This window comes from Kogia breviceps, chromosome 2 (genome assembly GCF_026419965.1).
Source record: "Kogia breviceps isolate mKogBre1 chromosome 2, mKogBre1 haplotype 1, whole genome shotgun sequence".
NCBI classification, from domain to species: Eukaryota; Metazoa; Chordata; class Mammalia; order Artiodactyla; family Physeteridae; genus Kogia; species Kogia breviceps.
This window is the reverse complement of record NC_081311.1, coordinates 167,544,037-167,665,932: the sequence shown is the minus strand read 5'-3', so window position 1 is coordinate 167,665,932 and position 121,896 is coordinate 167,544,037. Positions and strand designations below refer to the sequence as shown.

The 121,896-nt window shown below is 39.9% G+C and overlaps 5 protein-coding genes and 1 non-coding gene across 12 annotated transcripts in view; 3 read left to right on the top strand and 3 right to left on the bottom strand.

The window, feature by feature from the left end:
• Positions 1 to 227: 227 nt before the first annotated feature.
• Positions 228 to 39,746, top strand: ORC2 (origin recognition complex subunit 2). The gene is made up of 18 exons (XM_059053379.2): positions 228 to 537; positions 3,415 to 3,463; positions 4,399 to 4,502; positions 4,974 to 5,117; positions 10,115 to 10,204; positions 14,429 to 14,521; positions 15,192 to 15,223; positions 17,170 to 17,230; positions 20,101 to 20,294; positions 21,260 to 21,358; positions 26,512 to 26,621; positions 28,941 to 29,073; positions 29,901 to 29,997; positions 31,926 to 32,072; positions 32,682 to 32,853; positions 35,151 to 35,212; positions 36,265 to 36,383; positions 38,538 to 39,746. Exons 3-18 carry the CDS (start codon positions 4,406 to 4,408, stop codon positions 38,622 to 38,624), a joined length of 1,737 nt encoding a protein of 578 aa, XP_058909362.1. The 5' UTR covers positions 228 to 537; positions 3,415 to 3,463; positions 4,399 to 4,405; the 3' UTR covers positions 38,625 to 39,746.
• Positions 39,747 to 41,683: 1,937 nt separating this feature from the next.
• Positions 41,684 to 61,782, bottom strand: NIF3L1 (NGG1 interacting factor 3 like 1). Of its 5 annotated transcripts, none has more exons than XM_067026531.1 (7): positions 61,728 to 61,782; positions 58,881 to 59,341; positions 57,646 to 57,808; positions 54,939 to 55,065; positions 53,142 to 53,280; positions 50,977 to 51,060; positions 41,684 to 41,743 (listed from the first exon to the last, which is right to left on the bottom strand). In XM_067026531.1, exons 2-7 carry the CDS (start codon positions 59,314 to 59,316, stop codon positions 41,715 to 41,717), a joined length of 978 nt encoding a protein of 325 aa, XP_066882632.1. In that variant the 5' UTR covers positions 59,317 to 59,341; positions 61,728 to 61,782; the 3' UTR covers positions 41,684 to 41,714. The 5 variants fall into 5 exon arrangements, with proteins under 5 accessions (XP_066882632.1, XP_058909453.1, XP_058909454.1 ...); XM_059053470.2 differs by lacking the exon at positions 41,684 to 41,743 and adding an exon at positions 42,242 to 45,029; XM_059053471.2 differs by lacking the exons at positions 41,684 to 41,743; positions 61,728 to 61,782 and adding exons at positions 43,801 to 45,029; positions 61,012 to 61,709.
• Positions 61,783 to 61,816: 34 nt separating this feature from the next.
• PPIL3 (peptidylprolyl isomerase like 3) lies at positions 61,817 to 75,386 on the top strand. 2 transcript variants are annotated; one of them, XM_059053474.2, is made up of 7 exons: positions 61,817 to 62,164; positions 62,703 to 62,776; positions 63,966 to 64,040; positions 65,771 to 65,864; positions 66,236 to 66,303; positions 69,532 to 69,650; positions 71,950 to 75,386. In XM_059053474.2, the coding sequence occupies exons 2-7, from the start codon at positions 62,774 to 62,776 to the stop codon at positions 72,074 to 72,076; spliced, it is 486 nt and encodes a 161-aa protein (XP_058909457.1). In that variant the 5' UTR covers positions 61,817 to 62,164; positions 62,703 to 62,773; the 3' UTR covers positions 72,077 to 75,386. The 2 variants fall into 2 exon arrangements, with proteins under 2 accessions (XP_058909457.1, XP_066882633.1); XM_067026532.1 differs by having other exon boundaries at positions 61,819 to 61,892; positions 71,950 to 72,533.
• On the bottom strand, positions 70,561 to 70,667 carry LOC131751658 (U6 spliceosomal RNA). Its single transcript, XR_009334232.1, has one exon. It is a non-coding gene; the product is annotated as a U6 spliceosomal RNA (small nuclear RNA).
• Positions 75,387 to 78,413: 3,027 nt separating the features above from the next.
• Positions 78,414 to 88,496, top strand: CLK1 (CDC like kinase 1). 2 transcript variants are annotated; one of them, XM_059053449.2, is made up of 13 exons: positions 78,414 to 78,652; positions 79,802 to 79,965; positions 80,284 to 80,512; positions 81,532 to 81,622; positions 82,019 to 82,085; positions 83,246 to 83,362; positions 83,452 to 83,618; positions 84,513 to 84,607; positions 84,698 to 84,827; positions 85,520 to 85,602; positions 86,046 to 86,125; positions 86,224 to 86,314; positions 86,434 to 88,496. In XM_059053449.2, exons 2-13 carry the CDS (start codon positions 79,802 to 79,804, stop codon positions 86,575 to 86,577), a joined length of 1,458 nt encoding a protein of 485 aa, XP_058909432.1. In that variant the 5' UTR covers positions 78,414 to 78,652; the 3' UTR covers positions 86,578 to 88,496. The 2 variants fall into 2 exon arrangements, with proteins under 2 accessions (XP_058909432.1, XP_066882628.1); XM_067026527.1 differs by lacking the exon at positions 81,532 to 81,622 and having other exon boundaries at positions 78,553 to 78,652; positions 86,434 to 88,056.
• Positions 88,497 to 118,988: 30,492 nt separating this feature from the next.
• The window catches only part of BZW1 (basic leucine zipper and W2 domains 1), an 18,278-nt gene continuing 15,370 nt past the window's right edge, over positions 118,989 to 121,896 (bottom strand). Inside the window, exon 12 of the mRNA XM_059053458.2 lies at positions 118,989 to 121,896. This exon is cut by the window's right edge and continues 1,826 nt beyond it. The gene's annotated coding sequence lies outside the window, so the exon portion shown is untranslated.

The window sequence follows — 121,896 nt, the reverse complement described above, 5'->3', positions numbered from 1 at the left end:
AAGATTGCGTCAAGACAGAGCCCACTCAGCCCACTCCAACTCCTCCAGTTTCCTCAGATCTAACCAACACTTCCTTCTCCCTTCACCGGAAACGGAAAGAGGAAAAGCAAAGCCCAGAACCCAGCGCTTAGGGATTCGTTTTCTTCGGTTTTCTTGTGGGCGAGGCCATCAGGCCGGCACCAACTGGCGGGCAGAGCCGTCGCTCTCAGCCAACTCCACTTCCTATTGGCTCCTTGGGGCTCCGCCTCCTGAGCAGGGCGGGAGATTCGGTGTGCAGCAGGGAGGCTGCCCATCCCCTCCCCCCCGCCGGCCTCCGGAGCGCCCCTGCTCGACCCTGCGACCCTACTTCTGCACTGCCTAAAAGAATTTGGCCTTTCCCGCTGGGGCCGAAGCCGCCTTTCTAGCGGCGACCAGTCAGCGGGGTAGCGTCCGGCAGGCACGAGGCGGCCGCAGCCGCGCCACCCAGAGACCTGGCGGTGCGTGGTTGGGCGGCGGGGCAGCCTGCCTCCCTCTCCTGCTTAGCTCGGGGCTTGTGAGGTGAGTCCAGGTGCACCCAGTCCCCGGCCTTCGTCTCGGCACTCCGGGCAGGGTCGCTGCGCCTCCCTCTCTGTCCTCCCCAGGCTGCCCCCGGCCCCGCCGGCCTGAGGACCCTCTCGGCCAGCTGGTCGGTTGCGCGAGGCCCAGACCGAAGTCAGTGAATACTTGTTGGGGTGAGAGGCTCCCTCTTAAAGACCGTTCCTCTGTCCAGCAGTGATGGGCCTTCTGTGCAAGGGGTGTCTGTTACCAACGTATCTGTTTCTCGGCGCGATGAGCCTTCCGCGTGCAGAGGGAGAACTGTAAAAATCCATACCGAAAGTAGTGAGGTGTCTTGGGAGAGGAACAGGTACAATGAGGGCTGAGGAGGAAGAGATCTTGTCCCAGAACTACCACTGGAGCGAGAACCCTTTGATGTCATCCCAGCCTGGAAGCAGCAAATGAATCCTCCTAACTGAACACAGTCACCCTGGGACAGTGCTTGGTTGTAAAATGTTGATAAACCAGGCTCCTTTGGTAGAGCTTTCTAAGTTAAAACAAGTTGACGCAGTACTTTTCGCTTTACAGCTGAAATCCTAATAGAACCACTACACCTTCCCCTAGTTAAATTGCAATCTGAAGAAAAATAGCATGGCTCTACACCTTTGTGTGATGGCACTGCGCATTAAATGGGCATCATTCATTCAACATTTATTGAGCACTTTTTCTGTTAGATGTGCTGACGGAAATTGATCAGTAGTCGATCTAAGAAAGAAGTGGAAAATTTTATTTGAGCCAACAGGGTTGTAACTCCGAGAGCCTCTCAGAAAGCTCTAAGAACTGTTCCGTTTGTTAGAAGTCAAAGCACTGTTAGATGTTTTTGAGACTGTGGGCTGTACATTAAATGGCATATTATTGACAGCTTACACAATCCAAATCTACACATAGAAAGTAAATAGTGGGTCATGGGTCATCCTGGCCCCTTACAAGATAAGAAGGAAGTTATCTCCTAAAGAGATCTGGTTAATGCAGATGTGCAATACACACTAAAGTGGAGGGAGGAGGCCCACGTAGGCAAAGAAAAATTTTATGTTTATGTTTAAATATGTTTAAATCATCTTGCCATAAAATATGAATTTTATTTCGTGAGACATTAGTTGGGATATGGAGTTGTACAAGAGATCTGCATGGTTAAGTTGAAATTTAAAGTAAAAATACCCGTAGTAAGGAACCTAGTTAGCATTTTCACAGGCCAAGTACATGGTTTCATTTAATCATCACAACTTTGTCCAAAGTCACACAGTTGTAAGTGTGGAGTTAAGATCGGAACCCAGGTTTATCTGATATTAAAATTGGTGCATAGCCACTAAACTATACCACCTTCTTTTTTTTAAGGATTATTATTATTTTTTTAATTTTAGCAAATCTTTTATTTGCTCTCAAAGGAGAGTGTATTGTGTTATGGCTCATTTGGTGCTTGTTAACTCCTTGAAAAGAGTCTTGTTAACTCCTTGAAAAGAGTCTACTTAAAAGTAAGCACCAAGACAGTGCCTTGAGTAAGTGGTCACTAAATATTTTCATTTTATTATGCGATCGTACTGGGAGTTTTTTGTTTTTGTTTTCAGAAAATGTTGGAGAAGAAGGAAGGAAAGGTTTCTTTCAAGGTGTTTGTAGAAATTTCAATTTTTTGATTCTGTACTGTATAATAAGATGCCTTAAAAATCTAGAAAAGGAAATTACGTATAAATGCATTTATACGTAAATGCATTTACTCCTTTTGATTGCCAGGAAGCTAAGAGCCCAAATTCTTTGTATGATTTTATTTTCTGCCTTTCTTTATATTTTCCCTGATCCAGATTCCCTATTAGTGTGTGTAGTTTATCATTTGTTGTATTGCACTGCTTATTGTCATTGCTTCAAATCCTTTGTAGAACACAGCAGTATATAGTTTTAAATAACGTAGACTATGCTGCTCTTAAAAGTATGCTTGATAGAACTAGTGATGTTTAACCTAATGAACTAGGAACCTAGAGGAACTGTAGAAGTTCTTGGATATTTGAACCGCTGTGTGGGAGAATGACTAAACATATTATGAATAGTTTCCAGAGGTCAAGACAAGCATTTAGGAGAACAGATTTGTATTTAATGGCAGGAGAAGTGTGTCATTTAATAAAATGATCAGGGTCTTTGGAATTAGTCAAACTTGGGTTTCAGCCCTAACACACTTTCTAATTGTGTGAATTTGAGTGAGTAATTTAATCTTTAACCTCAGTTTACTCATCTGTAAATTGGGGGAATTATATATATTTTAACCATCTCAGAGAATCTGAGGATTTATTGATCTGGTATACATAAAAGTGCCTAACACAGTGCCTAACAAACAGCCCCTTAAAAAACTTTATTTTATACAGATAGAAAGAAATTGTGTTTCTTAATTTTGTATAAATGTCACATAGATGCATTAAACTTCATACACCCAGTTCCCCATATTAAGAAGCAGTATCATGACTAGAAGCTTGGTCCAAATGGATATGTTCTACTGGCAGTGGCCATATAAATTATAGATGAAGTATAATCTTTGTACACAGAGTATAAACCTAATGGAATTGTTGTGAGGATTAAATGAGAATACATATAGAATATTGAGAAGAGTGTCTAGCACATAGTGCTCACATTTTGGCCTCCCTCCACCTACTTGCCACCACGAGTTAGATCTTCTCAGTCTCTAAGGCTCCCTGGCCAAAATGGTAATGGTCATTTTGCCTTTTACTGTGCCATCATAACAACTTCGGCTTTCTAAGATCTGCCTTTATCTACTCATTTTGTTAAAATTCATGAACTTCTTTGATTGCTTTCGTTTTCCTGTCAGCTGGCCCAACTGAGTTCTTTTTCCAATTACAGGTGACTCTACTTGAATTTCCCAGCTGCAGAATATGTAGTACCTTTAAAGGTAAATGAAAACTGAGACAAATCATTTAAGTGTGCTAGTTACTAAAGAAAACTTGGCAACATTTAGTAAGTTATCTGCATGCAGATAACTGACTCATGGGGGACTCAATCAGTAGATCCTCTTGTCAGGGGAAAAGGCATAAATAGGATTTATGAGAGAGAGAGAAGAGAGAAAAAAATTCATTTTTTGAGTAAACTGATTAGCTGACAACTAGTTGGAATAGTTTATTTGTTTCAGGCATTAGCATTATAAGTTCTGAACCTAAATTTTGTCAGCGTAGCCAGAGTTGATCAAACTTTTGCTTTTCAAATCTGAAATTTGTTCCATGAAGAACTGACTCTAAAGTACTGGAAAGATTCATGCTTACTCTTTAGTTACTGAGATACGTAGAAAGCCATATTCATGATTGTCAAGTTGTTTGGTGAGCATGCAATTTAATAGTAAAGGGAGATGCTTGAAGATCATTTGATCTAGTCTTGGTACACCAGTGAAGCACATAGACTTCACCCAGTGGACTATATCTTTCTAGTGAACAGATATGAAAATCCACCAAACCATTATTCTTTGTTTGGCTGCCCCTTTTCTAAACTCTCATGTGTTAACCTCCCCCTTTCTAATAATGTTGTTATTCTGTATATTTGTTACAGGTTTCTTTACAGGCAGAATTGGTTTCTTGTCATTATATTTTAGTTGCCTTGATTGGATTTGGCTTTTTCCTAATCTCAGGCACTTCTTCCTCTCTTCCATTTTTCAGATAAAGAATTGAGTTACTTATTATCAAAAACATAATATCGATACAATAATGATAACGTATTTTTCATACTTAAAGACTTTTAAAACTTTTATGCGAATACATGTATTCATTATGTGAATGTTTATTTGGCTGTTGATATGAATTTTTCATCACTTTTGAGTGCTTTATTGCTTTTGTTTAGGTTGGCAATGATGAGCAAGCTGGAATCAGAGGAAGACAAGATGCTGGAGGTTCGGTTTGTGGGAGATGATGATGTTCTTAATCACATTCTTGATAGAGAAGGAGGTACTGAATGATTATACAATTGAAGTGATGCTTATATAATGGTTATGTATTATTTCACTCTTAAAAATAACTTAATCTTCTATTTTGAAAATACAGCACAGAATATTTGATCTAGTAAGACTGAAAATAAACCTTAATTTTTAGTTTATTCCATTCAAAATGTATTGAAAATTAAAAATAATAAAGCCTCATCTAATGTGAAATGCTCAGTAGTGGTGGTAAGTGATAACCATACATTGTAATTAAAATGTATAGTTATTTTGACCCCCCAAAATATATAATTTAAAGTTTTTGGTTTTTTTAACTTATAAACTGTGGAAGAGAGATCTGTGCTTGAATCAAAGAGAAAACACTGAATTTTTTTCCAGCTTTTAAGTAATGACAATATAATAGTATAGTTTATTTATTTAAATGTAGTGTTTAGAAAGAATTTATACCTGTCATGTTCTAATTCTTTGGATGTTCTTATAGGAGCTAAAATAAAAAAGGAGAGAGCCCAGCTTTTGGTCAACACAAAAAAAATAATAAAGAAGCCAGAATATGATTTGGAGGAAGATGACCAGGAAGTTTTAAAAGATCAGAACTATGTGGAAGTTTTAGGACACCATGTTCAAGGTATTTGTGGGGTGAGGTGGGGGGTGGTTGTTGGAGTTGGGAGTATGCGCTCATATTTCTGTGAGTGGCCAAAGTTGCTTTGTAGGATACATAAAAGTAGTCTGGTAGGTTAGGCAACATTGTGCTCCAGTTTTTTTCCCATTTAAAAAAAAAAATTATTTATTTATTTATTTTGGCTGTGCGAGGTTTTAGTTGCGGCATGCAGGATCTTCGTTGTGGCATGTGGGCTCTTAGTTGCAGCATGCAGACTTCTTGGTTGTAGCATGTGGACTCTTAGTTGTGGCATGTGGGATCTAGTTCCCTGACTAGGGATCGAACCCAGGCCCCCTGCACTGGGAGCACACAGTCTTACCCAGTGGACCACCAGGGAAGTCCCTTTCCCAATTTTTTAAATTGTAAGATACCAATAACATAAAATTTACCATCTTTACCATTTTTAAGTGTACAGTCCAGTTATATTAAATACATTCATAATGTTGTGCTACCATCACCATCATCCACCTCCAAAACTTTTTATGTGGTGTGCTATATTATTTTATTTCTCATCAGAAGAGCATTGCTTCAGGGCTTCCCTGGTGGCACAGTCGTTAAGAATCTGCCTGCCAATGCAGGAGGCACGGGTTTGAGCCCTGGTCCGGGAAGATCCCACATGCTGTGGAGCAACTAAGCCCATGCGCCACAACTACTGAGCCTGCGCCCTAGAGCCCATGAGCTGCAGCTACTGAGCCCGTGCACCACAACTACTGAAGCCCGTGCACCTAGAGCCTGTGCTCCACAACAAGAGAAACCACCACAACGAGAAGCCCGTGCACCTCAACCAAGACTAGCCCCCACTCACTGCAACTAGAGAAAGCCCATGCCCAGCAATGAAGATCCAACACAGCCAAAAATAAATAAATAAAATAAATAAATTTTTTTTAAAAAAAGAAAGAAGAGCATAGCTTCAGATTTTTTCTCTACAGTTGGAAAGGTTGGAAGCACTTTCTACTGTACGTTTTTTAATCTATACATAGTTCTTTTTTTTTTTTAAACCAGCCTGGTGCTTAAATATTTTTAGAAAGATAGTCTACAGACCAAGCACTCTAAAGTTGTTTTTTTAAGATATCTATACTTTTAACTAATTTGAAATAATTTCATAAAGCAAGTCACTTTATTATTACCTTGATCTTCTTTAGAGAAATAGTTAGAAGGAAGATTCCAAGAAGTAACGTGTTCCAACCTAGGCATGCTGGTGTTATGTTTCTTTACACCTAAGCCAGATTCCTGCCAGATTGTGCTTAAAAAATCTTAGTCTTGAATTATAATTTACTTAACTTAGGGCTCAAAGAGCACAGATTTATATTAGGGTGCAAGGAACATAGACCTACTTAAGTTGACTTAAAAAAATAAAGATCAAGGAACAAAATCAGTATTGTTGGGCACTAGGGGCATTGGAGCTGGGAGCATGTTAAGAAATGAGGGCCTTTGCTTTCACATATCTCCTGGTCTCCCTCATGTCATCTTTGTGCATCAGTTCTCTTCTTTATATGCCACCTGTCTCCCTCACGTACGTGTCTTTTACTCTCTCATATTTGACTTTTAAGTGGCCACTGTGACTACTCCCAACCTTTTTGTCACCTCTTGAGTGATGCTGCTTCTGGATTTGTTCCCAGTGTTAAATGATGTGATATAAAAAACAACCATTGTCCCTCAGTAGGCTTACTGGGCAGGGCATATTCTTGTTATTTATTTATTTATTTATTATTTTTGGTTGTGTTGGGTCTTTGTTGCTGCAGGCAGGCTTTCTGTAGTTGTGGCAAGCGGGGGCTACTCTTTGTTGCCATGCGTGGGCTTCTCATTGTGGTGGCTTCTCGTTGCAGAGCATGGGCTGTAGGCGTGTGGGCTTCAGTAGTTGTGGCACGTGGGCTCAGTAGTTGTGGCTCTCAGGTTCTAGAGCGCAGGCTCAGTAGTTGTGGCGCACGGGCTTAGTTGCTCCGCGGGATGTGGGATCTTCCTGGACCAAGGCTCGAACCCATGTCCCCTGCATTGGCAGACGGATTCTTAACCACGGGCGCTACCAGGGAAGCCCTTAGGGCATATTCTGAATAGACCTTTGGATTCTTGACTATTGTGTTAGACCTAAGAACAGATTGAAAACAATATTTTTTCTAAGTGTTTTCTTTAAAATAGTTTCTTATTGTAATGGTAATATGTATCTGTAGTAGAAACTCGGTGCTTTCTTGTAACGGCACCCACCGCAAATGATATTTGGAGGCACACTGAAATAAAGAGGAAAATTTGAGATTTCCCTGGCGGTCCAGTTGTTAGGACTTGGCGCTTTTACTGCTGTGGTCCAGGTTCAATCCCTGGTACAGCCAAAGAAGAAGAAAGAAAAAAGAAAAGAGGAAAATGCTCCAGACAAGGGATGACTACCTTGGGCTTCTGACCCCTGTTCCCACCCCCTCTGCAGGCCCTGACTGCATCCTCAGAGGCCTGAGGGGGATCAGTATGCAGCACACCTGTAACCCATGTCTTTAATTTCTGCACACTGGTTGGGGAACTTTGCTTTAAAGCTGTATTTCTCAACCTTTTCAAAATTATTATCCCCTAAGGAACCTTTCTAGAATTTTTCTCCTTATCACCCCCCACCCATGAAATTTTAATACTACATGTATGCTGTATATCTGTTTATGTACTAAGATTCTTTGGAGGGCAACAGACCATTGCAATATCTAAGATGTTTTCCACACTCCCTCTCCTCCCACCAAGAGCCATTTCCATTGCATCAGAAGCAGTATTATTCCTGTTGAGAATGCGTGCTTTAAGAACATGGACCTGGGACCTACCTGGCGGCTCAGTGGTTAAGAATCCGCCTGCCATTTAGCTATCAGGAACAGTGTTGCTGTGAATATACATCTATCCTGGTATACACATGTACTAGTTTTTCTAGAATATATTCCAAGTAGTGGAATGTCAGGGTCATAAGATATGGGTATCTTCAACTTTACTGGATAAGGCCAAGCTGTTTTTCTGGTTGTTTACCCTGTTGTCTCTTAGAGTGTGTCATACAGAGTGAAGTTAAGTCAGAAAGAGAAAAACAAATATCGTATATTAACACATATATGTGGAGTCTAGAAAAATGGTACAGATGAACCTATTTGCAGGGCAGGAATAGAGACGCAGACGTAGAGAATGGACATGTAGACACAGGGGAAGGGGAGGGTGGGATAAATTGGGAGATTAGGATTGACAGATATACACTACCACGCATAAAATAGATAGCTAGTGGGAACCTGCTGTATAGCACAGGGACTCAGCTCAGTGCTCTGTGATGACCTAGATGGGTGGGATTGGGGGGGCTGGGGAGGTGAGGAGGTCCAAGAGGGAGGGGATATATGTATACATAGAGCTGATCCACTTCTTTGTACAGCAGAAACTAACACAACATTGTAAAGCAGTTATACTCCATCAAAAAATAAAAGAATCTGCCTGCTAATGCAGGGGACACGGGTTTGAGCCCGATCCAGGAAGATCCCACATGCCGTGGAGCAAGTAAGCCCGTGCGCCACAACTACTGAGCCTGCATTCTAGAGCCCGCAAGCCACAACTACTGAGCCCGTGCACCACAACTACTGAAGCCCGTGCGCCTAGAGCCCGTGCTCTGCAACGAGAGAAGCCACTACAGTGAGAAGCCCACTCACTGCAAGGCAGAGTAGCCCTCACTCACCGCAACTAGAGAAAGCCCACGTGCAGCAACAAAGACCCAACATAGCCATAAATAAATAAATAAATAAATAAATAAATAAATTAATTAATTAATTAATTTTTTTAAAAAGACATGGACGTATTGACAGTTTGGTGTGTATCTGTCTGTCTGCACATACATGCACACACATAAGTTTGTCTCAAGTCCAGGAAATGGGGCTGTTCATTTGGCTATGGGCATGTACAACAGAGGAGCCTGTAACTTACAGTTAAGTCTTGCAAACGTGACTTTTCCTGTTTTGCTTTGTTTTTTCTTATTTGCCAAAATGTGTATGGGGGTGGAGAGTGGTGTTTCAGATAAGGTGTGGGAAGGAGAGTTTTCTTAGTTTTCTTTTAATGTTTTCTTTAGGGAAGAAAAGGTGACATCTATTACCATCTTCTTTAACTTTATTTAAGATACTGAACAATAAGCTTCTGCCTAATCCTTAATTACAAACAGAAGACAGTAAGGATTTTTTTTTTTTTTTTTGCCACACATCTTACTTAATTCTCCAACCAGGGATCGAACCTGTGTCCCCTGCAGTGGAAGCACTGAGTCTTAACCACTGGAACACCAGGGAAGTCCTGATAAGCATTACTTTTAAAACACAGAGAGACATTTCACAAAGAATCTTAAGGAATATTTAAAAGGAAAATATACACATGCCGCTGAGCAGCTAAGCCCATGCGCCACAACTACTGAGCCTGTGCTCTGGAGACCACAAGCCACAACTACTGAGCCCACGCTCCTAGAGCACATGCTCTGCAACAAGAGAAGCCACTGCAATGAGAAGCCCGCGCACCACAACGAAGGGTAGCCCCCACGCACTGCAACTAGAGAAAGCCCACATGCCAACGAAGACCCAGTGCAGCCAAAAATAAAATAAATGATATAAATAAATTTATTTTTTTAAAAAAAGAAGCATAACTAATAAAGTCCCTTTTGTCCTCCCTCCTCAGGGGCAACTTCTATCATGAATTGAATGCATATCCCTCTAGTTTGGAGTGTTTTTTAGTGGGCTTTTTATTGTTGTTGTGTTTGTTTATATATTTTTGTGTATCTGAATAACATGTTTTCTGTGTTTTAAAACTTATGTAAACAGTATCATAGTCTACTGTGTATTTTTAATATCTTATTTATAAATATGTATTGTTAAATATTTATGCAAGACAGTGAGGGGTACAAATCCTAAGTTTTTGTTAAAATTCTCTTTTTTTTCCTGTTAATTAACCTTACCCATTTTTCCTAAATGTATGTTTCATTTTTCTTTCAGAATCCTTGAAAAATGGCTCTGCTACAGATGGTGGGAATAAAGTTTATTCTTTTCAGACTAGAAAACACCCTGAAAAGATGGCTAAATTAGGTATGTTGCTTTTCTGACTTCTGTAATCACTATTCACTTTTTCTAAGGTGTATTTAACCACATTTCCCACTGTTATCACCCCATTGCATTCACTAAAAGAATAAACGAGGGACGTTAATTTATTTTCAAGCATACTTAAAGTCATTAGTTTTTTTCATGCTCAGATGTCTTCTGTTCTGAGCTAGGTTCTAAGGTTATAGTAGAGACCCTGTCTTAGATTCCTTCCCACAACATCTAGCATAGGCTCTTGACAAATTTTTGTTACGTAAACGAGTGATTTAAGTCACACAGAGATATTATGAATTTATTGAATAAGAGTTTTACACTGTATGTGGAAGAAAAGAGTTCGTATTATAGAAAATTATTTATGTAAAATTGTAAGGAATGGGCTGTTCTAACATTTTTCTTACGCAGGTTACCACTTACACTAATTACACGTGAATTACTGATTTTCAGAGAACTAGACTTAAATAAATTATATATAACATTAAAATTAAACTGGCAATTTAATTCTTTTTAAAAATTCAGGTGGCACTATTCTTGGATCCTGTGGCATGAGGGGTCATCAGTTTTGAAAGCTTTGAGGAAAGGAAATAACATGTGAAAGCACTTTAAAATTAAGGAGGTCCATAAGTATATGGAAGTTTGGGAATACCAAAAAGTTAAGAGCAAGGGAATAATAATTAACTACCTGGCAAAATGTAGTCGTTGTATAAGAGGACTTATAATCTATAATTATAGAACATCTATATATGTGTCTTAAGTGGTGTATTTTTATGCAGTCATTGTAGCCAGTGATCATTTAAACATTCAAAGTCAAATGAATGTCACACTAGTTGAGTGTTGACACTGATGAGGGACATATAAGAAGTAATTATAAGACCTGTGTTTCTGAACATAATACAGTTTAAGCATTTGCAAAATTCAGTTTTTCTGAAAGGTATAATATTATATGCATCATTAATTTTGAACCTAACATGGTACATACAATTATTTACACTAATTGATGTGTTTCTTAGAGTTTATTTTAATTTTTCTTAGAGTTTATTATCTACATAAAGAAATTTTAAAAGGTTTTGATACAAATGAACTTATTTACAAAACAGAAATAGACTCACAGACCTAGAAAACACACTTATGGTTACCAAAGGGGAAAGTGGGGGAGGTTTAAATTAGGAGTCTGGGATTAACAGATACACACTACTATATAGAAAATAGATAAACAGCAAGGACCTACTTACTGTATAGCACAGGGAACTATACTTGATATTTTGTAATAACCTATATGGGAAAAGAATCTGAAAAAAACGGAATCACTTTGCTGTACACCTGGAACTAACACAACACTTTAAATCAACTATACTTCAATAAAAAATAAATTAATTTTAAAAAAGAAATAAAAAATTTGTGATCTGTAAAAATGACTGAATTCTGTGTAGGATCTCTGGGACACCAGAGGAAAATGCTAATATAATTACTAGAGAACTAATAGTGAAAAGAAAAATGGAACCTCACTGGAGTAATCAAGTAGACGTTCCCTGAGTGGATAGTCAACATGCACATAACTGCAGTGATACATGTCTCATACCTGTATGTGCTGTGAGGAACTTAAGTATTGTTATGATGGGCATTTCTGTCATCACATCTGAAAGAAATATAGTCATGAAAAGATAGTTTTCTGAATAGTTTTAAGTCTGATCGTGCTTTCCAAAATCTCTGTTTAGTTAGGACCTGTGTTTAGTTATGTCGCTCTTTGACTTATTAAGTATTTTTGCTAATTGTGTTTATATCTAAATATATCAATAAAATAGAAAGCCTTAATATTTTAAAATAAGTTATGATCTGTCAGAAAATCATATATTACTCTGAGTATAAAAGATGATTAAATATAATTGGACTAAACAAGATATAGGGCTAGAAGTAGAGCAAGAGTTAGATTGGAAGGCTTTGTAAAACACAGAGAACACGTCCAGGATGAGTAAGTAAATGCAAAGAAAGAGCAAAGGTAGAATTACCACATAGAAAGGACAAGGACAGTAAGGAGTTTGACCAGCTTGGAGAAAGAGATGAATTTAAGGAAATTGAAACTAGATTGGATAGATAGGATCAGATAATAACCTGATGAGAAGTTATTATTAGGCAAAGAGGAGTTTGATTTTAAAATTTCTAATATGTTACAGACTAGTTGTTGTGTAAAATATAATACAAATGAATTAGAAAATTAAATAAAATATTTGCCCCAATTTTTTATTATTGAAATTAATATCCATACATGGATACTGTCTCTTGTTTCCTTTCCTCTTCAATTCTTCCTTTTTCTTCCTTTCTCCTTTTGTAGTTTAAAGTTATTTAAAAGCAGAGAATTTTTATGTTTCAATATAAAATCAAAATGATCTCAGCTAAGTTACTTTGTACTTTTGTAGCTTTTTGTTGATGTGAAGGTTTTTTTCCTATCCTGTGGATCAATAGCCTTTAATCCAAACATGGCATATTTTTTCTGGTGTAAAGAGAAGGCCATCGCCTGAGCTTTAGGTACCTGCAGGTTAGAATGCTTAGGAGGATGAGGGCAATGAAGTAGAGATGGAATAACTACCAACAGTAGCCAGGGACCAGGCTAATACCATGGAACCCAGATGGAGGAATAATTTCAAAGAAAGACATAAAAAACTGTAATGAATGATACAGGGGATCGAGGAGGTTAGGAAAAAAGAAGAAGCCAGTGCATTTGTAGGGACTGTCATGAATATCTTGGGTCAGTTCCAAGATTGGATAAAGCTGTGTGAAATAGGTTAAAAAGAGTTTGAGTCAATGAAGTGGCTTAATTTACACAAATTCAACTATACTTTCTCTTTAAGAAAAAAAGATGGAAGAGAATTTAAATAGTGTTCTCAGTGAACAATGTTCTTAGTGTATGTTAATTGGGGAAATGTAAATCTGTTCCTTCAGTTACACTCAATTCCCATATGCCTATCACAGTGTGAGAATGTGAGCATCTTTAAAGATAAACATTGTATTTTTCATTTTAAATGGCCCCCTTTTTAAAAAATAAATTTATTTATTTATTTATTTTGGGCAGTGTTGGGTCTTTGTTGCTGCGTACAGGCTTTCTCTAATTGTGGTGAGTGGGGGCTACTCTTCGTTGCAGTTCGCGGGCTTCTCATTGCAGTGCTTCTCTTGAGGAGCACGGGCTCTAGGTGCGCAGGCTTCAGTAGTTATGGCATGCAGGCTCAGTAGTTGTGGCTCGCAGGCTCAGTAGTTGTGGCTCACAGGCTCTAGGGTGCTGGCTCAGCAGTTGCGGTTCATGGGCTTAGTTGCTCTATGGCATGTGGGATCTTCCCGTACCAGGGCTCAAACCCATGTTCCCTGCATTGGCAGGCAGATTCTTAACCACTGCTCCACCAGGGAAGTCCTGGCGCCTTCTGTTCAGAAGCCAGCTATTTCATCTAATGCTCAGTTGAAGAAATGCCATCTGGGACTTCCCTTGTGGTCCAGTGGCTAAGACTCCACGCTCCCAATGCAGGGAGCCTGGGTTCGATTCCTGGTCAGGGAACTAGATTCCACGTGCATGCTGCAACTAAGAGTTCACATGCCGCAGCTAAAGATCACCCATGCCACAACTAAGACCCAGCACAACCAAATAAATGAATAAATAAATATTAATTAAAAAAAGAAATGTCTTCTGTTCAGTGCTATATCATATTTTATACATTATTAATATGTGTTAGAGTTTTAGACACAAGTAATAAAATAAACCACATTTTATGGGAGACTTAAGAGCTTTAAAAGTATAATTTTAAATATACACAGTTTTCAGTTGATTTTAGATCCCACTTTCTGGCCATTCTTTCTTAACTGTTAGCAAAGATGTGCCTCAAATATATATGGTAAAGAAATGGAAGGAGTATAAACCTGTCAGTGGAGAAGAGAGAGGGAGAGTGTGTGATAATTGGAGAAACCAGCAAGGTCAAAGTTAGCTCTTTATTTGTATTTTTTTGTGAGACCTGTGGATAACTGAAGGAAGACTTGGAAGATGCTTGGAACACAGTGAGTAAAGGTGAAAGCAGTAGTACTCTTAGTATGGCTAGGTTTATTTATCTTTCTGATATTAGTAACAGCAGGATTCTCTTTTTTAAATTTATGTAAATGAAATAAGGCTATTTCCCCTCTTAATCTGCTGTTGTCCATTAAAAGTTTTTTTAATGTATTTCTTTTGTCTGTTTACAGCTTCAGAACTAGCAAAAACACCAAGAAAAAGTGTTTCATCCAATTTGAAGAGTGATCCTGAAATTACCATAGACATTCCTCAATGTAGCAAGGGTAAGATTTTACTTTACTTCTTTAAAGGGAGTTTTCATAGTTGCTTCAAAGTTATAGTATGTTACTTTTCTCTCTTGTCTAAGTGCATTTTTATATATTTTCTTCTTTCCTGTTCTGAAAATTCATTCAGTAAATGCAGTTAATACCCCAACCTGTGTGCTTTAGTATACCCATATTTAGCTATCAATAAAAGGGGAAAAGATCTGTGTGGGTTGAAGTTGTACAGATTGACAGGGCCAACTAGAAAAAGTCTTAAATCCTGTTGTCATTTGCTTGAGTTAGCCAAATGTTCGTGGAAGATTTGCTTTGGCAAATGCTATTTGAAATAAGGTTTTGGGGATTTGGAAATCTTATAGTTTGGAGAATTGTGGAGCAGTTGTTTTTGAATGACCCATTCTAACTAGATTAAATAGTGTACTTTTAAAATAATGAACAATGAAAAGGACTCCATTTTTTCTTGTTACGTGAGTGCTACAAAAATGTCATTAATGGGAGAAATCATAAAATTAATAGTGACAGTTCAGCCTCTAGTGGAGAGGCAATTAATTGAGAATTCAATAATATGTAGTGGCTTCTGGGTAGAACCTGCACCTTTGCTTTTAATGAAACTAGGCTATTATGGAAAGTGAAGTATTTGTAGTAAGTAATGGCTTTTTGTTTCATTCTTTAGGGCATTCTGCTTCAGACAAAGTTCAGTTGAAGGTAAGCAATTGAGTAAAAACAAGGAAAACCCTTAGTGTTACAAAGTTAAGACATGATGAAAAATATCCATTTCATCTCTTAATTTAGATAATACTTTTATCATTTATAGGTATTTGCCAATTAAATACCTAACTTACAGATAAAGAATCTGAGGCTCAGAGAGGTGAAGTGACTTGTCTAAGTTCACCAAACTAGGAAGGAGAAAAGCTGGAAAATGAAGCTAGGTCTTCTGGACCCACCTGTTGTGCCTTTTCTGTGTCAGAACTATCCCTGGGTGGTTTTTTTGTTCATTTGTTTGTTTTTAATTTAATTTATTTATTTTTGGCTGTGTTGGGTCTTCTGGCATTTGTTTTCAAGTTGTGGATCACAACACATAGTGGATCTTGTTGATTCCCTAAGAGACCATCAGAAAACCTATTAATCGGTGGTATTATATTTACATACCACAATAAAAGAGAACATCAGTCTGCGAGTCTTAGTGCACTGTCTTAGAAGTGGGCGTTCAGGAGAGAATATGTATAGGGCTTGGGGATCTAGACTCGAGGGGTTTAAGGCACATCTGCCAAGATGGGGAACTGATCTGTATTAGACAGAATTCATGGCATACATAGTATTTTAGGAGTAGTGGACACAGAGAGGAGAGGGTCTTGAATTGAGTTTTGATAAGTAAACCAATGTTTGTTAAGCTAGCTGTTTGCCCTGTTAAGTAGTCTGTTGTCCTGATGGGAAAATAGATTGCACAAATGAGCAGACTGTCAAGATAAATTAGTTTGCAGAAATTTCTGTAACAAACAGTGAAGTTATTTAATAGTTTATAGCCTTATCTTTTTGAGCAAGAATTTTCTGAAACAGTTATTTTGACACAAATATTCTCAGACCTGATAATTAAGCTATATGGATATAGGTTGTCTCAGCTCTCAGTCTTGAAATCAGTTTAGTAGGGCATGATCTACAGTTTAAAAAAATGAAATAGAATAAATTAGAAAATTTCTATTTTATAAGTATTATTTAATTATAATTTGGTTAAGTTATATATGCACATGTGTACTGGATCTGGGTGGCAAAATGTAAAACAAAAGTGTAAGGATCTGGACCAAAGAAGTTTGAAATATACTGTGATATACTTTATAAACCCAATAGGTGATCAGATCACCTATTATAATAGTATTCTTAATATCCCAAATCAAAATTTAGTTATAATATTTGTAACTAGCACCAACAACTTATCACAAGATAACAGACTTAAATTTTTTGTCATATTTTCATGTTGCCAAAAAAACACAGGGCACTTTATCTTTTTATCAGTACTGTTATCATGTATACACCAGTAGGCATTTTATTGTGCTAGAAATTGAATGGTGTTAAAGTATTATATTCTGTAAGGAAAAGAAAAACATGCGTTGTACTTCTGTAAAATGTTTAAAAAATTAAAAATACAGAAGTAAAAAGTAGAAATCTTTTTTCTCTCCTTCTCACAGACTACTTTAACACCAGTAAATTTCTCGTACATGCAAAGACCCACTGCAGTAAGTATAGGAGTCCCATTTCCTTGCTTACTCATCATCTCTGGACAGTATTACCTTTTTTTAGAAAAAATATTCTGCTAATCTGATGGGTGAAGAATGATTCAAAGGCTGATAAGCTTTTTCTTTACATAATAATAGAAATGCATCCTTCGCAGTTGTCTGGAATACAACTTCTAGAACCACTCTAGTAATCCTTTGGAATTTGTTGTATCGTTTTTGTTGTCATACCCTCCCCCCACAACAAATTCATATATTGTTGTTTCCAGATCTAGGAAGGAGCTCATCTGGTTCTAATGTCTATTGAAAACAAAATATTTTTCTTCCTTTCTAGCCTTTCTTTCACTCAGAGACATCATTAATTTTCATGTCATCATTATTATTTGACTATTTAAACTATATTGTTTTTTTATTTTTAAACAGAACAATGATAAAAGTGAATTTCTGTCAACAGCACGTCGTGGGCTAAGGAAGAGACTAATAGGTGTGTATTTCTTTTTACACTGAGTTTTTATAAAAAGAAGCATCTAAACAAGAGGCAATAATGGTTAAATACACAGGTTCTCGTCTTAGAATGCTTACTTTTTATCTTTGGGCTGCCACTTACAGGGACCTCTCTGTGCCTCAATTTTTTTCATTTGCGAAATAGGGATAATAATGGTACCAGCCTCAGAGTTATTTTGAGATTAATTGAAATAAAGGATGTCAAAGTGCTTAGCATAGTGCTTGACCTTGGTATGTGCTTAACAGGTGTTGACTATTATTACCTTTTATTATTATATCTACTTATTGCTGTTTCTTTTTTTTTTTTTTTTTTTTTTTTTTTTTTTTTTTTGCGGTATGCGGGCCTCTCACTGCTGTGGCCTCTCCCGTTGCGGAGCACAGGCTCCGGACGCGCAGGCCTAGCGGCCATGGCTCACGGGCTTAGTTGCTCCGCGGCATGTGGGATCTTCCCGGACCAGGGCACGAACCCGTGACCCCTGCATCGGCAGGCGGATTCTCAACCACTGCGCCACCAGGGAAGCCCATTGCTGTTTCTTTTCATGAAAGAAAGGATATGTTCATGTCTTCAATTAAGCTGTAGATTCCTTAAGGGCAAGGACTATATCTTATATTTTAACTCATAACACTTAGCACTATGTCTTTACATTATAGTCAATTGATATTGAAGTTAGTTAATATTCTTCAATAAAATAACATGCCTTTTAGTTTATTTGCCTGAGACAGTTTTAGAAATAGTTCTATTGATTTATTTAGAAGTTTTATTGGGGCTTCCCTGGTGGCGCAGTGGTTGAGAGTCCGCCTGCCGATGCAGGGGACACGGGTTCGTGCCCCGGTCCGGGACGATCCCACATGCCGCAGAGCGGCTGGGCTCGTGAGCCACGGCTGCTGAGCCTGCGCTCCGCAATGGGAGAGGCCACAACAGTGAGAGGCCCGTGTACCACAAAAAAAAAAAAAAAAAAAGAAGTTTTATCAATATATTGAAACAATTTTAAATATTTACAGTTGTACTAAATACTATACAAAGCCAAGTAAACAGACATGGTTCCCGCCTTTGGGGAAATTAAAAATGGTTTTGGTTTTTTTTAATGTTTTTGGGGGCGTTTTTTGGCTACACAACATGGCTCACGGGATCTTAGTTCCCCAGCCCGGAGTTGAACCCAGGCCACAGCAGCGAAAGCACTGAGTCCTAAACACTGGACTGCCAGGAAACTCTCTGGTTTGGGGTTTAAATGTTTAATTTTGGGGCAAATGACTTTTTGACCTTTATATTTCTGAAAGATGTCAACTCCTTTCTTGGGGTTGACCCCTTGACAATAATATTAACTAACATTGTTAAGTCTATGCCCTGTAGCCCTTCTTTTTTCAAGGTATCGAGTTGATAATACATTTTTAATCAACATAAAAATTATAACACTAAATTATTGGATATCTGAAGCAATAAAAGATGATATATGCAATTGATTATTATTTTATGTCAAATACATCCCACATCTCAAGTTTCCTCCTTACCCCACAGAAGAATCCTTTTTAGAGAGAAGGTGAATTTCCTTCTCCTTCTCAATCACCACCAAACAAATATATCAACATGTGTGATGTATTCATGTAAATAGGGTAAAGACATTGTCTGGTACCTCCTACCACTTCTAACCCTTGTATCTACCATGGGCAGCAATCAGTGCAAATCTGAATCTGCTAAGCTATGTATGCCCACAAAATCAAGCCTTTTTTTTTTTTTTTTCTTTTTCAGTATCTATATTTGTTATATGCTAACTCTGGATATTCTGAAATATGCTCTTCAAAATAAAGAGTGATTTGCTTAAAATTATTTCATTCATATTTTGGAAGTTAACCTTTTATGATAGTTTTATACTAATTTTGTTGAGTGTAAGTTTTATCCTTACTTTATGATTATAAAACTAGCTTTATTATTTCTGGAGAGTGGTGGGGGTGGCTGTGGTTTGTTTAAAAATATAATTCTTATATCTACTATGGGATGGATTGTGCGTATGTATTAGTAGTACTTAAAGTAGTAGCTGTCATTTATTGAGTGCTCTATCAGTTAGGATGGCATTTTCAGTAGGCAGCAATGGAAAATTCTATAACAATGGCTTAAGCCATGGACACTGAAGTATCACATCATAAGAAGTCTAGGGATACACAGTTCACGGTTGATGTAGTGACTCAACAGTGTCATAAGGCTACAGGTTCTTCCTATTTTTTTGCTATGCCACTGGCATTTTTCATCTTTAGTTTTGATATTTTATATTGCAAAATGGCTTCCATAGCTTTAAGCTATGGGTATAAGTAAGGGGCTTTCCTTCCATAAGTGAGGAAAATCTTTCCCAGAAGCTTCCAGCAAATTTCCCCTCAAGTTTCATTGGTTAAAGGTTTACATAGCCAACTCTAGTTGCAAAGGAGGCTGAGAGAGCACGTATCTGGCAAAGGAAAAGACAATTAAATTACTGTGATTATTTATCCCTTAGGGTGCAGCACGTTGCCACATTTTACAATGAATTCTATTAGCAAGGAAGAAGGAAAGAGAATGGTATTAGGTGTGACTGACAATTTCTGCCACATTTCCTATGTGTTAGGCATTGTTAGTTGCTTTACATGCATTTCAATGTAATCTTCACAATGCTTTATTAAATTAGGCACTGGTAGCCTCATTTGATAAGTGAGGAAACTGGTGCTCAGAAAACTTACATAACTAGCTCTGGTGAAATCATCAGCAAGTAATGACAAAACCAGAAGTCACAATCTCTTACTTCAAAGCCCACACTCTTCCTAATACCCCACAATGCCTCTCTTGTCAAACTGTCCAATTTTCCCAATTGCTTCCTCCCCACACAGTTCCAAGGTTTCATTCTGACAGTGAAAGTGAATATTCTGCTTCCAACTCGGAGGACGATGAAGGGGTTGCACAGGAATATGAAGAGGACACTAATGAAGTCATATTGAGCGAACAGATTCAAGCTCAGAATAGAGTAGTTTCGGCTCCTGTTTGCAAAGAAACACCTTCTAAGAAAATGAAAAGAGATAAAACAGTAAGTGAAGAGAGAGACTTTAAAGAAAAATCAGTAATATCTCAAAGATAAGCTACCTAAGAGTTCCAAATGGGAGGATGAACATAATTTTTTTTCTTCACTTTTCTACATTTTCTCAGCCTTTCACATAAATTCCTGCATATATTTGTGTCTATTTCTGGACTTCGTATCCTGGCCTCTCTGTATCCATATTCATGTATCAGTACCATAGTGTATGCTAAAGGTGACAATTCAATAAATATTAATTGGATAATTGGAGGCAAGACTTCTCAGTATATACCTTTTTATATAGTTTCATTTTTGTAACGTTGCTGATGTAAAGTCAGTGTTAGTAATAAATGATGTGACTATGGACCCATGTTGCATCGTTTGGAGAACACTGCACATATTATGGCCTGAGAAAAGGCTAATTATCCCAGTGTGCTCTGTAAAGACTCAGAGCAGTCTAGGAAGCCTCCTGCTTGAATGACTTTCCATTCCTTCCTTACTACCACGGAGCTCAGTCCTGCCCCAAATCAGAACACGTGGTGAGTCATTTTACTGGAATAATAGGCAAGTCTTTTTTTACCTTGCTGTTGATGTCTTTCTCATTTCCACAGTCCTTCAACTGTACTAATTAAAGGATTTGCTAGGAGTGTGTGAGGCAAAACAAAGGTCCTGATGTAAAACCCTTTTTTCTTTCCCAGTCTAAATGGGAATTATATGTTGGAATTTAGGAATCGTTTTGGGGCAGACTACTTCAATCTAGTCATTTTCTTCAACTTTTATGATCCTAAGAGTTAACTCAGTTTTATTACTGGAATTAAATTTGCTTGGTCCTTAGTCTGTGTTGTTGCTTCAAAAAGAAAATACTGACTGCCAAGTAAAGAATTTCACATATCCTGTTTAAGCTAATATTACTGTCTAGTACTCATATAAAACAAATATCTGAAACTAAGAACTCACTTTGCTTTGTCCACTTTCAGAGTGACTTAGTAGAAGAATATTTTGAAGCCCATAGCAGTTCAAAAGTTTTAACCTCTGATAGAACACTGCAGAAACTGAAGAGGGCTAAACTGGATCAGGTATGTTGCAAGGAGTGTTACTTGTAAATTGTTCTTATTGTGAGCTGAAAAATATAGTACATAAGCAGCAAATCTGAAGAGTAAGTGTACATAGCAGAATACTATCCTGATCAAATGAAACAAATTAGTGTGACATCACTATTGTGTATTTTATTATGTAAATGGTAACTGGTTCACTGGATTAGAATTGTTTGACATACTCTAATTATACATATATGATTACATATTTTGAGATGCTCATATGGTTTTTGTTCTTCAATTTGTTAATATGGTGTATCACATTGATTGATTTTCATATACTGAAGAATCCTTGCATCCCTGGGATAAATCCCACTTGACCATGGTGTATGATCCTTTTAATGTTGTTGAATTCTGTTTGCTTGTATTTTGTTCAGAATTTTTGCGTCTGTATTCATCAGTGATATTGGTCTGTAATTTTCTTGTTTTGTAGTATCTTTGTCTGTCTGGTTTTGGTATCAGGGTGACAGTGGCCTGGTAGAATGAGTTTGGGAGTGTTCGTTCCTCTGCAGTTTTTTGGAGGAGTTTGAGAAGGATGGGTGTTAGCTCTTCTCTAAATGTTTGATAGAATTCACCTGTGAAGTAAATTTACCTTAATCTGGTCCTGGACTTTTGTTTGTTGGAAGATTTTAAATCACAGTTTCAATTTCATTACTTGCGATTGGTCTGTTCATATTTTCTATTTCTTCCTGGTTCCGTCTTGGAAGGTTATACCTTTTTAATCATTTGTCGATTTCTTCCAGGTTGTCCATTTTATTGGCATAGAGTTGCTTGTAGTAGTCTCTTAGGATGCTTTGTATTTCTGTGGTGTCCATTGTAACTTCTCCTTTTTCATTTCTAATTTTATTGATTTGAGTCCTCTCCCTCTTTTTCTTTTTTTTTTGTGGTACGCGGGCCTCTCACTGTTGTGGCCTCTCCTGTTGCGGAGCACAGGCTCCGGACGCACAGGCTCAGTGGCCATGGCTCATGGGCCTAGTCGCTCCGCGGCATGTGGGATCTTCCCGGACCAGGGCACAAACCCGTGTCCCCTGCATCGGCAGGCAGACTCTCAACCACTGCGTCACCAGGGAAGCCCTCCCTCTTTTTCTTGATGAGTCTGGCTAATGGTTTATCAATTTTGTTTATCTTCTCAAAGAATCAGAATTTAGTTTTATTGATTTTTGCTATTGCTTTCTTTGTTTCTATTTCATTTATTTCTGCTTTGATCTTTATAATTTCTTTCCTTCTGCTAACTTTGGGTTTTGTTTGTTCTTCTTTCTCTAGTTCCTTTAGGTGTAAGGTTAGATTGTTTACTTGAGCTTTTTCTTATTTCTCGAGGTAGGCTTGTATAGGTATAAACTTCCCTCTTAGAACTGCTTTTGCTGCATCCCATAGGTTTTGGATCTTCGTGTTTTCATTGTCATTTGTCTCTAGGTACTTTTTTTTTCTTTTTTTATAAATTTCCTTATTTTATTTATTTATTTTTGGCTGCATTGGATCTTCATTGCTGCACACGGGCTTTCTCTAGTTGTGGCGAGCAGGGGCTACTCTTCGTTGTGGTGCATGGGCTTCTCATTGGGGTGGCTTTTCTTGTTGCAGAGCACGGATTCCAGGTATGCAGGCTTCAGTAGTTGTGGCTCATGGGCTTAGTTGCTCTGCGGCATGTGGGATCTTCCCCGACCAGGGCTCAAACCCATGTCCCCTGCATAGGCAGGCAGATTCTTAACCACTGTGCCACCAGGGAAGCCCTGTTTCTATGTACTTTTTGATTTCCTCTTTGATTTCTTCAGTGATCTCTTGGTTATTTAGTAATGTATTGTTTAGCCTCCATGTATTTGTGTTTTTTATGTTTTTTTCCCCGTAATTGATTTCTAATCTCATAATGTTGTGATCAGAAAAGATCCTTGCTATGATTTCAATTTTCTTAAATTTACTGAGGCTTGATTTGTGACCCAAGATGTGATCTATCCTGGAGAATGTTCCGTGTGCACTTGAGAAGAAAGTGTATTCTGCTACTTTTAGGTGGAATGTTCTATAAATATCAATTAAATTTACCTGTTCTATTGTGTCATTTAAAGCTTGTGTTTCCTTATTTATTTTCTGTTTGGATCTGTCCATTGGTGTAAGTGGGGTGTTAAAGTCCCCTGCTATTATTGTGTTACTGTTGATTTCTCCTTTCATGGTTGTTAGCATTTGCGTTATGTATTGAGGTGCTTCTATGTTGGGTGCATAAACATTTATAATTGTTATATCTTCTTTTTGGATTGATCCTTTGATCATTAGGTAGTGTCCTTCCTTATCTCTTGTAACAGTCTTTATTTAAAGTCTATATTATCAAATATGAGTATTGCTACTCCAGCTTTCTTTTGATTTCCATTTGCATGGAATATCTTTTTCCATCGCCTCACTTTCAGTCTGAATGTGTCCCTAGGTCTGAAGTGGGTTTCTTGTAGACAGCATATATATGGGTCTTGTTTTTGTATCCATTCAGCAAGCCTGTGTCTTTTGGTTGGAGCATTTAATCCATTCACATTTAAGGTAATTATCCATATGTATGTTCCTATTACCGTTTTCTTAATTGTTAGGTCCTTTTCTTCTCGTGTTTCCCACTGAGAGAAGTTCCTTTAGCATTTGTTGTAGAGCTGGTTTGCTGGTGCTGAATTCTCTTAGCTTTTGCTTGTCTGTAAAGCTTTTGATTTCTCTGTTGAATCTGAATGAGATCCTTCCTGGGTAGAGTAATCTTGGTTGTAGGTTCTTCCCTTTCATCACTTTAAGTATATCATGCCACTCCCTTCTGGCTTGTAGAGTTTCTCCTGAGAGATCAGCTGTTAACCTTATGAGATTTCCCTTGTTATTTGTCGTTTTTCCCTTGCTGCTTTCAGTAATTTTTCTTTGTCTTAATTTTTGCCAGTTTGATTACTATGTGTCTCAGCATGTTTCTCCTTGTGTTTATCCTGCCTGGGACTCTCTGTGCTTCCTGGACTGGGTGGCTATTTCCTTTCCCATGTTAGGGAAGTTTTCGAGTATAATCTCTTCAAATATTTTCTCGGATCCTTTCTCTCTTCTCCTCTGGGACCCCTATAATGCGAATGTTGTTGCATTTTATGTTGTCCCAGAGGTCTCTTAGGCTGTCTTCATTTCTTTTCATTCTTTTTTCTTCATTCTGTTCCGCAGCAGTGAATTCCACCATTCTGTCTTCCAGGTCACTTATCCGTTCTTCTGCCTCAGTTATTCTGCTATTCATTCCTTCTAGTGTATTTTTTCATTTCAGTTATTGTATTGTTCATCTCTGTTTTTTTGTCCTTTAATTCTTCTAGATCTTTGTTAAACATTTCTTGCATCTTCTCGATCTTTGCCTCCATTCTTTTTCTGAGGTCCTGGATCATCTTCACTATCATTCTGAATTCTTTTTCTGGACAATTGCCTATCTCCTCTTCATTTAGTTGTCTTTCTGGGGTTTTATCTTGTTCCTTCTTCTGGTGCATAGCCCTCTGCCGTTTCATCTTGTCTATCTGCAAATGTGGTTTTTGTTCCACAGGCTGCAGGATTGTAGCTCCTCTTGCTTCTTCCTTAGTGCATGTATTTTTATATAAGCAACGTTGGGGAAGGAGAAGTGGATCTAGGGTCAAAGTAGGACTTCATAGGACCTAGAGACAAAAAGACCTGTTGGAGGATGAAAGAAACACCTGTTACTGATAGTGAAGAAAGGAAGTTCTTTCATTAATTGTGGACATAGCTGACAGATACAGTCATAGTAACATGTGTCAGTGAACGTTTATTTCTCATGTCTGCGGGTCACCTAGGAGTTGACTGATCTAGGATTTGCTCCACATGTCTGTCTTTTTGTTGGACCTCCTTGGAAAGCTAGCAGAGACATGTTCTTCTCATAACAATGTCAGAGACAGAAGAAGTAGAAAAACAAAAGACCTCTTAAAGCCTGGGCTCAAACTGTCTCAGTGTCACTTCTGCCTCATTCTAGTGGCCACAGTAAGTCACAGAACAGGGGACTAGACTCCACACATTTAGTGGGAGGGATTTCAAAGTCACATGGCAAAGGGTACGGATAGGAGGAGGGGCAAGTATCGGGGCTAATAATGTAATTCTGCACAGATACTAAAGTTTGAAATGAAGGTGAATAGGTGACATAACATTTCAGAGTTCACACTAAGTGTGAGTATGCTCTGATAATCCAGTATAAATAACTACTGCAAATGACACTAGTGGTTTATCTGCTTTTCAGGGCTCTAGACGTTAGGAAAAAAAACATCAGATGGAGAGAGAAATTTTTTAAAGCTACTGCTTTACAGTTTTACTTAGAATTTGTCCTATTTCTCTTTAAGTATATGGATGAATAAAAACTGTATAGGCTAGAGTGCCTGGAATCTTGGTTGCTGCTTTAGTCTTCAGTATTAAAAAAATATTTTACTTAAAGGATAGAATCATGAAAACACAGTAGTGCCAGGGTAAAAATGCACATACAGCTTTTTACTAGAGTTTTCATTTCAAGAAGTGAGCTGTGTTTGAGTCACTAGCATGAATTTCTAATTTTTGGGTGCAGAGCAATGTATCTTCCTCAGTTTATTTTTACATTAGTGTTTTAAAAACTTTGCCATACTTACCAAAGATAAAGGATTTGTTAGAAACAGCTTTTAAAGAGGAGCAGTGAATTTTACTAATGATAATGGTAAATTATAAAGAAACTTGACTGTTTTCTGAGAATTAATATTGAACTGTTACCTTAAGCTTTTACATTTTTTCAAATCCATAGGTTTTTAAAAGAGTGTCTGGATTTGTTGTCAAAGCTAGGAGGCAGGTTTAATCATCTCCTTATGGTAACAATTTTTTAGAAATTAAAGACTTATATTGATATTTGGAATTTATAGTCATGTAAATGGCTCTAGAGAAAACGTAGCAAATTCTTTACTGTTTTACATATTTGTACTTAAAGAATGTATAAAACATTTTAAGAAAGAAATATTGAAATATTATGTGTATTCTCAGTAGATGCACTCATTACCAAACCTGATTAAGAAAATATTTCCACTGATGGCCTCTTCTAACCTCTACCTCTAAGGAAATATTTTTAGTGTGGATTGATGTGATGTATGTGGATTGAGAGTGATTTTCTTCCCTCCCTCTTCCTTTTTTTTTTAAAGCAAACTTTGCATAACTTATTGAGCAAGGTTTCTCCTTCCTTTTCTGCTGAACTTAAACAACTAAATCAACAATATGAGCAGTTATTTCATAAATGGATGTTGCAGTTACAGTAAGTACTATTATCATTGTAAACCTTTGTAAAATAGAGAATAATATATATTTACATGTCTATGTTAAAATCAAAATAGTTTGACATTTAATTTTCTTTTTGCAATGAACTTGATATGTATTTTTATTTATATGTAAAAATTTGAAAAAACAGGTGTTTTCCCAATTTTATGACCCAAATGTAGAAATGTCATATTATTATATGACTCTTCTCAGAAATTCCAGTTTTCAAGAAATTTGTCTTTTCTAAGTTTAATCAGACTTGAAAGCTATTGTGTAAAATAGCCTTTCTTAGAATTATGAATTATTACTTATAAAAATATTTGAAAATATAATTTGTTAAGATTGATAAATATATCAGTTAGATTTTAATTCAGTTTTTTAAATTCAGAGTTTCTAAAATGAAAGAATATATATTTTTCTTTCAATCTCATTCTGTTTACATGTACTGTAGACCTTCAGAATTTCATGAGATCTGTTCTCTAAACATTATTTTACCATTTTAAAATTGTTTCTTAGAATATTTTTTAACTTTATCATTTTTCTAATACCTCAGGTTAAATTTAAATTTCCATTAAAACACCTAGAAGAATGATAAAGCTTAAAACATAGTAATTTTTTTCTATAATTACTTTTATATTCGTATTTAAAAGGACCTTAGTATAAAGAAGTGCTTGAAGTGTATGCTAAAATGTGAATGGTGCAGTAAGAACATAAAAATTGCCACAATTTTCCCCAATTGATCCTGGTTTTCTTTGCTAATAATAAATCAAAGGAGTATGCTAGTAAGAAAATGATTATCTTCCCTGTTAGGACCTCACTTTCTCTCAATAACTATTTATGGATCTGTTCATTTTGAATTTATAAAGCAGATCTTCACTCTGATCCCATCCCCCAGTCCACCAATTCTTCTTTCTTCCCATATGTCAACTTTGATAACTTGATTTGCTTTGCTTGCCAGCCTACACCTCATAGTCAACTACTTTAGTAGAATTGTTAGCTCTCTGAACCCCCTTGCTTCTTTTTTCTGCTGCTTCTATTTTGCTGATCTCTGCCTTTGGGGGTTATCTCTTTTCTTTTCTATTTCCAGGCTATCCTGCATTGCTACAGAGCATCACATAAATACTGTTTCTGATTGACCTCCGTTAAAAAATCATGGAGTTGAACTTTAGCCTGACCCCTAGTGCTTGGTGTTCTGGGTTGTCTCATTTACTCTCTTGGCTTCAGTTGCTTTATGTATGTGAATAACTGCCATAACTATATCTCTAGACCAGCCACATCTCACTCCTCAGCAGCAGATGTGAATGTATATTGGAAGTGTCCATGTGGATGTCCTGTAAATAATTCAATATACATAAAATTTAACTTATCTTAAATCCCTCAGTCCCACCTGCCCCAGCTACCTCACATAGTGGATGCACCCCATTCATGTAGTCTATGCCAAAAAACTGAGCTATTCCTAATAGTCCCTTTCACTTAACCTTCCATGTCTAATCACTCTCCATATCCAACTGATTTGACCTGTAAAGCTCCTGACACATTTGTCTCCATGACACCTAATTCAAGTCCATAGTCTTTGGTGGTTTTACCCTCCTTCCTATCCATTCCCCCACTCAGTCAATGTAATCTAAAAAGATCATGTTACTTTCCTATTAAAGCCTTTCACTTAACACCTGACTATTTACTTTTAAATGCTCATGTTCCTTGGAATAAAATCCAATTAATGTCTTAGTTGATTTAACAACACCTTTGTGACCTGGACCCTGATTACTTTTCCAGTTTAATCTATCAGTTAAAACTCTGCTTCAGCCTATAAGACTTTGTAGTGTCTTGTACCTAGTACCATGTTCTCCCTTGCCTCTTATTACTTGAAAGGTAGTAGGAGCTTGAGAGAAAGTTGGAACTGCAAGCTTGGTGTACAGATAATAAAACTGCTTTTGCTTTATATAAGTTGGGAATCAATATAGTTATTTAGCCATGCCATTTCTTCCTGTATTCTTTATAAGCTTAAATTAAGGAAACTGGTTGATTATAAAATTGGCAATAAGAAGTACTGAACTTGGGGCTTCCCTTCCCTGGTGGAGCAGTGGTTGAGGGTCCGCATGCCGATTCAGGGGACACGGGTTCGTGCCCCGGTCCGGGAAGATCCCATGTGCCATGGAGCAGCTGGGCCCGTGAGCCATGGCCGCTGAGCCTGCGCGTCTGGAGCCTGTGCTTCACAACGGGAGAGGCCACAACAGTGAGAGGCCCGCGTACCACAAAAAAAGAAAAAAAAAAAAAGTACTGAACTTTAATTTCATGAGTGCTGTTTTTCTTACAGCCTGGGGTTCAACATTGTGCTTTATGGTTTGGGGTCTAAGAGAGATTTACTGGAAAGATTTCGAACCACCATGCTGCAAGATTGCATTCATGTTGTCATCAATGGCTTCTTTCCTGGAATTAGTGTGAAATCAGTAAGTTTTAAAAATATTAAAAGGAATAACATCATATCCCCTGCCAATCCATATCCCCATGTTAATGAGGATGCTATTTCATATTCTGGAGCATTCAGTTTTTGTTTTTATTGCAATAGTTTTCACACTAGTAGGATTGCACAGTGCTTAAGATCCTGTGTTTGGACTCAGAGGGTTCTAGCTTTGAATCCCCATCCTTGAATTTCCTATTTGGTAACTGATAATGTATTAAATCTTAGGGAAATGTTAGCTTTGTTTGCTACATTGAATACCAACAGTACTTCTCTCAAGGATAGGATTATGGGGGACTTCAATTTTATTATGCTTTTATGTCACTTTAGTGCTTAAAAAATAATAAAAATATAAGAATGGTTTATAGTTCTTTGATCATTTTTACTCCAGATGCTCATATCTCTTCATCATTTGAAAATTAATTTAAACCTTTTGAGTTCTGGATATTAACCAATGTAATATTCCTTTTTAAAAGTGATCTTAATGTTTGGGTCCTCTTTCATTTGATAAATCTATAGTTTTCTAATATTTCTCATATTGTTAGTTTTTTGTTTTGTTTTGTTTTTACTACCTGCTTATGTTATCTTTACATCTTTGCTATTCTTCCCTGTTTCCTTTTAACAATAACTTATGCAAAGAAATAAATTAGATGTACTTAAGCACCAGTAGAATTTTTGAAGTGATTTTTCAGACTTAGTGGGAAATCCAAATTTATTTTTAATTTATAAAAAATAAGGATTGGTTTGCTAGTTGTATTTATCTTACATGACAGAATAAGTTATAACTGATGTATCTCTTGCACTTTTATGACATAGATCCTGAATTCTATAACAGAAGAAGTCCTTAATCATATTGGTACTTTCCGCAGTGTGCTGGATCAGCTAGACTGGATAGTAAACAAATTTAAAGAAGGTAATGTAAAGGAGATGCTCTATAGTTTTAGGGTGAAGCTAAGCGTACTTATTTGTGTACTAGTATACGTAAAATTGAGGATTGTTTTAATAATGACACTTCTCTCAATGCTGATTTAGATTTTGATTTCTTTAAAATAATTTGTCCTGTCTTTTTCTGTGAACTTTTTCTGTGAACTTTTTCTGTGAACTTCAACTTACCTAACAGGAAAGAATTATTCCTGCTACCTTGAATTTATATAGCCAAAGCCTCTTTTTTTCCCCAAAAAACCTTTTATTTCAGCATAATTTTCAAGTTTTGTTTGGCCAGTGTTTCCAGTTAATTGGTACCTCTATGTCCGATCGGTTTATATTGTTTAATATGTTTATAAAGCATTCTTATCTTTATCCTGAGTAAATATCAATACATTTGAATAATTTCATATACTAAAATCTGAGAAATGGGGAAAAAAATTTGTTGTTCTTTTGGTGTGAATGTTTTTGTTATATGAGCATTTCAGAAAATTTAAAATAAAGTTATTTAGGGTCTAACAATTGTAATTTAGTCATTGCTTAACAATTAAATGGAGTAATTGGTTATGCTTAATGACTTAATGGATGATTTTGATATTGTTTGTATGCTCACTAAAATAGGTGCCTGAATCATTTTTTTATATATATTTATATGTACTCTATTATATATAATCTGTATTATAATAAATAATTATATATTATATAATCTGTATTATCTAAATATAATTTATATTTATATTAAATAATTTATAATTATATAAATCATGTTTTTACTATATATAAATGTTATATAATTATGAATTATATAAATTATAATTGTATATTACATATGTAATAATTATATGTTTGTTTACATATACTTTAAATACTGACTATGGTGACTTCTAGGAACTTCCAAGGAACCTTGGACTTTCAAAAATATGTCATCTCAGAATCTTTGTCACTACATTGTCTCTCTTGTCCCTCTATCCCCAGTGGAAGAGAAATGTACTTATTCTCTTTAAAAGGCTCATCTTTTGTCATAAATGCCAATGTCCCATTTCTTACCAGCTCCTGAGGGACTTAGCAATTGCTTTTAAACATGTATAGAACTTCTTCCATCTTAAGAAAAATATTTACCTGATTCTACTGCCCTTTCACTCTATTTTATTTCCCTATTTCAATATGATTTGAGAGTTTTTGAAGACATGTCCTGCCTTCTACTTTTTACTTGTTTCCTTTTTAATTTCTTGCCTCTGTGCTACCTGAATTGTATGCTTGAAGATCACCTGTAATTTTCTTCATACTAAAAACACTGACCTTGCCTCACCCTTTATCTTTAGCTCTCCAGTATTTGATGGTGTTGACATCTCCATCATCCAAATTCTTCCTTCACTGACTTTTATGATATTTTACTTCTCTGACCTTTCTCATACTTTGGGCAATATCCTAAGCCTCTCCCCTTCTCTTCTTTTGTCTCTTGGCTTTTGTGATAATGAGGGTTTTCTATATTCTCTCTTAATGCTTAATGAGAACTCTTTTTTTTTGGAGGAGGGGACGACTCCCTCCTTTATCCCACCTTGCAATTCAACATGCACAGATTCACCTCCAATCCAATATGTATCTTGCCTTATTTCCTATGCCATATTAAAACTGGTTTCTTCATGGTCTGATTCAAGTGTAAACCATTCCAGTTAAGTCTCTAACTGCTCCAGTGTCTGCTGATTTCCAATGAATTTCTTTTTTTTTAAGACTATAATAATGTCTTGCCTGTTTTATGAGTGACTAACATAGCTTCTCAAAGAAATTGCATACACCTAAGCAATAGTTCTTTTGTCCTATGCTACTTTGATATATTCTTTAATACAGTCCTTGCATGTGGTAGGGGGCTTCATAAGTACTCACTGAAAATAATAATTGCATTCTCTTTCCTTTTAGAGTCTTCTTTAGAACTCTTTCTTCTTATCCACAATTTGGATAGCCAAATGTTGAGAGGAGACAAAAGCCAGCAGATTATTGGACAGTTGTCATCTTTACGTAATATATACCTTATAGGATCTATTGATCACCTCAATGCTCCTCTCAGTAAGTTAAACATTACTATTTTTCCTTCTTGAGATATCAGTCTTTGAAAATTAAATTTCTTAATGTTGTCACAGCATTTTTATTGTTTTTAAGTATGCTTTTCCTTTGTTGCGTGTTTAAAGACATAGTTGCCAAAAATATAGGTGTCCTCAATCTGATTTAGAACATAATTCTTGGAAATAAAAATTTAGGTAGTAAAGGCTGTGTTTTACAAAGCTAAAGTTTCATGAAGGAGAGGAGACCCACCTATTACTTTGGTTTCTTTCTACTCTTTGTGGAATTGCAACATTTATTTTATGCATTTAATTCAGACTTTGTGATAATCCTATAATATAAAATGTTAAATTATTAAAATTTTTAAAAGAATGCCTTGGTAGTGCTAATATATTTTAACTTGTATTTAATATACAAATAAAGATTCAGATGTTGATTGACAGTGAAATTAGATTGAGAGGTACTGATTTGGATGGGGAAATAGCAAAAATGAAAATTTTCAGGATTCACTTTTTATTTATTGCTGCTTTCTTGTTCTTTCCTAGAGCGGAATCTAGTAACAAGACAATACGAAAATAATTAGTAATTCTTGTTTTCTTTGATCATGTACTCTAGTGTGGGATCATGCAAAGCAGAGTCTTTATAACTGGCTCTGGTATGAAACTACCACATATAGTCATTATACTGAAGAAACCTCCTATGAGAATTCTCTTCTGGTTAAACAATCTGGATCACTACCACTTAGTTCCCTAACTCATGTCTTACGAAGCCTTACCCCTAACGCAAGGTAAGAATGAAAACTATAGTTTCTTTTTCAAAAAATTCTATATATTTTAAGATATGCCATTCTAGGTTTTAATGGCGATACTAAAGTCCTTACTTAGTTTGCAGGATTGAGAGAAATAGTAGTAATAATAGTTGCCAGTACTTGGTTATGCATTAGGCAGACTACTCAGTAGTAATCATAAATATAATAATAAAGCAGGAGTACCAGCATTTTTGTTTTTAATAGATTTTTATGTTTCTGAGTGAGAGCATCTCAGTGTTCATCATAGAGGAAAAAGCAGAATTTTGATGGATTTTACTTAAATTTGATAGTTATTTTTAATTATATATTGAACATTATGATTCAAACACAGGGCCCTTTACATGAAATAGCTCATTTGATCCTCACAGCTCTTCTAAGGTAGATAGTAAAGGGCACAGAGATTTTGATCCAAATCTGCATGGTTCCAAAGCTCGTGCTCTTAAATCTTGAACATCTTTGTATAGTGTCTCCAGTGAAGCCCTTCAGCAGCCTAACCAAGAGGCATATCTGAATTAATAAAAGCAATTAATAAAGGTTAAGGAAAGTTGTATACAGCATAAGCCAGCAAAAAATAAATTGCATAATTAACCTGTTGAAAAAAGGCATTTAGTAGCCTCACAGGAGGCCACAGAGAAACGTAAGAGGCAAGTTCTGAGCATTCCTTTCCCAACCAACCCACTGCCAGTATCTCATACCACAGTGCAGTGTTAAAACTAGGAGACTGACATTGGCATAATCCAGAGAGCTTATTCAGATTTCACCATTGATATGTGTACCCATTTCTGCATGTGTGTGTGTTCAGGTCTGTGCAGTTTTGTCACATAACTACCACAATCAGGATATGCAACTTTATCATCACAAGACTCCCTTGTGATGTTAACCCTCAAATGCTAATTTCAGTGAATTTTGTTACTCTATAAAGCTGTTTTTGTACACTTGAAGATTATCATTGCAGTAATAGTGAAATATGTATTAAATGAATATCTAATCAAAATTTTTGATGGAATTGGGAATAGAAAAAGTGTTCATTTAATTTTATTATTATACTTAATCCTAGTGGACTATTGCAAGTTATTACATATAAACTTGGGAATCCATGCAATGTAAATGCTTTAATGCAATTATTTTTTAGTTGGGCATACGTAAATGTCTGTGTGCTAGTCTCCAATGCTTTTTTGGTTCATTCTGTACACTCCAATATAATTTAGTCTTTACTTGGTATGAATGTGATTGATCAAAAAATCTTCACCAAAATTCAGCAGTGTAGTCAGTGGTAGTATTTACTTATAAAGTGGTCATTCAGATGATCCAAAATATGCTTATATGCTTATCTTCTAGACTGTCATAAAAGTGAAAATGCAAAAGTTTAAAATTTTTGCCAAATCCAGGGACTTCTGGGGAACTTAGTTTGTGTAACACTGCTTCCAACCTAATAATTCTACTTGGTACACACTCCTACAGAAACAATCCAAAATATGAAAGAGTATTTATTTACAGTTGTATTTAATAAATTAATATTTTTTATTAATTAAAATTGGAAGTAATGTGAACATCCAAAACCAGTAGGGAAATGGTCAGTTTGTGGTACGATAGATGAGCAGACATTAAAAACTTTAGGAAGAACTTTTAAAGACATGGGAAAATCAATACGTGAAAAAGAGAGGTATAAAATGGTGAATACCATATGTAAATGCATGAATTTATGTTTTCGCACTGCCTTGTTCCACAAAGACTTGAGAAAGCAGCATATGCACGTATGATCTCCACATCAAATATTAGTGGCTGTTATTTTAAGATTATGGGGTTAATATTTTCCTCTTTGGCTTTTATTATATATTCCAAGTTTTCTATAGTGGACCAACCTGTAGTCTTAAAAGAAAAAAAAGTTGACCCTGAACAACGTGGGGGTCAATCTGTGCCTAACTTACAGTCAGCCCTCCATATCCGCAGTTCCTCCGCATCCGCAGGTTCAACTAACTGGGGGTTGTGTGGTACTGTAGTGTTTACTGTTGAAAAATATCCACGCATAAGTAGACCCATGCAGTTCAAACCCGTGCTGTTCAGGGGTCAGCTGTACTCCTAGATTTTCTTTAAAAGGAAATAAAAAACTTCTACTTTTTAAGTAGACCAGGATACAGTGTTCCTTGAGAAAGGAACAGAAGGTAATACAGACAGGCCAGGTGTTACACACTCTTTGTGTATTTTACTATTAGCTGTTATCTTTGAATGTTAACATTGTGGATTTGAATTCCTGTTTGGTTTTTTTTTTTCCTTAGGGGGATTTTCAGGCTACTAATAAAGTATCAGCTGGATAACCAGGATAACCCTTCTTACATTGGTATCCAATATATATTTTTAAATTTATTTATTTTATTTTATTTTTGGCTGCGTTGGGTCTTTGTTGTTGCGCGCAGGTTTTCTGTGGTTGCGGCAAGCTGGGGCTACTCTTCTGTATGGTGTGCAGGCTTCTCATTGTGGTGGCTTCTCTTGTCGGGAGCATGGGCTGTAGGCGCGCGGGCTTCAGTAGTTATGGCATGTGGGCTCAGTTGTAGCTCTTGGGCTCTAGAGTGCAGGCTCAGTAGTTGTGGCACACGGGCGTAGTTGCTCCATGGCATGTGGGATCTTCCTGGACCAGGGCTCGAACCCATGTCCCCTGCATTGGCAGGTGGATTCTTAACCACTGCACCACCAGGGAAGCCCCATGGTATCCAATATTTATGATATTAAATTGTGTGACTTTTTGTTTCATCCCATAAATTCTTTTTTCTAGAATCTAATAATAGCACTGCAGTTTTTCACAGCAGTGAATAAATGGTTTGCTCTGTGATATAGTGTCTGACATATCGAAAATTTTCAAGCAGCCCTACAGATACACTGCTGAACAGGCTGTTTGCCAGTACAAATTGAAAGACAAATCCAGCTTAATTTTAAAATTTCCTGTGCTACCCTATGGATGTGTGTCTACCAACTACATGTATTTCATATGCTGGGCATCTTAGATTTTCTTCCCCTTGAGTGAAATAATGTGTTAAATTTAAACACACATTTTAATAATCATTCAGCTCTCATTTGACTTACTAGTTCCCTCTTTTAAAAAAAGTCAACTTTATTCACGCTGTTTAAAACTGTCCATAGGATTATGTCATACTTGGCCACAGTTGACTGCTTTCAACCAATCAGTTCTCTTTTAAGAATGTAAGCCACAGTACATAACACCTAAGTATTCCCTAGCTTTGCTTCTTCCAGAGATACTTACTTCAACACTTACTGGCTGCTTTGACAGACTTTGGTAATAGCACTTTTTGTCTGTGTTCTTTGGCATGGGTATCCATATATGGGGTCATGTCTTAAATACTGACTTATGTTCACATTATCTTTTGAACTCTCCAGGACTTTCTTTTCAAGACTTTTACCAGCAGTGTCGGGAGGCTTTCCTCGTCAATAGTGATCTGACACTTCGGGCCCAATTAACTGAATTTAGGGACCACAAGCTTATAAGAACAAAGAAGGTGAGACTTTGCTGCTGTAGCATTGTGTGCCAGGATTAGTGTATCTCATTTACTTAAGGACAAGTATGCCTGATTATGAAACTGAGGTTGCCTGATGGGTCACAAGGATCCATTTAGGCAGTGTGCCATTTGAGTTCAGTAGACAGAGAGAAGGTAAAAGTACTCTGCTTCAGAGTAGAGCAGAAGACTTATGACTTCTAGTCCAGAGTAACAGGCCATTAGAAATGTGTCAAATAATCATATTTCCTTCTCCCTCTCTTCCTTCTACCCTATCATTAATCCAGTCTATATTTATTGAGCACTAACTTTATATTAGATATTTCACTAAGCATTAGGATACAGAAGTTAGCAAAAACCTAATTTCTTTTCTCATAAAGCTTAAAGTCTAATGGAGGAGATGGACATTTGCCAAATAATCACACACATGTAAAATTTAAACTGTGGTAAGTCCTGTGATCAGAAGGGACATGGTTCTGAAAGAGCATATTACAGTAGGTGGATTTGACCTAGTTAGTATCAGAAGAGACCACTGAGCTGAGACCTAGGAAGACTAGGAGATAACTAGTCAGAGAGGGAAGGGAAGAGAATTCTAGGCAGGAACCGCATGTAAAGAGGCCCCGGAACAAAAAGGCAGCCAGCATGACACAAGTGAGGCTGAAAAGATAGTGATGTAAGGGCTAGACTATGCATGACTTTTAGGACAAGGAAAGGGTTTTAATCTTTATTCTGAAATAATGGGAAGTCATTTAAAAAATTGTTCTGACAGACAATGGTATGGAGAGTGGAATGGGGCAGGGTAAGATGGGGATTGCCAGAAGTCAAGGCACAGAGACCAGCTAGAAAGGTGTTAGTAGCCTGGGTGAGATGATGGTAATCTGGACTAGGGTAAAGAGAGAAGAGTGGTTGGATTCAAAATTGACAAGAATTGATGATAGATTAGATATGGGAGCCAAGGGAAAGGAAAGTGTCAAGAGTGATTCCTGCTTTCTGGCTTGCACAACCAGAGAGATGGTGGGATCATTGGATGAGAAGCTGGAAGAGCAGCATTTTGGGGGAGACATAGCATGAGTTCATGGTCTTATATGTTTGGACTTATTCTGTTTGAAGTTCTGAGATTTCCAAGTAGAGATGTCAGCTAGGCATTTGGATTCCTGGGACGAGATACCAGAGAAAAGATCTGGGCTAGAGATACAAGGTTATGATTCCTACCTATTTAAGTTATAACTGAAACCAGGCATTGGTGAGACTATCTAGAGAGAGGACATATAGTGAGATTAGAGGGCCAAGAACTAAGCCTAGCAGTGTGACACTTAACGGCCAAGTAGAAGATAAGCCTGCAGAGGTGAAACAGCCACAGAGCCAAGAAGAAAACTAAGTTGTCACAGAAGCCAAGAGAAGCATGTTTTAAGAAAGAACGGTCAGGGACTTCCCTGGTGGTCCAGTGGTTTAGACTCAACGCTTCCAACACAGTGGGCACGAGTTCGATCCCTGGTCAAGGAACTAAGATCCCACATTCCACATGCTGCGTGGTGCAGCCAAAAAAAAAAAGAAAAAAAAGGTCAGCAGTCTCAGGAGCTGCCGAGAGGCCAAAAAGACAAAGACTGAAGATACATAATGAATTTAGGAAACTGGAATTCCTTGGTGGGCTAAGCAAAAGCTCGAGGTGACATGATAATGGTGGCAGTAGGTAGGTTGGCCTGGGTTGAGTGAAAAGCAAGGAAGTGGAGACCACCATTTATAGACAACTCTTCTGGAAAGGTGCCAGGGTTATATGACGGATGGAGAAGAATGAGGAATCTAGTGAGGGTTATTTTTAAATGGGAGATACCTGAACCTATAGCCAATGGGAGGGATCCAGTTGAAAAGGGACTAAAAGAACAGAGAAATCAGTGGTATAAGATTTTAGAAAGAGCAGGAAGGTGGAAAATAAAATACCCACCTTCTCATCCTTTAGTCTTTTCCACTATAAAGTGGCTTAACTATAAATTCAGTGTATTTAATAGATATATATGCCTGTGTGCCCTCTGGCCTTAATTTTTATACTTTTAATTTATATAAAATATTAATGAAATCAATTTTTTGTTTAACCTACAACAGGATTCAAATATATCTCTTACGAATGACTAACATCCAGGGTATTCTTACATCTTTTAGGGAACTGATGGAGTGGAATATTTATTAATTCCTGTTGACAATGGAACATTGACTGATTTCTTGGAGAAGGAAGAAGAGGAATTTTGAAGCTCCCCTGTACTCTTGAGTCTTCTGTGGAAGAGTTGTACCCCAGCTGCCACTCCTCTAGTGTAAAATGTTGTGTTTACATCCAATATTAGACTCTTTTTCCAATGTACAAGATTTAAAATTGGGAGGGGGAATGCCATCAATTAGAACCTTGATTATTAGCCTGGCTGGTATACCATCCTAGTACTATGCAGTGGTCCTCAACTTGGAGAAAATGTGCCTTTCATTCATTACCTCTCTGGAGACTTCTTGCTGGAAGGAACAGTGTGCTCAGGGACTATTTGGAACTGGATGTTTTGAATTCCTTTATACCAGAGATGAGATTCCTGATTTTTCGAGGGCCTTTTAACACTCCTGGAGCTATTTGCAAATGTGCTTGTTCCAGAGTGTGGAAGTACAAAGACACTGCAGCATCACGTAAATCGACTTTATTTGCCATTCCACGTGTCAGAATTGAAGAGTATAATAGAGAAGGCAGGTCATCTCTCACTGTTTCTGAAATGGCTTAACAAAAGGTGTAAGATTGGGGGAAAGTAGGTAATTCAGCTTTCTCCTTTGGTATTTAGGCTACATGCTGATGGAGGAAGAAGGAGCATGATGCTGTTCAGTTGGGAGAGTAGGAAAAACATAAAGAGTACATAGGGTGTATGCCCATCCCCGAAAGCACATGAACAATAACAGATCGTGCTGCTCAGGACAGTTAATGTCTATGCCGTCACCTTCATGATACAAGTGAGAAGCCAGGCTAGAGAAACACAAACCTGAATTTCATTTTAGTTATTTTTTTCAAGGCAACAGGAAATAAAAATTTAACTATTCTTGTATATCAACATGTTTTTCTTTTCTTGAATAACATGCAGATGAGCAGCATATTAATGGCTGGCTTTAAACGAATTTGATTTCTCTATCAAGTAGGCCTAAAACTCACTGTAAGACATTTCATTTCTTCTTAAAATGACAATTTCAAACCTCCTAAATACTCAAGCCTTTTTTTCTCTTAGGAAAGAAAAGGCGGCTAATCTTGGCCACTGTAGTCAGCTGATAGTCTTCACATACTCCCTGAACTATTTCATACTTGGAAATGAAATTCTTCATTAAAATATCACTGTAATATATACTGCATCAGCATTTCTCACTCATTTCTCATCTTGTAGACCCTTTTTATGAAAATATTTCCCAAAATGATCAGAATTTTTAAAATCATTTGTGTCATATAATGAAATTTTATTTTAAATTCATGTATTAAGGGGTTTAGTCTTAAGCATAATTACTAATCAAAATATTTAAATTTATACATGAATAGGATTCTAAAATTTTTTAATTGTACCAAAGGATATTCAATGAAGTGATTTTCCTTACCATCCCCTGATCCAGTCCCTTAGGCAGCCATTGATAGCAGTTTAAGCATTCTTCCCGAGGTATTCTATGCACATCTAAGGGTTATTTGTCTGTATTTCTCATTTTAAAAACACAAATGGTGGCATATGATACTTGCTGGTTTGCACCTTGTTTTTGTTTTTTGCTTAATATATTTAGTTTATAATAACTTACAGTATAAAAAAGTATATGAAATCTTTAATGACCTAATGTGCAAACTTTGCATTTGCCCTTAAATATCTACTGGTTTATTTTTATAATTTTTGTGTCTATACTGTTTGCAAGCAGTATGTGTGAATAGTCTTTACTATTAATAAAGAAACCAATTTGGATATAACCATTTTTTTTCATTTATAGTACTGGGTTTTTTTACTAAAGATATCTTGAAGTGCTTCTAAAGTTTTATGAGTGCATCTTACAGTTCTGATGGTGATCTTGGCAGAATTATATGTTCTTCATTACCTTGTTTCAACATCAGTGTTGCTTAAGCTCTATCAGTTTGATTGCTAAGGCCCCAAACTTCTGCTATTACTCGCTTCTCGCAAGATTGAGCACACCTGAAACCTTGAAAGATTTTTCTGGCTTCTCTTAATAAAATGGCTAAAATAGGCCAAAAAAGGCACAGGGGATGCAGGACAGACAGTTACACTCTACAAACTTGGTATAATACTGAATTCCTTAGGCAGGGAGTTCTAAACCAGTTCTTGTGATACTCCAGAAACTGAACTTTCTTAGCATCATGTTTGCCATTTTAATATATGAATATGTCATTCATACAAGAGATCAGTAAGTTCGAGGGATGGTGCATAGGTTTTACTTAAAAATAAAATTACTAACAAAACTTTAGAAATCTACAGTTGACCCTTGAACAACACAGGTTCAAATTGTGTGGGTCCACTTAAATGCAGATTTTTTCCAATAGTAAATACTACAGTACTACACAATCCGCGGTTGGTTGAACCCACGGATATATAAAGAGAAACTGAGCATACACAGGGAGAGCCAACTATGTTATACTTGGATTTTTTACTGTGCAGAAGAAGGTCAGCACTCCTAAACCCCACATTGTTTAAGGGTCAACTGTATTTTTCCCCCCCCAACCAATTCAAACCTGGAGCCAGCAGCAAGTTCACAATGTATTTTCCTACATTCTAGGTGAGGTGACTCTTCCAGCTTAGTCCCGAGTAGCTCCAAGATATAACAGTGAGTCTTGAGAGTCTGCCTCATCACAGACTGTGTCTCCTAAAAGCCAAGGGATAAACTGTCATGTAAATGACTTTCTCAGGCTTTTTGTAATTATTTGATTTTTCTCCCTTGGGAGAGACTCCCATACTTTAATTTTTCAAATTGCTATTCAGCCATGTTAATTCATGTTTGCTGAGAACTTACTAAGTAGAGGCTCTGTGCTAGGCAGTTGAGAGAATATGAAAATGAGAAATACATAGTTGAGGGTTTTTTTTTAAAATTTATTTATTTTTGTCTGTGTTGGGTCTTCGTTTCTGTGCGAGGGCTTCCTCTAGTTGCAGCAAGCGGGGGCCACTCTTCATCGCGGTGCGTGCGCCTCTCACTATCACGGCCTCTCTTGTTGCGGAGCACATGCTCCAGACGCGCAGGCTCAGTAGTTGTGGCTCACGGGCCTAGCTGCTCCGCGGCATGTGGGATCCTCCCAGACCAGGGCTCGAACCCGTGTCTCCTGCATTGGCAGGCAGATTCTCAACCACTGCGCCACCAGGGAAGCCCATCTAGTTGAGGTTTTAACAGCATTAAAAATTACAGTTGTGTCGAATAAAGTAAATATGAAATAACTAATGCTATGGAAAATATAACTTTAAGCATGAGTATAACAAAGCTCATTACCAAATATTCATTATTTTGGCATACATCGCTTGGGCCTCAAGTCTTAAGTATTTAGGTCACCTAAATACTTTAGCATCTTTACTTTTGCTACCCAAAGTGTGGTCCTCAAAATGGCAGCATTAGCATCTCCTGGGAACTTAAGAAATGCTTGGGCCCTTACTCAGGCATCTGAATCAATCTGCATTTTAACTAAATCTCCAGATGTTCTGGTACTCATTAAAGTTTGAAAAGCAGTGATATATACAACTAAGTGATCAACATGTTAAAGTTAACAGGTCAGCAAATTTGACAGCTGAAAGTAAATAATCTTGAGTGGTACTTTATTTTTTTAAAACTGCATAGGAAGAAAAAAATAAAAAAAAAATCCTGCATAGGATGTGTTTGGGCGTATTTTTAATTATTTAGAAATGCCAGCATGCCAGTAAAGAAACTGGATTTAACACAAAATTACTTCATTGAGATCCTTAACTGCTGTCATCAGTCAGTTACAGATGAAATCACATCACACCTTGAGTGTGCTATAAAGGAAAAAAGGAGGGTTTGAGAGCTACTGGCCTCAGTTTATTTCTTCGTCATCACCTCTGACCATACCATCCTTGCGTGTGCTTTCCACCATGACAATAATTACTTGGGTTTCTGTGAATTAATTACTTGGGTTTTTCAATGTGCTGTGCTGTTTCTCTACTTAGTGCACTTGTTCAAGCTGTCCCTCTTGACTGAATTCTACCCCCTTTCCCCAGAAGACCTGCCCTATAAACCCTATGCATATCTTTATCATAGTTACTTAAAAGAGTTTATTGTAACCGTCATCCAAATTTCTGTCCTATCCTCCCCTCATCTCTATGGGCCCAGCACACAGAAAGCGAACAATGAATGAATGAATGAAGCAAATACCATTAAGACAGTCTCTCAAAGCTGCTATCATCTCATTCTCTCTACATTGACAAAGCTGACCATCTCATTGAACCTTTCTACTTCTTGGCTTCTGACACTTAGCTGTTCTCCCACCTTTCTTGGTGGCTCCTCCAACTCTGGGGGGCATTTCATAAGGCTCACTCCTATTGGTTATTTCTGTAGTGAATCAGTATTACAGATGAACCAGTGAGAATAATTTATCAGTTAGGATCCCAAAGCCTCCAGGAGAAAAAAGATTGATAGGAAAAGGATCCTACAAAGGAAATATAAAATTCTATGCTTCTCATCTTAGACAAATAGTATTTTAAAAGATTTCTTTTTCCATTACCATAGTAACATGCTCAGTGGAGAAATTGGAAATACATATAAAAGCATTAAAAAGAAAAAACGGGGACTTCCCTGGTGGCGCAGTGGTTAAGAATCCGCCTGCCAATGAAGGGGACATGGGTTTGATCCCTGGTCTGGGAAGATCCCACATGCCGCGGAGCAACTAAGCTCGTGCGCCACAACTACTGAAGCCTGCGTGCTCCACAACTAAAGAAGCCACCGGAATGAGAAGACTGCACACAGCTACGAAAAGTAGCCCCCGCTCGCCGCAACTAGAGAAAGCCCACGCGCAGCAATGAAGGCCCAACGCAGCCAAAATAAATAAATAAAATAAAATTAAAAAAACCCACAAAAACCTCTCATCATACTCCCCAGAGAAAAATCACAGTTAAAATGGATCCCTTCAGGATTTCTTCCATACTTCTTATATCAGTTCCGTCATCAATGTATTTGATTAAGATACACTGTAGTTAAGCACACAGGCTCTGGAGCCAGACTGAGTTTGTGTCCTAACTCCATCACTTCTTAGCTACGTTGCCTTGGGCAAACTACTTAACCTCTGTTTCAGTTTCCTCATCTGTAAAATGGGAGTAACAATACTTATATGCTTCTTTACAAAGGATTGAAAGTGTTTATAAAGCACCTAGAAGAGTGCCTGGCACAAAATTAATACTGTATAAGTACTCACTAACATTATTTTGAAAGTTAACCATCTTTATATTGAATACATTACTAATAAAATTACAGGTGAGTTACCTAAAAAGCAATAAAGCAATAATTACATGAATAATGATCATGTATATTTAAAACAAAAAGCAAAACTTATCCTGGGGGACTTCCCTGGCAGTCTAGTGGTTAAGACTCCACACTTCCACTGCAGGGGGCACTGGTTTGATCCCTGATCGGGGACCGAAGACCCTGCATGCAGCACAGCATGGCCTAAAAAAAAAAACCTCATCCTGATAATCTCATCCTGATTCTGAAATTTAGGTGGGAGATTAGTGATCTAGGAACAGAAACATATAGACAGACCTTATCACCCTCCAGAGGCTACTACCTATATATAGGTGTTCTAATCCCAAATTGTTTTTTTTTTTTTTTTCTCTTTGCGGTACGCGGGCCTCTCACTGCTGTGGCCTCTCCCGTTGCGGAGCACAGGCTCCGGACGCGCAGGCTCAGAGGCCATGGCTCACGGGCCCAGCCGCTCGGCAGCATGTGGGATCTTCCCGGACCGGGGCACGAACCCGTGTCCCCTGCATCGGCAGGCGGACTCTCAACCACTGCGCCACCAGGGAAGCCCTAATCCCAAGTTTTTAAAGTTTATATGTATATATATATATTTTTTGGAAAAGTGTATTTTTAAAATAACTAAGGACAGAGAGATATAGAATGACACATCCCATCTATAATTAAGCTAAGGAGATGATTACTTGAGCTATTGATATTTCCCAAGAATGTTAAGTAAACAGGTTTACTCCATCTTTCCTAGAGGTTATAATGAATACATATTATACAATATATTCTTTAATTTGTTCTTTATAATAATTGATCTTTAATGGTAATTATATTATTGTTTTTACCTTCTGAGCTACAGAACATCTGTTGAAGCAGATCAAGAAACCAGAAATGATAATGTACCTTCTAAGACATTCTTTCAGAAGGATACCCCACTGATTCATGTTATGCATTTGAGTTGGGAGCCATTCGATTTGTAGATTGTGTCATCTGGTTGTTCCTGCAGGCATTATACCACATGAAGAGGGTCCCTGTCTATTTCTGACACGATAATATTAATCTTATTCTCCAAGTAAGCACCCAGCATGTCTCGAAGATCAGAAAGAAAGCCTCGTTCAGTGTTGCTATGTTCACAGAGGATCACATTTATTCCTTGGGAAGCAGCATCCAGAACATCATGATGGGACATCTCACCTGCCAACAAAAGAAAGAACAAATATTTAAATTTTAGACACAGAGTCTGAGGAATGCTGAACCATAACAGCAGAAATACCAACTTTGCATTCTGTATGAAGCAAATGTAATACAGCAGAACTTTACATATAAATCTAGAAAGTTATATGCATGTTTCTTACATGTCCTCCAATTTAAAAAGAGATACAGAATTCCAAATTCTTTCTCCTTGGCAGATCCAAGGCAAGTAACCAAATTCACACATCCAACAGTATCTAATACTGCCATAACTAGACCTGTAGGAACACCCATTCAAAATGTTTCCACAATAAAATAAATGACCATTGGTAAGTAAAATGGGGCTTTCAAAAAGTTTCTTTTTTTAACATCTTTATTGGAGTATAATTGCTTTGGTGTGTTAGTTTCTGCTTTACAACAAAGTGAATCAGTTGTACATATACATATGTTCCCATATCTCTTCCCTCTTGCGTCTCCCTCCCTCCCACCCTCCCTATCCCACCCCTCTAGGTGGTCACAGACCACCTAGCTGATCTCCCTGTGCCATGCGGCTGCTTCCCACTAGCTATCCACCCTACGTTTGGTAGTGTATATATGTCCATGCCACTCTCTCACTTTGTCACAGCTTACCCTTCCCCCTACCCATATCCTCAAGTCCATGCTCTAGTAGGTCTGTGTTTTATTCCTGTCCTACCCATAGTCTCTTCGTGACTTTTTTTTTGCTTAGATTCCATATATATGTGTTAGCATACGGTATTTGTTTTTCTCCTTCTGACTTACTTCATTCTGTATGACAGACTCCAGGTCCATCCACCTCACTACAAATAACTCAGTTTCACTTCTTTTTATGGCTGAGTAATATTCCATTGTATATATATGCCACATTTTCTTTATCCATTCATCTGTTGATGGACACTTAGGTTGCTTCCATGTCCTGGCTATTGTAAATAGAGCTGCAATGAACATTTTGGTACATGACTCTTTTTGAATTATGGTTTTCTCAGGGTATATGCCCAGAAGTGGGATTGCTGGGTCGTCTGGTAGTTCTATTTGTAGTTTTTTAAGGAACCTCCATACTGTTCTCCATAGTGGCTGTATCAATTTATATTCCCACCAGCAGTGCAAGAGGGTTCCCTTTTCTCCACACCCTCTCCAGCATTTATTGTCTCTAGATTTTTTGATGATGGCCATTCTGACCAGTGTGAGATGATATCTCATTGTAGTTTTGATTTGCATTTCTCTAATGATTAATGATGTTGAGCATTCTTTCATGTGTTTGTTGGCAATCTGTATATCTTCTTTGGAGAAATGTCTATTTAGGTCTTCTGCCCATTTTTGGATTGGGTTGTTTGTTTTTTTGTTATTGAGCTGCATGAGTTGCTTATAAGTTTTGGAGATTAATCCTTTGTCAGTTGCTTCATTTGCAACTATTTTCTCCCATTCTGAGGGTTGTCTTTTAGTCTTGTTTATGGTATCCTTTGCTGTGCAAAAGCTTTTAAGTTTCATTAGGTCCCATTTGTTTATTTTTGGTTTTATTTCCATTTCTCTAGGAGTTGGGTCAAAAAGGATATTGCTGTGATTTATGCCATAGAGTGTTCTGCCTATGTTTTCCTCTAAGAGTTTGATAGTGTCTGGCCTTACATGTAGGTCTTTAACCCATTTTGCGTTTATTTTTGTGTATGGTGTTAGGGAGTGTTCTAATTTCATACTTTTACATGTACCTGTCCAGTTTTCCGAGCACCACTTATTGAAGAGGCTGTCTTTTCTCCACTGTATATTCTTGCCTCCTTTATCAAAGATAAGGTGACCATATGTGCGTGGGTTTATCTCTGGGCTTTCTATCCTGTTCCATTGATCTATATTTCTGTTTTTGTGCCAGTACCATACTGTCTTGATTACTGTAGCTTTGTAGTATAGTCTGAAGTCAGGGACCCTGATTCCTCCAGCTCCATTTTTCATTCTCAAGATTGCTTTGGCTATTCGGGGTCTTTTGTGTTTCCATACAAATTGTGAAATTTTTTGTTCTAGTTCTGTAAAAAATGCCAGTGGTAGGTTGATAGGGATTGCACTGAAACTGTAGATTGCTTTGGGTAGTAGAGTCATTTTCACAATGTTGATTCTTCTGATCCAAGAACATGGTATATCTCTCCATCTATCTGTATCATCTTTAATTTCTTTCATCAGTGTCTTATAATTTTCTGCATACAGGTCTGTTGTCTCCTTAGATAGGTTTATTCCTAGAGATTTTATTCTTTTTGTTGCAATGGTAAATGGGATTGTTTTCTCAATCTCACTCTCAGATTTTTCATCATTAGTAGATAAGAATGCCAGAGATTTCTGTGCATTAATTTTGTATCCTGCTACTTTACCAAATTCATTGATTAGCTCTAGTAGTTTTCTGGTAGCATCCTTAGTATTCTCTATGTATAGTATCATGTCATCTGCAAACAGTGACAGATTTTACTTCTTCTTTTCTGATTTGGATTCCTTTTATTTTTTTCTTCTTTGATTGCTGTGGCTAAAACTTCCAAAACTATGTTGAATAAGAGTGGTGAGAGTAGGCAACCTTGTCTTGTTCCTGATCTTAGTGGAAATGGTTTCAGTTTTTCACCATTGAGTACGATGTTGGAAATAACAAATACCTCAAGAAAATCCTAGGCTTACCGCGATGTGAAGCCCACACACTGCAATGAAGAGTAGCCCCCGCTCAACGCAACTAGAGAAAGCCCGTGTGCAGCAACAAAGACCCAACGCAGCAATAATAAAATATAAAATGAATAAATAAATCTTCTTAAAAAAAGAAAATCCTAGGCTTACTTCTCAGAGACTCCTTTACATTCTGTGAGTACCAAAATTTTCAGCATCAACCGTAGTCTAATTCATAAGGATGAAATGAACTTAACGTTATTTCTAAATTAAAAGCAAGGTATTTTCCTTTGACTCAGGCAAAACGCCTAGGTATTTTCCTTTGACTTAGGCAAAATGCCTAGAAGTTACAGGTGGAAGAGGATCTCATCTTTTGTGAAAAGATTTTGGGAAAACTCAAATGTTTTGAATTTTAAAAAACACCATTTATGAATCTGATGACTTCCAACTTAAAAGCAAAAATATATTATGCACAATTTGGCTTGTTCATAAAAAGCATAATTTTGAAATATACTTAAGAGACATAAAGGCATTTAAAAAAATGGTTCTTAGAAAAAAAAGCCCCCCTGCCCAAATCTTCAATTCCCCACACTCCCCCCTACCCAAATATGCATCATTTCATTATAAGGAATAGTTTTTATTCAGGCACCTTTTAAAACATCTTAATCTAAGTAACAGTAGAGAAAAAGTAAAACGAGAAAAAGACACTAGGGTGGCTCAGTTAGAAGTCATGCTTTAGGAAAGACAATCTGGCTGCCTGGACTATTATAAATGCACTGGCTGGAGAAGGCATGGACGTGGGAAAATCCATAAAGACCCTGCAATAACACCAGAAGACAAAGGAAAGAAAGGCTGGCTCAGGATGGCAGCTATGGGAAAGAAAAAGCAAATGAAAGACAATTTATATTTGCAAGGAGCAATCTCGCCATCTGCTGGTCTTTCTAGGATATTACCCTTTATGACCTAACACATCAAGCTCAAAGGAAGGGTGTGATGAAACTGGTCTATTGGCTGGGGCTTCCCATCCCTGAAGTTATATTCACAGTGATGCCTCATAGACCATAGACATCTTAAGTTAGCCAGATAAGAAGATATTTTCTGTTTCCCCAACTAACCAGATATGAAGGACATTTTAACATTTGGAACTGTGTGAATTTATCTTATGTACATATTGCTTTATAATAAAAAAACTAATTTAAAAAAGTCATTATTTATGAAGAAACAGACATTCCAAACCGAGAGATAGACAACAAAGCAAATGGCCTACACTCTTCAAAAATGTCAGTGCTCTGAAGACAAAGTTTAGAACTATTCCAGAGGTAGTGTGTGATCATGGATTGGATATCAACCTGAAATCATCACAACATGGTCATATAAGAGAACGTCCTTGTTCTTAGGAGATATAATGCTGAGGTATTTAGGGGTAAAAGGTCACCATATCTGCAATTTATTACAAAACGGTTTGGGAGGAAACATGTAAATATATAAATATACTTATGCATACACAAAAATATACACACATATATTGTATGATATGTTACAGAGAGAGAGAAAATGTACAAATGTGGCAGAATATAACCATTAGTAATCTAGGTGAAGGGTACACAGGAGCTCATTGTGCTATTCTTGCAACTTTTCTATAGGTCTAAAATTCCTTCAAAGTAAAATGTTAAAATTTTAAAACAGAAACACCATGTTGTAAGATATCAAATTGCCTAAACACTGAAAGTTTATTTCAATCTGGTATAAATTAGAGGGCTTATAAAAAATCTTACCTCTTTAGAAGGATAGAAAAGAAAACAGGTAATGGTCACATACATTTTTAGTTGGTTCAAAAAATACATCATGCTTGCTCAGATGCTGCACCTCTATGCTTAGGGATGTGACAGTGTTTCAAGTGCAGCAGCCTCTGTAAGGGGGTGTGCTAGACAATAAGGCATGGGTGTGGGTGGCAGGAGAGGCCTTAGTAATGGAGGGCCCCAGAGGTAGCCAAAAGAACGGCCAGGGGCTTAAGACCCTTGAGTCTAGTCCTAGAAGTGGGAAAAGTAATCTTTAACCCCCAGTCTCCTAACCCTCAGGAGGCGCAGAGGTGGAAATACCGCTGGTAGCAGCAGTGTACAAAGTGCCTCCAACTCCTTGGAGGAATGACGGGCCAAGTTACCAGTTAGGTATTACCCACAAGGACAGAGTATAAAGCCTGGGAGCCAAACAATTAATGTCCAATAAGAAATGCGTATTGTAGGGCTTCCCCGGTGGCGCAGTGGTTGAGAGTCCGCCTGCCGATGCAGGAGACACGGGTTCGTGCCCCGGTCCGGGAAGATCCCACATGCCGCGGAGCGGCTGGGCCCGTGAGCCATGGCCGCCGAGCCTGCGCGTCCGGAGCCTGTGCTGCTCCACAACGGGAGAGGCCACGACAGTGAGAGGCCCGCGGAAAAAAAAAAAAAAAAAAAGAAAAAGAAATGCGTATTGTAGGTTAAGAACAAAGTGACAGGAATCGGGAGAGGAAGCCATGACCGTCGGGGCAGGAGCTGGACACTGTCAAGAAAAAGCTTCTCAGGGGAGGTATCTTTGAGCTTACCACTAGAAGTTTAAGAAAGTGGCAAAGAGAAGACATCTTAGCCAGGGAAAACAGCATGGGCAAAGGCTGCATGAAAGAGGATGAAACATTTTAGGCTTCACCAGGACAGCTGAAGGAGATCACTGAAGGGTTTTTAGCCTGGATAATATTATCCACCATCATATTTGTACTTTTGAAAGTTAGTTTTGTGGGAGTGTGTAGAAGATTAAGGTTAGAAGCTTGATGAAGTACTTCAGGTAGAGGATGCCTGGATGGAGATAAAGGGAAAAGTTCTAGAAAGATTTTGGAGTTATAACTGATAGAAACTGATGATTGTCTTTAGGGCTGAGTAAGAGGAACCATTTTCTACCTAAGGCAACAAGGTAAAAAGTGTCCCATTAACTTACATATGAAATCTGAGAGAAATCATGTTTAGGAAGAAGTTATAGGTTAAATAAGTGCTGAACATCAGTTTTTTAGATAATCTAATTGTTTAATGATTTTTTTTCCCCTCCACAAAGAATATGGTATGTTCCCAATTTTGGCATAGTTCCCTATTTATTTCAGGTTCAAATAACAGATCCATTTATATGTCAGATGCTGTCCTAAAACCTGCTATTATTAGATCCATCTATATGTCAGATGCTGTTCTAAAATATGCTATTTTTTAACTTGAAAAAAAATAAAGCAAGGTAGGGAAGGGATGCACAAGAAAAGGGTAGAAAAGAGATCCAAAGGCTGTCCTACCTGTGAGGTAGAGGTCGGCTTCTGTTCCCTGAAGGACGCTGCTCCCAGAACCAGCGCACACGGCCACAACTTTGACTGGGGACTCTTTCAGAAAAAGGAAACGAGAGGCCACTACTTTATAATTACCCTTCACTTTAATATTATAATTTGTACCAAGAATCCTAAATGTAATGCAGATTTCACTCCTAGTCTCATCACCAGTATGTGAATTTTGCTTACGAAGTTTTAAAAAATAATAAAACACATCTTCGCATAGGCAAACAGACTAATCCTTGGCGTTGCAGAGCTAACCCAAGGCAGCATTATTATTCCTTCAGATGTATGTTGCTGCAGAAGCCCACATAAGGCACCCCTGAATAGTATCAACCACTATTAGCGCTAGGCTTTGGGCTTTACTGCAATGCTGCTCAGTAAAGCAACCTCATCCGGGTCTCCAGGTAACAGTGAGAGGTAAGCAGGTAACTCTCTGTTCCCAGGTAAGGAAGCTAAGGAACTAAAAGGGCTAGTTAGAGGATGCTACGAATGGATTTGACACACATTTTTAAAAATATCGTATGTATCCTGAAAGAGCATCCTCTGAAGAGTGAAATACAGAATCTTTCAAGCCAAAATCCAATAAGTGTTTAGCACTTAGGCTTCTAGAATGGACGCTTCACTAGTGGTATTTCAAAAGAGTGGCACTGGGCTTCCCTGGTGGCGCCGTGGTTGAGAGTCCGCCTGCCGTTGCAGAGGACACGGGTTCGTGCCCCGGTCCGGGAGGATCCCACGTGCCGCGGAGCGGCTGGGCCCGTGAGCCGTGGCCGCTGAGCCTGCGCGTCCGGAGCCTGTGTCCCGCGACGGGAGAGGCCGCAGCGGTGAGAGGCCCGCATACCGCAAAAAAAACAAAACAAAATCAAAAGAATGGCACTGAAGCTGGTCAGAAGGGCAATGCCATCCCTGCCACCGACCCTTTTTGCAAACGAACACTCATGAGTTGTTTGATCCAGCTGTGGACTTTGGATAAGTTTCTCTCCAAACCTCAACTTTTTTCACCTATACAATGGGAGTAATAACACCTCCCAGACAGCTAATGACGGCTAGCATTTACAGCACTTAATGTGTGCCAGTCACATGAATTATACCACCACCTCGATGAGTTAGGTTTTATTATTTCTGCAGTTTTTACAGATGAGGCTACCAGGACACAGGGGGTTAAACAGCCTGTCAAAGTCATGCAGCAGACAGGACAAATGTGGATCCAAGGCGTTCAGATTCCACACTCTTATAACACCTGCGCTCTACTTGCACCTTCACAGTGGGAACTCACACACTCAGGACACTAGGTACGGTGCTAGGCTCACGGCAGGGGTCCAACAAATGTTCTGTCCGTTCCTTTTGTTACCCAAGATACTGGGGAAAGCCAAGAGAAAAGGCAGTGGCTACAAAACTCAGAAACTGCACTGGATCACATTACTTAGCACTACCTCACTATAAAATATTGCCAGTATTGTAAACTTTAAGATTTGCATTGTAACTGGAGCAATCACAATTTCCAGCTTTCTTCCTGGATTGCACTGGTAGGATTGCACTTCATGCTCTCCCTGGGTTGAATAATTCTGGACAATGAGTTGAACAGAATATGTATTTCCAGACTAGAATGTTTAACTGATGGTTTGAGACTCTCCCTCTGCAACAGTAACCAGTCTACAATGAGCAAACTTCCCCCACCGGTTTGAGATGAATGTGGAGTGTGCCTGAGAAATAAATCTTGTTTAGGCCAATGAGATGTATACCACAGCATAACCTCAACCACCCTGATCAATAAAGTAAAGCAGTCATCTCCTGTGAGCTGCTAACACGGTTCTATCATCTATACTGACACAGCCAAGAGTTTCAATTTTTTTTTTTTTTTTTTTTTTTTTTCTGTGGTACACGGGCCTCTCACTGTTGTGGCCTCTCCCACTGCAGAGCACAGGGGCTCTGGACGCGCAGGGTCAGCGGCCATGGCTCACGGGCCCAGCCGCTCCGCGGCATGTGGGATCTTCCCGGACCGGGGCACGAACCTGTGTCCCCTGCATCAGCAGGCGGATTCTCAACCACTGCGCCACCAGGGAAGCCCCAAGAGTTTCAGTTTTTGCCCAACAGTATCAGTAAGTATACTGGACAAATAAAGGAGACATATTTACCTAAGGTCTTCCCTACTCCAAGAGCAAGGCGAACATGAGACAGTTTTAGGTGCCTTTTGATTTGCTCAATCATGGTTGCCAAGGAGACAGACTCATCCAGTGTGCATAACCGTCCCATCCCAGTATGTAGAAGCAGAGGCTGAAGAGAAACAGAAATTAGAAAAACAGTACACATCAGTCCTAGAAAACAAATCCACAGAACAAACAGCAAATGCCGAGATCAATAAAACAAGCATACTATCAGCTCGCTATAAAACCAGCTCCAGGCTAAAAATTGGGGATGCAAACCTGACAAAAACATTCTCTGACTTCTAGGAGCACAGTCTCCTGGGAAGGCAGATGTTTAAACAATGAAAATAAAAGTTTTTAAATACAAAGTAGGTATTGTTTTTTTATGGGAGCACAAAGGAATGACAAAATAAATGAGTTGAAACTAGGGGAGGTGGGTACTTGGAGTAAGTGGAGTCAAACAGGTTCTACGACGACTTGGGTCTCGAAGACAGACCAGAAAAGAGTTAAAAAAAGGAGTGATGTCAAGTGCAGTGTGGTGGGTTAGGGACAGGGTGAGATGTGGAGAGGCATTCTAAGGAGAGAGATCACGTACAAAGGTGCCAAGATGGGAGAGACCGCACAGGGCAGATGGAAAAGCAGACAGTGTAGCTGGTATACAGAGCAAGGGATGCGGATGGAGAAGACGCAGAGACGGGGGTCCTTGCCAGTCATGAAGGGCTTCACACTCTAAGCTAAAAAGCCTGGATTGTCTCCTGTAGGCGCCCACTCAGGAGGCTACTCATATCCCAAGTGGGAGAAGATGAGTTTCAACTACTGTGGTGGCGAAGCAAACGGAGGGGAGAAACATTTTGTAGATTTAGGGACAGAATCAGCAGGGCTTGGATTTACAGGGGCAAGGGAGAGTTGTGCAAACCGCAAATAAGATAGATGATGATGCCATCAATAAAAGAGAAAAAAGTGGTATTTAAAGGCGTGGTATGGGGATAAGGTCAATACTTGTATATATTGGATTTTAAATACTTGTAAGAGTCATCAGTGGAAAATGTTCAGAAAGTGGCTGGAAATTTAGGTTCTTTTAAAATTTTTTATCTTTTACCTTAAGAGAGCATTCTGAGACAGGAAGTAAAGACATAGGAATCATCATACAAATGGCTGTCAAGTTAAAGGAATGAATAAAAACGGTCCAGGCATAGTGTATAAGAGAAGAGACTGAACCTGTAACTGAGTCTCTAATCCTGAAGAAGTACCACTACGGTCTAAATGTTTCTGTCCCCCTCAAATTCATAGGTTGGAATCCTAACCTATGGATTAGGAGGTGTAGCCTTTGGGAGGTACTTAAGTCATGAGGCTGGAACCCACACGAATGGGATTAGTGCTTTAGAAAAGAGGTTCCAGAGAGATCCTTAGTCCCCTCCACCATGTGAGGACACAGAGGGAAAGCGCCATCTTTGAACCACAAAGTCAACTCCCAAGTCAACTCCCACCAGACACCACTCCGAATCTACCAGTGCCATGATCTTGGACTTTCTAGCCTCCAAAACTGTGAGAAATAACTTTCTATTGTTTATAAGCTATCCAGTCTGTGGTACTCTGTTATAGCAGTCCAAACATGTTATAGTAGCCCGAATGGACTAAGACAAGTTCCAACATTTTCTTATTCCTGAAACCTCTCCCGTTGTAAATATACTTTCCAGGGCGTGACATGCCTTCAATCACCACTTTGTCTCTAATAATTTACATATGAATTTGTCAAACAAAAATGCACAGTAACATATTTTTTATTACCTTCTCCAGTGACAGAATTTCAGTCTTCTGATAATATTGTCTGTGCTGGGAAAGAAAAGCCACCACCTGCATCAAAGCTTGCTGAGTACAGTTCAGACTGAGCCGTGTTTGTTCTTCATCATCAGTCCTAGAAAAAATGTCACTTCCTGGTTTAGGATAAATATAAACAATGTATTTAAAAGAATCCACAATTTACAACCTCCTATAATAGGAGATTAGATTTATATGGAATTTAGGATTTAATTCCAAGCCAAACTGTTTTCTAGAATAGTGTTTCTCAAACTTTCACATGCATCAAAATCATCTCATGGCCTTATTAAAGCAGACTGCTGGGCCCTAACCACAGAGCTTCTAATTCAGTAGGTCTGAGTGGGGGCTAAGAATTTATCTTTCTAACAAGTTCCAGGTGATGCTGCTGTTGCTGGTCCAGGGCCCTCACTTTGAAACCCCTGTTCTAGAACAGTTCTTAGTCCTGGTTGTGCATCAGAAATCTCCTGCTGGCTTCTTAAAATAACAGCTGCTGGACCCTTCTATAGATCCAGTGAAACAGAACATCTATGAATGGGGCTGGGGCAAACTGAATTTTTTTAAAGCCCTAGAAAAGTTAATTTTCAAATATCATTGAATACAAGAATCTCCTGGACAGATTCTCAGGCAAACCCCATTCTAATTACACAGATCTAGGATAAAGCCGAAAATCTGCATTTTTCATAAGCACCCGTTAACAATGATTCAGAGGTCCCTGAATCACCCTTTATAAAGCAATACCCTTAAAAAAAATAAAATAATAAAATAAAAAAAGGAATGCTCTTGGGAATTCCCTGGTGGTTCTGTGGTTAGGACTCAGTGCTTTCACTGCTGGGGTCCGGGTTCAATCCCTTCAATCCCTGGATCCCTGGTTGGGGAACTAAGATCCTGCAAGCTGTGGGGCGCAGCCCATTAAAAAAAAAAAACAAAAAACCAATGCCCCAGAGCCTCTCCAAAAAAACTAGCATCAAGAAAGTTTTGTATTTAACCATAAACTCTAAATATAATCATAGAATTCTAGAACTAAGACACCCTACAAGATCATGTGGAAGTGTAGTTTCAACACTGGAACCATCTGCAGAGATTTGAAAAGAAAAAGCAAAAACAATGCCTGGCCCCCAATCTAATGGTAAATGCCAGATATTACCTGTAATATGGAGAAACTGGAACCAAACTAAATGTGCATCAGTTTTTTTTAAAAGTCCATCAGTTAGGAAGAGGAATACTTCAAAAAATTACAGTGCATTCATAATAAACACTGTGTAGCAATTAAAAAGAGAGACGTACATGGAAAGATTTCTAAGACATCTTAAGTTAAAAAGGCAAATACAGCATACCATTTAATTAAGAAAGCAATGAATAAGACAAAACTACACATTTCTTTGTGTCCCTATATGTGTTTGGAAAGATACCCACTTCTCTGAAAACAAGGAAAAGACAACATGAGTTGAAGATACTGGGTTTGAGTAGAGGGGACAAGGAGAACTTTTGTATTGCTTAAATTCTTCATGCTTTATTTGTATAATTTTAATTTCAGTATTTACACAGTATTTCAGTATGGTAAAAGACACCATGACTGGAACCTATGCAAAATCTTACAAATAATTTTTCTTAAGATTCTTGGAATTCCCCAGTATTATTAGAGGACATTTACTATGATTTTACTATAATGTATCTACACTTAAAAACCACTCATCAGAGTCACTTTTTGGTGTAGCGTGATATAGATTTCCATTTTCGCTTTGTGCAGCGGCAGTATCATAGCCAATGGGGTTTACCCAAGGTGCGATTACTGCAAAAGATTTCCATTTTATAAAAAAGTCATTGTACCTATCTTTTTTTTTTTTAACAATTATTAAGTCCTATCTTTGTATAACTTGTCTTTTACGATGCTTTAGTAGGCATTAGGGTAAATCAGCCCCCCAAAAAATCTCTAATGAAGCGACATTTTTTAAAAAATTAATTTACTTATTTACTTTTGGCTGCATTGGGTCTTTGTTGCTGTGCAGCAACAGGGGGCTACTCTTCGTTATGGAATGCAGGCTTCTCATTGCAGTGGCTTCTCTTGCTACGGAGCATGGGCTCTAGGTGGGTGGGCTTCAGTAGTTGTGGCATGCGGGCTTAGCTGCTCAACGGTATGTGGGATCTTCCTGGACCAGGGTTCCTTCCCCGTGTCCCCTGCACTGGCAGGCAGATTCTTAACCCCTGCACCACTAGGGACGTCCCTGAAGCAACATTCTGGTATCTCAGCCCTAATTAAATAAATGATTGACCGTCCAAGAGGCACTTTAATGTACTTTTCTTTTCAAGTGTTTGGGAATCATCATTTGCTGGGTACTGATAAAAGTAAACCTATATTATCGGCATATAACTAGGGTATATCTGCATACCCTAAGGTAAAAATAACTTTCAACATTGCCAAGAGGATTAGAAATACCTAGGATGTGTGGTATAGTCCCTCCCACATAGAAAATAGTCAGTAAGTGTTACTTATCATTTTAATTGCTTTGAAAAGATCCCATGGTTCTCCTTAGGGACCCACAGGCAAATGAGAAGTATACTGCTTTGTAAACACACCCTAGGAAAGTGATTTGCTGCAAACTTAAATAACAGAGTTATAGAATTTGTAAGAAAGATTCTCACAAATTAATATACACAAAAAGAGGAAAAGATATTGTACCTAGCAGAAAAAGAAGTGACAGATACACCTGCAATTCCTTTCACGGCAGAAAAGACTTTGTCCAGGTCTTGGGTGTGGGCAACACTGAATTCTACTCTGTGTGTTCCCTCCGTGGGGCAGTCAGGAGCTCTGGAAGCATGGATGGGCCTGGAAGTGCAAACTCCTAGAAAGAAAAAATTGTCAGAAATTGGAGTTTTTGTGGGTTTACTAAAAAATTAGAAAGATAAACCACTATGGGCAAAGCTTTAAGAAATGAATATTTTTGAAAAGAGTCATTCTCAGATGCTTACATAATATACATACATATCCCTTATATATACATCCAACAATCCCCATAATTTAGGGATGTAGTATAGACATACATAATCAAATTTATTTTCAGATTTTCCAGAAGATTCTTAAATATCACAAAAAGTTGGACAAGACTGACTCATGAATTTTTACATAACATATAGAATTGTGACTGCTTACTAAATTTACTCATGTAAACTGTGATTCAAGTCGCAAATGCTCATAATTTACTTGACCACATTAATTCAGATTATATCATCACAGAAGCTTCAGCCCAAAATGAGTAAACTAAAAAGACTTACTAAAAGCTAAAACACATATGCTGAATTCCCTCATTGTGCTGGGCATAAGGACTAATTCAATAAAACTCTATTTGATTGGCATATGAAGTATATTTTGGAGAGGCTTGAGCTTTCAGTTCAGTTTAACAAGCGTTTCTGGAGTGCCTGAGTGCCAGGCACTGTGCCACATGAGTAAGGAATCACAAAGCTCCATCAAAAATGAAGATTTCCGGGGCTTCCCTGGTGGTGCAGTGGTTGAGAATCCGCCCGCCGATGCAGGGGACACGGGTTCGTGCCCCGGTCCGGGAAGATCCCACATGCAGCGGAGCGGCTGGGCCCGTGAGCCATGGCCACTGAGCCTGCGCGTCCGGAGCCTGCGCTCCGCAATGGGAGAGGCCACAACAGTGAGAGGCCCGCGTACCGCTAAAAAAAATAAAATAAAAAAGAAGATTTCCTATGCTGTCCTTATTCACTAAGGATAAAAATTTCATTTTTCAAATGCAAATTAATTGCCAGATTTCAGCAAGGTTATTTTAAAATATATAAAAATAGAATAATGGTCCCCATCCCTAAAGCAATTAAAACACTACTGGAAAGACATTCTAAAATTTCAAAGCACTGGTAGGGAAAATACTGAATATGAAAGAACAAGAGGCTTCTCACCAAGCCCTTTAGCCAGCCAGTTGTTGACTCCCTGGGGAGCGGCATCATAGGCCGTGTGAGGAGAGTAGATCCCGACTCTGTTCTCCAGCGCCCGGATCACCAGGCGCTCTTTCCAGGTTTTCCAGGTGATGCGCTTCATAGGTCGGAAAATGGGCGGATGGTAGGAGAGAATGAGATCTGCCTTCTTCTGCAGCGCCTCCTCCATCACTTCTTCTGTCAAATCATTGGTTAGGAAGAGCGTATTTACAGTGTGTGGTGGGCTTGGTTCCACCAGTAATCCAACATTGTCCCAACTCTCAGCAAATGAGAGGGATGCAAAGTCATTCAACGAGGAAAGGAGAGCCTTTAGATCCATGAAGGAACGGGAAGAACTGCAGATCAGGCAATGGATTAGGCGGACTGTCGCCGGGACCAGGCGTAAACGAGATGACAACATGCAGAAGTCAGGTAAAAGTGAGTATCTGAACGCAAAACACAGAAAATGGACCTCTGAGACAGTAAAGCATATGAGCAAAAGAGCTGTAGTCCTACGTGCCTGGCTTCAAATACTGGCTCTGCCACTTACTGGCACACGGTATCATAGGTACGTCATTTAACCTCTCTGAGCTTGTTTTCTCATCTACAAAATGGAGACACTATAACTTACCTCACAGGCCGTCTGGAGGAGTAAATGGATTAATATGTTGAAGTCACCTTGCACAAGCCTGGTGCTCAACACACAATTATGCTCCTTCCCTCCTCCCTGCCCCCTCCCACACACCCTTGTTCTTGTTCTCCCCACCCGTGCTTCAACCACCCTTCTCCATTTCTCTAAATGTTACCCTTCCTTCCAAGACCCTTTCGACTTCCTAAATAAAGCTTTTCTTGACAAACCTTCCTTTTCAGTGTCTTCCCTCTCCCTGTCCCACCTGCTTTTGCACTAGTTATTCTCATAATATTATATTCCTGTTTGTGTGTCTCCCCCAGTACGCTACTGGAGGACAGAAACTACCTTTTCTGTATCTCAGGATCACCAACGTAGGCCAGCACTAAATGCTTACTATACAGACTGACACAGTCCCCCTTCCCCCATCATAGCAGAATTTGGAGTTACAGTGGTACATACTGACATTAAAAAGTGCTTTATCAAGAGTAACGATAACATATTTTAAAAGTTAAGTGTTTTGTATGGATACCAAGTGGGGGAAAGTGGCAGGGTGTGGGTGGTGGTAGGATGAACTGGGAGATTGGGATTGACATGTATACACTAATACGTATAAAGTAGATAACTAATAAGAACCTGCTGTATAAAAAAATAAAATAAAATTCAAAAAAAAATTAGTTAAAAAAAAAAAAGTTAAGTGTTTTATCAGCAGCCAGAACTATGGGATGCACCGGTGAGTCACTCTGTGAATGGGTAGGGTCAAGGCAGGAAAGGGCAGGAGCTGCTGCCCCTGAGCCAACAGCTACGTGCCACACAAAGGCCAGAATCAAGAGGTGGGAGAGGTGAAGATGTAAGGGCTCTCACACAGTCTGTAAGCCTTGTAGACATCTATATCCAATACAAAAGATAACACTGTCAGCTCCATTCTTAAATTTAGTATCTATGGAACACTTTTGTTTTTGAAGAAAAGCATTTCATGGTATGCAAAATAATTAACAAGAAAGCATAGTCAATTGTAAATTTAATGAAATACTCAACTCAATTTCAAAATAAAATTTTATTCAATATCTGTACGCAGAAATACTTAATACTGGGACTTCCCTGGTGGCACAGTGGTTAAGAATCAGCCTGCCAATGCAGGGGACATGGGTTCGAGCCCTGGTCGGGGAAGATCCCACCAGCGGTGAAGCAACTAAGCCCGTGCGCCACAACTTTTGCGCCCTCGCTCTAGAGCCCATGAGCCGCAACTACTGAAGCCCGCATGCCTGGAGCCTGTGCTCCGCAACAAGAGAAGCCACCTCAAGGAGAAGCCACCTCAAGGAGAAGCCTGCACACCGTAACCAAGGGTAGCCCCCGCTCGCCGCAACTAGAGAAAGCCCGCGTGGAGCAACGAAGACCCAATGCAGCCAAAAATAAAATAAAATAATAAAAAAATATTTAATGCACTTATTCAATATACAGTTTGGAGTGAGGTGGAACCACTCGAACCTGGGATCTTGGAAGATCTTCTAAGGGTCCTTATACCACTTCCACTCTCCAGATTCCACGTCCTGCTACTACTCCATTCTCCAGACTTCTAAATCTGTCAAGCCCTAAAGTGAAGCTCTAGTGGGCCACCACGCCGGTTCTGTTACCTACTGTTACATTTGAAGGAGCCCTTGTAAGTAACAAAACACTCCCCATTTCCTACGAAGCTGAGTAGCTTGAAGTCGTAATTAACGAGCGGCAGAGCATGGTGGGAAGAGCACCGACTCTAAAACCAGACTGACTCCCAAAGCCACAGCTGTCTCAGAGGACTCTACCTCTGTGGTTTCCACCTCTGAAGGGTGCAAATAATAGTGCCCAGCTCACAGCGTGGTTGCAAGATTTAACCGTGAAGCTGGGAACAATGCCTGGCCTAAAGTCTGCACTATTTATTATTAAGATTCATTAGCAAGGCCCACTTTGCAGCCTGCAAACTGCGCCCTCTTGTTTCAGTCCCACTTCAGGCCTTTTCTAGGACAATGAAGAGCGCAGGTGGCACGGCCGATAAGTCCTTGAGTTAAATCCCCGGCCCCTCTAGAACGCTATGCTCTCCCTCAGCAAGCCGGTTTTCCGCGCCTATCTCCTCCCTTGCCACCTTTCACTGCAGCAGGCTCGTAAACCAAAGCGCGCCTCCAAGGCCTCAGCTACTCACGCTGAAATTTAACCCGCCCAAGACTCACCAGCGCCGGGAACTCAGCGAGCGCTTCCTCCGGACTTGCGCGGAACTTCCTGGCTTCGTGAAAGTGGGCGGGGCGGGGGAGCCGGTCGGAGGTGGTCCTTCCGCTTTTGCGTCTGAGCCCAAGGCACTTCTAGAGGTTGACCGGAGTTACGCTTCTTGTCCTAGTGTAATTATTAAAAGATAATTTTGACCCTTTCATAGTCAAAAGTGTTCCTGGTGGGGAGAAATTGGTGTCTCCGTAGTTCTAGTCGTTTGGTTTGAGACAGGGAGGAGGGGGCGGAGGGAGGAGGTGAGCAGGTGAGGGGCGTTCTCTCTAATGGGCCCCTTGCTCGACTTCCGCTGGCTGAAGAAACTAATTTCGAATCTACAGACCAGTGGGGGCAACTGCGATTGCACCTTTGCTCTTTTAACAACCGCTGTGCTAATCGAAGTGGTTAAGTAAGTATGGGGTAACGTCACTTATTCTTTCATTCACTTAACTCAAATGCTCGCAGAGCGCTGTGGATGTTAGTTATTGGGCTGCTTCTAGTGAGTATTCTGTACGGGGAGGGTGTTGTTGAAATAAGACAATTAGTAAAGCATAGAGTATATTAGTGTTAAATGCTATGGAAAAGGAAATAGTCCAGGCAGGTTTAAATAGAGTTATCAGGTCCAGACCAGACTTTTGAGAAGAGACTTGGAGGTGAGGAAAATAGCCGTACAGAGGTATAGTGTACGTGTTCCAGGCAAGGGGAACACCCAGTGCCTAGACCCCCCAGGCGGGAATGTACCCGGCCCGTGAAGAGTGAGCAGTGGAGGTAGGAGTTGAGGGACTTGAGACGAGTTGTATCGCCTGATCGCTTTCATAACCGGGTTTCTATTACTTGGGGCAGGATGGGTGCTCATCGAGACTTTTTCTCTTAAATATGCGGTAAAGATGAGCAAGTGTGAGTTAAGAAAGGGAAATGAATTTAATTGTTTTTTCTTTTGGAAATAGAGGCTCGTTTTTGAACTTCTCTCAGTAAACTGAGAAAGTAACAGTACTTCCTGAAAGCACCAAGAAGAAAAATGGTAAATTTTACAGAATTCTTATGAATGTCTTTCATTATAAGTAATTTTTAGAAATTCAGTCAAGGGAAATAAAACTGCATGGAAATTTCAGTGACAAAACAGAGCAATGATAATCTGTAGAAGCATACAGTGTAAAGTGATTTCAGATTCTATATGTTTTTCACTTAAAACACGGAATTTGGGCTTCCATGGTGGTGCAGTGGTTGAGAGTCCGCCTGCTGATGCAGGGGATACGGGTTCGTGCTCCGGTCCGGGAAGATCCCATATGCCGCGGAGCGGCTGGGCCCGTGAGCCAAGGCCGCTGAGCCTGCGCATCCGGGGCCTGTGCTCCGCAACGGGAGAAGCCACAGCAGTTAGAGGGCCGCGTACCGCAAACAAACAACAAACAAACAAAACACAGAATTTACCATTTATGGAAAAAGATGGATAGAGATGGAAAGGTGGTGTTGCAGGGTCAGAAGAGCATAGCCAGGTGTGATCATTTTAATTGGATCCTTTTGCTCTTGATCTAAGGTGGACAACTATTGTAAGAAGAGAATTTAAAAAGGAAGCCTTAGAAGTTTTCCACCCTCTCTGGAATGGGGTAACAAAAGGAATATTCTAGCTACCAAAACAACAGATTAAACAAAAAGGAAGCAAAAAGAAGTACTCTGGTTATCTCTGCACTTTTACGATCTGAAAACACTGACGCTTTTTATGTCTGTTGTCTTTAGTGGAGAAAGAAATTGTTTTTTAAGTCTCTCGCAATTAAATTACATAAGGGAAATGGTGGAAACTATGTTTGTAAAAGTCATTTTCTTACTATTTTTCAATATATATTAATGACTTAGTGAATTGCCATTTAAGTCAGTAATGCTAACATAAAAACTGTTTATTTTTATTGATGAAAAATTCAAACTTAAAATGATTATTTCCATCACAATATTTGCTCCCAAATATTTTAGCATAGATGTCATTTTCCTTAACATTTATATTTCTCTTCTGGAATTTTTTTTCTACTGCTGAAATAAATTTTGAAGAAATACAGCGTATCTCTCAGAGCTACTGTGTAGGTGGATCATCTCTGAAATGGTGTTTCTTTCTGTTTTTGTTCAGATAGTCATCTTTAATATCTAGTTAGGGAAATGATACAGTGCACAAAGTCACCTGAAGAAGTCTCATTCGTTCTCACATTCTCTCTCCTTTTCAGTCGGTGACACTGCATACAGATGTAGGTGATATTAAAATAGAAGTCTTCTGTGAGAGGACACCCAAAACATGTGAAGTGAGTACCGTAATGTATGTATAAAAGATGAGGTAATGCAACAGGATAACCATTTTGAAATTGAGTCATCTAACTTAAACAACATCCAAAATAAAAGTTTCTATAAAACTATTGTCAAGAAAAACCCACAATGATAATTTATGGTCTAATTTACACTTCTTTTTCTGATGTCAAAGGTGGATCAAAGAAAGGGTAGAGGGGCTTCCCTGGTGGCGCAGTGGTTGAGAGTCCGCCTGCTGATGCAGGGGACACCGGTTCGTGCCCCGGTCCGGGAGGGTCCCATATGCCTCGGAGTGGCTGGGCCCGGGAGCCATGGCCGCTGAGCCTGCGCGTCCGGAGCCTGTGCTCGGCAACGGGAGAGGCCACAACAGTGAGAGGCCCGCGTACCGAGAAAAAAAAAAAAAAAGAAAGGGTAGAGAATTTTTCTCTAACCATAGACGGCCTGGTATCTTTTTCTTTTGGCTCATTTTCCTCAAGAAATGTAAATAATCATTAGATATTAGGTAAGATAACTGTTCGATACATTATTTCACTTGTTTAAATGACAAGGTTCTATCCTTGTCATTAAAACAAGGGAAAAAGAGGGAGTTCCCTGGCAGTCCAGTGGTTAGGACTTGGGCCTTTCACTGCCATGGCCCAGGTTCAGTCCCTGGTTGGGGAAGTAAGATCCTGCAAGCTTTGTGGCTCAGCTCCCCCCCACCAAAAAAAGAGAGAGAGATACAAGAAGGAAAAAGAGTCAGCTATATATATTCATTCATTAAGTAATTTATTTATGGAAGGCTATCTTGCCAGCAACTAGAACTACAGTGATGAACAAGAGACATGCCTTGCTATTGTGGAGCTAATATTCTACCCGGGAAGATAGGCAGGGGGGAAGATTCATTCTAGAAAAAAAGTAATTCTAGAGGGTAATAATGCTTTGAAGGAAATAAAGTTTTGAGATAGAGAATAATGGGAAAGGATATGTTTAAAAGAAGGTGAGGGCAAGCCTAGCCAAGAAAGTGATGCTTTAAAAACTGAGTGCAAAAGGTAATGAAGTCATCTCTCTGGAAGGACTTATAAAAAGAACATTCCAGGTATAGAAATAGCAGGTACAAGGGCCTTAAGGCGGGAAAGCCTGTGTTTCTTGGATGAATTTTCAGAAGCCTGATGGGGTTAACACAGTAAGCAGCAGGGAAGGGGTTATTATCATTATGAGATGTAGAAGTAGGCTAGGTCATGCAGGGCTTGCTAGGCTCTCCTGAGGATTTTGCATTTTATTTCAAGAACAGAAGGAAGGTATTGAAGAGTTTTAGACAGTGACATTATCCAAAGTAATGCCTAAAAGTTATCATTTAAATAGATTGTTGTAGTGTTTTCAGTAAATACAATTGGCTTTTTTTTTTTTTTTGGCTGTGTTTGGTCTCTGTTAATGTGTGCAGGCTTTCTCTAGTTGTGGTGATTGGGCCTCTCATTGCAGTGGCTTCTCTTGTTGTGGAGCGTGGTCTCTAGGTGTGCGGGCTCCAGGGTGCAGGCTCAGTAGTTGTGGCGCACAGGCTTAGTTGCTCTGCGGCATGTGGGATCTTCCTGGACCAGGGCTCAAACCTATGTCCCCTGCATTGGCAGGCAGATTCTTAACCACTGTGCCACCAGGGAAGTCCCTACAATTGGTTCTTTATCTTAAATATTCTTAAATCTTAAATGGTTCTTCTGCTACATCATTTCTCAATCATTGTTTTTATTCTCTTCAGAATTTCTTGGCTCTTTGTGCCAGTAATTACTACAATGGCTGTATATTTCATAGAAATATCAAGGGTTTCATGGTTCAAACAGGAGATCCGACAGGTAAGTTATTCCAGTAATACCTAGAGTATATACCTAGGGTATGTAGTGTGAAGAAGAGGCTAGACAAAGAATAGAAAAATAAAACATGTGGGGTTTTTATAACTTACCTTAGCAAGAAATTTTTAAGCAGAAGCTACTAGCACCGAGCCCTAAAATATGAACAGGATTGATAAGGAGGGTTTTTGGTTTTTGTAGAGCTATTTTATTTTTATGGTTTTTAAAGTTCAATTTTGGTAAGTAAGAGAGGACCTACCAAATTTTATTTGTATTTAAAGGGTTATGCTATATAAACTAGCCCTTATGTTTAGAAAATGAACCCTTTTTCAGCTTTAATTAAATACTTTTTTTCATTTGTTCGTCTTGTAATATAGGTACTGGAAGAGGAGGTAGCAGTATCTGGGGCAAGAAATTTGAAGATGAATACAGTGAATATCTTAAGGTAAATCCAAAATACTTCAAAATCTATTTTTTCATGCTGTGTTTACACTTGGAAACTTTGATACCTATGTTGTAATGATACAGGTTAAAATAATTAGTAAAGATACTTTTTTGTAGTTTTTGCACACTTTATAAGTGATGTCAGGGAGAAAATATAAGTAGCAGTTCTAGCCTAATATATACTGGAATCTCACCATCACATGAATCTTGACATTAAGTGAGCTCATTTTTGGATCCAATCTGAAATGTTTAATCAGTAATGTACCTAAGGGGCTTAATGCCTCACTATAAAATTCATGTTGAGGGCTTCCCTGGTGGCACAGTGGTTGAGGGTCCGCCTGCCGATGCGGGGGACAAGGGTTCGTACCCCGGTCCGGGAGGATCCCGCATGCCGCGGAGCGGTTGGGCCCGTGGGCCGTGGCCGCTGGGCCTACGCGTCCACAGACTGTGCTCCGCGGCGGGAGAGGCCACAGCAGTGAGAGGCAATTCATGTTGAATGACATGAATCATTGACCTTTTTTTAAAAAATTTTGGCTGCATCCTGTGGCATGCAGGACCTTAGTTCCCCAACCAGGGTTCGAACCCTCACCTCCCGCATTAGAAGGCAGCATCTTCATTGGAACGCCGGGGAAGTCCCTCATTGGCCTTTTTTTTTTTTGAGAGTGGAGAGGAGAAACTCTCAGACCTCCTGCTTACAATATTGCCTATTATCAATCTCCAACTTTTACCGTCTTCTCTGAGATGTTTGAATATTCCTGTATTAACTTAATGTCTGTGGTAGATCTCAACTAGGTCAAAGAGAAGTGCATATAAATAAATCTTCATCATAGTAACTAAAATTAGATATTTATATTTCTTTTTTTTGTATTTTTCAAACTTTCTAAAGAATTTTTTTTCTAAAAATTAAAAGACTAGTACATGCCAATTTTTAAAAAAAATCAGCTCCATTCCCCAGAGATGACATGAGTTAACAATTTATTGTGTGGTCTTTCAAACTTGTATCTGCATAGAATGATAAGTTTATAATTAGAAAAAAAAAGATATCAGTTCTCCTCAATAAGAATATGTAATTTAGTATATTATTTTTCAGTTATAGTAAAATATACTCAGCAAAACTTCTGAAAAATATTCGTTGCAGTGTTTATCTCTGGATGGTGACTAGGAGTAATTTATCCTTTTGCTTTTCTATCATAAAGAAATATTGTTACAGAGTTGGGGTTAGGAGGTGATAAATTGTTTAAAAAGTCATCCTTTTTCTGAATTGGAAATGAAATGATTGTTTAGGCATTAATGAATGGCTGCTTCCTTGGTACTAATCTGTCATCCTATACCAGTGGTTTTCAAACTTTGCTGTTACAGATTCACCTGTGGAAGTTTTAAAACTATAAAAGATTAGGGCCTTACCTCCCTAAGTCTAGAGAAAAAGTCAGTAGAACTGATTAGGACCACGATTGTATTTTAAGGTTCCTTGGTGATTCCTAGACAGACAAGGTTAAGAACTATTTTCTTATATATCAGAGTTGAGGATGCGTATTGAATATTCACGTACTCTAACCCAGAAATTCCATTCCCACATGTTTACCCTAGAGAAATTCATTTACATGTGCACTAGGAAGCTTGTACAAGAGTGTTCCTAGAGTACTATTGGTAATAACAAAAGTCTAGAAACAATGTCTATTGATCTTTGAATGGACAAATTGTAGTATATTCAGAAGTAAAATGTTATACAGTGAAAGAAATCAGAACTACAGCTATGTATACATGTATGAATCTTAGAAACATAATGTTAGGGCTTCCCTGGTGGCGCAGTGGTTGAGAGTCTGCCTGCTGATGCAGGGGACACGGGTTCGTGCCCTGGTCTGGGAAGATCTCACATGCCGCGGAGCGGCTGGGCCCATGAGCCATGGCCGCTGAGCCTGTGCGTCCAAAGCCTGTGCTCCACAATGGGAGAGGCCACAACAGTGAGAGGCCCGCGTACTGCAAAAAATAAATAAATAAATAAAAGAAACATAATGTTAAGTGTAGAAATCATTTCCCGGAAGACTACAAATAGTATGATACTATTTTATAGAGCTCAGAAACAAACAAAAGGAAACAATATATTGTATAGGCATGTATTGAATGTAAAGATATCAGAACACTGGTTACCTCTTGGAGAGGCTGAAGTAATAGCTGAGAGGAGCACATAGGCATATGCAACAGTTTGGTAAATTTTAATTCTTAAAACTTGGAAATAGTTTAATGGGTGCTGATTTTATTAAGTTGTAAGTGGTACATATATTCTTATGTATGTATCAGACACTACATATGTTATTGGTAGTCACCTTTTAGGGAACAGTAAAGCATTAATATCTCTATGAAGCTGCATCTCTGTAGTTTGTCTTATTAGTGTCCCCTGATGAATAGCTAAAGATAGAGTAATCGTTGGAGTTACTTTTAGTATATTTTATATTTGGGCATCTCCCTGTAAGACAGTTCTGTCTGTCTTCAATCTTATCAGTAAAGTCCTTTTAATTCCTGTACAGAGTCCTTTGTATAGCAAATAGTATCATGAATATTAGAGTTAGACAAGGCCTTCCTTAAATCATCCAGTCCTGGGGTTATAAACTGACTGCCCATGGATGGAAGACCCACAGATGCATTCTCTATGGTCATTGGTTTAAAAAAATTGTAAACGTCATGAGGCAAGAGCTACACTATTCCTTTTGCCAGGCTCCACCATTCCCTAATGTTTACATTCTGCCCAATTATCAATTTATTATCTGGTAACCCTTGTGAGCATTTGAATTATGAATAACCCCCTGAATTAGTCCAACCTCCCTTGTTTTACAGATAAAGAAACTAGCCAGAGTCCAGTGTATATGTGAAGAGATTATGGGGATTTTGGTTTTGTTGTCTGCCTGATCATTTCATACCAGCACACTGTTCCTTAATATAAATGTAAGGATTATTTCTGTTATACATTGGTATTGCCAAAAGTGTTTGTGGCTCTGCTTCTCCAAAGGTGAAATTAATTGGGGAATATGATTTGATATATAAACAACTTAGATACAAGTTTCCAGAGATACAGATAATACAGAAACTGAACATTTGGATTAGCCCTAATGGAAGCTGATTACATGTTTTCTTGATCCCTTAAATACTGGGAAGGTAGAGTGCACGTCTTGTTTCAGTCCTTATTTGGAATACTAATGTAAAAACAGCTAATACTTTGGTCTTCCTTTTTCAGCACAACGTTAGAGGTGTTGTATCTATGGCTAATAATGGCCCAAACACCAATGGGTCTCAGTTCTTCATCACCTATGGGAAGCAGCCACATCTGGACATGAAATACACAGTATTTGGAAAGTGAGTATTCTGGTTATGGTTTTCTTTGGAATTTCAATGCAAAGGATGCATATGAGTGGCTGTGATCATAGCATAACTATACTCAAAGAGCGGTATGAGAGCTAAACGTACCTGAAATTTAAGTCCACCACATAACAGCCCTGTGACCTTGGGAAACGTACAACCTCTCTGAGCCTCAGTTTTCTTATTTTGTAAAAGAAGGGCCAGTACTATTTTTTCAGGATCATTATGCAAGTTAACGGTATGTATTTGTTTTCATTAAGAATAGCATCTTGCATCAACTAACACATCTGAAAAACAGTTGCTTAAACAAGATGGACTGGGATGGTGGTTCTGTTATATCACCAGTGTTCCAGGTGCCTCTGTCTTTCTTCTCAACCGTCTTTAGCTATCATTCTGAAGCTCACTTCATGGCCATAACTTGGGCAGCACGGCCCCAGTCGGAACAGTTGTACTCCAAGCAGGAAGAAGGAGGAAGGGCAAAGGTGCTTGCCAGCTGAGTCAGCCCCTTTCTCAAGAGCTTTCCTGGAAAGCCCAGAACTTACCTACAAGGGAGGGTAGGCAGTGTTTCTTAGCCAGACATATTGCCACTCGCAATAACACCAGGCCTCTGTGAATAAGAAAAAGGGGAGATTGGGTCCTAGGGAGTGTTTAGCAGTCTCTGCAAGAATATCCATTACAAGCACTCTACCTGGAAATTGCTTTTATAAATCAACAGGAAGTCAGTTTGTCAACAAATATTTATTATGCTTAATAAACCAAGGCACAGTTTTAGAGTTTGTTTTATTTAACAGTTTGAATGCCAAGCTAAGTTAATTAAAAATAGAAGAGTCTACGACTTTTTTATTCCATATACATGTCTAATTTATAGATTAATAATAATCAATGAAAAGGAATATTATAGCCTTTAGTAGTTTATGTGGGCTTCACGAATTTGCGTGTCTTCCTTGCTCAGGGGCCACGCTAACCTTCTCTGTATCGTTCCAGTTTTAGTATATGTGCTGCCAAAGCGAGCACCAGACTCCCCTTTTTTTTCTTTTCTCCCTTAACCCACCATTCAGAATTATTGATTAGTAATTACCAGGACTTATCTTACTGGATTGGTAAAAAAAAAACTGTAGAGTTTAGAACAAGGATTCTTAATCTTTGGTCCAGTACCTCCTTGAAATTGTTTTGTATATATGCACATACGTTTTTCTGAGAAAAAGGGTACATAGCTTTCCACTGGTTCTCAAAGGGGCCCATGTCCCAGATACTTAACTAGGCTTACTTGCCTCAATTCTACATGCCCTTTTTTGCCTGAGATCTGTTTCTTGTACCCTCTTTTTCTCTTACTGACCCAGAAGGTAGGAAAGCCTTTATTTATTTAGTTAGTTTTTACTGGAGTATAGTTGCTTTACAATGTTGTGTTAGTTTCTACTGTACAGCAAAATGAATCAGCTATACATATACCTATATCCCCTCTTTTTTGAATTTCCTTCCCATGGGAAAGCACTTAAAACTTACAATTTCAAGATCTTAATTGTCCTACATTTGGGTGTAAAATCCAAAGGCTTTGGTTATAGTATCACTTTAGTAGAAATGTAAAATAAAATGGAAATCTGTTATTTTTTTTTTAAGTACATAGTATGTCTTAGGAATTGATTTGAATTGCACTAGGAGGTATAATCTAAAAAGCCACTTTTTCTTAGCAAATGTTTTAGACTAACTTTCTAGAACTTATTAGAAGGATAGCTCTCAATATATATATTTTTTTTCTTGATAGAAACATGAAGTGGGCTTGTTGGAAGTGAGCTTAACTGTTGATGTTCTCTTCTCCTATTCTGAATATTGTTTTCTGTTGTCCAGAAGCAAAAAATAAAAACACCGTATTTAAACAATAAAGTGCAAAGAGGCCACCCACGTGAGGACCTTCAGTGTAGGGCAGTACTGATAATACTAGTGTCAGCCTTACATATTTTCTCCAGGTTTTTCCTATAACAAAGAAAACCTTATGACTTATTATATTGGCCCCATTTGTAGCTATTCCATGTGAAAGAGGCCGAATGCAATGTTTAGATACTTTGGTGGGAATATTCCTTTCCATTGCTATTGTTGTCTAAAGGCATAAAAATGAATTTTTGTTTCTGGATTTTGGCCCCTACCTATGGCAGAAAATCAAAGCGATATTTTATTGTACACTCAACTGGGGAATTCAAAGAACTATGAGACATGGTGAGAGACTGTAATTGCTATAGGTTTTTGGCTATTATGTCTCAATCTCAGGATATTTTCAAACATTTTATTGTTTCTCTTTCAGGGTAATAGATGGTCTGGAGACTCTAGATGAATTGGAGAAGTTACCAGTAAATGAGAAGACATATCGACCTCTTAATGATGTACACATTAAGGACATAACTATTCATGCCAACCCGTTTGCTCAGTAGCTATAATAGACCTGGATAAATACTTGGCAAACTATTCAAGGAACACACCTATTATGGTTTACCCAGCTTTAATTATGTCAGAGATTGCATCATTATACAACTTGTTTACAACTAAGATCTACTTGTTTACAGCTAAGATCTATGAGTTGGTGGTACCAAGGGAAGCCAAACAGCTTTTACTCCTATTCTTAGAGGGTATTCTTTACTGTAACTATTACCTAATGCATTTCTTTAATTTTTTTTTTAAAAACCCTATGTTTAATTTTGTTTTTCCATATAAATATTCATTTTTAAATGATGAGTCTCAAATCCAGGCATTGTTGAGCACCCTAATTACATGCTCCTACCATATGTAGTCCACATCCTGGAAATATTATTTTCTATTAATTATTTAGTTTATACAGTTAGAAAGAGGAAGGACAAATAAAGAGATGGCCTAGAAAGGCCAGTCAATCCAGTTGATATTTTCCCTGGTCTTTAAATCTATAGTAAAGGCTCAGAGAAGTCTCAAAGTACAGTAAACACTCAGAACTTCCCAACTGATTTGCCCATGGAACATTTAAAAAATATATATCTTTTCAGGGCTTCCCTGGTAGCGCAGTGTTTGAGAGTCCACCTGCTGATGCAGGGGACACAGGCTCGTGCCCCAGTCTGGGAAGATCCCACATGCGGCTAGGCCTGTGAGCCATGGCCGCTGAGCCTGCGCATCCGGAGCCTGTGCTCCGCAATGGGAGAGGCCACAACAGTGAGAGGTCTGCGTACGGCAAAAAAAAAAAAAGAAAAAATATATATATCTTTTCAAAATGCAGGGTAAAAAATAAATAAATAAATATAATGCAGGATAGAGTTCTACAGATGATCCATTTGAAAAATACAGTTAGTTGTAGAGTTCTGGTCTGGGTTTGAATCACAGCTCTGCCCCCTACTATTAACTTTAGGCAAGTTAATATCTCCAAGCTTTAATTTTCTCATGCATAAATAATCCTTCACATGACTCTGTGAGGATTAAATGAAATAGTGTGTATAAAGCTTCTGGCATGTAGTAAGTGTTCTGTAGCAAGTAAATGGAAGCTGTGCTCTTAACCATATCAGGGGTCTCACCTAATCAGGCCATTTATCAGGCTCTACCATTGATTTGTTCAAGAACTATGTCCCACTCACTGTCTAGATCACCTAGGTTAGATTTGGGGTATTCCTAAAACTGATACCAAATATTTCTTCGTATGTATCATTTTTGCAGATGGCTGATCTAATTAATTGATTCTTTCTTAACTGCAATTTGGGAGTTAGCTTGCAGTTATTCTCTTGTTACTATTGGTACCTTCCATACCTTACACTAAACTGAGGGGCCAGTTACACTAATGCCCTCATGTTTTGTTTCACCCTTTTAATTTAACCATTAGTTTCTAGAATTAGTATTAAGGCCTCTTTTAGGCCAGAATTTGGTTTGCCACTTCTTATACTTGATATATTTCTTCTCCAAACATGTCGTTGAATTTTTGTCACCACCCTTAAGAGTATTTTACTGATTGTCAGGAAGTCTTTGTACTGACTGACATTGCCTCAATTTTTATTCCAAACTGTGCCATTTTTTTAGTGGTACAAATATGACTTTGGGGTTCTTAGAGCTCATTCTTATGTCTTATTCTTATGTCTGCTTAGTTGTACCCATAAGGATCTCATAGATAGGGAGGTATACTGGCTCCCCCTTGGGCCTCTCGTAGCCTACCATGAGGATCAAAATCCAGAACGTTGATTTCTGTCCACTCAGACTGAATTGACTGGTTCACTGATCACATTAGCAGTTGGGTAACTGACATTCTGTTCCATGTATTACTTGGCAGTAAGTATAAACTACTCAGAAGACTAGAAGACTGGAATATTGCTGATCAACCCAAATTCTCTTTAAAACGAAAGTAATGTGGTTCCCCAACTAGACAAGAAGTTGGCAAACTGCAGCCCTCAGGCTGGCCACCTGTTTTTGCAGATAACATTTTCTTGGAACTCTGCCATTCCCAAGTTTATGCAGTGGCTCTGGTTGTTTTGTGCTACAAGAGCAGAAATGATTGGCTGTGACAGAGACCAAATAGTCTGCAAGCCTAGAATATTTACTCTCTGGCCGTTTAAGAAAGTTTGCCAACCCTTGACCCAGACTATCAGAACTTGCCAAATAATCATGGTTTCACAGCAAAGGGAGTTGTATGAGTTTAAGGGATAGTATAAACAAACTATGCCTGAAACCTGCTTCACCATGTTGCCGAAATATCGGCTTCCCTGTGCACCGAGGCCGAACAGAAATACGGAGACAGGGATTTTGGAGGAAGAGATGGCTTTATTTTTCTGCTAGGCAGAAGGGAAGACACAGCAAGCTAGGTCTCAAGAACTGTGCCCCCCTCCTTGGGAGTCAGGGGAGATTTTACATATGGAGCTCACAGCCCAGGGTATAGGATGAGGATCGAAGTAGTGAAGGTCTTGCATGCTTCCTTTCCTTTGCATTATTTCAAAACAGTCATAGCTGGCGTCAGGCTGCCTGGTAATTGGGGTCTGACAGTCTGGTAACTGTGTCCATTTGCCTCTGGTTTATCGGCCTGTGACCTTGTCTCTGAAATTCAAAAACTATAGGGGGTGATTTGTTACGAGGGGCGTGTAGAACGTAAGTGCCGAAAGTGAGGCGGGGTATGTAACAGTTAGGGGTGATGGGTGCCTAATGTAAATTACGTACTGTCAGGGAGTGACGTTCGCTTTGTAAAGTACAAATCCAGTTACTACAAATTATTGACAGTTAAACAAGGAGTGATTAACTCTCTCAGGGCCGGCTGTGCTGCTTCTTTCACTTGCTCGCTGCTCCCTTTGTCTCCCTTGTACTCAGGGGAGGGAAGACTTCATGGCTATTTTTGCTGCAGCCACCATTCTTGAATTGTACCTGAATTCATTAGAATTCTTGAGTCCTGTTAGATCCTCCTTTGGAGCTCTTGGGTAGAAGGCTTGCAGACCTTTTGGTTAATGGCAAATTGAATAGTTGTAATTCATACCTTGGTTGAACTTGGAAATTTCCAAATCCATTTAGCAACGCATTCATAATCTCTATGCTGGGTATTTCTGAAGACATGTTTTTTTTGTTGTTATTTGAACAACTAAAACTAGTAAGTAATTTATTGAGCTTCTTCCAGGTTTGGATACAAAGGACATCGGACACTGTCTACTCCATGGGAGCACAGTCTAAGGACCTAAGAGACATGTAAATAGATAAATTTTAATACAAAGGACTTAACTTTTAATCAGTTTAGTAAAGTGGATAGATTAGTTACTATTTCACTAATGGATTGATGGTTCTTTAAATTCAATTTGTACCAATTGTGGTTCAGGTAGTAATACTCCATATAATAATTCTAAAGCAAATCTAGAAGAATACATGATAATGGAAAAATTTTTAAATATAATGAAAAAGGAATTAATCTCAATCTTTATAAAGCTGCAAATATCAATATTAAAACTGTGATGGTGTGAGGGATAAGACTAGAACAATAGAGTGTAAACAGTAGTGTATACATAACTTATTTAAAGCAGTATCCAAAAATCATTTAAAAAAGAGAAGAGGGGACTTCCCTGGTGGTGGTTAGACTCTGTGCTTCCATTGCAGGGGGCACGAGTTTGAACCCTGGCCAGGGAACTAATATCCCGTATGCTGCACAGCACAGCCAAATAAAAAAAAAAAGTTATTCCATAAATTGTGTTAGGATAACCAGTAAATGACATGGAGGGAAAAAAAGCAAAAGAATTTCACCTCACATGATATACCAAAATTCCAGATGGATAAAGAGTTGCCTTTTTAAAGAAAACAGAAGAAAAATTTAAAACATTTCAAAGAATTCCTCTGAAAAAGAAAGGAATTTCTCAGTTTACAAACTTGACAGAGGTAAAGATGGAATAGGTTTAACTGCACGAAAATAGGACAAAAGAGGACTGTACATTCAAAAAAGCAATAAGGTATGAATGGGCAAGAAAACGTTCAACTTCACTAATTAGAAAATAGAGTTACAAGTTCAGTAACCACCAAAATAACAAAATTTTTAATGTTATGCACTAATTTAGTTAGAGCCACCAAAACAAAGTACTGTACCAGAGACTGGGTGGCTTAAACAACAGAAAAATTTCTCACGGTTCTAGAGACAAGTTGGGAGATGACGGTGTGGGCAAGGTTGTTTACTCTGAGGCCTTTCTCCTTGGCATGTAGATGACCATGTCCTGTCTTCACGTCATCTTTCCTCTGGGTGTGTGTTTCCCAATCTCTTTATAAAGACAACAGCTAAAGTGGATTAGGCCCCTCCCTCATGACCTCATTTAATCATAAAGACCCTATTTACTGCCAACTAAAAATTGTCGCTTACCATCTGGCTCTAGTGTATAAGAGTGAAGTCACTAGCTACTGCAGTCACTGACTTTCAGCACACCTTGAAAGGAGTTCAGAGTGGAGATCAGGAATGAGGCACCCTGTGCTTTGGGGAAAACTGGCAGAACAGGCCTTCAGATAGATATTTTCAGAAGATTTTATGAGCCCAATTTCTTGCATCTTCTCATATCTAGAAGAGCACTAAAATCATTAATGGAGACACCTACCTGCTCCTCGTGACTAGCAGCAACCCTCTGTCAAAACGTATGCTTGACTGCACATATCCCCCTTCACTAAAATCATATATAACACCAACTTCTCCTCCTACCTCTTGGGAGCAGTTCCTCAGAGCTGAGAGGCTATCTCCCCAGGCATTTTGCCCCAAATAAAGCTTACCTCACTACTCTCACATTGTGCATTTTTTTCAGTCCACACTACAAATACAGTCACATTCTGAGGTAGTGGAAGTCAGGACTTAAAACACATGAGTATATGGGGGGGGGGGCGCATAGCCCTTCAAACAGCCCATAGCATGCACTAACAGACGCACTAAAATGGCTAACTTCATTAATGAAACTTTGGGTATATCCTGAACCAGTAATCGGCTGTATGTGGGCTCTGCTAAATTTAAAACCATTTTGGAAAGCAATTTTGGCAACATGTACAAGATTTTTTTCATTGGCTTTTACCCTGTAATTTTACTGTGAGGATTTCGCCTAAAGAAATTAAATACTCTAAATTGCTGTCTGCACAAACTGCAACTTTGACCTGTAATAGCAGAACATGGCTAATGCCCATATTTAGATTGCCGTTAGGATTAAGTGAGAATTTATGTACAGTGTTTAGCACAACGACTTCGATTAACTCTTATACTCCAAGGACTGGGATTCCCTAGGTTTTGCTTAACATTTAAATGTGCTGTTAAACATATACCGAGTAGCTGTAAATTTCACAAGTTACTGTGAGAAATTTCTCCCTCACAAGTTAAATACTAACCTTGTATTTAGTGATCCTGACCCCATGTAAGAATCTAGGTATTAATGGTTTTAAAGCATCTTCAAATTTATTTTGAGAAGCGGCTTAAGAAATGCAAACAAGCATAGGGATTTTGGGGATGCGTATTCCTCATCACTTTACCCGACAGTAGTTGCGCATCCGTATCCGGCAGGTTCTCTACGCTGCTCTCCTGTTTAAATAAAACCCGTAAGATTTCGCTTTACCATAATGTGTGATAATTTTATGCATTCCTAAACTCATTTAGTAAACTCATGACTAAATTTGTAATGAGTACGTGATTTTTTTCAAGTGACAAAATGGAGAAGGGGCGGGGCGCGGGAGTCAGGGTTGGCAATTACTTTGTTCCATCAAACTGCAGCTTGGAAAAAAAAATTGCAGCTTGATTTTTGTTGTTCAGAGGTTGTTTCCTAATAATTGTCTTCTTGTAATGACCTTCCATTTCCCCCTTTTACAGTTTACTTCAACCTTACACCGCAGAGGTCTCGCTTAAATGTTGCTTGTGAGGAGTTCCACTTTCTGTCTCCAGGCTTTTGCTCTCACATTTCTTCGACTTTTAAAACCTCGGGAAAAATCTTTACAATCCAAGTTCGGTGCATGTGGGTCCCAGCCACCGAAGATTTAACTAGTTTTAAACAGATCTCAGAACTTTAACAAAAGCCCAAATCCAGACAATTCCCAATATGGGGCTATTTGATACAGATGGTGTAATTTTTTTTAAAGTATCGTTTAAGCGGTTGCAATAGGGCACAGGCCGTTTTGTACCCTGCTTCCCTCACTTTTCCTCATTTCTAGCGTTCACAAACACAATGTTTAGTGACCATAAGCGAGTCTCTTCTCTCCGACTCTTACAATGTTTTCTCAGAGTCGGAACGCAGAGCGGGACCAACATGGCGGCCAGCAACGGCTTCCCTCCCTCCACCCTTGGTCGCTGAGCGCCCGACCCAGAACCTGCGCACAAGTCGGAGCCGGAGTCGGCTCAGCCCTCCCCGCGTGCAGAGGCCCCGCCCAGAGGCGGAGGCCCGCTTGCAGCGTCATCGTGTTTTCCAGGAGAGTCCTGACGCAGGCTGTCAGCTCCATTTTGCTGCTGGAGTTCGTAGCAGCCGGCTGCGTTTTCTCCTTGGTCGCGTTGCAAGCATTGTCTCCTTCGGCTTGGACTCTTTTCCAGGACGGTAAGACGCAGGAGGAAGCAGGCCAGGTGTCAGGGCCTCTTTTTGTGCCTCGAGAGCGCTTGTGACGCTCCCCTCCAAGCTTGTTGGGCGCCCGCAGTCTGCGGCACGGTGACCCCCCCCCCATTTTCCCTGCCCTCCCGCTGCACAAAGGTGGCCCGCTCGTTTTCCATGCTTTGCCAAGCCCGTCGCTGCGAATTTCTGTTTGAACCGCAACGCTCCAGTCACTGGTGGAGGGTAGCGATAGGGTTTGCCAGTCGGGGGAAGGTTCTCGAACGTCTGCCTTCCCCAAAGGGAGCGGGGAGGGCCGAGCCCAGGAGCCCACGGGCGCCATGTTGTCTGCGGCGGCGGAGGCCTCGGCCGGGCTGTAAAATGGCGGCGGGGCGGAGACGGCAAGGCCGCCTGCGGGGAATGGCGTTGACTCGGGTTCTGGAATGTGCCTAAGTGTCGCTCCTCTGAGGAAGTGTTCTTAACAAATGAAAAGAAAGAACACGTTGACCTGGTGTAAGGCGGTGTCACTTAATATCCAGTTGAGTCTTAAAGGATTCCGGGGAAAATGGCGCGTGCGTTTGCCTTCAGGGGTGTAAACAAAAATCAGGTTTAGGATCTCGAGGAAAGAAAAATAGTATGGCGTATTTGAAGGAGCGCGTGAGAGAAGTCGGGCAGTGGGGCCGTTTAGCCGAAGGTATTTTTGCAGCCCCCCGCCCAGAACAATTGGAGCTTCTTGATTTCGAGTTGCCTTTAGAGACGAGGTGAGGCCCGGGCAGTTAGTACTGGTATGAATGGTAGTTGGTGAAAAGTTTCTATATAACGTCTTTTTCAAGTTGTTAGGAGTTTGTGCTTCTGGCAGGAAAGGATTTTTCCCAACGTTCAGAAATTGGGATTTCCTCCTCTCTATTTTTCTTTTCCAGCACTCTTCTAGTAAATCTAAGCGTGACATGAATAATGCAGAATATCTGTGAATAAAGTTCAGACTCTGGATTTTGAGGCAGCAGAAAAAAAGTCTTTGGGTTTATCAGTGATTTCAGGTTGGGTGCTAATGATTTTTGAACTTTGATTTAAAAGAACAATAAAACGTCACAACTAGAGTGAATTTGCAACAGTGTTGACGTGGGGTAGTATTTAACTGGGAAAAATTTGTCTTTTATGTAGATGAGACACTCAAAGAGAACTTATTGTCCTGATTGGGATGAAAAAGATTGGGATTATGGAAAATGGCGGAGCAGCAGCGGCAGTCATAAAAGGAGGAGGAGATCACATAGCAGTGCACGGGAGAACAAGCGCTGCAGATATAATTACTCTAAAACATCTGATAGGTAATGAGGGTATTTATAGTGTCTTAGTATAAAAAGATTTTCAGTACAGTGTTACATATCAGTTGTATCTCGCTAAAACCGGGGGAAAATACATTTTCATGATTAAAACTAGAGGCGACTTAAAATAACTGATTACCATTTCTGTTTCCAGTGATAACTTGTAATGGTTATAAAATTATGTGGGAGGTTTTTTTTTTTGCTTTTTGGTAAGAAAAGCGTAAAATCTTATTAAGAGTACTGTTTTAAGAGATTTACTGAGAATTTGAGGATATTTGGGATTAACATAGAGCATTGAAAACGCATTTTCTCTTTTTCTAGCTATTATCTGGAAAGCAGATCCATAAATGGGAAGGATTATCATAGTCGACGCTACATTGATGAATACAGAAATGACTACAATCAAGGATGTGAACCTGGACATCGTCATAGAGATCATGAAAGCAGATATCAGAACCATAGTAGCAAGTCCTCTGGTAGAAGTGGAAGAAGTAGTTATAAAAGCAAACATAGAATTCACCACAGTACTTCATATCGTCGTTCACATGGGGTATGAGCTCTTTTAAAATATTTTGGAAATTTTATTTCCCTTGTGGAACAGGAAAACTTGAAATTGTGTTTGATCATTTGAGGAAGTTCTGTTTAAGATAAAGTCGTCTCGATTTTAACTTGCAGGATTCTTTGTGTTTGTGCATTGGATAGGAAATTCTTCAAATACCATATGTGTATAGTTATATAGTAATAGATTTTATTAGTAGTTGGCAACTAATTGTCATTCCAGTGACAGGAGGTAATTTAGGTTAGTTTATAGCAGGGATTACAAGATATTCTGAAAGTTTTCTTATAGTACTTCAAGAAATGTGATTTGTTAAATTAAAGTCTTACTACAAATAGAAGTAGAATTTTTATACTTGAATGACCGAGGATTATGCCGTGCATGCCTCTTTGTTCTGGCAAAGCATATTCTCTAATCCTTTTTTCACTAAGGAAACCACTTAAACAGATTTGAATGTTATGGGTTATGGGTTAATTTGGAGATCAAGCTCAGATGACATTTGAAATACCATAGTGTTATTCTTGTATGCCAATTTGTTTTTCTCCCCAAAATTAGGATTTTTAATTTTATTTGCTGTTTTGTTATTTGTTTTCTTAGTTTAGCCGGGAAATTAAAATTTGGCCACAGTCTGCTTTTGACAAGTAAATATTCTACAATTTTGCAACATTAAATTAGGACACTAGAAACTTAAAATTATGTTTCAGTGAATGCTACAACTAAGCATTTTTTTAAAAAAGAAAAACAATTGTATTATGTTTTGTTGCCTTGCCACTTTGAGTATCTTATCTGAAAATCTGTTCCTTGCCATGTTTTTCTCCTGTTAACATAAACTATGTGCCCTGTGAATTTCTGGGGACTGAATTTGAAATTGCTCCTGCCAACCGTTTGTGGCCTGGCGTGTATCTGAATGCCTGAATATCTCCCCGCTGAATGAATTTCGTATACTGCCCTGAATTCACTCGGGTATATTGATTGGCTGGATGATCTTGGTGCCGCCCACTTGACGTTTCCAGAAGAGTCACCGAAGGAAAAGAACCAGGAGTGTAGAGGATGATGAGGAGGGTCACCTGATCTGTCAGAGTGGAGACGTACTAAGTGCAAGATGTATAGAATATTTTTCAACACTTATTAACTTTTCAGATAACATAATCTATATATAGATTAAGATTTCAGGGATTTGGAAATCTTTTTTTCTTTCTCTGTTTTTGTTTGTTTTTTTTCCATTTCTTTTGGTGGGGGGGGATTGTGTTTTTACTTTCTGTAGAAATTTAATGTTATGCAGAACTTCCAAAACAGTAAATCAAGTTAATGAAATTAGCTTAAGAATGAAATTAGACCTAAAAATAGTTATATATGTTTTTTGGCAGTGTTGACCAATAAAATATCTAGTGACTAAGGAAATTTGTAGCATCAACTAGAATAATCTGCATTTGATAGCCTTTATTGTAAGTAAACTGTTTCCACTTCTTGGTATAACTGAGTTTTATTTCTCTCTTTTAGATGAAATTGTTGATACTTTAGGTGAAGGAGCTTTTGGGAAAGTCGTGGAGTGCATTGATCATAAAGCGTAAGTCTCCTGGTCTGGGATTGCACTTGGGAAGGTGAACAGTATAGAAAATTTATTCAGCTTTAAGGTATAGTCTGACCATTAATTAGACACATCATTATACCCTTTTAGCTTGGATTTTTAACTTATGTATAGGAAGCTCCGATAAAGTTACTAGCTTTTTGTGTTCTTAGGCAGCAGCTATTAATAGTATGTGTAAGTCTCTAATTACAAGCTGAGAATAGATTTTATGTTTCAAAAGTATTTTGAAGTATTTTATGTTACAAAAGTATTCTTTTGTTGTCCCACTGGTCACAGGTGTGGCCATTGTTGTTGTTTTTTTCTGGATCAGTAGATTTTAGCCTTGGTTTTATATTAGGAGTCTGTGGAGCTTTGCTTACCCCAGGCATTGAACCAATCTTCAGGGTAGTTTACCTAGGAACCTATATTTTTAGAAAGTAACCTAATTGATAAGGGGTAACACAGCTAGAGCTGAGAACTCTCCTAGATTTGTGTCATAAGTTTAATTATCTATGCCCTTCAAACAACTGATTGAAATTTCTTAACATAGTGTAAGAAACAGTGTAAGAAATTTTCTTTATTTTGTTTCCTGTTTGATTTTTTTTCCTGTTTGGAATGGCAGAGCTTTTCTAAATGAATTATTAGAGGCTTCCTACTATTGGTTGGTAAGGTTCTGAGAACTAGAACTCTTTATCCCCACTATATCCCAACGTTTTTGGTAACCTGGACCAAAGGAAGATTGGAGTTATTAGCCAGTGACTGGTATTATAGAAAGAAACTGCTCTATATACATTTGTTTTACGTTTTAGTTGGAATGTAAATTGAAGTGATAATGTCCCAGTATTGTTAAATTAGAGCTATTGGTACATAGTTAAAGGACCAAAAAAAAAAATTCAAGTGAGTGATGGTCTGATGAAAACAATCTGTCATTCAGCATGTGTTACCGACCCTACCATATGCCCAAAGATCATTCTAGTTGCTTACACTGAGTTGAAGTTAGAGTATTTACATATAATTAGACAAAACTGAATGCTAGACCATAAATTCAAAAAAACAAATACAGTGGGTCAGAATAGAAGTAGTACAGTTTGAAGAGTGATGGAAAAATGGAATTGGACATCATCTTTATCATTTTTTTAATGTTAACTTTTCATTAACAGGGGAGGTAGACATGTAGCAGTAAAAATAGTTAAAAATGTGGATAGATATTGTGAAGCTGCTCGCTCAGAAATACAAGTTCTGGAACACTTAAATACAACAGACCCCAGCAGAACATTGTGAGTATCAAAATAGAACTTAGAAAATGGCCTCGGGTAGATTTGAATTGTAAGAGGCTGTACTCAGTTTTTTTCTCATATGTTTATAGCCGCTGTGTCCAGATGTTGGAGTGGTTTGAACATCATGGTCATGTCTGCATTGTGTTTGAACTACTAGGACTTAGTACTTATGACTTTATTAAGGAAAATGGTTTTCTGCCCTTTCGACTGGATCATATCAGGAAGATGGCATATCAGATATGCAAGTCTGTGAATTGTAAGTGTTTGGCATATATTCCAGAAACTTGAGTTTATGGAGACTGATTTTAATGCCAGACCGATTTGAATCTTTGAAAAGAAAAAAAATACAATCTAACATGTATGACTTGGAGGCCTGACTTAATTAAGAGTAGGTAAGAGAGGGCTTCCCTGGTGGTGCAGTGGTTAAGAATCCGCCTGCCAATGCAGGGGACACAGGTTCAAGCCCTGGTCGGGAGGATCCCACGTGCCGCGGAGCAACTAAGCCTGTGTGCCACAACTACTGAGCCTGCGTTCTAGAGCCCGTGAGCCACAACTACTGAGCCCACGAGCTGCAACTACTGGAGCCCGTGCGCCTAGAGCCTGCACTCCGCAACAAGAGAAGCCACCGCAATGAGGAGCCCATGCGCTGCGACAAAGACCCAACACAGCCATAAATAAATAAATAAATAAATAAATAAAATAAAACTTTTTTAAAAAAAAACATTGTTTAAGAGTAGGTAGGAGAAAGATGTGGTTGATTACAAGTGGTTGGTCGGTTCACTGCATTTCATTCAGTAAAGAGAATATTGTCCAGCATATAATAATAAATTGTATAAAACTGGTTTAACCTTTCTGATTTCTAAAAATGATAATCTAGAACCACTGGGTTAAAATTAAGGAATGGCAAATCTCAGCTTCATAAGAGAAAGATACTTCTTCTAAGCAGTTAGCTGTCAGTGAACTAACTTTTTAGAGGGGTGATGGGTTTTAGTCCCTGGTGGTTTTGTAGTAGGCTATTGAATGTTGACCACTTATTTGGACATATGAAAAGGCATTCAGAGAGAATTTTTGTTGTAGGGCTTTGGGGTTTGGTTAGGTTTTTGGTTTTCGATTTTTAGAATACAGGAACTTTTTTCTGTTTCATTCTCAGTTCTGCACGGTAATAAGTTGACTCACACAGACTTAAAACCTGAAAACATCTTATTTGTGCAATCTGACTACACAGAGGCATATAATCCCAAAATGGTAAGTCTTTGATGTTTTATCTTCATAGTTTTAAGTGAATATTTTACATCTTCTTAATGTAATGCCTCCTTAATCATTTATGACCTTCAGAAACGTGATGAACGTACTTTAGTAAATCCAGATGTTAAAGTTGTAGACTTTGGAAGTGCAACATATGATGATGAACATCACAGTACATTGGTATCCACAAGACACTATAGGGCACCTGAAGTTATTTTAGGTAAGAATTTCTTAATTGTGCTTTGAGACCTGTGTATGTCTTTATTGAAACTAACTTCAAAATTTATTTACAGTACTAGGTGTTTGAGGGACTACCTTTTTCCCTTTTAGGGATTAGTATAGTAAAACACATTAAGGGTTTTAAGCTCTTGCTTATTCCAAGTAGTCAGCTCTGGGACTTTGAGAAGTTGCTTAATCTTTCTAGAATTCAGTTTGCACATTTGTAATATGTGATGGGATGTTGTTTTTATTTGATTTTTGGCTGTGTGGCCAACGTGCACCACCTGCAGTGGAAGATGGAGTCTTAACCACTGGACCACCAGGGAAATCCCGTGATGGGATTTTTAAACATAATCATATAATGCCTGTTATGCTTCATACATGTCATGTCTAGTTAGTCTTTGCATGGTGTAGATTGCTCCCATTTTACAAGTTAGTAAATGGAGGTTTAGGAAAAAATTTTTTTCCCCAAATCAGTCCCAAAAGAATAAGTCAGATTTGGGGCTTGAAACCAGATATCTCCAGAGCCCTAACTAATTCTTATATGCTATGCTATCGTATTATGTTTAAGCTTGGATTAAATGATTCCTTTAGGATGTGTCCAGCTCAAACATCAGATTATATCCTTGTTTTTTTAAATGTTGATGAGAAATATTGAGGATTTTTTCATTAACAATTCGCTTTACTTTGCAGCCCTAGGGTGGTCCCAACCATGTGATGTCTGGAGTATAGGATGTATTCTTATTGAATATTACCTTGGGTTTACAGTATTTCCAGTAAGTGACAATGATCTGTTTCAGTGACTTTTCAAAAGTAAATTACCTGTTTATATGAATTTAACACAAAGTACACACATTTAGGTAGCGCTTTTTCTCTCATTATAGCCTATTGTAGGTAAAGGTAAAGAAATAAAATCACGTGTAATTCTGATGCTGTTGGGCATTTGTATTTTCTTTATAATTTGTCATTTTGTTGGAAACATTTCTAAGTATATTACAAATAGTTGTCTTTGTTTATTTAGGGAAATTGTTGGTGAACTTCTGTAGGCCTTAATTGTTTTTTCTTCTAAGCTGTAACTTGCTAAAAGTATGCCTGTTTTAGAGATTACCTTCCTTTGTGACCTGTAATCTATGGACTAAAATTTTAGCAGCTGTGTTAAATAAGAACAAAGCACAATGTGCAAATAGAAGTAGTTAATAACTTTTCTTTACTATTTTAGACACACGATAGTAAGGAACATTTGGCAATGATGGAAAGGATTCTTGGACCTTTGCCAAAACATATGATACAGAAAACCAGGTATGTTTAAGAGTAAGTGCCATCAATCACCTTTGCTAGATATTTTAAGTTTTCATTGTCAACATTATAAACATGAATGGATATGGACTTACTCTTAGGAAACGTAAATATTTCCATCATGATCGATTAGACTGGGATGAACATAGTTCTGCTGGCAGATATGTTTCAAGGCGCTGTAAACCTCTGAAGGTAAGCCTGGGTCATTGCATAAGGGTTCAGAACCTTGAGTTTTCCCTCTTTTTTTGGTGGGGAAATAAAATTATAATAAGTGGTAGTAGAAAAGGCTGTTGATTTTATTTTCCTTTCAGGAATTTATGCTTTCTCAAGATGCTGAACATGAGCTTCTCTTTGACCTCATTCAGAAAATGTTGGAGTATGATCCAGCTAAAAGGATTACACTTAAAGAAGCCTTAAAGCATCCTTTCTTTTACCCCCTTAAAAAAAGTACATAAATCTATAATTGTATAGCTCCCTTAAGAGATCATATGGACTGTATCAGTCTAATTTTTAAATATTAAGTTATTTTGTACAGCTTTTGTAAATTTACATTTTTGTATTGCCATGTTTATTTTGTTTGGATAACTCGATTTAAGTAAATATTAGCTAAGTAAAGTAATGAACATCTTTTTCAGTAATTACAAAATGATTTATTCAGAATAAATTTTTGTACTTAAAAAACTTATATGAATCTGTATAGTTTGTTTTTAGCACCATTTTTGTTCTACCTGTTATTATAAGAATGGATGTGTATCTCTTCCTGGAGTTTTCCTTCATAAGTCTTTGGAAATGTTTAGCTTTGTTTGCATTTTAGGGGTTGCCAGCATTGGGAGTTATTTCTTCCTTCTCTAAACCAAATGCAATGAAACCAGGTTATAGAATACAAAGAACTAGAGATGAGCCAAGAAAATTTTGTTCTCCCTTTATTACCAAATTTAATAGTGCTGCTTTCTTGTCACCCCCAGTGGGATTCCACAAATGGCTTAAGTTAGTGGGGAATTTAGGATTCTACGCAGTTGGCTTTTTTTTTTTTTAAAGACTCCTTTAGAGTAGTTATAGATTCACAGCAAAATTGAGAGGAAGGTGCAGGGATTTCCAGTATACTTCTTGCTCCGCACATGTATAGCCTCCCTCATTATCCACATCCCTCATGTATTTAGCATTATAGGATACAGAGTGTTTTCACTGCTCTAAAAATCTGCTCTATTCATCCTTCTCACCAGCCTCTGGCAACCACTTATATTTTTACTGTCCTTAGTTTTGCCTTTCCTAGACTGTCATATAGTTGGTGTCGTATAGTATGTAGTCTTCTCAGATTGGCTTTCATTTTTTGAGTAATGTGCATTGAAGGTTCCTCTGTGTTTCCATAGCTTTATAGCTCATTTCTTTTTAGCTTACAATTTATTTTTTATTTTTTAAATTTTTTTTTTTTTTTTTTTTGGTTGCACCAGTTCTCAGTTGTGGCATGCAAACATCTTAGTTGCTGCGTGCAGGCTTCTTAGCTGCTGCATGTATGCGGGATATAGTTCCCTGGCCATGGATGGAACCCGGGCCCCCCTGCATCGGGAGCATGGAATCTTACCCACTGCACCACCAGGGAAGTCCCCAGTTTATTTTTTAAATTCTGAAAGACACTGCAAGATCTAAACTTTGGGTAGTGCTCCCCACATGCAAACACACCCAGTCAGGAACCCAGTAGAAGAGCCCCCTTTGTAGGAAGGATTGCAGCAGTAGAGTTGTGTGGTATGGATATATTTTTACTGCAATTTTAATAATTATACATGGCATATCCTCGTTAATATTTTAATGTAATGTAAATTACAAACGTAAATTAAAAATTTGAATTTAAGTATCCTAAAACCACATAAAATGGAAACTTACACTCAGATTATTTACCTGGTAACACTAATAAAGACTTAGCAGCATTACTACCTAATGCTGGTTGGTTTGTTTTTTTTTTTTGCGGTATGCGGGCCTCTCACTGTTGTGGCCTCTCCCGTTGCGGAGCACAGGCTCCGGACGCGCAGGCCTAGCGGCCATGGCTCACAGGCTTAGTTGCTCCGCGGCATGTGAGATCTTCCCGGACCAGGGCACGAACCCGTGTCTCCTGCATCGGCAGGTGGATTCTCAACCACTGCGCCACCGGGGAAGCCCCCTAATGCTGTTTTATCCTAGTTCTTTCTGAAACATTACATTTTAGTCTGTATCTTTGTGCAGTTCACAGTTGTCTATCATAAATAACTTACAGAAAGAACCTATATGAGCATATATTTTCCAAGGTGGTTTTGTCCAGTGAAGTATTAATAGATGTGTACCAGAGAGGGCCATCAAGAGCTAAAGAATTCTGGTTGCAAATAATAAACATCTGTTCTCTAAGATTATGTGGAGTTTTTATCTCATTTATTTTTTAAAATTTATTTATTTGGCCATGTCTGGTCTTCATTGCAGGCATGCAGGCTCTTTATTTCACATGCAGGCTCTTTCGTTGTTGCACATGGTCTCTTTGTTGTGGCACATGGGCTTCTCTCTAGTTGTGCATGGGCTCAGTAGTTGTGGCATGTGGGCTCTAGTGCGCCCGGGCTTAGTTGCCCCACAGTATGTGGGGTGTTAGTTCCCTGAGGACCCAAGTCCCCAGCATTGGAAGGCAGCTTCTTAACCACTGGACCACCAGGGAAGTCTCTGTGGACTTTTTAGACAAACAGCATTCAAACATTTTCATAGACCATCTCCATTTGTTCACATATTAGCTCCTCATTTTCATGTTTTCTTTTCCCAGTAGTTAATCTTCATTATCTGCTTGTAGTTCCTTTTTTAAAGTGCTGAGTTAATAGTCCATTGTCTGGATATACCAATTTATTAACCTATTGAAGGACATCTTTGTTTTTAACTGTTAAGAAAAAGTTGCCATTAACGTCTGTGTTCAGGGCTTTTTTTTGTGGACTTAAGTTTCCTATTCCTTTGGATTGATACCAAGAAGTGTGATTGTTAGATCAAATAGTAAGAGTATTTTTAGTTTTGTGAGAAATTGTGATTTCCCCCCAGTGTAGCTTATCTTGTTCTCTTAATATCTTATTTCACAGAGCAGAAGTTGATCTGTAAGAAGTCTGGTTGATAATTCTTCCGTAGGTTGTGCTTTTGGTGGTAGGTTTCTAAAAAGTCACTGTGGTACCCAAGATCATCTTGGTTGTCTCCTATGTTATTTTGAAGTTTTATAGGTTTGTGTGTTACATTTAAGTCTTTGATCCATCTTGAGTTAATTTTTGTAAAGGATTTAAGTCTCTAGATTAAGTTTTGTGCTTTTTTAAAAAAATAAATTTATTTATTTACTTTTGGCTGTGTTGGATCTTTGTTGCTGCTTGTGGGCTTTCTCTAGTTGTGGTGAGCAGGGGCTACTCTTCGTTGCTGTGCATGGTCTTTTCATCGCGGTGGCTTCTCTTGTTGCGGAGCACGGGCTCTAGGTGCATGGGCTTAGTTGCTCTGTGGCATGTGGGATCTTCCTTGACCAGGGCTTGATTGAACCCCTGTCCCCTTCATTGGCAGGCAGATTCTTAACCATTGCACCACCAGGGAAGTCCCTAAATTTTGTGCATGTTGATGTCCAGTTATTCCTGCACCATTTGTTGAAAAGAGGGTTTTTGTTTTGGGTGATAGGAGGAGTGTTTGAAATTTAAAAGTACATTAAGGAGGGCTTCCCTGGTGGCGCAGTGGTTGAGAGTCTGCCTGCCAATGTCAGGGGACACGGGTTTGTTCCCCGGTCCGGGAAGATCCCACATGCCATGGAGCAGCTAGGCCCGTGATCCATGGCTGCTGAGCCTGCGCGTCTGGAGCCTGTGCTCCGCAACGGTAGAGGCCACAACAGTGAGAGGCCTGCGTACCACAAAAAAAAAAAAAAAAGTACATTAAGGCTGAGAGATTTTATGTGGATTTGTCATCCATGATATAATTCCTTGTTGCCAAGATAAGGATCCCAACTCCAGAGCCAAACTGCATAGATTCAAATCTAGCCCTTGGACTATCACTAAATCTCTGTGCTTGCATATATTTGTAAAACTAGAGAAGATTATAGTATTTACATTACAGTTAGGAGCATAAGTTTAATATATGAAAAGTTGGTTGGAATAGTGGCCTAGATTCTACATAGGCTGTTTGTTATGGAAGAAGGGACACGTGTTTTGCATATTTTGGTATTTTCCTTTGGCCTATGCAATAGTGTTTTTTGTTTTTTAATTTAATTTATTTATTTTTGGCTGCGTTGAGCCTTCTTTGCTGAGTGCATGCTTTCTCTAGTTGTGGCGAGTGGAGGCTACTCTTTGTTGCAGTGCACCGGCTTCTCATTGCAGTGGCTTCTCTTGTTGCGGAGCATGGGCTCTAGGCGCGCAGGCTTCAGTAGTTCCAGCATGCAGGTTCCATAGTTGTGGCATGCAGGTCCTAGAGAGCACGGACTTCAGTAGTTGCGGCGTGTGGGCTCAGTAGTTGCGGCTCATGGGTTTAATTGTTCCGTGGCATGTGGGATCTTCCCCGACCAGGGATCAAACCCATGTCCCATGCATTGGCAGGCAGATTCTTAACCACTGCACCACCAGGGGAGTCCCGCAATAGTCTTTTAATTTAATTCCCACTTAAAAATTATATGAAGGTTCCCTGTGCAGAGGATTTCTGAATTTTTGTAAGAGTAAACCCTAAATTGTTGATATGTTTCAAATTACTTAACCTAGGTACCATAAATTATGTATAGTATTAATAGTCTTAAATTTTTAGTTGTGTAATTTTTGCCATTGAAAGTGGTGACTTGTATATTCACTTGTACTATAATTCCTAACCTAAGCTCTCAGGGTTAGAATGCATTGGTTACATGTTTGACTGAAAGATACATTAGAGCAGATGACACAACCCTTAAGGTCCTGTATTTTCATAAATTTAAAAGAGAGGCAGTTCCAGGCTTTGAGGCTTATCCTGCCTCCTCAGGAATGGTGTCCCAGAGCCAGTTTGCTGACATCCTATTGGTCAAAGAAAGTCACATGACTGGACCCCAGAGTCTGCATGGGACGGTATAACAAGGTTATGTAAAAGGTGTGGCCAAGGGCTGAAGTGGAGAATTTGCACCATCAGTAAGTAGTCTCACCCACCCTACCTAGCCCCAGTCTATTAATAGGAGCCAGAGTATGCCTGTTAAAACTAAATATCAAGTCACTGAGTCCTTCAAAGCCTTCCCCATCAGTTTCACCACAGTCCTTATAATCACCTTTATAGTATGGTATGCCACTCCATGTTACCACATTGCTAGGTACTTTCTCCTAATGCAGGGCTGTGGCCTCACTGGCCTCATTATTCCTGAAGCCTGGCAAGTACAATCCTTTCTCTTATAGATACACACGTGTCTCCATCTTTCTCCTTCAGGTGTTTAATTCAGTGAGGGCTTCCCTGACTACATTACTTAAAATTGCCACAATCTCCCTTGCAAACACCATCCATATGCCCCTTTTCTGCTTTATTTTTCTCTGTAGGCATCTATTTTTACACCTCTGAAAGGTAAGCTCTGTGACATCAGAGATTTTTGTTTTGTTTTGTTTTTAAACATCTTTATTGGAGTATAATTGCTTTACAATGGTGTGTTAGTTTCTGCTTTATAACAAAGTGAATCATCTGTACATATACATGGTTTGGTTTTTTTGTGAGCAGAGTTCTTAGGGAGAGATCCATGTAGATAATCCAGGAAAGACTGTACGGGCAGAGGAAACTGCCTCTGAAGCAGAAGCACCCTTAGTATGTTCAGTGAGCACCAAGGAGACCAGTGTGGTTGAAGTTGAATGGGTGTTGAAAAAAGTGTTAGGAGATTAGATTAGAGAGAGAGACCCAGGGGGGCATATCACATAGGATTTTGTAGATTGTTGTAGTAAAGATTTTGTTCTGCATGAGATAGGAAGTCACTAGAAAGTTCCACATGGTTGCAAGAATGGAATGGTTTCCTGTGGCGCCTGGCTTATAGTCTCCCAGTAGAAGAGAGAAAATTGTTTCAATAGTCACAGAAAAGAATTCCCAGAAAAGCTATGGCATCTTAGTTTTGCTTCAAAAAAATCCAAGGAGGGGGACTTCCCTGGTGGTGCAGTGGTTAAGAATCCACCTGCCAATGCAAGGGACATGGGTTTGAGCCCTGGTCTGGGAAGATCCCACATGCTGCGGAGCAACTAAGCCCGTGCACCACAACTACTGAGCCTGCGCTCTAGAGCCCGTGAGCCATAACTACTGGGCCTGTGTGCCACAACTACTGAAGCCCATACGCCTAGAGCCCGTGCTCCGCAACAGGAGAAGCCACCACAGTGAGAAGCCTGTGCATTGCAGTGAAGAGCAGCCCCCGCTTGCCGCAACTAGAGAAAGCCCGTGTGCAATAACGAAGACCTAATGCAGCCAAAAATAAATAAAATTTAAAAAAAAATCCGAGGAGGTTGGAGGGAGCAGTTGGGAAGCAAGGGGGCCAGTATAGAAAAAGTAAGGTTGGCCATGAGATAATAGTTGAAACTGGGTGATGGGTCAGTGAGGGTTCACTCTTTTTTTTCCCTGTATATGTTTTAAGTTTTAAAGTTCAAAGAAAAAACTTTCTGTGGAGCTGGACTACATTGTAAATGGGTTTTACTGTATTCCAATGAAACTTTAGTTACAAAGATAGGCAATGGGTGGCTGGATTTTCAGAATTTGACTATGATGTGTCTTGGCGTCTATATCTTTGGGTTTATCCTATTTGGAGGTGTACTCAGCTTCTCAAATTTGTAGTTAAATTTGGAAAGTTTTTAGCCATATTTCTTTGACTACATTTTCAGCGTTGCACTTTTTTTCCTTCCTGGGATTTCAGTGACATGAATACTAGATCATTTGTTAATGTTCCACAGGTCCCTGTCCCTCAGGTCAGTTTTTTTTTTCCATCTATTTTCTTTATTTTTCTGATTGGATAATTTCTGTTATTCAAGAGTACCAATTCTTAACTAATTCCCCTCTTTTATGCTGTTTATTAGCCCATCCATTGAGGGTTTTCCCCTTAGTTATGTTGTTCAGTTATAAAATTTCCTTCTGGTTCCTCCTTATGTCTCCTTTTTATTTGCTGAGACTTTTTAGTTTTCCATTTGTTTCAGGTGTGTTTGTAATTGCTCACTGCAGCAACATTATGATGACTGCTTTAAAATTGTTGTGGGAATTCCCTGGCGGTCCAGTGGTTAGGATGCCATGTTCCACTGCAGGGGTCACAGGTTCGATCCCTGGTCGGGGAACCTAAGATCCTGCATGCCATGTGGCGCAGCCAAAAAATAAAATAAAATCATCATTGGGTAATTCCAGCACTTATGCTATCTTGGCATCTGTTGTTTATCTTTTCTCTTTCAAGTTGTAATTTTCTTGATTCTTGGTATGACAAGTGATTTTTTTATTGAAACTGGGACATTTTTGGCATTTGTGTTATGAGACTCCAGGACTTATTTAAATATTCTATTTTACCAGGCGTCCTCTGACACCACCCTGGTCGGAAAAGAGAGGGCACTACCTCGTTACTGCTAGGTGTGGGTAGACACCCAGCTCCTGTTGACACCCAGGGTTGGAGAGGGACTTCTCATCACTGCTGGGCAGAGTTGGGAGTTCTGGCTCCCTACTAGGCCTCTGTACCACCCTGGCTGGGAGGGGTAGGATTGCTTCATTTCCTATTATAGGTATACCTCGGAGAGATATTGTGGGCTCAGTTCCAGACCACCGCAATAAAGTGAGTGTTACAATAAAGCAAGTCACACAAAATTTTTTAGTTTCCGAGTGCATATAAAAGTTATGTTTACTGGGACTTCCCCAGCGGTCCAGTGTTTGAGACTCCACGCTTCCACTGCAGGGGGGCACGGGTTCGATCCCTGGTTGGAGAACTAGGATCCCGCATGCCGCACAGCACAGCCAAAAATAAAAATAAATTTTAAAAGAAGTTATGTTTACCCTACACTGTAGTCTGTTAATTGTGCAATAATAGTCTAAAAAAAAGTGTGTTTTAAAAACTGAAGGTTTATGGTGACCCTGCGTCAAACAAGTCTCTGACACTATCTTTCCAACAGCATTTGCTCACTTCATGTCTCTGTGTCACGGTTTGGTAATTCTCACAATATTTTAGGCTTTTTCGTTATTACATTTTTATGGTGCTCTGTGATCAGTGATTTTTTTTTTTTTTTTTTTTTTTTTTTTTTTGGTATGCGGGCCTCTCACTGCTGTGGCCTCTCCCATTGCGGAGCACAGGCTCCGGACGCGCAGGCCTAGCGGCCATGGCTCACGGGCCCAGTCGCTCCGCGGCATGTGGGATCTTCCCGGACCAGGGCACGAACCCGTGTCCCCTGCATCGGCAGGCAGATTCTCAACCACTGCGCCACCAGGGAAGCCCTGTGATCAGTGATTTTTGATGTTACTGTTGTAATTGTTTTGGGTCACCGTAAACCACACCCATATAAGATGGCAAACTTAATTGATAAACTTTCTGATTGCTCCATCAACCAGCTGTTCCCCCATCTCTCCTTCTCCTCGGGCCTCCCTATTCCCTGAGATAAAACAATATTAAAATTAGACCAGTTAACCTTACAGTGGCCTCTTAAGTGTTCAAGTGCAAGGAAGAGTCGCACGTCTCTCACTTTAAATCAAGCTAGAAATGATTAAGCTTAGTGAGGAAGGCATGTCAAAAGCTGAGATAGACCGAAAGCTAGGCCTCTTGCACCAAACAGCCAAGTCATGACTGCAAAGGAAAAGTTCCTGAAGGAAATTAAAAGTGCTATTCCAGTGAGCACACAAATCGAAACAGCCTTATTGCTGATACGGAGACAGTTTTAGTGGTCTGAATAGAGGATGGAACCAGCTACAACATTCCCTTAAGCCGAAACCTAATCCAGGCAAGGCCCTAACTATCTTACGTTCTTTGAAGTCTGAGAGAGATGAGGAAGCTGCAGGAAAAAATGTTTGAAGCTAGTAGCAAAGGTGGATTTGTGAGGTTGAAGGAAAGAAGCTGTCACCATAACATAAAGGTGCAAGGTGAAGCAGCAAGTACTGATGTAGAAGCTGCAGAAAATGATCCAGAATATCTAGCTGAGATAATGAAGATGGCTACTCTGAACAGATTTTTCAATGTAAATGAAACAGCCTTATCTTGGAAGAAGATGCTATCTAGGACTCTATAGCTAGAGAGAAGTCAATGCCTGGCTTCAAAGCTTTAAAGGACAGGCTGACTCTTGTTAGGGGCTAATGCAGCTGGTGACTTTAAGTTGAAGCCAGTGCTTATTTACCATTCCAAAACTCCTAGGACCCTTGAGAATTATGCTAAATCTACTCTGCCTGTGCTTTATGTTTTCTATTTTATTTTTGGCTGCGTTGGGTCTTCATTGCTGCGTGCAGGCTTTCTCTAGTTGTGGCGAGCAGGGGCTACTCATTGTTGCAGTGCGTGGGCTTCTCATTGCGGTGGCTTCTCGTTGTGGAGCATGGGCTCTAGGTGCATAGGCTTCAGTAGTTGCAGCATGCAGGCTCAGTAGTTGCAGCACGCGGGCCTTAGAGCATGCAGGCTTCAGTAGTTGTGGTGTGTGGGCTCTAGAGCGTGGGCTCAGCAGTTGTGGTGCACGGGCTTAGTGCTTTGCAGCATGTGGGATGTTCCCGGACCAGGGATCGAACCCTTGTCCCCTGCATTGGCAGGCAGATTCTTAACCACTGTGCCACCAGGGAAGTCCCTGCATGTGCTCTATAAATGGAACAGCAAAGCCTGGATGACAGCACATCTGTTTATAACAGGTTTACTGAAAATTTTACTGACCTTACTGCTCAGAAAAAATAAGATTCCTTTCAAAATACTGCTGCTCATTGACAGTGCACCTAAGAGCTCTGATGGAGACGGACAACAAGATTAATGTTTTCATGCCTGCTAACACAGAATCCATTCTGCAGCCCATGGATCAAGGAGTAATTTCAACATTTCAACTCTTTATTATTTAAGAAATAATAGGCTATAACTGTCATAGATAGTGATTCCTCTGATGGATCTGGGCAGTCAATTGAAAACCTTCTGGAAAGGATTCACCATTCTGGATACCGTTAAGAACATTTGTGAGTCATGGGAAGAGGTCAAAAAATCAGCATTAACAGGAGTTTGGAAGAAATTGATTCCAACTCTCCTAGATGCCTTTGAGGGGCTCAAGACTTCAGTGGAGGAAATAACTGCAGATGTGGTGAAAATAGCAAGTGAATTAGAGTGGAGCCTGAAAATGTGACTGAATCACTGCAATCTCACAATAAAACTTGAAGGGATGAGAAGGTGCTTTTTTTTTTTTTTTTCTTTTTTTTTGCGGTACGCGGGCATCTCGCTGTTGTGGCCTCTCCCATTGCGGAGCACAGGCTCCGGACACGCAGGCTCAGCGGCCATGGCTCACGGGCCCAGCCGCTCCGCGGCATGTGGGAACTTCCCGGACCGGGGCACAAACTCGTGTCCCCTGCATCGGCAGGCAGACTCCCAACCACTGCGCCACCAGGGAAGCCCGAGAGGGTGCTTCTTTATGGAGGAGCAAAGAGGCTGGTTTCCTGAGATGGAATCTACTCCTGGTGAAGATGCTATAAAGATTATTAAAATGGCAAAGCATTTAGATATCACATAAACTTATTTGATGAAGCAGCAGCAGAGTTTGAGAGGATCGAGTCTAATTTTGAAAGAAATTCTGCTGTGGGTAAAATGCTATCAAACGGTGCATCGCATGGTACAGAGAGGTGGTTTGTGAAAGGAAGAGTGAATTGATGTGGTACACTTCATTGTCTTAGTTTAAGAAATTGACACGGCCACCCCAGCCTTCAGCAAACAACACTCTGATCAGTCAGCACTGAGGGAAGACTCTCCACCAGCAAAGAGATTATGACTCACTGATGATGGTTAGCATTTTTTAGCAATAAAGTTTTAAAATTAAGGTGTGTACATGGCTTTTTAAAAATATTTATTTATTTGGTTGTGCTGGGTCTTAGTTGTGGCAGATGGGCTCCTTTGTTGCGGCTCATGGGCTCCTTAGTTGTGGCACACGAACCCTTAGCGTGTGGGCTCCTTAGTTGCGGCATGCATGTGGGATCTAGCTCCCTGACCAGGGGTCGAAACCAGTCCCCCTGCATTGGGAGTGTGGAGTCTTAACTACTGCACCACCAGGGAAGTCCCTACATTGCTTTTTTAGACATAACGATATTGCACACTTAATAGGCTACAGTATAGTGTAAACATAACTTGTATATGCATTGCTGGGAAACCAAAAAATTAGTGTTAGTTGCTTTATTGTGATAGTCTCTTTACTGCCGTTGTCTAGAACCAAACCAGCAATATCTCATTGTCTAGAACCAAACCAGCAATATCTCGTAGGTATGCCTGTAGAGGAAAGACAAATCATCTTACTCCAATCAGGTATTGAGCTGATTTGAAACTGGGCTTCGGTCTTTTTCAGGGCTAATCTGTGTCCAAGTCTCCTCTTACTTCTAAGGTGTGTACTCAGGTAGTCTCTGTTAGTTTGGGTTCCCCCAGAGGCAGAACCTGAGACAAAGATTGGACTGCAGGTAGTTTATTTGGGAGATGATGCCACCAATTGTGGAATGGGGAGGTGAGACAGGGAACGAAAAACAGCCAATACAGGATATACTGTCAAGCAGTTGTCACTGTAGGTAGTTGAAGTTTAATACCACAGAGGAACTCTGGGAACCAGTGTAGAACATGTCTTAAAGTTATTCTACCCGAGAGAGCAGAGAAAGAGAAATCTATTAAGTAACTCCTAGCGGTGAGTTAGGCTGAACTGACTAAACACAAAAGCAGGGGGTGGGCTTAATTCTTGGTACTTGTGGACTCTGCATTTAGGCAGAGTGGGCTCTGGCTCAGGCAAAAACCTCAGGCAAAAAGATGCAGGTTTTTGTAGGAGAAGTGGGACCTGGTAAGGCCTGATGGGATGAGGGAAGACACCAGGATTGTATACTACACTCCATTCCTTGCCCTGCTGACATCCACACAGGCCCTACATTAAGTTTACTCTGTCCTGACACTGCATCCTCCAGGTGGTGGCTGGTCATAATTTAAAAACACACACACAAAAAACAAACAAACAAACAAAACACCCAAACACTTGTAAGTGGAGGTTGATTAGAATAAGCTATAAAGCCTGCACTGCTATAATTGGTCCTGAGGGCAGTGTTAATATTTATCACCCTCTCGTCTACCACACATTCTAGATTCACACTCTGCTGGTTGAGAATGCTCGCTTCTCATCGATGGGATGCCCAGACCTTCATCCCTTTTGAGGCGACTGAGTCTCTGCTTACCTTGCCTTTGTAAGGCCATGGTTGCTACAGTTGCCCACTTGGAATTATCACGTCATAGACATACCAAGAGTGAGTCCTTAAAGTTCCAGACGTATTCTGCCTTGCCCCTGAGGCAGCAACCCTATCTTTCATAATAATCAGGCCCGTTTCCCTGTGATATACTAACACCTTTACTTGGCTTATGGTCAGCCAGCATAAGAAGCCCCAAATAATCAGGCAGCAGTCAAAGCCTTAGGTTTAGTGGAACTCTTACTGGGTGTCCCCTTGTGGAAGTTTCCTCCTGTCCTTGGAACAAAACCTCCAGTTCAGGAGTGTTCCCAAGTGGGTTGCTGGCCCTGAGTCATGCATTCTATCCAGTGGGGAAACAATAGCACATGATGGTCATAAGTTCAAAGTATATAACACATCTTAAAGGATAGTGCCCCAATCTCATAGATTGTTACCCCTAAATTGATGTCTTAGCTGCACTTTTTAAAAAAAATAGATCTTTATTGGAGTATAATTGTTTACAATACTGTGAAGTTGTACACCAAAGTGAATCAGCCATATGCATACATATGTCCCCATATCCCCTCTGTCTTGAGCCTCCCTCCCATCCTCCCTATCCCACCTCTCTAGGTCATAGCAAAGCACTGAGATGATCTCCCTGTGCTATGCTGCTGCTTCCCACCAGCTATTTTACATTCGGTAATATATATATGTCGATGCTACTCTCACTTCGCCCCAGCTTCCCCCTCCTGCCCCGTGTCCTCAAGTCCATTCTCTATGTCTGCATCTTTATTCCTGCCCTGCAACTAGGTTCATCAGTACCTTTTTTTTTTTAGGTTCCATATATATGCGTTAGCATGGTATTTTTCTTTCTGACTTACTTCACTCTGTATGACAGGCTCTAGGTCCATCCACTTCACTACAAATAACTCAATTTCGTTTCTTTTTATGGCTGAGTAATATCCCATTGTACATATGTGCCATATCTTCTTTATCCATTCATCTGTCAATGGACATTTAGTTTGGTTCCACGTCCTGGCTATTGTAGATAGTGCTGCAATGAACATTGTGGTACATGTTTCTTTTTGAATTACGGTTTTCTCAGGGTATATGCCCAGTAGTAGGATTGCTTGGTCATATGGTAGTTCTATTTTTAGTTTTTAAAGGAATCTCAATACTGTTTTCTATCGCGGTTGTATTAATTTACATTCCCACCAACAGTGCAGGAGGGTTCGCTTTTTACCACACCCTTTCCAGCGTTTATTGTTTGTAGATTTTTTTGATGATGACCATTCTGGCCGGCATGAGGTGATACCTAATTGTAGTTTTGATTTGCATTCTCTAATAATTAGTGATGTTGAGCATCTTTTCATGTGCCTCTTGGCCATCTGTATGTCTTCCTTGGTGAAATGTCTATTTAGGTCTTCCACCCATTTTTGAACTGGATTGTTTGTTTTTTGGCTGTTGAGCTCCATGAGCTGTTTGTATATTTTGGAGATTAATCCTTTGTCTGTTGTTTCATTTGCAAATATTTTCTCCCATTCTGAGGGTTGTCTTTTTGTCTTGTTTAGGGTTTCCTTTGCTGTGCAAAAGCTTTTAAGTTTCATTATGTCCCATTTGTTTATTTTTGTTTTTATTTCTGTTACTCTAAGAGGTGGGTCAAAAAATATCTTGCTGTGGTTTATGTCAAAGAGTGTTTTTCCTATGTTTTCCTCTAAGAGTTTTATAGTGTCTGGTCTTACATTTAGTTTAGTTCTTTAATCCATTTGGAGTTTATTTTTGTGTATAGTGTTAGGGAGTGTTCTAATTTCATTCTTTTACATGTAGCTGTCCAGTTTTCCCATCACCACTTATTGAAGAGGCTGTCTTTTCTCCATTGTATGTTCTTGCTTCCTTTGTCATAAGTTAGGTGACCATTAGTGCATGGGTTTATCTCTGAGCATTCTCTCCTGTACCATTGATCTATATTTCTGTTTTTATGCCAGTACCATACTGTCTTGATTACTGTAGCTTTGTGGTATAGTTTGAAGTGGGGGAGCCTGATTCCCCCAGCTCCATTTTTCTTTCTCAAGATTGCTTTGGCTATTCAGGGTCTTCTGTGTTTCCATATGAACTGTAAACTTTTTAGTTTTAATTCTGTGAAGAATGCCATTGGTAGTTTGATAGGGATTGCATTGAATCTGTAGATTGCTTTGGATGGTATAGTCATTTTCACAATATTGATTCTTCCAGTCCAAGAACGTGGTATTTTTCTCTATCTGTTTATGTCATCTTTGATTTCTTTCATCAGTGTTTTATAGTTTTCTGAGTACAAGTCTTTCGCCTCCTTAGGCAAGTTTATTCCTAGGTATTTTATTCTTTTGTTGCAGTGGTAAATGGGAGTGTTTCCTTGATTTCTCTTTCTGATTTTTTGTTGGTGGTGTATAGGAACACCAGAGATTTCTGTGCATTAATTTTGTATCCTGCAACCTTACCAAATTCATTGATTAGTTCTAGTAGTTTTCTGGTGGCATCTTTAGGATTTTCTATGTATTTTCTAAACAGCGCACTGTTTAGCCTCCATGTATTTGTGGGTTTTACAGTTTTTTTCCTTGTAATTGATTTCCAGTCTCATACTGTTGTGGTCAGAAAAGATGCTTGATATGGTTTAGATTTTCTTAAATTTTCCAAGGCTTGATTTGTGACCCAAGATGTGATCCATTCTGGAGAATGTTCTGTATACGCTTGAGAAGAAAGTGTATTCTGCTACTTTTAGGTGGAATGTTCTATAAATATCAATTAAATTTACCTGGTCTGTTGTGTCATTTAAAGCTTGTTTCCTTATTATTTTTCTGTTTGGATGATCTGTCCATTGGTGTAAGTGGGGTGTTAAAGTCCCCTACTATTAATGTGTTACTGTCGATTTCTCCTTTCATAGTTGTTTGTGTTATGTATTGAGGTGCTCCTATGTTGGGTGCATAAACATTTATAATTGATATATTTTCTTTTCAGATTGATCCTTTGATCATTAGGTAGTGTCCTTCCTTATCTCTTGTAACAGTCTTTATTTTAAAGTCTATTTTATCAGATACGAGTATTGCTACTCCAGCTATTTTTTTTTTTTTTTTGCGGTACGTGGGCCTCTCACTGCTGTGGTCTCTCCCATTGCGGAGCACAGGCTCCGGATGCACAGGCTCAGTGGCCATGGCTCACGGGCCCAGCCGCCCCGCGGCACATGGGATCTTCCCAGACCAGGGCATGGACCCGCGTCCCCTGCATTGGCAGGTAGACCCCCAACCACTGTGCCACCAGGGAAGCCCTCCAGCTTTGTCTTGATTTCCATTTGCATGGAATATCTTTTCCCATACCTTCACTTTCAGTTTGTATGTGTCCCTAGGTCTGAAGTAGGTTTCTTTTTTCTTTTTTTTTTTTTTTTTTAAAATAAATTTATTTATTTATTTTTGGCTGTGTTGGGTCTTCATTGCTGTGTGAGGGCTTTCTCCAGTTGCGGCGAGCGGGGGCCACTCTTCATCATGGTGCGCAGGCCTCTCACTATCATGGCCTCTCTTGTTGCGTAGCACAGGCTCCAGACGCGCAGGCTCAGTAGTTGTGGCTCATGGGCTTAGTTGCTCCGCAGCGTATGGGATCTTCCCAGACCAGGGCTCGAACCCGTGTCCCCTGCATTGACAGGCAGATTCTCAACCACTGCACCATCAGGGAAGCCCTGAAGTGGGTTTCTTGTAGACAGCATATATATGGGTCTTGTTTTTGTATCCGTTCAGCCAGTCTGTGTCTTTTGGTTGGGGTATTTAATCCATTTACATTCAAGGTCATTAGTGATATGTATGTTCCTATTATCATTTTCTTAATTGTTTTGGGTTTGTTTTTGTGGGCTTTTTTCTTCTCTTGTGTTTCCTGCCTAGAAAAGCTTCTTTAGCATTTGTTGTGTAGCTGGTTTGGTGGTGCTGAATTCTCTTAGCTTTTGCTTGTCTGAAAAGCTTTTGATTTCTTCGTTGAATCTGAATGAGATCCTTGCTGGGTAGCATAATCTTGGTTATAGGTTTTTCTCTTTCATCACTTTTTTAAAAAAAATAAATTTATTTATTTATTTATTTTTGGCTGTGTTGGGTCTTTGTTGCTGCGCACATGCTTTCTCTAGTTGTTGAGAGCGGGGGCTACTCTTTGTTGCCGTGAGCGGGTTTCTCATTGTGGTGGCTTCTCTTGTTGCGGAGCACGGGCTCAGTAGTTGTGGCTCACAACCTCTAGAGCGCAGGCTCAGTAGTTGCAGCGCACGGGCTTATTTGCTCCGTGGCATGTGGGATCTTCCTGGACCAGGGCTCAAACCCGAGTACCCTGCATTGGCAGGTGGATTCTTACCCACTGTGCCACCAGGGAAGCCTCCTCTTTCATCATTTTAAGTATATCCTGCCACTCCCTTCTGGCCTGCAGAGTTTCTGCTGAAAAATCAACTGATAACCTTATGGGGATTCATTTGTATGTTATTTTTTGTTTTTCCCTTGGTGCTTTTAATATTATTTCTTTGAATTTAATTTTTGTTAGTTTGATTAATATGTGTCTTGGTGTGTTTTTCCTAGGGTTTATCCTGTATGGGACTCTCTGTGCTTCCTGGACTTGGGTGACTATTTCCTTTCCCATTAGGGAAGTTTTTGACTATAATCTCTTCAAATATTTGCTCAGACCCTTTATTTTTCTCTTCTTCTTCTGGGACCCCTATAATTCGAATGTTCATGTGTTTACTGTTGTCCCATATATCTCTGAGAAAGTCCTCAATTCTTTTCATTCTTTTTTCTTCATCCTGCTCCTTTGAAGTTATTTCCACCATTCTGTCTTCCAGCTCACTTATTCGTTCTTCTGCCTCAGTTACTCTGTTATTGATTCCTTCTAGTGTATTTTTCATTTCAGTTATTGTGTTGTTAATCTCTGTTTGTTCTTTAGTTCTTCTAGATCTTTGTTAAACGTTTCTTTTATTTTCTCAATCCATGCCTCCATTCTATTTCTGAGATTCTGGATCATATTTACTATCATTGCTCTGAATTCTTTTTCAGGTAGATTGCCTATTTCCTCTTCATTATTTGGTCTTGTAGGTTTTTACCTTGCTCCTTCATTTGTGACATATTTTTTTTGCTGTCTCATTTTTTTTTTTTATGAGTGGGATTGTGTTCCTGTCTTACTGTTTGTCTGGCCTGAGGCTTCCAACACTGGAGTTTGTAGGCTGTTGGGTACAGCTGGGTTGTGGTGCTGAGATGAGGATCTCCGTGAGACCTCACTCCAATGAATATTTCCTGCGTTCTGAGGTTCTGTTAGTCCAGTGGTTCAGGCTCAGAGCTCCCACCACAGGAGCTTCGGCCCAACCCTGAGCTCATGAACCAAGATCCCGCAAGCCGTGTGGAGTGGCCAAAAAAAATTTTAAAATACAATAACAAAGTAAAAAATAGACTAGGACACTAACAGATATGTTAGAAAAAAATATAAAAATAAAAATGTAGATGAATTAACAACTGGAAGGTACAACAGTACCACGATAGTAGGGGGGGAGGGAAAAAAAGAAAAAGGAAAAAAAAGTGGGGGGGAAGGCCTTGGCTGTTGTGGGCGGGGCCTAAGCAAGGGCAAGGTTTGGGCAGTGGGCAGGGCCAATGCTCAGGACCCAGAGGGCTGGAAAAGGCCCTGGGGGCTGTGGGGGGTGGGGCTTAGGCTCAAGGAACAGAAGGTGCCCAGGGGTGCCCCCCACCCCTGGTCTCAGAGGGCAGGGGACATCACCTGGGAACCCAGCAGGCTTCCTGGGCTCGAATGGACGGAGCAGACGCCCTCCTCTCCTGCTCCTCCATCTGGAGGGCCCCCTCCCACCTGCCTCTCCTGTTCTCCCCTACTACACCCACAGGACCAATGCAGCTGGGGGTGGGGGGGCTTGGAGAGACCAGCCTGGGAGCTCAGCAGCTCCCCTGGCCAGAGTGGGCGGGGCAAACGCCCTCTGCTCATCCCAGAGGGCCCCTCCCACCTCCCTCTCCTGATCTTCCTGGCCTCAGGGGTGCCGATCCTGTCTGGCCTCCACTTCTCCTCCCTGCTCAGTTCCCCCACGTCCTACTGGTACGCTTGGGGGTTCCTCCCGTCTCCTTGGGCATCAGGGTCCCCCACCAGCAGCTGGCAGACATCGTAGTTGGGGGGAGATGCTAACTCGGCGTCTTCCCACACAGCCATCTTGACTTCACCCCCTTGGCTGTACTTTTAAGAGGCCATTTCAATATTCTATATGATCAACAGCTAGTAAGTGAAGTGGTACAGTAGCATCTTCTTGTCACAAAGTGTTTCTTTTTTTTTTTTTTTTTTTTTTTTTTTTTGCGGTACGCGGGCCTCTCACTTTTGAGGCCTCTCCTGCTGCGGAGCACAGGCTCCGGACGCGCAGGCTCAGCGGCCACGGCTCACGGGCCCAGCCGCTCCGCGGCATGTGGGATCCTCCCAGACCAGGACACGAACCCGTGTCCACTGCATCGGCAGGCGGACTCTCAACCACTGCGCCACCAGGGAAGCCCAAGTGTTTCTTTTTTAAAAAAAAATAATTTTATTTATTTATTTTTGGCTGTGTTGGGTCTTTGTTGCTGCACGCAGGCTTTCTCTAGTTGCAGTAAGCAAGGGCTACTCTATTTTGTTGTGTGGGCTTCTCATTGCGGTGGCTTCTCTTGTTGTGGAGCACGGGCTCTAGGCGTGCAGGCTTCAGTAGTTGTGGCACACGGGCTCAGTAGTTGTGGCTTGCAAGCTCTAGAATGCAGGCTCAGTAGTTGTGGCGCACATGCTTAGTTGCTCCGCGGCATGTGGGATCTTCCCGGACCATGGCTTGAACCCATGTACCCTGCATTGGCAGGCGGATTCTTAACCACTGCGCCACCAGGGAAGCCTGTCATAAAGTGTTTCTGATGTGACTTTTTGCAAGATCCCATTCTGATAAAGCAGACATTCTGTAAACCCTTGGATAGTGGTGCTGGCCAAAGCATTAAGGGCAAGGAAGGCAAACCCGTGTTTGGAATATGTGTCACATTCCACTTAGGAGGAATTGGTGTCCTGTCTGATATCATCACTTTGCCACCAACTGGCTGGTTGGTCTTCTCAAGGCAAAGTACCATATTGAAAGGAGGTCTTATTTTCTGCTGCTGACAGATCAGACTTACAACGGTGGAGAAGTGATATCAGTCTTTTTTTTTTTTTTAAATTTATTTGGATGCACACCGGGTCTTAGTTGTGGCCTGCGGAATCTAGTTCCCTGACCAGGGATCGAACCTGGGCCCCCTGCATTGGGAGCTCAGAGTCTTAACCACTGGGCCACCAGGGAAGTCCCATGGTATCAGTCTTAGAGGAAGCCCATGCTGTTGGGCCCATTCATAGTCTCCATCCCTGTCATCATAGTTCCAAGGGCCCATTGTGTAGGAAATGGGGTGGCCAACCTTTAATAGATGAATCATCCTAACCACCTGATAGTTTCAATGCCCCCTCCTCAGTGGATATCCTTTCCAGCCCAGTCCCATCGATCTATCCACATGCTTTTTCTCCAGACCTTTTTGTCTCCCATCTTTCCATTTCATTCCTTTCAGGCCCCTCACTTACACACTAATTTATTTGTCCCTCGTGTGAGTCCATATATATATATCCTTACATCAAGCCACTTTTGTCCCTAAAACAGTTAATGACCAGGTATACTGCTCAAAGCTCTGCCCACTGGAAGATTTTTCCCTCACCGCTATCTTTCAGAGCCACCCCTGAGTGGGACTATAATGCAAAAGCAGTCCATTTTCCGCTGCACCAACCAATGAGGTAACCCATCGACGACAGGCCTGCGACACCTGCTTACCCCGTCCCTCCACAACACCAAGACCCAAAGGTATGCGACGAGGGAGAAGAGCTGGTGCAACGTAGGTACATGATGTGACCTCTTATTCTCCCTGGACCTGGTTGAAATGGATCCCATCCACAGATCGTGTTGTAAGACAAGGCTCCATGAAAACCTTCATGCTTCTGCACAGTCCGGGCTTCCTGACTGTCACTCTGGGTTAAAGAATTACTGAATGGGGCTTCCCTGGTGGCGCAGTGGTTGAGAGTCCGCCTGCCGATGCAGGGGACACGGGTTCGTGCCCCGGTCCGGGAAGATCCCACATGCCGCGGAGCAGCTGGGCCCGTGAGCCATGGCCACTGAGCCTGCGCGTCCGGAGCCTGTGCTCCGCAACGGGAGAGGCCACAACAGTGAGAGGCCCGCGTACCGCCAAAAAAAAAAAAAGAATTACTGAATGACAGACATATTTTGGAAATTAGAGACAGTCAATTGCTCCAGAAGCTTTAAAGCCTCACCTGCCCTGGAGCCATTTGCTTACATTCTAAGAGCCATGAAAACCTAGGAACCGTCTTTTTTCTTCCCCAGAGCAAAGGGAGCAAGAGAGAGGGCACAGATGTGCTCCCGCCCTGTATCAGCTCTGAGTCTCAAAGTTTCAGGGTTCTGCACATGCAGATACATCTGGCCCTCATCCCATCAGCCTATGTGGAGTTGGGGTGTGGGGAATCGGCACTGACAAGATGCTCTAGGAGTAAACGTTCTGTTCTCTAATCCAGAGGTTTCATTGTGTGTGTATAAAACTACGACAGGGTGTCAGGCTCACTGGATTACCCAGGAAGGGTAATGTCTTAGACTTCACAGTTGCAGACTTAACAGCTGGCTGCCGCCTACCTGATCTCATGACTGTGTGGGGGTCTGGAGGTGAGGGTGTCCGAGAATCCCCGGCTCAGGGTGGGCACTTGATGTCTTATGGTCAGGCACTTACTGTCTGTGAGGGCTCAGTTGCATGCCAGAAGCTACTTTTCAAATGCTGAAAAGTAACTTTGCAAATCAGTTCTCTGCTACAGACAGTATAGCCTTGCTGCAGACCCTGAGAGATCTATGCTGCTGCACTCCTTTGGAGGCTTTCTCACAACATCCTTCTCTACATGGAAACTTCCAGTACCGTGCTGTATGGCTGTTAGCGTAACTGATGCCATCTTGGGCCTGTTCAGTTCCTCCTGTCCTTCCATTGACCCTACCTAGGGCTCTACTGTGTAGTAAATCTCTTCTCTGTCATCAAGGGCTTTGTAGTTAATAGATAATTAGTTCATGAACCTTAGGTCCAGGTGTCCTCTATACTGGTTAATCTCCAGACAATGATGAAGACCTTCGCCGACATATTCCTGGTGCCCATAAGTCTAGTTACCTATTCATAAATCCTGACTTAGGAATGCACCCCCGTACCCTGGGTTAAACTATAAAATTGTCCCATGGCCCCTCGGCGGTACAGAATGCAGCTTCAAATCCTTCCTTTTATCATCTGTCTGATCCTACCCTGTGAGTAGATTACTGATTCATTGATTATATGGAGCCACTTGCCTTTTTTTTTTTTTCAATCTCAAGGTACCTTCTCAGTTTGGTGGACAGTTTTCATTCCCTACATCCTCCAACACATGCCCGTGCCCTCGCCTAAGAGGCAGGGCTGCTTATAGCACAGCCTGCCTTGCTGCAAAGCCTTGCTCCGGGCCCCACTCAAAAATGACAGCCTTCTCAGTCATCTGATAAATGAGTAACAGCAGTATCCTAAGTGGGATATTTGCTATCTCCAGAAACATGAAGGGTCTACCAAGCACTGCTCCTTTGTTTCAGTGGTAGAAGATGCAGCTTGTCCTTTACTTTGCAGAGAATGTACTAGCATGCCCTAGACTACTGCATGCCTGAAAACTTCACTGATGTGGCAGACCCTGAATCTTTCTAGCGTTTGTTTCCCACCCTTTTGACTTGTATGTGTCTTTCCTGAGCATCTAGAGTACTTGCCACCTCCTCAGGTTTGATTTAACTGATGTCATTGCGGGACTTCCCTGGCGGTTCAGTGGTTAAAAATCTGTGCTTCCACTGCAGGGGCCACGGGTTTGATCCCTGGTCAGGGAACTAAGATCCTGCATGCCGCATGGCACGGCCAAAAAAAAAAAAGAAAAAGAAAATGATGTCATTGATCAAGTGGGCTGATGTGGTGTTCTATAGACTGTGCAGATGTTGTGGCAGAAGGCAGGAGAACTAATTCAGCCTTGAGACAGGATCGTGAACAGGTTTGCTGGCAATTCCAAGTGAGTGTGACTTGCTTCTAATCCCCTGTCTTGTTGGGAGTAGAAGGACTGCACTTGCCAGATCAGCTGCATCCTGTACCAGAGGCTGTGTTGATCTGATCTAATAAAGAGACTAAACCTGATACAGCAGCTAAAATTGGGGCTTCTACTTGGTTAAATTTAGGGTAATCTACTGTTACCCACCATGATCCATCTTATTTTTGCAGATGCCAAATGGGTGCATTAAATGGGAAAGAAAACCATCCTCACTTTTTTTTTTTTTTGTTTTTTACAAAATGTACTTTCCTTTTTTTAAAGTTAATTAATTAATTAATATTTATTTTGGCTGCGCCGGCTCTTAGTTGTGGCATGTATGCTTCTTAGTTACAGCATGTGGACTTCTTAGTTGTGGCATGTGGACTCTTAGCTGCAGCATGTATGTGGGATCTAGTTCCTGGACCAGAGATCAAACCCAGGCCCCCTGCATTGGGAGCCCAGAGTTTTACCCACTTGACCACCAGGGGAGTCCCCATCTGCACATTTTGGTTTCCCTAGGGTCAGTATCAGCTCAGACCCTGCCTTAGTCAGTTTGGGCTGTTATAACAGAAATACCCTTGCCTGGGTGTCTTAAACAACAGAAATTTATTCCTCATAATTCTGAAGTCTGGGAAGTCCAAAATCAAGGTACCAATCTATTTGGTTCCCATTGAGAGCCCCTTTCCTGGTTTGCAGACACCTTCTTGCTGTGTCCTCACATGGCAGAGAGAGAGAGAGAGAGAGTGAGAAAGGGAAGAAGCAAGCTCTCTGCCATCTTCTTATAAGGGCATGATGACGCCACCTTATGACCTGATTACCTCTCAAAGGCCCCGTCTCTCAATACTATCACATTGGGGACTGGAATTTCAACATACGAATTGGGGGGCCGGGGGGACACAAGCATTGTCTATAGCAGACCCTGACCCCAAAGGCCCTCAAAAGTGGTAGGCATTCCAGGAACTTCCCTGGTGGTCCAGTGGTTAAGAATCTGCCTTCCAATGCAGGGGACATGGGTTTGATTCCTGGTAGGGGGAACTAAGATCCCACCTGCCGCGCGGGAACTAAGCCTGTGTGCTACAACTATTGAGCCTTTGTGCTCTAGAGCCTGCGCACCACAACTAGAGAGAAGCCTGCCTGCAACAACAGGGAGCCCACGTGCTGCAAGTAAGACCCGATGCAGCCAAATAAATAAATAAATAATTTTTTTTTAGAAAGTGCTAGGCATTCCAGTTTCCCCAGCTTACACTTACTTTGGTAATGGTCTTTGGGAAAAGAATAGGAAAATTGGCACTGTGTCTACTAGCTGAGGTGTTGCAGGGTTCTTCCTTAAGGGAACACAGTCTTCCCTTCAATCTATGGGCTCTTGGTCTGAGAGCCAGCTCAGATCTGGCAACTGGGGAGGGAATTGTGATTTTCCATCGTGGTAGCTGACATCAGCCTCCTGCTCATTTGCTGTTTTGTTTTGTTTTGTTTTTTAGAATGCCAAATTGTATTTTATTGTTCTTTATTTTAAAAATATAATTCAAGGATTTATCGGCTATACAAAAGATTTTATAGCAGAATACCTTTACATAGCAGCTCCCCTCATGCGTTAAAAAAAAAAATTGGGGAGTTCCTTGGTGGCCTAGTTGTTAGGATTCCAGGCTTTCATTGGCATGGCCCGGTTCCATCCCTGGTCAGGGAACTGAGATCCCACAAGCTGTGTGGCGTGGCCAAAAAAAAATTTTTTTAAATTGAAGTATAGTTGATTTACAATGTTGTGTTAGTTTCAAGTGTACAGCAAAGTGATTCAGTTATACATATATATATATATATATATTTTTTCAGATTCTTTTCCCTTATAGGTTACTACGAAATATTGAGTATAGTTCCTTGCTCATTTGCTCTTGAACATTTTTGTTTATTATATACATCAACTCTAGGAGGGGTGAGATAGTTAATCACAGATCCATGCAGGTCAGGGCTCCCGTAGTTGCCAACTTGAATTTGCTGATGTTACAATAATTACATCCACTTTGCCTCTGACGCTGAAGTGTCGCACCCTGGCCTCTGCTATTCTGGAATCCATTCATCCCAACTGACACTAAAAAACCCAGTTCCAGGGACTTCCCTGGTGGTCCAGTGGGTAAGACTTCGTGCTCCCAATGCAGGGGGCCTGGGTTTGATCCCTGTTTGGGGAATGAGATCCTGCATGCATGCCACAACTAAGAGTCTGCATGCCGCAGCTAAGAAGTGTGCATGCCTCAACGAAGATCCCACGTGCCGCAGTGAAGATCCCATGTGCCACAACGAATACCCGGCACAGCATAAATAAGTAAGTAAGTAAATAAATAACAAAAAACCCCAGTTTCATACCAGCATCCCCTACTGATAATCCTGGCCTACAGGGGAGAGCCGCCTCTAAGCTTCTCAGTGATGCTGGGTCTCTTGTTCTTTATTGATTTAGTGAAGAGAATGTCCTGGGGGCCCTCTTATGGAGCATGGTCATCTAACAATAAATTCATTTTGGCATATCTGTTATCACTCTGAGACTTCTGGCCCTTTCCTCAATATTCTGCCAAGGCAGTTCCAGCATCTCCTTATTTTACTATAGGGCATTAGTTTTCCTGAGTTTCAAGGTGGCATCCCAGCAGCATATCAGGACAAGTTCCAGGTGCCCTTGGAGTTAAGTCCTGAGCCAAGGGAAAATTCCCCCATATCAACAAACTCGTCCTTATCCAGCCTTGTATTCTGCCCCTCCCCCATCCCTGCTCCAATACCTTCAAGTTCAATTCCAGTCATGTCCTCCCAGTTCCTGCTGTACATATTAGTCAGGTCCTGCAGAGCTTTTGATGAATACCTCTCTTCCCAAAATGGAAATAGTATTTCTCCAAATAGGTCATGTCCAAATCCTGGTTTTCACCTAGAAGCAATCAGGAAAGTCAAGGGTAGAGTTTCAAGAGAAAAATAAACCATTTTCTGAGGGCTTTAATAAAGTGAGGCCTTTTTACGGTAGTCAGGAAAAGCATGAGGCACTCTCCGCTAGCATGAGAGAGTGGGCTGCTTCTGCCATGCTAGAGGGTTCAGGGAATCTGATGCTTCAAGGTTCTCAAGTACCTCCCATCCCAGGTCACAGAGCCCCACTCCCCTACTAGGGTACCAGGGTCCAGACTGTAACATTGAAAGGCTGTAAACGTAGGTTTCGTTAGCATTCTGCTGCTCTCACAGTTGAGTACTCTGCCCCATGTTTAGTAGCATAGTCACTGGCTGCAGGAGATGAGGTTCTCTTTAAATGCTACCGGGGGCCTTTCTGCTTTTTCTCCTTCTGGCCATGAGTTGATAGATGCTGACCCAAACCTGTGATTTCCTTCCTTCAGTTCATCTATGGCACTTAGCAACAACAAAACAAACCTCTCAGTCTTTGTAATTACCGCTGCCGTCTCTCCACCGTCAGTGATGTTGTAGAAGCCAGCGCACCCCCTTCCACTTGCATCCTGTCCCAGCTTATCACAGGTGAGCATCTTTATGCAGGGATTATCAGTACCTGATACATTGTCCTTGTTACCATCTGGTCCGTTAGTGATCCAGTCAGGAATCCCATTCTGAGGACCTCATCTTGCAGGATCATTTCTAGGCCCAACTGCTTTAGTTTGGGATTTCCCCAGAAGCAGAAACTCTGAAACATGATTTCAAATGCAAGCAGCTTATTTGGGAGGTGATTCCAAAAAACACCAGTAAGAGAGTGAAGTGCGACAGGGAAGGGAAGGCAGCCAAAACAGGGTGCATTATCAGGAAGTTCCTATTGTGGATACCTGGAGCTTAATTCTGTGGAAGTCTGGGAGCCAGTGTAGAAAATGAGCCTCAGAATATTCTACCCAAGGGGCAATGTTGAGGACTCCTGGGGTGGGGAGAATACATTATTAGCATTTCACAGTCAGGCTCACAGACAAAGCAATGCAAATGAGATGCTGGCAGCTGGAAGTTAACCTCCATTTATTATGATGTGGAGGTCCAGGAGGAGTGGGCGGGGCACCAGTGGGTCTGCTGCAGGATCCCAAGTGAAACATCTGAGGTCCTCCGTGGCAGGCCTTCACCACTCTTTTTCCCCCCAGCCCCATGCATCCACTTAAAATTCTGCTCGACCTCTCAGCCACCATTGGTAAATGTCTTAATATTTTGAGGGATTCCCTCTTTGGACCTCCCTTTTCCCTTCTCATGGATGTTGGCCCCTCAAGTCATCACTGTTGGTAAGTCCCCAATGTTTCCAACTTATATATTTTACATTTTACATTTTATTCAGGTTTTCTAGTTGCTCTTAGTAAGAGAGTTTGTTTGGAATAAGTTATCCTGCCATTGCCAGAAGCAGAAATACCAGCTATACGATATTGATGGAGAGAAAGATGAGCATAGGATGTGTCCCTTGGACTTTGTTAAAACCAACAAACAACCAAAATACTTGGTGCTTTATCCCAGACAGCAAAACTTGGGATTTTCATTTTGCATGTAGATAAGCAACTATAACATTTGTAAATCTATATTGCCTGCCATAAATTCTTAGCTTTCCTGCATCCTGTGAAATTTCCTGTACTGCTAGATCTATTAACTTGGTAAGCCAGGCATGGAATAACTCTTATTGCTCTGCTTTTACAAAGAACTTTGAATTGTAGGTTCTAGAAAATCTCCCCTCATATTTCTCAGATTCCTCTGAAACCCCTGTGTTTCTAATCCCTGAGCCTTACTTGGTGGTATTATGTTATTATCAGTGTATCAGCAGTCATATACATGTTGCCTTAAATTAGTCTTTTGTCTGGTAAATTGAAGGCATCCATAGATTATATTATTTGTTAAAAACTGATATTTTCAACTTTTATATTTTATTACTCAAATAATAACAATTCTCATTAATAGAAGATTCAAAATAATATAAAATAATGTAGATTAAAATATATGAGGGACTTCCCTGGTGGTCCAGTGGTTAAGACTCTGCCTTCTGCTGCAGGGGCCGCGGGTTCAATCCCTGGTCAGGGAACTAAGATACCATATGCCAGGAGGTGTGGCCAAAATACACACACACACACACACATACATATACATACACACACACACACACACACACACACACACACACACACACACACACACATATATATATAAAAGTCCTGCTTCACCCATCTTCCTCATCCCTATCCCAGAGATAACCAGCATAGATATCCCTTGCCCCTCTAGTCCTCTCTCTATGCATTTGCATCTGTACACATTTTTAAACTTTACAAATGAGATTGCACCTCTTGCTTTTTTTCCCCTCTTAACAAATACAAGTATTTCTGTAAGATAGGTGTGGCAGAACTTTTCCAAAAATATCTACCACAGTATCTCCTACTTCACATGTTCTTTGGCACTGGTAACTGCTTCAAATAATAGACTATAGCAGAAGTCATGCTAGGTCATAAAAGCCCATGAAGCTTCCTTCTTGTTTTCCTTGAACACCTGCTCTCGGCAGCTCCCTCGTGGGGGACTACCTTTTGGAATCCAGCTCAATGGTATGCAAAAAGTTTGCTCCTATGTAGCTGTGGTCTCTCTAGTCTTCTTTGTGCTATTACTGTCATACAAATTATGTCATTAGACATCAGAAGTTCATCAACACAGTTTTATCATTATTGGTTTATAGTACTTGTATTATACATCAGGAGAGAAAAAAGAATTAGAAACAAAAAATACGTTTATACTATCTTTTATATTTACCTATGTAGTAACATTTACCAACATTCTCTCTCTTTTTTTTTTTTTTTTTTTTTTTTTTTTTTTTGTGGTACGCCGGCGTCTCACTGTTGTGGCCTCTCCCGTTGCGGAGCACAGGCTCCGGACGCGCAGGCTCAGCAGCCATGGCTCACAGGCCCAGCCGCTCCGCGGCACGTGGGGTCTTCCCGGACCGGGGCACGAACCCGCGTCCCCTGCATCGGCAGGCGGATTCTCAACCACTGCGCCACCAGGGAAGCCCTACCAACATTCTTTATGTGAGTTTGAGTTACTACCCAGTGTTATCTATCTATCTATTTGGCTGCACTGGGTCTTAATTCTGGCACTCAGGATCTCAGCTGTGGCATGTGGGAATTTTAGTTGCGTATGTGGGATCCAGTTCCCTGACCAGGGATCGAATCTGGGCCCCCTGCATTGGGAGCGCAGAGTCTTAGCCGCTGAACCACCGGGGAAGTCCCCACTGTCTTCATTTCAGCCTAAAGGACTGACTCCTTTAGTATTTCATGTAGGGCAGGTCTTCTAGTAACAGATTTCTCAGTTTTTGTTTTTCTGGGTATGTCTCAAATTTTCCTTCATTTTTGAAGGATAAATTTGCTGGATATAGAATTTTTGGTTGGCATTCTGGTTTTGTGTTTTTTTTTAGCACCTTGAATATGTGATCTCATTGCCTTCTGGCCTCTGTGGTGTCTCATACATTCAGATGCAGCCGCTCCAAGCCACAATCCTTGTAGTAATCATTATTGCAATAATTGCCAAATGCAGCAGGCACTTGGTCCCTCAAACACTTCATTTGTAAGTGCTTCATCAATAATTTGATTAACTGGGATGCTATTCCATGCCATAGATTCCTCGACTTCTGTTTCCCACTGACAAAAAGCTCAGTAGTGTATTCAAGTACAAACCAGATCCCAAATACCCTTCTTTCAGAATTTTCTAGGACCACTCCTGGTACCAATTCTTTCCAGCCAGAAGACAAGAGAAAATCTAATTGTTTTAACAGAGAGATTTAATATAAAGTATTTTAAAGCAAGAACTAGAGAATTGAAAATGCAAAGAGGGAATACTAATGTATCACAGAGGTAGTAATTACAGGAAGTAGAAATCATCTCTATGGCTGGGGGTAAAAAGGAAAGATGTTAGGATTATTAAAATTTAAAGGTTTAGAAGAGAGCCCAAAGAGCTGAGCCGGGATTTAGCTTGGGGAGGTGCCCTTACCTGACTGGAACTAGAGCCTTGAACTCAGAGAATGAACTTCACAGAGCTGGGGGCAGACCTTTGAGAGGAAATGCCAACTGGCTGGTGCTGGTATCTCTGAGAGTGACCATAATAAGACTGATTCTGGTAGTATGGGAATACTGCAAAATGGAACCAAGTGACACTGCTAGGGTGAGGGCCATTGCTGTGGTGACACTGACAGGAACAGGAAGCAAACAGGAAGCAGCAAGTTTTTCCTCCATCCTCTAGAACCCCCTATAGGCAGAGCCTAACTGGGAACCAGATGACATATAAGAAATGTAGTCGGCAGAGTCCCAGCCCCAGCATCACATAGGATGAAAGGGTCCGGAGCTGAGAGATGATAGCTTCATCGTCTCTCACACACTACCACTTGATTTCTTTTCCTGAGATGATTGATCTATTTGGATTTTCTCAAGTCTATTATGTTTATATATATATATATATATATATATATATATTTAAAATTTTTGGCTGCATTGGGTCTTCGTTGCTGTGCGTGGGCTTTCTCTAGTTGCAGCGAATGGGGGCTACTCTTCTTTGAGGTGCATGGGCTTCTCATTGCAGAGCACGGGCTCTAGGTGCGTGGGCTTCAGTAGTTGCAGCACGTGGGCTCAGTAGTTGTGGCACACGGGCTTAGTTGCTCTGCGGCATGTGGGGTTTTGCTGGATCAGGGCTTGAACCCGTGTCCCCTGCATTGTCAGGCGGATTCTTAACCACTGTGCCACCAGGGAAGTCCCTCTTTATATTTTTAAGTAACCATTCAGGATTACATTCATCTGCATGTGTTAGGGGACCTAAAATTAAAATGATTTAAATAAGATAATTTTATTTATTATCTGAAAGTCCAGCTGTAGGTTGTCCAGGGATGGAATGCTCTTTGTGTCAAGAACTCAGGCTCTTCCTATTTTGTTGCTCTGCAATTCTCCACAAATAGTTCATCTTTACGGTCCAAGGATTCTGTTTGAACTCCAGTCATTGTGCCCATTTCCCAGCTAGCAGGTAGGAGATAGGGAAGGAAAAAAGACATAGCCTCTTCCTCTCAGGCAACGGTCCCCAACCTTTCTGGCACCAGGAACTGGTTTCGTGGAAGACAGTTTTTGCGGGGTGGGGAGGGTCTGGTTCAGGCGGCAATGGGAGCGGTGGGGAGCGATGGGGGGGCGGCAGATGAAGCTTCGCTCGCTCGCCCACCACTCACCTCCTGCTGTGCGGCCCAGTCGCTGACAGGCCGTCGACCGGTAGGGGTCCACGGCACGGGGGCTGGGGACCCCTGCTCTAAGGGCACTAGAAGGAGCCCATCCCACCCTCTGTAGGAGATAGGGAAGGCCACACTTGCTTACAAGGGAGGCTGGCAGATGTTTTCTGAGCAGACTTGTCCAGCTAAAAGTTGGGGATTCTAAGAAAAAAATCAGAGAATATTGGGGACCATGATACACCTGCCACACAGGGGTATAGTGCTAGGGATCTGCCCATTTTATTAATTTTTGGTTCAGAATTTTAATATGGTGCTTACTCTCATCTGTGTCTGGTATCAACCAGTCCATAGCCCCTGTCATTTCTTCCATATCTCCAGGTGGTAACCCATTTTCTGCTGAACTTGTGGAAGGGCAGTGAGCTGGTGGCATTAAGTTAGAGGGAAGGGATAGAGAAGGTGGCTACTCCTCTGTACAGAGCCCAGTAAGCTCATCTATTTTCAGCTCCAGTCCTTACTCCCATCCTCAGAAAAACGAGTGGTCCCAACATCCGAGACTTTCCTGGGCCCTGCAGTATCAATCTACTTCTCATTGTTGTTAGCTCTCTGCAGTGCTACAGGGACTTAGACCAGAGAAAGCTAAAACCAAGCCAGGAGGTCATCTATCTGCCTTCCTTCTTCCAACAGCTGATTATTGTTCATCTGCTGCTAACTCTTCTCTGTTGTCTTTGTCGCTTTTTAACTTTTACATTATTAAATGTAAAAGTTAAAAGTGAGAATGAAGTTTTGGGAGGACATTTACTCGGAATGCTTGACCACACACGTACAAAACATGACATCCATTCTTACTAGGCCATGAGGCTTTCAGTTGTCATCATGGGTCTTTCTACACGTTGCTAAAGCAGGCATGATGAGGGTTGTTAGAACTTCCCTTACCTTTTACCAGTTCAAATCAAACAAGAAACCTGCCAGGGCTTAGTTCCCCATGAACATATCCTTCCTTGCCAAATAAAAATAATAGCCACTATTCACTGAGTGATTATGTGACAAGTACTGCATCAAGCACCCTCGTCTCAACGACCCCATGAGATGGGCATCATTTGATTTTACAGATGCAGAAAAGGCAGCTCAGGAGTTTTTATTATTTGCCTCAATCGCACAGCTCGTAGATGAGACATCTTTCTCCAAGACTGTTTCAGGTAGGCATGCACTGTTTTGATGTCGAGGGCTTGCAAACCATATTTTTGTCCAGTGTAGCTTCCCCCATGGGATTTGAATGGTAGATGATAGCCCTTGAAGTGGACTCTCTCCAATGTGCTAGCACCTTCAGCGTCCTTGCTCTGCACTCACCTCACTCTCCATTACCTGCCTCCTCCTGTAGGCCTGAATTCTGGCATCCAGTCCTGCTCACCTCCACAGCCCCAAACTCAGCAGAGCACCCAGCAGCATGCATGTTTGTTGACTGACAGCCTCTAATCCATCCTGGCTGCATCAGTCATAGCAACCCTAACCACGGGACAGAAATCTTGGATCCATCTTGTCTAAAGAAAGTTGCTTCTAAATATTTAAGTATTTGTAATTCACAGAACAGCCTTCATTCTACATGTAAACATCCCCCTCAGTTCATTTTTTCATACCTTCAACTTCTAAGCCAGGAAACACTGGATTTGTTCTCATTACTTCGCTTACTCAACTAAAACGTAATACTTACTACCTGACAAATATTGGATACTGGGTATATAGTGGTGAATGAGGGGAAAGCAGATTAAGTTTAAGAATTATGCAGGGCCCTCCAGGCAAAGGCAAATGCCTTAAAACAAACTACACTTGCATTTGAACACTACTCTAGCTATTAATAGATGCTGATGGCTCAAATTCAGGTGATGGCACTGGAGAGAAGTGATTTCAATAATTGGAATAGGCAGGATTTGATCTGTTAGGTGTGAGGGCTGAAAGGGAAGAGACTTGAAGCCTTCTGGAGAGGGTAAATGGCATTACATTTTACGAAGTGAAACACTGGCATTTTTTGAACATGTACGTGTTTGGATAGGAGTTTGAAGTACATGTGAGGCAAACAAAAGCAAACGTTGTTTGGAGAAAAAAAAAATTTCTGAGGGCACAGGCCTTTAGATGGTCAGTACTTTAAACACGAAGGCAAAACAGTAAGGACCAGGACAAGGACTGTTAACCAACTCCAGCACTCAAAGGTTATTAGCATACAACAACCAGTGCAAGTCATTGCTTTTCTCTTTACATTAATAAGGAGTCTCATGAAATTTTATTCAATTTCAAGGGTACAGACAAGAAGCAAATTTCACAAAGAAATAACGCAGCAATATAATTACTGGCTTGGATGGCTGTACTTGAGGTTGTTCAGAGTGCCAAGAACTATCTGGATTATCGGCTACCCAGTTTTCTCCATTCTTCAGCTTTTTGCCACATGAGGATCCATTAGTCCTAACTAGAATGGAAATGAGGTGTACTTACAGACATAATATTTTATTCTCAGGATGCCAGAAAATGCAGAACATCTTTCTGAAGTAATAGAGGCTTCAGTCTGTAAGTGGGTCACTTATTTCCCCAACAGGTTTACCTCTAAGTCAACTTGAAGCACAGCCTTCGGGATTTCAAGCTTAAAAAAATGGTTTAAACTATTTTCATCCTATTTTAAAATGGTTACACTGACTGGAAATTCCCTGAAATGAAACAGCTCAGTTGTATTTGATAACTTTGTAGCACCCCAAATTCATTACACACATTTAATGCATAGTTCCCAGACCTGCAGTAATACAACCATAACCATTCTAATCATATCATAGTTTAATAAGATATTGGTCCCTCTACGTAAAGTCTACAAAGCAAAGGACTGAGCAGATTTGTTGCCACGTCTCCTCTATGGCACTGTAGTAGGCACAAGCAGTTGAGCTTTTACTTTAACTAAGGTTATTAAGAGTTACTAGATTGACAGTGATAGAGTGAATTTGTAAAGTATACTCACCGTTTTTTCAATTCATTAAGAGGTGAAATAATCTTAGAATAAGGATAAAAGGATTGTAGGTGCATTGGAAAATTAAAATGAATGGATTTGATATGGCTGCTAATAGTCCATGGTTAAATAGAAGGAAAAAAGTGAGGAGGGAAAGGGAGTTTGGAAGCCTTTCTGATCCATACCAAATTTCATACAATTACGCATAAGATTGTGTTTAGGTACAAATCCACTGCAATTCAAGTTTTTAGACAGAGGCAATTATAAATTCATTATTTCGAACTCAAAAGTACTTATCACATCTTCTAGATCCCACTTAAATAAATTTCCTTAAAAACTTATTCTTAATAATATTTCAAACCACTAGGTTTCAGTAGGCTGGTGAATAGACATATCCTATATATCAGTACTAGAGGACTAATACTTTACATGAAAAATCATAGCAAGGCAGTTTACCAGAATTCTCATAGAAATGCACATTAGCCTATTTTACATGGCACGTGTAAATAGCATCTGAGGAAATTTTTACAAAGATAATTCAGTAGTCTAGGTAATAATGTACACTAGAACTTTGGCATCTATGTTACATTTTAAATCAACCAATGGTTCTATCAGTTCCTGCAAGCAGCCTACTTGAATATGACAGTCAACTCATCAGTAAAATTTCAATGCCATTTATCAATGTGTTATATAATGAACAACTTTAATTAAAATAAATCATTCACCTAGGATTTTAATTGATTTTTATAGATGAGAAGGAACCTGAATGATTCTATTTATGATACATTTATAAGTAAGAATCTGGCAAGACCTCCAAAGCCAATGGGAAATGATCTGTCTGATGCCTATGGTGGGAAGGGTATAAAGCACAGCTGTTATAAGATGGTGACTGGGAGCTTCCCTGGTGGCACAGTGGTTGAGAGTCCGCCTGACGATGCAGGGGACATGGGTTCGTGCCCCGGTCTGGGAGGATCCCACATGCCGCGGAGCGGCTGGGCCCATGAGCCGTGGCCACTGGGCCTGCGCGTCCGGAGCCTGTGCTCCGCAGCGGGAGAGGCCACAACAGTGAGAGGCCCGCGTACCGCAGGAAAAAAAAAAAAAAAAAAAAAAAAGATGGTGACTGGCAGAAAACAAAGTTCTTCTATTTTCTAGTGACCCTGGCAGAAAAAAATACTGCTTCAAGATTTGGACACACATAAAGATACATCTGCCAATGCAAATGTCTATCACTAGGCCCTTTTAAAAAAGATATATTAGGATCTGCATTCTCAAATGGGGGTGATGTCACCCCCAAGTAGGACCCAAAAACCCCTTACTCTTTTCATGTATAAAGCAGATATAATATATAGACAGCATATCTATATTAAAATTCACTGGGGGGAATTCCCTGGCAGTACAGTGGTTAGGACTCCATGCTTTCACTGCCAAGGACTGGGGTTCAATCCCTGGTTGGGGAACCGAGATCCCACAAGCTGTGTGGCGTGGCCAAAGAAATTCACTGGGGCACTATTAAAAAAAAAAAAAAGTTTAAAAGGCTTTGGGGCTGGGGTTGATGAAAAAAAGCTTTAAGAAACACTGAATTAGAAGTCAATCTCTCAGTCACATGCATTTCTTCTCCCCACCATCACTATGCTATGTCAAAATACCCTGTGGCATTTTTGGTTATTTGGAATTTTCATAAGAACATAATGTCTCTAGGACAATACTCCCAGAATAATTAAGAAATTTATCAGCTCTAAACACATTTAATTATGGCATCTGAGAGGAGACTTATCCTTAGAAACTGAGACCAAGTTAGGAAAATCAATTAACATTGATCATAATTACAAGTGCAATCTTAATTATATTAAGAATTACAGGTTTGAGGTTGGCACTGGCAGCTGAAATTCAAAATTCCCACTTAAAATTCAAAATGAAAATCTGCGAAGTCTTTTTAGAAACCATTCCCTTTCTTTACGCTATACTGTCACAGGTGACTTTATCCATTTACTATAATATTGTAGTAAGTAAAAACTACTTTGCCATGAAGGAAAAAACTGTGATCAGAGATCATAATGTAGTTCTGGAAGACTATACACTTTCACTATACACAGTATATAATAAGGTGCACTCCGTACTGCAGTAACATGCAATGATTTGGTTGTAGAAATGTTAATGTAGTTTCTGCTACATCAGAATTCT

What these genes read in the sequence shown, in the direction of transcription:
- ORC2 (XM_059053379.2), top strand. Translation starts at nt 4,406, where the DNA reads ATGATGAGCAAGCTGGAATCAGAGGAAGACAAGATGCTGGAGGTTCGG. An exon ending in AGTAAACAAATTTAAAGAAG is followed by an intron (nt 29,998 to 31,925) that starts GTAATGTAAAGG and finishes CTTTCCTTTTAG; the next exon opens with AGTCTTCTTTAGAACTCTTT. An exon ending in GGATAACCCTTCTTACATTG is followed by an intron (nt 35,213 to 36,264) that starts GTATCCAATATA and finishes TGAACTCTCCAG; the next exon opens with GACTTTCTTTTCAAGACTTT.
- NIF3L1 (XM_059053470.2), bottom strand. Translation starts at nt 59,316, where the DNA reads ATGTTGTCATCTCGTTTACGCCTGGTCCCGGCGACAGTCCGCCTAATC. An exon ending in CTGGCTGGCTAAAGGGCTTG is followed by an intron (nt 57,809 to 58,880) that starts GTGAGAAGCCTC and finishes TTTTCTTTCTAG; the next exon opens with GAGTTTGCACTTCCAGGCCC. An exon ending in TGGAGTAGGGAAGACCTTAG is followed by an intron (nt 51,061 to 53,141) that starts GTAAATATGTCT and finishes TTTTTCTGAAAG; the next exon opens with AGTCCCCAGTCAAAGTTGTG.
- PPIL3 (XM_059053474.2), top strand. An exon ending in GGACACCCAAAACATGTGAA is followed by an intron (nt 64,041 to 65,770) that starts GTGAGTACCGTA and finishes TATTCTCTTCAG; the next exon opens with AATTTCTTGGCTCTTTGTGC. An exon ending in TCAAACAGGAGATCCGACAG is followed by an intron (nt 65,865 to 66,235) that starts GTAAGTTATTCC and finishes CTTGTAATATAG; the next exon opens with GTACTGGAAGAGGAGGTAGC.
- CLK1 (XM_059053449.2), top strand. Translation starts at nt 79,802, where the DNA reads ATGAGACACTCAAAGAGAACTTATTGTCCTGATTGGGATGAAAAAGAT. An exon ending in CATATCGTCGTTCACATGGG is followed by an intron (nt 80,513 to 81,531) that starts GTATGAGCTCTT and finishes TGACGTTTCCAG; the next exon opens with AAGAGTCACCGAAGGAAAAG. An exon ending in AGACGTACTAAGTGCAAGAT is followed by an intron (nt 81,623 to 82,018) that starts GTATAGAATATT and finishes TCTCTCTTTTAG; the next exon opens with ATGAAATTGTTGATACTTTA.